The 142,823-nt window shown below is 50.4% G+C and overlaps 3 protein-coding genes across 4 annotated transcripts; all 3 read right to left on the reverse strand.

Moving 5' to 3' along the window:
- Positions 1–824: 824 nt before the first annotated feature.
- LOC128048332 (cytochrome P450 2D14-like) lies at positions 825–5,015 on the reverse strand. The gene is made up of 9 exons (XM_052640706.1): positions 4,827–5,015; positions 3,929–4,100; positions 3,232–3,384; positions 2,967–3,127; positions 2,390–2,566; positions 2,088–2,229; positions 1,683–1,870; positions 1,102–1,243; positions 825–1,003 (listed from the first exon to the last, which is right to left on the reverse strand). Exons 1-9 carry the CDS (start codon positions 5,013–5,015, stop codon positions 825–827), a joined length of 1,503 nt encoding a protein of 500 aa, XP_052496666.1.
- Positions 5,016–14,678: 9,663 nt separating this feature from the next.
- LOC128048328 (cytochrome P450 2D14-like) lies at positions 14,679–18,784 on the reverse strand. The gene is made up of 9 exons (XM_052640701.1): positions 18,596–18,784; positions 17,697–17,868; positions 17,043–17,195; positions 16,783–16,943; positions 16,242–16,418; positions 15,940–16,081; positions 15,535–15,722; positions 14,958–15,099; positions 14,679–14,857 (listed from the first exon to the last, which is right to left on the reverse strand). Exons 1-9 carry the CDS (start codon positions 18,782–18,784, stop codon positions 14,679–14,681), a joined length of 1,503 nt encoding a protein of 500 aa, XP_052496661.1.
- An 8,239-nt stretch (positions 18,785–27,023) lies between these two features.
- On the reverse strand, positions 27,024–77,907 carry TCF20 (transcription factor 20). 2 transcript variants are annotated; one of them, XM_052640499.1, is made up of 5 exons: positions 72,208–77,907; positions 40,701–40,794; positions 33,413–33,462; positions 32,295–32,422; positions 27,024–27,217 (listed from the first exon to the last, which is right to left on the reverse strand). In XM_052640499.1, the coding sequence occupies exons 1-4, from the start codon at positions 77,875–77,877 to the stop codon at positions 32,339–32,341; spliced, it is 5,898 nt and encodes a 1,965-aa protein (XP_052496459.1). In that variant the 5' UTR covers positions 77,878–77,907; the 3' UTR covers positions 27,024–27,217; positions 32,295–32,338. The 2 variants fall into 2 exon arrangements, with proteins under 2 accessions (XP_052496459.1, XP_052496458.1); XM_052640498.1 differs by lacking the exon at positions 32,295–32,422 and having other exon boundaries at positions 72,208–77,877.
- Between the last annotated feature and the right edge of the window lie 64,916 nt (positions 77,908–142,823).

A 142,823-nucleotide genomic window follows, 5' to 3' on the forward strand; every position in this document is an offset into this window, starting at 1 on the left:
GATCCAAGGTTGACCCTGCCCCAGAGCACGGCCCGGTCCACTCAGGCTCATTTCCAGCCCCTGCCTAGGCTCCTGGGAGCCCGGCCTCACCTGGCCCCTCAGAGGATAGAGCCCCGGGTTGGAGCCGAGCTCTAGCGCGGCCGTGAGTGGCAACTCCTACTGGGCAGAGGCTGGGGGATGAGTGTCCTTAAGGGGCAGGGAAAGGGGGCCCATCCTATAAAGAGGCCCAGGGAGGTGGCTCCCTCCTGGGAAGAGCTCCGGCCTCAAGAGCATTGAGTGCTGGGGGCTCACCTGGCATATCGCTTCCCAGGCCCCCATCCCACCACCTTCTGTGCCAGCAGACTTGAGGGGCTGCCTGACCTGCGGCCTGTGGAGCAAGGTGGCTGTGGCTAGGCCTGAAATGTGGGTGTCAGAGCTGATGGGCCCCCCTTATCCCATGGGGGCCTGAAATCTCTCCCCAGCCTATGTGAGCCCCTCCAGCAGAAGCCAGGACCTGATTATATAGGCTTCGTCACTTTGCAGAGTACCCAAGGTTGGGTCTCCCAGGGTGTCTGGGTGTAAGCCTCAATAGACCCCTCTCACAGTACACCCCAGGACACTCTGAGCCTCAGTACACTCATGTGTTAAACGGGGTCAAATGCCAGGTAAGGATGAATCAGGCCGGGGTGTGGGGCTGGTTTTGGGGAGACTGCTGAGGCCACGTGACTGCAAGGGATTGGTCAGGGGCCCCAGGTGGGATTCAAGTCAGGATGGAGCCACCAGACAGTGGTTTATTGAGCATCAGGGCTATGGCTGAGGAGCAGGTTGGGGCAGGGTGCCTGCCTCTAGCGGGGCACTGCACAGAGCTGATAGGGGGCTGGGGTCACCAGGAAGGCAAAGACACCATGGTCGCTGGGGCGGGGCTGCCCGGCAGGCACCGAGAAGCTGAAGTGCTGCAGGAGGCTGGTGAAGAAGAGGAAGAGCTCCATGCGGGCCAGGGGCTCCCCGAGGCATGCGCGTCGGCCTGTGGGTGGGCATGGGGGCTCTGTAAGCCAGGGTCTCCCCCTCCAAGACCCCTCAGAATGGGGAAGCAAACCGGGTAGCCCACCAGCCCCAAGATACCTGCGGAGAAGGGTATGAAGGCCTCCTGCTTGACGAAGCGGCCCTGGGCATCCAGGAAGTGCTCCGGGTGGAAGCGGAAGGGCTTCTCCCAGATGGTCTCATCCTTCAGCACTGACGACAGGTTGGTGATGAGTGTCGTCCCCTGGTGGCAAATGTCTGGGATGGGTGAGGTTTTGATTGGTTGCAGAGGGGGAGGGGTGCCCAGACCCCTGCCACCAAACTCACATGGGCACACACACTGCGTGGCACACACCCGGACTCTTCAAGTAACTCTCAGCCCAAGACGCCTCTCAGCACCGTCCCTGTGCCCATGGCAGGGTGCCCTTACTTCCCCTCAGTGCCCGGCCCCTCAAACGCTGAGACACGTTCTAGTTTGTCTTCCCTCCCAACCGGGGGCTCTGAGTGGACAGAGCCAGGCCTGCTCTGCTCTCGTCCACGCCCACCCAGGCTGGGACATTATGTACCTTAGCCATGAGAACGGGGTGGCTTGGATTCCAGTCCTGGCCACACCTGGCAACACTCACTGTGGCTACCAGGTGGCAGGTGGTGCGGAGGCGGGGTTGGGGGAGCCGCAGGCCTACCTTTGGGACGTGGAAGCCCTGCACCTTGATGTCACGGGATGTCATGTGGGGCACTCCCAGGGGGATGATGTCTGCAAAGCGTTGCACCTCATGGACCACGGCCACGGTGAAGGGCATGAGGGCCTGATCCCCCATCTCTGGTCGCCTCACTTTCCCTATCACCTCATCGATTTCCTGCTGGACCCGTCCTGGAAAACAAGTGTCCTCGTGGTGGTCAGACCCAAGGGCTGGGCTCCTGCCTCCTCCTGACGCCCGGGTAGTACTGTGTCCTCTCGGAGGAGGCACTGTGACATTGGAGCTGGGGCTCAGGCCCTGCACAGAGCTGGTGTTGGTGGCCAAACCAACTGAGCTTAGAGGCCTCGTCCTGTCTTCGTCCTCCCAGCACCCATCCCGGGCTAGACTCACGCTGCACGTCTGGGTGCAGGATCATGAGGAGGAGGGCCCAGGCCAATGTGGTCGAGGTGGTGACCATCCCAGCGGAGAACAGGTCGGCCACCACCAGGCGCAGGTTCTCATCATTGAAGCTGCTCTCGGGGTTCCCCTTGGCCTGGGTCACACCGGGAAGGTAAGCTCAGGGACAGAGGTGAAGTCCCCACATGGCCTCCCACCCTGCTCCGGTCAGCCCAGGTGTCTGATCCCTGGGTGATACAGAGCCCCGAATTTGCCTCCTGGGCCCTCAACACACATCCCTGTTCCGATCACCTTACCTCCTTCACCTCATCCAGGAAGGCATCGGTCAGGTGTCGGGGTGGCTGGGTTGGGTCCCGGGTCATCTTCTGCTCGGTGATCAACTCATCAATCAGGGCCATGAAGGCCTTCTGCCCCGGGAAGACGTTGGCGGCCAGCCCTGGGATGCGCATGAGCACCGGCACAGCTTCCACCACCTGTGCGGGTCACAGCCGTGGGGCCGTGGGACATCCTGGTGCTCAGGCTCTCACCAGTCAAGTCCTAGCTTCCTCCAGTGTGTCCATCATCGAACTTGTTCCTCCCTAAGTTCAGACCTGCCCCTCTCTCCTGGCCCTGAGCCCAAAAGATAAACCTAAAATGTACATATCGTGCGTACCGGTCCCTTCCAGTGAAAGCGTACTCCCACCCCTAAGCTCGCTGAGCCCACCAGGCCTCTCCCACCTGGGCTGTCTGCCATCTCCCACTTCCAGACCTTTTCCTTGCAGGTGCCTATCCCAGAAAGCCCTTTCTTGCGCTGGCCCTCTACACAAGTCCTCCTCCGGGGGGAGGGACTTGCTGGAGGACGGAGGCCGTCTCTACAGAGCTCCTTGCCCGCACCTGGCGCACTAAGCCAGACTCTTCTTTCAACAGGTCCTCCATCATGTCCAACAACTTGACGATGCGAGGATCGTTGTAGTCGAAGCGGAACCCGAAGGTCAGGGAGGCGATCACGTTGCTCACTGCTTTATTCAGGAGGTCCTTGGGGCTAAAGGGATGTCCTGGAAGGGGACAGTGCAAGGTAGGGCACGCCTCCATCTCTTCTGTCCCAGACCTCTCCAAACCTCCCAGACCTCCGTGTCCCTCAGCCCCAGCACTCACTCACCGGCCTGGTCGGCGAAGGCGGCACAGAGGCACGAGGCCTCCTCAGTCACCCACTGCTCCAGTGACTTCTTCCCCAGGCCGAAGTTGCGCAGAGTGGACAGGGAGAAGCGCCGCTGCTCTCGCCAGGCGTTCCCATATCGCGCCAGGATCACTCCTGGGGACGGGGCGGGCATGTGGGCGTGGCTCTGGCCTGGCCCCGCCCCTCCCGGGGATCTGCTCACAACCCCACCCCGTGGGGGAAGTTCTCGGGGTTGCCCGCCCACACTGGCCTGGCCGTCCCCTTCCAAATCCCGCCCACTTTGACACCCCTTTCCATCCGGGGACAGGTCCCATTCTCTGTCGGCCGCATTGCTCCCCGAGTCACCCCTACTTGGCGCCCGTCTTGGCTCCACTTTTTATTTTGCTCACGGAGACCTGGTTCCACCGGGGAAGGTCCTGGCCTGCCCCTGCACTACCAGCCCTGGCATTGTCCTCTTTCCTGCCCACACTGACGTCTCCTTCGCGTTCTCAGTGACCCTGGGCCGCCCTCTCTTAGAAAGTCCCCTGCCCTCAGCCTCATCCAATTTCTCCTTCCCCAACGCTTGGCACAGTCTCCATTCTCAACCTGCCGCCCCCTCTAATTGGTTGGCTCTTTCCTGCACCGAATGTCCCCAACTCTGCCTCCACCTGCAGGGACGCGGCCTGCCCTCTCCACTTGCCTTCGGCGCGCGGCCCGTAACCCAGGTGCTCGTAGACGGCCGGAGGTGGACGGTCGGAAGTGTCCTGGTTGCGGTGCACCAGCGCCTCGCGCACAGCGGCCAGCCCGTTGAGCACAACTACCGGCGTCCAGACCTGCTGCAGGCTGAACACGTTCCCGAAGCGGCGCCGCAGCTGCAGGCCAAAGGTCGAGGGTGTTTGGCAAGCCCAGGCCCCGCCTGGCTGTGGGCCCAGCCTCGTGGCTCTAGCCTCTGGGCACCTCTGGGCCCCCCTCCAGCAGCGAGCAACTGCAAGGACTTTATCTAGTCTTGTGAGCCCCGGGGGTTACATCCACTAGTTTTGAGGCTCTCAAGTTGGATGAGACCATCCTACTCACAGACCCAGCTATGACTGTGCAAGTGTCACAAAATGGCCAGCAGGCCAAGTCAGCATCCTATTTACAGGTGAAGAGACCCAGGCTCACAGAGGGGACCAGGGAGGCCCAAGGTCTCATGGAGGCAAAAGACCTGAACCAGATCACTGTGCCTCTCTCAACCTCAACTCGCCTGATTCAAACAGGGCCCATGACCAGACATCTCCCCCATTCTCAAGACCTTTCCTCCCAACGTGACCCTCAGGGATCAGGTTCACATAATCGAAGAGCTGGCTGGCTGAATCCACAGCCTGTCACCATCCTATAAACCCCCACCCGTTGGTCTTTGTCCTCTCTGACCTCTGTTTGGAAACTCCAAACAGTTCTCGGGCCCTGAACAAACGCCCTCCCTCAGGAGGGCTCTCGAATCCGCCTCCTCTTCTTGGCCCAGTCCTCTTCCGGCCTGTGGCTTCACCCAGCGCCCACTGTCTGCTGCTAGGTGGGGCCCTAGGACCGCCGCTGCGCACTCCCCACCCCTCCGTCCTCACCTGGTTGAAGCTGAGCCGCGGGTCTTTGAAGTCCACCTGCAGCAGGTTGCCCAGCACCGGCAGCGGCGTGGGGCCTGGTGGGTAGCGTGGGGCCCAGCGTGAGCGCCGGTGCATCAGGTCCAGCAAGAGCAAGAAGATGAGCACGGCCACGGCCAGGGGCCCCAGCGTGTCCCCAGACAGCAGCCCCATGGCTGCCTCCGTGGGCGCTGCGTTCCTCACCACACCGGCACCCAGGACCAGCCCAGCGCGGCACTCTCACTCCACCTCCGGGGCTCCACCAGTCCGGGGCCGCTTTATAAAGGGAGCGGAGGCCCGGCCTTTGCCCTCTGCCCTGAGGTGTGCTGTAGGGGAGATTGTGCTGCCAGAGGGTAGGAGAGGGGTCAAGGAGAGTCAGGCGCACGGGCGCCCACTGTCCCTCACGCGTGCTCTCCACGTGCTTCCGGAGGTGGCTGGAGAGCACAAGAAGTCCCCCTGCCCCGGCCTGACTCCCCAGCTCGGCAGAGTCGAGGAAGAATCCAGGGTCTTGGGAATGGGTTCTGCCACCACCTGTCGCCTGTCAGCCTCTAATGCGGCCACAGCCCCGTTCCCAGAACGTGTCCCTGTCCTCCTCCTAGTGGCCTTCGCCTCCCAAGTATGTTCTGGTCCTTGCCCCGTGCTGGCGGGAGGACCTGATGACCGGAGGGACCACCGGTAAAGTTCTTGGTGTCCCCTCACTTCCCACCGGTACACACCACACACACACAGAATCACACACTCATGAACCACACTTACACACATTCACATCCTGACTAGCCCATGCTCACATGCATATCTACACACCCACACAGCCACATCCACGAGTGCCTGTGTTACCACCTTCCACTCACAGAGACCCAGCAGCAAGGGCTCTAGTTCTCAGCGGCTGCCTGGACTCAGCCGACCTCCCTGCACCTGGAGGCTGCTCTCAGGGATGCGGGCGCCTTCACCTGGCTGGCTGCTGCCTCAGTTTCCACCTGTTGTGGCTGAGGGAAGTTGAGTCTGGGGGTAGGGAGGCAGCAGGGTTGTTTTCCAAAATCCGTTAGTGAAAGTGAACTCGCTCAGTCATATCCGACTCTCTGAGACACCATGGTCTGTAGCCTGCCAGGCTTCTTCCATGGGATTCCAGGGAAGAATACTGGAGTGGGTTGCCATTTACTTCTCCCGAAGATCTTCCCGACCTAGGATAGAACCCAGGTCTCCCGCCTTGTAAGCAGACGCTTTACTGTCTGAGCCACTAAAATCCAGGCATCCTCCCAAAAAACTCCCAAACTCCCTCCTCAAAACACATATAACCAAGTCATATTCTACAAAAGTGATCTTCAAATATTTACTTATATCTTTTGAATAACTGTCTCCTCACACATTTGTAAGTTAATGTCTAATGTCTTTCATCACACATCAAAATACTTTAAAAATCTACCATTTCTAACATATTGTAAACATCGACATTTAAAAATAGTTATGTTACTCTTTTAAGTGTTTTAACTAGCCTTTCTTCATCTACCTGCCGGCGTGGTGTACTCCTCTTTTCAGGGGTCTTTGTGGAAACAGCCCCTGCCCATGAGATCGCTGTGGAGTCATCACAGGTGGGGACCCCTGTCAGGGGCTACGGGGACTGTCTCACGTAGCACAAGATCGCTTATGCGGCTTGATTGGAAACGATTAACCAACTGTGTGTGTGTGTGTGTGTGAGGACTCTGGAGAAATTCCCTGTATTCTCAGGAAAGTGTCAAAGCCCCGCTCTACCACCCCCATTCCCGGCCTCCTCGGGCTGGCTGTATGGTCACCTCAGGGCTCCGTGGCCATAAGCTCATCTCAGGGTCCGTGGCAGGAACCTAGACGAATCGACAGGAACAGATGACCCCTACTGTGTGAGTAGCCTAGGAATATGGTTCCACATTCATACGAGAAGGGGGTGGTGGTGAGCAGGACACCTGCCTGGGGTCACATATTCTCTTGGACATTGCAGGTCCAAGGACCTGTGACTGAAGCCCCTACTCCCAGCCCTCTGTCAGGAAAACACACATGGAAGCTGGATGTCCACTGAGAGTCACTAGCCAGATTAGGGGTTGTCCATCTGGTGAAACCTGGCAGCCCCCCAGCAGCATTTTTTTGTGTGTGTTGAAGTATAGCCAGGAAACGTGACAGTTTCAGGTGAATGGTGAAGGGAAACTTTATTTTGTACTGGGTTATAGCCAATTATAACCAGAGATCAAATTCCCAACATCTGCTAGATCATGGAAAAAGCAAGAGAGTTTCAGAAAAACATCTATTTCTGCTTTATTGATTATGCCTAAGCCTTTGATTGTGTGGATCACAATAAACTGTGGAAAATTCTGAAAGAGAAGGGAATACCAGACCACCTGACTTGCCTCTTGAGAAATCTGTACGCAGGTCAGGAAGCAACAGTTAGAACTGGACACGGAACAACAGACTGGTTCCAAATAGGAAAAGGAGTATGTCAAGGCTGCATATTGTCACCCTGCTTATTTAACTTCTATGTAGAGTACATCATGAGAAACGCTGGACTGGAAGAAATACAAGCTGGAATCAAGATTGCTGGGAGAAATATCAATCACCTCAGATATGCAGATGACACCACCCTTATGGCAGAAAGTGAAGAGGAACTAAAAAGCCTCTTGATGAAAGTGAAATGGAGAGTGAAAAAGTTGGCTTAAAGCTCAACATTCAGAAAACAAAGATCATGGCATCTGGTCCCATCACTTCATGGGAAATAGATGGGGAAACAGTGGAAACAGTGTCAGACTTTATTTTTCTGGGCTCCAAAATCACTGCAGATGGTGACTGCAGCCATGAAGTTAAAAGACGCTTACTCCTTGGAAGAAAAGTTATGGCCAACCTAGACAGTATATTCAAAAGCAGAGACATTACTTTGCCGACTAAGGTCTGTCTAGTCAAGGCTATGATTTTTCCTGTGGTCATGTATGGATGTGAGCGTTGGACTGTGAAGAAAGCTGAGCACCGAAGAATGCCTTTGAACTGTGGTGTTGGAGAAGACTCTTGAGAGTCCCTTGGACTGTAAGGAGATCCAACCAGTCCATTCTGAAGGAGATCAACCCTGGGATTTCTTTGGAAGGAATAATGCTAAGGCTGAAACTCCAATACTTTTGCCACCTCATGCAAAGAGTTGACTTATTGGAAAAGACTGATGCTGCGAGGGATTGGGGGCTGGAGGAGAAGGGGACGACAGAGCATGAAATGGCTGGATGGCATCACAGACTCGATGGACGTGAGTCTGAGTGAACTCCGGGAGATGGTGATGGACAGGGAGGCCTGGCGTGCTGCGATTCATGGGGTCGCAAAGAGTCGAACACAATTGAGCGACTGAACTGAACTGATAGCCAATTAACACTTTGTGGTAATTTTAGATGACCAGTGAAAAAACTCAGCCATACATGCATGTGTATCCATTCTCCTCGCCTCCACCTGCAGCTCCCACTTTGTAGAGGAGGAAACTTAGGCTCCCAGAGGGACAGTGACTGGACCCAGGCTGCCCAAGGTGACACGTTAGAGTCACATGCCTGGTCTCTGGAGGCCCCCTGCTCTCCCTCTCGCGCTACTGGGAAGAGAGGAGTTTCATGGGGCCAAGCTTCTCTGTGACCCAGCAGCACGGAGACGTGTGGGCTACAGAGTTAGGGAGTGACTGTCAGAGGTTGGAGAGCCCCTAAGAAGGCCCAGGTGGGGAGGTACCTTAGGGCTTCCCTAATAGCTCAGTGAGTAGACAATTCGCCTGCAGTGCAGAAGACCCCGCTTCAATTCCTGGGTCAGAAACGTCCTCTGGAAAAGGGAAGGGCAACCCACTCTGGTATTCTGACCTGGACAATTCCATGGACTGAATAGTCCGTAGGTTTGCAAAGAGTTGGACACGATTGAGCAGCTTTTACTTTGAGAGACAGAGTCCTAGGTTGTTTCCTTAATGTTTTTATTTTCAGTAACCAAACTTGCATTTAAAAACTTCATTGACATCAAAGATATGTGTGTACATAGTTTGATGGATCAAAGTTTTAAGACTTGGAAAAAGTCTGCTGTTTGTCCTGATCCTCTTCTCCCACAATTCTCACAGCCCAGGGTGGAAACCTTTCTGGCTGAAGCCGTTGATTTTGCCTCCTGTGTTCTAAATAGAAAGCTTATCCTGCTTTATCTTGATTGATGAGATTTAAACATTATCTAATGAATTATTACAACAAAAGGTGAGGATTTAGCTCTTGTAACAACTGAACACCTAGTGCCACCTAAAACAGACGTCTCACCTCTCTCTAATCTTCCTCACGATTATATCCTAGGTTTTGGCATTCTAAATGTTTTGAGTAAAGACATCTTTAGTTGTTAAAAGTTTTTAAGTATCATTTTCTCTCTTTTTTTTTGCTGACTTTTATATCATTTTGGCTTTTAAATTCCTCTCCCACAAAGTGGGTTCATTTTAATTCATTTTTTTAAATTAAGGAACTATTTAAATAGAATGAAATCCATTCTTTTTAGTGTACCGTTCTGTGAGTTTTGACAGATGTATACAACTATGAAATTGCCACTATAGCCAAGATCCAGAACAGCTCCAATCAGTTCAGAAAAATCCCATATACTCACTAATACTAATTCCCCCATACTCATTAATACCCTTCCCCCTCTCCCAGCCCCGGGCACCCCAGTCAATGGTTTTCTAGCTCCATAGTTTTGCCTTTGCAAGAGGGTCATATAACTGGAAACATCCCAGCACCTAGTCTTATTTATCTGCCCACGCAGCAGGCCTGGGGATCTCGGTTCCCTGACCAGGGATGAAACGCGGGCCCCTGCAGTGCAGGCACGGAGTCCTAGCCGCTGGGCCACAGGGCCGCCCCCGGGTGTGGCTCTGAGCCTCTCACTGAGCACAGGACACCTGGGCGTGGTCCGCGGTAGTTTGTTCCTTCTCATTGCCCAGTAGCTGTCCCGAGTATGGATGCCCCGCAGTGTGGCCGCCGACTGGACGAGAAGCATTTGGATTGTTTCCAGTTTTTGGCAGTTTCAGATAAAACCACTGTAATGTTCAGGTACAAGTTTTGTGCGAACATAGGTTTTCCTTTCACTCAGGTAAGCACCGCGCAAGGGGTGCTGGGGTCCTGTGCTAATGTGTACTTAGTTTCCTAGCAAACTGTGAAACTTTCCAAAGTGCTGGTATCCACTTTGCATTCTCTCCAGCAAAGAACGAGAGGATCTGTTTGTTTCCTAACATTTCCAGCATTTTCCTTTTTGAAAGTCATTCTAGTAGGCTTGGGGCGTCATTTTGTTTAGCTCAATATTGAGGGTTTACATGTTAAAACTATGCAAACAGTATTCTTGAGTTAGGGAGTATACTATCATCAGTCTTTCTTTCTGTACAATTTTGCGTTTCTCCTCTTTTTTAAACTGTAGTTTTCTGTGAACCTATAATTAATACATCTAAACTGTCTATTAAAAACAATCTCCTTGCTATACACTTAAGACAAGTTAGGTGGTTTATCAATATGATTATTTCGCTGGGGACGTATTTCTTGGAGCCCTCCACCCTTTTCCCTCCTGGACAGACGTCCTTGAGGTCGGAGGCTCAGCTGTCCTGGGACCTCCCTTCACTGTCATTCTGGTGAGTACATCACTCTGTTCACATGTGCAGCCCATGTTATCTTTTATTTTGCGGTCAGCACAACCTGCAGGTGTCCTGAGGGGTAATCCTGAGATACTCCGGAGGGGTAGTCCTAGATATTACCTGTCTGAAAAGGTCTTACTGCGTATGTAAGTCAGTGTGACTATGTACAGAATTTTAGACTAGAAATAATTTTCTTGCAGATTTTGAAGATTCTCATTTTCTTCTTCCTTCAAAGGGTGATGAAACTTAATAGACTTCTTTCTTCATATCTGGTAGTTTTTAGGTTCTTCTTTTCATCCTAGGTGTTTCAATATTTACTGATGACATCATCTGGGGTGGGTCTCCTTCATCCATTCTCCTGGAGACTTGGCCATTCCTTCTCTCTGCAAACTCAGGTCCTGCATCTTTGGGAAAATTCTCAATAACACATGAATGGAATTTATTTGGGATTTTTCCAGCCACCCCAGTTTGTTGATTCTGTTCCTTCTTTCAGAAAGATCTATGCTTTAGCCTTTGCAGTGCCTGATCTCTCTATTCTGGGAGAAACTCTTTTTCAATTTTATCCTCTACATTGTGATTGGATTTTTAATTCCCATGATCATATTTCTGTTTTTGAAGAATTAGAAGTTGGAGGGACTTGCTGGTGGTCCAGTGGCTAAGAATCCACCTTCTGACTCAGGGGATGCCAGTGTGATCCCTAGCGGGGAACTAAGATCGCACATGCCATGGGGCAACGAAGGCCATGGCCAGCAGTTAGAGAAGAGCCTGTGCACTGAGCTAGAGAGAGAAAAAAAAAGCCCAAGCGCCGAAATGAAGAGTCCATGCACCACAACAGGCCCGATTCAGCCAAAATGAAATTTAAAAAGGTTTTAGAGGTTATTGTTGGAACATTGTTATTTTAGTACCCGTCCTTGATTTGTGAATGCAGCGTTTTATGTTTAAAGACATCAATCATTTGTTAGTGTGAAGCTTCCTGAAACCCCTCGCAGTCTTCGGTGTCTGCAGCATGCACTGACCTGGACCAATGCGTGACTGAGCCCTTGACACGTCACCTCAGCCTTCTCTCTTTCTCCCTGTCATACAGCCCATCGGGGAGACCTTAAGGCCAGTGTGGGGGCCGATGGATAAGTGCTACCCCGTGACCACTCAGGTGGGTCAGGGCTGGGGACTCCTTCTCCCCAGGAGCGGGGCGGCTGTCCTGGGCCTCCTTGGTGGGCACACACACAGAGGATAGGCAGGCAGGGAAGGACCCTGGGCACTCTCAGCTGTATGTGACGGCCCGTTTCCCTCTGTAGAGACGTGGAGTCAGGAGTGGGAAGAAGCATGACTCTGAGGTAAGTGAGGCCTGGCCAGGAAGGGCCGGGGGCTGGGGGCTGTCCCCTGTCAGTGCTCGCTGAGACAGGAACTCGTCCAGCGCAGGATCAGGGCCCCAGGGATAGTAAGGGGGCTCCTTTAGGACACTAACAACCCGACCACACCTCGAGCTGAGAAGGGAGGGGCTTCCCTGGAAAAACAAAGAGCTACACACTCCAAGTGTGCACAGCAGGCGGGGGTCGCACTCCAAGTGTGCACAGAAGCAGGGTGTGTACACTGCAAGTGTGCACAGAAGCAGGGGTTGCGCACTCCAAGTGTGCACAGAAGCAAGGGATGCTGACTCCCAAGTGTGCACAGCAGGAGGGGAGGCGTAGGGCATCAGAGAGCCTTTCTGCCCATATAGCGCCCTCTTGCCCCTCCTTGCAGGCCATGACCCCCAAGGCAATGGGAGGACCAAAAGATGCTGCCCCCAAGGAGGAGACTGCTGTCTTGTCTAGGGAAGAGAGGCAGGTGGGGGACCCGGGGGAGGAACCAGCCAGCCTCATTCCTGGTGCGAAGGGGGTGACTGAGAAGGAAGAGGTAGCAGGGACTGCAGGATGGCAGGTAAGGACCCTGGTGCTCAATTGGAACACGGTCCCCATGTGAGTCCTCCTGGGAAGCCCCTGGGCTCTGCAGGGTGGAGTGGAAAGGCCAGGCTCATGCCACCGTGGCAACGGTTAGAGGAGGCCAGGGCACCCCAAGACCACTGAGTCAAACTTCCAATGCGGTGGAGCAACAGCTCTGTGTGCAGCTGAGAGGTGCAGACATGGTCTGAGCAACGAGTGGATCTGAACCCTGGCCTTACCCGACTGTTCGTGAAGTGAGGCCTGTTTCCCTGGCTACAGAATGTAGAACCTGCCTCATCCCACCCTCTGCCCCTTCTCCCTTCCTAGGAGAATAAGAAGGCCCAAAAGGAGACGGCCGTGTACGTTTCAGGAAAGACAGCAGACCCCACCCTGTGAGCAGGACTGCCCTGCTCCCTCACCCCAGGGACCCTGCAGAGGTCACAGATAGCTGAGCTCCTCCCTGACCCTCCTGGCCCAGGGAGGGGGCGGGGATGAAGCCCAGGTAGTCTGATGCCCCGTCTTTCCCGAAAAGGCCCCTTGTGTCCTTCTTCCTTCTTGGTCTGGCAGGACTTGAGGTCACTCCCCTTGGGCTGGTGGAAGGTATTGCCCTTTTAGCAATGCTGATGTGTTCTCCTGGCAGCAGAGGGTACCCTAGCCCTGGGCAAGGTTCCTTCCAGCAAGGTACCCACAGGGCATGTCTGATTGTGCTTTTTAGAGGCTTCCGGGGAGGACATCGTGGAGGAAAGGCCCGGGGGCTGGGTCCCCCAGCTCTTGAGGAAGCTCTGGCTTGGATGGTGCCCCGCCTCTGACATCCCCAAGACTCAGAGCCACGAGCGACCCTGCGTCCAATAAATCCACAGTTGTTGCTTCTGCAGGCCCGGTTTCCTCCTTTCAGGGCCCTCAAGGTTCTGCAAACCCAGTGTGGCTTCGTCCACGGCCCCTGTGCCAACAAGCTGCAGGAACACCGCCTCCTGTCACTAAGCCCTCGAGGTGGCTATGCTGGAGACTTAAGAGGGCCCTGGCTGGTGTTCTGAGTTTGTGCTAAGGGACAGACAAGGCTCCCTGAATGTCGAGAGCTGACTGTCATGAAGGCACAGCTGGCTTGATCAGGGGCTGGTGCTTCCAGCCTGCCCGACTGGTGTCTCCCAGCTCTTAACCTCAATGTGCCAAGGAGTCTGCCCAAGACTCTGGTGAGCAGACAGTCGTTAGAGCCCTTGGGTGGTGTCTGTGTGAGCTCAGTGCAGACCAGACTGGGGGCTGGAGCTGGAGAATGGGGGTCCCTGCCCTTGGCCGGGGCTCCAGGCTGAGAAGGTCACAGCCTCAGAGTCGGCAGAGGAACACAGGGCCCAGCAGGCATCAGAGGCAAACCTCCTACTGGCTGAAGGGGAAACAGAAGCCCAAGGTCACATGGTGTCGTAGCACAGCAAGGACGAGAGCCAGGGTGTCCTCCTCTGAGCTCTGAGGGCTTCCTTCTGCTCTGCCATCCCACTGTCCCAGGATCCAAGGTTGACCCTGCCCTAGGGCACGGCCGCGGTCCACTCGGGCTCATTTCCGCCCCCTGCCTAGGCTCCTGAGAGCCCGGCCTCACCTGGCCCCTCAGAGGATAGAGCCCCGGGTTGGAGCCGAGCTCTAGCGCGGCCGTGAGTGGCAACTCCTACTGGGCAGGGGCTGGGGGATGAGTGTCCTTAAGGGGCAGGGAAAAGGGGGCCCATCCTATAAAGAGGCCCAAGGAGGTGGCTCCCTCCTGGGAAGAGCTCCGGCCTCAAGAGCACTGAGCTCTGGGGGCTTACCTGGCATATCGCTTCCCAGTGCCCCCCCTCACCTTCTGCAGACTTGAGGTGCTGGCTGCTACCTGTGGAGCCAGATGGCTGTGGCTAGGCCTCGTGTGTGAGCTGATGTGCCCCCTTATCCCATGGGGGCCTGAAATCTCTCCCCAGCCTATGTGAGCCCCTCCAGCAGAAGCCAGGACCTGATTATATAGGCTTCGTCACTACGCCCAGTACCCAAGGTTGGGTCTCCCAGGGTGTCTGGGTGTAAGCCTCAGTACACCCATCTCACAGTACACCCCAGGCACTCTGAGCCTCAGTACAACCATCTGTTAAACAGGGTCAAATGCCAGGTAAGAATGAATCAGGCTGGGGGGTGGGGCTGATTTTGGGGAGACTGCTGGGGCCACGTGACTGCCAGGGGCTGGTCAGGGGCCCCAGGTGGGAATCAAGTCAGATGGAGCCACCAGACAGTGGTTTATTGAGCATCAGGACTACAGCTGAGGAGCGGGTTGGGGCAGGGTGCCTGCCTCTAGCGGGGCACCGCACAGAGCTGATAGGGGGCTGGGGTCACCAGGAAGGCAAAGACACCGTGGTCGCTGGGGCAGGGCTGCCCGGTAGGCACCAAGAAGCTGAAGTGCTGCAGGAGGCTGGTGAAGAAGAGGAAGAGCTCCATGCGGGCCAGGGGCTCCCCGAGGCATGCGCGTCGGCCTGTGGGTGGGCATGGGGGCTCTGTGAGCCTGGGTCTCCCTCTCCAGGACCCCTCAGAATGGGGAAGCAAACCGGGCACCCCACCCCACCCCCCAGGTACCTGCGGAGAAGGGTATGAAGGCCTCCTGCTTGACGAAGCGGCCCTGGGCATCCAGGAAGTGCTCCGGGTGGAAGCGGAAGGGCTTCTCCCAGATGGTCTCATCCTTCAGCACTGACGACAGGTTGGTGATGAGTGTTGTCCCCTGGTGGCAAATGTCTGGCATGGGTGGGTCTCGATTGGCGGGGGGGCGGTGCCCAGACCCCTGCCACCACACACGCATGAGCACACACACTGCCTGGCACACACCCGGACTCTTCAAGTAACTCAGCCCAAGACGCTTCTCAGCACCGTCCCTCTGCCCATGGCAAGGTGCCCTTACTTCCCCTTAGTGCCCGGCCTCCTCCAAGGCTGTGACACGTTCTAATTTGTCTTTCCTGCCCGACCTGGGGCTCTTGAGTGGACAGAGCCAGCCCTGCTCTGCTCTCCTGTCCACGCCCACCCAGGCTGGGACATTAAGTACCTTGGCCATGAGGACAGGGTGGCTTGGATTCCAGTCCTGGCCACACCTGGCAACACTCACTGCAGCTACCAGGTGGCTAGTGGTGCAGGGCTGGGGTTGGGGGAGCCGCAGGCCTACCTTTGGGACGTGGAAGCCCTGCACCTCGATGTCACGGGATGTCATGTGGGGCAATCCCAGGGGGACGATGTCCGCAAAGCGTTGCACCTCATGGACCACGGCCATGGTGAAGGGCATGAGGGCCTGATCCCCCATCTCTGGTCGCCTCACTTTCCCTATCACCTCATCGATTTCCTGCTGGACCCGTCCTGGAAAACAAGTGTCCTCGTGGTGGTCAGACCCAAGGGCTGGGCTCCTGCCTCCTCCTGATGCCCGGGTAGCACTGCGTCCACTCAGGGGAGGCGCTGTGACATCAGAGCTGGGGCTCAGGCTCTGCACAGAACTGGTGTTGGTGGCCAAACCAACTGAGCTCAGAGGCCTTGTCCTGTCCTCGTCCTCCCAGCACCCACCCCGGGCTGGACTCACTCTGCACGTCTGGGTGCAGGATCATGAGGAGGAGGGCCCAGGCCAGTGTGGTCGAGGTGGTGACCATCCCAGCGGAGAACAGGTCGGCCACCACCAGGCGCAGGTTCTCATCATTGAAGCTGCTCTCGGGGTTCCCCTTGGCCTGGGTCACACCGGGAAGGTAAGCTCAGGGACAGAGGTGAAGTCCCCACATGGCCTCCCACCCTGCTCTGGTCAGCCCAGGTGTCTGACCCCTGGGTGATACAGAGCCCCGAGTTTGCCTCCTGGGCCCTCAACACACATCCCTGTTCCGATCACCTTACCTCCTTCACCTCATCCAGGAAGGCATCGGTCAGGTGTCGGGGTGGCTGGGTTGGGTCCCGGGTCATCTTCTGCTCGGTGATCAACTCATCAATCAGGGCCATGAAGGCCTTCTGCCCCGGGAAGACGTTGGCGGCCAGCCCTGGGATGCGCATGAGCACCGGCACAGCTTCCACCACCTGTGCGGGTCACAGCCACGGGGCCCTGGGACCTCCTTGTGCTCAGGCGCTCACCAGTCAGGTCCCAGCCTCGTCCAGTGTCCCTGCCCCTCTATCCTGGCCCTGGGCCCAGAAAGATAAACCTAAAATGTACATCCTATGGGTACCGGTCCCTCCCAATGAAAGAATTCCCACCTTTAAGCACGGTAACTCCCACCCCGCTGATCCCTGCCCAGCCCCTACCCAGTTCCAGGCCTTTTCCTTGCGGGTGCCTTTCCGGGAAAGCCCTTTCCGGCGCTGGCCCTCTACACATGTCCTCCTCCGGGTGGTTGGGGGGGACCTGTTGGAGGACCGAGGCCGCCTCTATGGAGCTCTCTTCCCTCACCTGGCGCACTAAGTTAAACTCTTCTTTCAGCCCATCGTCAATCAAGTCCAACAGCTTGACGATGAGAGGATCGTTGTACTCGAAGCGGAACCCGAAGGTCAGGGAGGCGATCACGTTGCTCACTGCTTTATTCAGGAGGTCCTTGGGGCTAAAGGGGCGTCCTGGAAGGGGACGGTGCAAGGTAGGGCGTCGCCTCCATCTCTTCTCTCCCAGACCTCTCCAAACTTTTTCCAAGTCCCTCAGCCCCAGCACTCACTCACCGGCCTGGTCTGCGAAGGCGGCACAGAGGCACGAGGCCTCCTCAGTCACCCACCGCTCCAGTGACTTCTTCCCCAGGCCGAAGTTGCGCAGGGTGGACAGGGAGAACCGCCGCTGCTCCCGCCATGCGTTCCCATAACGGGCCAGGATCACTCCTGGGGGCGGGGCGGGCATGTGGGCGTGGCTCGGGTCGGGCCCCGCCCCGCCCCTGTGGAAAGCCTTGGCCCTGCTCCGCCCACACTGGCCTCGCCCTCTCCAATCCCGCCAAATTTGACACCCCCTTCCATCTGGGGACGGTTCCCATTTGCCGTTGGCCCGCATTGCTCCCCGAGTCTCCCCTTCTAGGGGCACGTCTTGGCTCCACTTTTTATTTTACCAACCGAGACCATGTTTGCCACGTGGGGAAGGTCCTGGCCTGCCCCTGCAATACCCACCCCGAGTTTGTCCTCTTTCCTGCCCACCCGGACGTCCCCTTCCTGCCACCCTGTCTTAGTAAGGCCCCTGCTCTCTGCCTGATTCCAATTTCTCCTTCCCCAACGCTTGGCACAGTCTCCTTTCTCAACCTGCCGCCCCCTCAAATTCATTGGCTCTTTCCTGCACCCAAGGTACGCGACCCTGCCTCCACCTACAGGGACGTGGCCTGCCCTCGCCATTGCCTTCGGCGCGCGGCCCGTAACCCAGGTGCTCGTAGACAGCCGGAGGTGGACGGTCGGAAGTGTCCTGGCTGCGGTGCACCAGCGCCTCGCGCACAGCAGCCAGCCCGCTGAGCACGACTACTGGCGTCCAGACCTGCTGCAGGCTGAACACGTTCCCGAAGCGGCGCCGCAGCTGCAGGCCAAAGGTCGAGGGTGTTTGGCAAGCCCAGGCCCCGCCTGGCTGTGGGCCCAGCCTCGTGGCGTTAGCCTCTGGGCACCTCTGGGCCCCCTCGAGCAGCGAGCAACTGCAAGGACTTTATCTAGTCTTGTGAGCCCCGTGGGTTACATCCACTAGTTTTGAGGCTCTCAAGTTGGATGAGACCATCCTACTCACAGACCCAGCTGTGACTGTGCAAGCGTCACAAAATGGCCAGCAGGCGAAGTTAGCATCCTATTTTACAGGTGAAGAAACCCAGGTTCACAGAGGGGAGCAGGGAGGCCCAAGGTCTCATGGAGGCAAAAGATTTGAACCAGATCACTGTGCCTCTCTCAACCTCAACTCGCCTGTTTAAGAGGGCTCATGACCAGACATCTCCCCCATTCTCAAGACCTTTCCTCCCAACATGACCCTCAGGGACTCAGGTTCACATAATTGAAGAGCTGGCTGGTTGAATCCACAGCCTGTCGCCATGCCGTAAAACCCCCCCCACCCTGGCCTTTGTCCTCTCTGACCTCTGTTTGGAAAATCCAAACTGTTCTCAGGCCCTGAACAAACGCCCTCCCTCAGGAGGGCTCTCGAATCCGCCTCCTCTTCTTGGCCCAGTCCTCTTCCGGCCTGTGGATTCACCCAGTGCCCACTGTCCGCTGCTAGGTAGGGCCCTAGGACCGCCGCTGCGCACTCCCCACCCCTCCGTCCTCACCTGGTTGAAGCTGGGACGCGGGTCTTTGAAGTCCACCTGCAGCAGGTTGCCCAGCACCGGCAGCGGCGTGGGGCCTGGTGGGTAGCGTGGGGCCCAGCGTGAGCGCCGGTGCATCAGGTCCAGCAAGAGCAAGAAGATGAGCACGGCCATGGCCAGGGGCCCCAGCGTGTCCCCAGACAGCAGCCCCATGGCTGCCTCCGTGGGCGCTGCGTTCCTCACCACACCGGCACCCAGGACCAGCCCAGCGCGGCACTCTCACTCCACCTCCGGGGCTCCACCAGTCCGGGGCCGCTTTATAAAGGGAGCGGAGGCCCGGCCTTTGCCCTCTGCCCTGAGGTGTGCTGTAGGGGAGATTGTGCTGCCAGAGGGTAGGAGAGGGGTCAAGGAGAGTCAGGCGCACGGGCGCCCACTGTCCCTCACGCGTGCTCTCCACGTGCTTCCGGAGGTGGCTGGAGAGCACAAGAAGTCCCCCTGCCCCGGCCTGACTCCCCAGCTCGGCAGAGTTGAGGAAGAATCCAGGGTCTTGGGAATGGGTTCTGCCACCACCTGTCGCCTGTCAGCCTCTAATGCGGCCACAGCCCCATTCCCAGAACGTGTCCCTGTCCTCCTCCTAGTGGCCTTCGCCTCCCAAGTATGTTCTGGTCCTTGCCCCGTGCTGGCGGGAGGACCTGACCGGAGGGACCACCGATAAAGTTCTTGGTGTCCCCTCACTTCCCACTGGTACACGCAACACACACACAGAATCACACACTCATGAACCACACTTACACACATTCACATCCTGACTAGCCCATGCTCACATGCATATCTACACACCCACACAGCCACATCCACGAGTGCCTGTGTTACCACCTTCCACTCACAGAGACCCAGCAGCAAGGGCTCTAGTTCTCAGCGGCTGCCTGGACTCAGCCGACCTCCCTGCACCTGGAGGCTGCTCTCGGGGGTGCCGGCGCCTTCACCTGGCTGACTGCTGCCTCAGTTTCCACCTGTTGTGGCTGAGGGAAGTTGAGTCTGGGGGTAGGGAGGCAGCAGGGTTGTTTTCAGAGTTCCTTAGTCACCGTGACCAGCCAGTTTGGTGGCCCAGAGACCCTTTCCTAAGTTTGTTACAAATTGGCCCTTGGACTTTCCAGCTCCTGTGGCCTCAAGGTGATTCCTGAATCTCCTCACGTAGGTGTCCATTTCCTGACTTGGAAAAATGGAAGGTGGGCACTTTAGCTTGTTGACTGGGCTGCCAGTAAGCTCAGGGTACTAGGGTGGCTTAGCATAGGCTGCGACTGTCCTTAGAGAAATGGGACTGCTTCCTCCTCATCAATTTGTCCTTCAGTTCAGTCTCTCAGTCGTGTCCGACTCTTGCAACCCCATGGACTGCCACGCACCAGGCTTCCCTGTCCATCACCAACTCCCGGAGTTTGCCTAAACTCATGCCCATCGAGTCAGTGATGCCATCCAACCATCTCATCCTCTGTCGTCCTCTTCTCCCTTTGCCTTCAGTCTTTCCCAGCATCAGGGTCTTTTCAAGTGAGTCAGTTCTTCCCATCAGATGGCCAAAGTTTTGGAGCTTCAGCTTCAGCATCAGTCCTTCCAATGAACAGTCCCGGCTGATCTCCTTCAGAATGGACTGGTTGGATCTCCTGGCAGTCCAAAGGACTCTCAAGAGTCTTCTCCAACAGCACAGTTCAAAAGCATCGATTCTTTGGCTGTCAGCCTTCTTCACAGTCCAACTCTCCCATCCATACATGACCACTGGAAAAACCATAGCTTTGACTATGGACCTTTGTCAGGAAAGGAACGTCTCTGCTTTTTAATATGCTGTCTAGTTTGGTCATAGCTTTTCTTCCAAGGAGCAAGCATCTTTTAATTTCATGGCTGCAAAATCATCATCTGCAGTGATTTTAGAGCCCAAGAAAATAAAGTCTCTCAATGTTTCCATTGTTTCCCCATCTATTTGCCATGAAGTAACGGGACTGGATGCCACGATCTTAGCTTTTTGCATGTTGAGTTTTAAGCCAGCATTTTCACCCTCCTCTTTCACTTTCATCAAGAGGCTCTTCAGTTCCTCTTTGCTTTTGTCTTTGAACATCAGGTGTTAAAACTTCAGAAGACGACGGGATGGAAACCAGATGGGGATGTAGTTTCTTGACCCTCTCACAGGCCTGCCAAGGACCTCAAGGAATGGATTCCTGGGCCTCCCCACTCTCGATGGGTCCAGTCCACTCTGGCTGCAGCCCCTTACCCTCTGATCCTGACTCTGGTTTATTCCAGTCCTCCAGCAAAGGTGCAAATGCAAACCTTGGTACCGCCCTGCACGAGTGTGTGTCACCTCCAGACTGGAATGACGGCCACCAGGCACTCCCTCTTGGTCAGCCTCTTGCCTCCTCCAGGCAAGGGGTTGGTCACTTTATGCCAGGGTTCTGCTAGCCTCAGAACCCTCCAACAACTCAAGGGGTAAGATTTGAGGTTGAGTTTTTGAACCAGTGAAGCTGATGGGAACTCAGAGGCCCAAACCCATTCAAATGTAAAGGCATGGGAACTCAGAGGGTGGGGCAGGGGGCATTTCCAGGGCAGGCCTGGTCAAGCCCCCTGCGCCCCAGCCATCCCCAGCCATCCCCGGAGTATGTGAGGCAACCTTTCTTTCTGAACACAGCTGGAGTAGTTCAGGGTCCTGGAGGCTGAGAGCCTGGAAGAGGCACTCTGCCCTCCTGTACCCCCTCTTACCCTGTTCCCTCCCTTGCACCCCACCCAACAGTGAGAGGACTGGTTCTTCCCAGGTTGCCTTTGACGGGATAGAGTGCTTGTGGTCTCCAGGTGGGGGTCGTCAACATTTGCAATCCCTGCTTGGCTTGTGCAAGCGGCTCCTCCCCTTCCAAATTCCCACATCCCCACTCTCCTGCAAGGCCCGGGGCCAGCGGGTGGGGCTGGCTGGGGCCCAACTGGCCTTGCTCAACTTATCCAGCCTTTCCTGTGTCTTGCCTTGGCCAAGGCTTGGATTCTGCTGGGCTCTATCGGGACACACTCTGTGCCGGTTGCTGGGCTGGGGGAGGGATGGCAAGGCTGGGCCCCTGCTTCAAAGTGCTCAAGAGGAGGAGGGAGCCGGGAGGTGACACTCCAGGCCAGCAGTTGCAGGGATGGCTTTGAGGGCTGTGGGGTTTCCCCAAGTTGGAGTAGACTTTCTGGGAAAACCCCCTGGAGGACTTCGGGTGGCTTGGGACTGCAAACCGAGGTAACCTGATTGCAGGGTTAAGGCACCATTGCAAACCAGCAGGACGGTGGCAGCTCCAGGTGGGGCTTTTAGTCTGGCAGAGGACTGGATCGTGGGAAACTCGGGTTCTTGGGCCTCCAGGAGGCAGGAAGACCAGCTTTGAGGCCACTGAAAAGACCAAGAGGGGAAGACCCGGGGGGAGCCCTGGGGACTTCTCAGAGCAAGCCGGTGGTCTCCATCGGCCTCAGCTGAACGTTTCTGTCCCAGTCGGCAGCAATCTTCCACTCTGGACGGCCAGAGAGTCCGGTGGTACTGGTGGGGCTGGCAGGATGGTCGTCACAGCTTTGTCACAGTGGCCCCGTTAAACTGCCCCCATCTACCCTTTGTTTTGTGTCATGCCCTCTGCAAACAGTCACTCTAATGGGCGTATGAAAGGCAGTGACAGATACACTCGTTATTCAGGCAGTGCCCTCCAAACACCAGGGATGAGGGCTCTAGTCCAGGACAGGGTGGCCTTGGGGAACACCTCAATCATGAGGCCAACGCCCTGTTTCAATCCTTGTGCAATCGTAGCCTTGGATTATCCTGCACTCACACGCCAGGCGCTGTTGTTCACACCCCATGCTCCCCACCCCATTTAAGACCAGAGGCTTTATGGTTCCCAAGGCACGGAATCTCAGAGGTCACAGCAGTGGGTCAAAGTCACAGAGCACCATTAGGGTCGATCTCAAAACTCAGGCTCTGGACCACTGCTCTACAGCGGAAATACACTTCTGTGAGGCCCGAGGGCCAGCATTTAAGTTCCTGCAGCCTTACTATTTTAGAAACACGCTCAGGCGGCCCTTGCTGGCTTCTGCTCTGGTGAAGCGGCTGGTGTTGGAGGGATGGGCACCCCTCCCCCTTCTCTCCCCTTCCCCCCTCCCCCCCCACCCCCCCACACCTCAGGGTCGCAGGTGTTGGCCGTGGCAGGGACAGAGCCTCCGGACCCCCGAGACCGGGCCTGAGTCCTGTGTCCGGGGAGACGTCAGCAAGATGCCGGGCGAGCAGCGCCCAGGCACGGAGACACGGCCCTGGACCCCCAGGGCGACACGGCGCAAGCTCCCTGGAAAGCAGGTGGGCAGCTGCAGTGCCCAGCGAGGGCGCGGGGAAAGTTGGTGGCATTTCGCTCGTTCCCTGCCCCGCCCCCGCGGCAGACACCCCCTCAGTTCCCGCGGCTGCCTGGGGCGCGGGAGGAGTGGGAGCCGGCTCTGGCCGGTATGGGGGCCCCCGCGGGCCCAGCGGTCTCATCTGACTCCGGTACCGCCCGCTGGGATCCAGGCTGTGACCGCGCCTTCAAGGACAACGGGGGGCGGGGCCGGGAGCCGCGGGGTGCAGGCCGAGTCCTCGCGTGGTTTCCTGGGAACTGCGCTGGGCAAGACAGGAAAGTTCTGGAGCTTGCCTGCACAGTGTGAACTTGCCTCAGGCTACGTATAGGTTAAGGCGGTCACCTGAACCTTGTGTTTTGAACCGCGGTTTAAAAACTTAACTCTTAAAAAATACACCAACACTGCACACCTATCACAGAATGGTCAAAATCCAGAACGCTGACACCACCCAACTCCGACAAGGGTGAACTCTCATTCCCTGCGGGTGGGTGGGATGCAGACTGGGGCAGCCACTTTGGAAGACAGTTTGGCAGTTGCTTATTAAAAAAAAAAAAAAAAAAAAACCTTGCACACTTGTGTTTATAGCAACTTTATTCATAATTGTTAAAGAGTGGAGCAACTGTCTTCCAATAGGTGAATGGATAAACTGGGGTGCATCCGGGCAACAGAATATTCAAGAGAAGAGAAACTGAGCCTCTTAAAGGTGAAAGAGAGTGAAAAAGCTTAAAACTCAACATCCAGAACACTAAGCTCATGACATTTGGTCCCATCACTTCATGGTAAATAGATGGGGAAAAAAAATGGATACAGTGACACTTTATTTTTTTGGGCTCCAAAATCACTGTAGATGTGACCGCAGCCACAAAAGTAAAAGATGCTTGCTTCTTGGAAGAAAAGCTATGACAAACCTAGACAGTGTATTCAAGCAGAGACATCACTTTGCCAACAAAGGTCCATATAATCAAAGCTATGGTTTTCCAAGTAGTCATGTTTGGATGTGAGAGTTGGACCATAAGGAGGGCTGAGTGCCGAAAAACTGATGCTTTTAAACTGTGCTGCTGGAGAACAGTGTCTCTTGGTCAGCAAGGGACCAGTCAGTCCTAAAGGAAATCAACCCTGAATATTCACTGGAAGGACTGATGCTGAAGTTGAAGCTCCAATACTTTGGCCACTTGATGTGAAGAGCTGACTCACTGGAAAAGACTCTGATGCTGGGAAAGAATGAGAGCAGAAGGGGATGAGAGAGGATGAGATGATGGCATCACTGACTCAATGGACATGAGTTTAAGCAAACTCCGGGAGACTGTGAAGGACAGGGACGCCTGGGGTGCCACAGTCCATGGCATCACAAAGAGTCGGACCCTGAGCAACCGAACAACAAAAAGAAGTGAGCTATCATGCCATGGAAAGACATGGAGGAACCTTAAATGCCGATTACCAAATAAGAAACCAATGTAAAAAGGCTACATACTGTGTAGCGCCAACTATATGCCATTCTGGAAAAGACAAAAACTATGGACACAGTAAAAGATCTGTGGTTGCCAGGGGTAAGAGGAGGGAGGGATAAAGAGAGGGAGCACAGAGAATTTTCACAGCAGTGAAGCTGCTCTGTATGATACTATTGGTGTGGACATGTCATCATGGATTTCCCTGGTGGCTCAGAGGCAAACAAGCTGCCTGCCAATGCAGATGTGGGTTTGAACCCCAGGGTCGAAAGATATCCTGGAGAAGGAAATGGCAGCCCACTCCAGTATTCGTGCCTGGGAAATCCCATGGACAGAGGAGCCTGGTGGGCTACAGTCCATGTTGTCACTGAGTTGGACAGGACTTACTGATTGAACAACAGCAAACCCATGTCACTGTATGTTTGTCCAAACTCAAGAGTGCACACCACCAAGAGTGAACCCCAACATAAACTATGGGCTGTGGATGACAATGATGTGTTGATGCAAGTTCACCAAAGAAAAGGCACTTCTCTGGTGGGGAATGTTGATACTGGGGGAGGCTGTGCATGTGTGTCGGGGTAGAGGATGCATGGGAAATCTCCATACCTTCTGCTCAACACTGCAATGAACCTAAAACTGCTCTAGAAATAAAGTCTGTCCAAAAAATATGGAGAACTCAAAAGTGTGGCAGGAGCTGAAATGCCCAGGAACAGCTGAAGCTTCTTGCAGAAGCCGGAAAGCTAGAGTTGGGAGTGAGGCGTGGAACAGGGCCACTCCCCAGTGAATGGTCACTTCAGGAGCCAGTCTGAGGAACCATCACCAGTGTTTTACTCAAAGTATCATCAGCCCAGTCAAAAGAATTTAAAAAAGGCAAAATGAAGAACCAACCATTTGCTGTCAGGAAAGTATTTTCCTGAAGATACCGTTCAAGGTTTGCGGTTTAAGCCTAATACCTGCAATCTCTCAATCTCATCTGAACTGTGTTAATGCCAAGACCAGACAGGATGCCAAGGAAATAAAAAAACATCATTCCTATGTAGGTTCCGTGGCTCACACAGCACACCCACCCACACCTCCATCCTGGTAGAGCAAAATGAGAAATGGACCACACTGCATTATAACAAAATTAATCTGCCATTTCTGCAGCCTTAAACTGATAAGCACACAGAACTCATTTATAATTGCTTATTTCTACTTCACAACATTCCTTCCAGTGTTTCTGTTCTCTAAAACAAAGTCCATTAACATTGCATTATTTTTTAATAAGCTTTAAAATTCACGTTGATTGGAATTATGTCCTCCTCTCAAGTAATCTGGCCATCCTCACACACAGCTGAGTTCCACCCACCAGGCTGAGTGGCTAGAACTGTCCTTGGTTGGGATCATTCCAGGGTCTGCTGCAAGGGCCCTGGGCCTGCGGGAGGCCTAGGTGGCTGGGCCAGTCTGAGGGCAGCCACCTCTGCAGCAGAACCAGAGCCAGCCCAAGGGCTGGAATGGGAGGAGAAAGAGACGCGTTTGCTTCAAACAAAAAAGGAAACAAGGTTAAAATGAAGTTTATTATTTTTTTGATTTTTTTTTTTGTTGTTTTTTAAATAAAACTGTTTGTGAAACAGCTATTTTATCCCCACGGCAGAGTGACCCCTGAAAGATGCACTAACCCCTTCTTAAGGCCTTAACAAGATTTTTTTTTTGTACTTTTTTTCTTTTTTTAAAACTCAGATATTTAAAAATTATACAATTTACAAAACAAAACAAAACAACACAACATAGAGAATCATGTAGCGTGGGGCTGCTCAACTGACAGGCTCCCTTTTCCTTTATAAAAGTGAAAGCAAAAGAAGAAAGGGTGGAGTGGGTGCTCCTGGTCAGCTTACCCCGCGTGACCACACCTGACACCATCCTTCCCTGTGTTCACTCCTACGGCCTAGGTTCGTGCCGTCTGCCCTGCGGGTCAGGGCACAACAGCTGCCTGGAATGTGCCCAGGGGCGGCCATCCCTTGATCCTGCCGGCCGAGCCGCTTTGTGGGACCCTCGGGGCTCTCACCAGCCAAGGACCCAGGACACAGTTGTGACCGTGGGGCCTCCGCCTTGGGGCATCTGCCAATGTCCCCTCCCCCGAAAAAAAATAAAAATTTAAAAAATAATAAATAAATAGTGTTTCTGGAAATGAAAAAGATTTATTTTTGTGTTTAAACATCATTCTCCCATTCTTGAAAACACGGACCATCCCCCACTTCCCTCCCCCTCGACCTTCCCACTTTTGAGACAAATTACTGACAAAGACATGGTTTGGTGTGGTTCATCTGTTTTTCTGACCCCAGGTCTAGAGTCTCTGAATTGTGTGAGCTGGGCCAAGGATCTAAGCCACCCCTGTCCTTGTGAGATCAGAGTTTGTTCGGTTCAATTTCACGTTTAAATTTCACGTCATTGGAACAAATTTGGAGTTCTTTAACTAGATAATTTTAAAATAGAATCAAAAGGGATAGCGCACCTTTCATTTAAACAAAGTCTTTCCAGACTAAAAATAGATTTATATATATATATTTTTATCCCTCCCTTTTAGTTCCCCCCACCCTTTCCCATCATCCCACCCCTCCCCCCTCCCCCCACACTGTCACTATGGAGATTGTGTCCATGGAAACAGCCATTCCAACTTCTTGGGCCTTTCTTTCCTGTGGTGTCACCGGTTTGAGAGTGATGTAAGGACTTAGGAAGGAAGTGCTGGCGCGGGCAGGCACGCGGGGTGGGGCGGGGTGGGGCGTGGCTGCACAGGAGGACCGTTTCCATTCCATCACGAGCATCCACCGCCTTCTCATCTCCACAGTCTCACCTGCAAGACAAACAGACACTGGGTGCTGGGGACCTCTGCGCGGTGCTGTAGCCCACAGCCCCAGCTCTGTGGTGGCGCTGGGGTCGGGGGACCTGCAGGGTCTGGCAGCCGGCATGAGACGCCCAGGGCCCATGGTAGAGCCGGCTGTGAGGCTCTGGGCCTGAAACAGGGTAAAGGCAGCAATGGCCTGGCCAGCTGCACCGGGTATGGACTCGGAGTGCCCCTCCCCAGTGCGTGGAGGGAGCTCCCCTGACCCCCGAGGTGGGGCTGCCCACAGTGGGGCAGCTCTTAGGGTGACCCTTGCTCAGGACGCTGCCCCCTGGGGCCTACAGTGGGACTCAGCACGTGGGGCCGGGGACCTGTCCTCACAGAGGTGGCTGAGCACCCAGCTGATGTGGAAGACCGGCTCAGGACCACACCCGGGTCACCTCCGGGTCACCTCCAGCCGTGGGCGGCTCCCACACCTAACAGAGAAAACACTCCTGGGAGCTCCAAGGGGAGGGCGGCTCTCAGGTCACCCTCTGGGGCTCCCCAGGCCCTGCCACTGGCGTCTGTCTCTCCTTCCGGCCCGGGCTCCAGGCTTAGGAAGACTCTCCTGGTGACCACCGAGGGTATGCGGGCTTGCACTGAGGGCCTCCTCAGGATACTTCATGGGTCCTTAGATCTCAAAGACACAGCAGTTTCCGAGGAACTCAGTCCAGAAAAATTAAGCCAAAAGCCACGTGTGGTGACACCCCTCTGTGTGTGTGTGGGGGGGGGAGGCTCACCTGGCTTCTTCCTCAAACCCTTTCCAGTGCCCTCCACCAACCAATAAACCTCAGGAAAACCCAGGCATCACCAGTCCCTTTTTCTGCTTCTGTAAAACTTACCAATACACAAACTAGTTAAGGCTAGCCTGTGTATACAAGCTAAGAACAGACATTCCCGCACCCTTGCCAGAAAGAGATTCCTAGCTGCTTGGCAGAGAACAGGAATAGACAGTGAGAGACCTGCAGGCAGCAGGACAGCGTCGCCGCCCTCAGGCAGAAGCAGACCCTGGGCCTCCGGCTGCCGGGGCCGGGAGCTGAGCAGCCCTGCCACGGCCACAGAGTGGCTTCCCCAGCGGCCCCTTGCCCAGCACAGACTCTCTCCTCTCTGGTTTCCTGAGGCTGACGCTGCCAGGAAAGGGGGAGAAGAAGTGGCCTTCTCTGGTGTCGCCCCAGGAACCAAAGGCCCTCTATCAAGGCGATGCCAGGGCAGGGCTGCCAGGACGCCTCAAACAAGGACCAAAGGGGTCAAATCTTGCCGGGGATGTGGGCCACCGGCGGGAACAGAGAACAAGAGCCGCACATCCCGCAAAGCTTGGCTCGTGGAGCGAGGGCCAGGGGCGGGGTCTGCCCTCTCCCCAGCACTTGGCACAGTCTCTGGCCTGCACCCCCCAGAATGCAGGTGGTCTCAGCACCAGGGTCTGCCTGGCTGGAGGGCTCCGCAGGCTGCTGGCCTGGGCTCCTTCCCTTGGTGCCACTGGGGGGCCTGGTGGTCCGTCCACACCCCCTGCCAGTGCCTGGCCTTCCGGCCTTTCTCGCAGGGACCTCCCCAGGGTCTGATACTTGACTGGCCCAAACACCTGGTACCCTGAATATAATGGGGCCCTAACTTCTCCGTTTTTCCTAAAAACTATTCCTTTAGTAGGAATAATAGGAAGAAAACTCTTGAAACATCTAGTAGGGGCCAGGCACTATGCCAGGAGCCCTACAGCCACTTCTTCACTGGAACACTGCGAGGCCTGCCCCCCACCCCATTATTTTGGAGACAAAGCCCTGAGGGAGGGGACCTGTGCAGCCCAAAGCCCTGGGCTGGTTAGACTTGGGACTGGGGCTCACGGCCAGCAAAGCTCTTCGGACTGGGCCCCTGGGACTCTGCCTCAGAGCCTCCATTGCTCAGGTCTGTCCAAAGGTGCTGGAGGTGGCTGAGGAGGGAGCACTGGGGCAGAGCTGTGGCCCGTGAGCAAGCGGGCGGCCCTCTGTGCTGAGGCCGCTCTCTTCTCTGTAGAAAGGTACCGGCGTGTTTGGCTGTCGGTGAACAATCGGGCCTTCATCCCAGGCCAAAGCATTCCCATCAGCCTCTTCCTGCTGCCCTTCAGCTTCACCCTGGCCACCTGGACCTGGGTGGGCTCCCCCACCTGGCTGAGGCTGCCCTCGCCTTCGTAAGCTGAGACCCGAGCCTGCTGGGGAGCGCATGGGGAGCCTGTGCCTGCCCGATGCCATCAGGTCAGTGCCCTCCTCCCTGGGCCACCCCGTGAGAACAGGAACCACCCTGCGCGCCCCGTTCCCCCCAAATCCTGGGTCAGTGCATAAAGAGGCCGAGACAGCCGCCCCTGTCCTCGTGGGAGGACAGTCTAGTGGAGACATAGATGGTTCGTGAACATACCAGCAACTCAAACCCGTGGTGACACCAGGGAGGCGGCAGAGTGGGGACAAGGGGACTGGGAAGGCTGCTCTGAGGATGTGCCCTGAAGCTGAGGCCCAGAGGGGAGCCGAGCATGGGCACAGGAGCCCTGAGGGAGGCGGCAACCCCAGGGCCCTCGGAGGTGAGCTGAGGAGCTGCACTTGGCCCTACAGGCGGCGGGAACCTCAAGTCGAGGAGAGACAGGAGTTGGTGCAGAGCGGCAGCGTGTGGGGCCGTGGGGGGCCGTGGGGGGCCGTGGGGTGGGGGCAAAGGGGGACCCGGGACATGACCATGGGCACTAACCTGGCACCCAGGACAAGGCAGAGCTGGATGGAGGTCACAGCTTCCTGCCCACTGGGTGGGCCGGGTGGGAATGGGGCCTCCCGTGTCTACTGCCGATGAGAACGGGGGACGGGCGAGGAGCCTCGTCCACTAGCTGCCCCGAGCCGGGGAGAGGGTGGCACTGGCCGGCCAAGGCTCCCGCACCCGCAGACCCGGGAGGGGGCCGCCCACTGACCTTTCCTCCTGGGCACAGCTGGCCTGGCCAGGTACCTCACGTGGCAGTGAGAGATGAGAACTCACATCTCCGTGCCCTCAGCCCTGGGGTTTTCTGCCAGACAGGGCTGCACCAGGCACAGTGGAGACATTTCTTAACTGCATCCTCACAAGGATGGCCACTGATGGTCCTCTTTGCACAGAAGGAGACACTGAAGCACAGAGACACTAAGCGGGCTGACGCTGTCACACAGCACTCTCCACACCACAGGAATAATCACTGCCCCTTCCCCACCCTGTGATGGTGGATCTACGACCCCATGGTGGATGCTCCCTGAGGGGAGGGGCTGCGTCTGTCCCTCATGCTGGGGCTTCCCACCACCTGCAGAGGGCGGCTGAACCCAGGGGAAGGGCCCTGCCTTGACAAGCACTTCCGGGGGCGAGCCGGCGCTCTGTCCCTCCCTTCCCTCCAAGAGGGAAAGGTCTGACCTCAACGGACTTGAAACAACCCCACACTGTGGGACAGGCCACTTAATCACTCAGCACCTCGCTCCTTTGGTATAAGCGTGACAGCGACACCAACTCTGTGAGGAATAAACATGAGGCTTGTCGTCCTATGAGAGCCGAGGGCTCTGGAGCTGGCAGAGCCCAAGAATGGGCAGAGAGGAAGGCGAGGATGAACAAAGTTAAAATTTCCAAGAGGAAACTGGGCCCAGACTTCCTATTTTTCTCAAACACAGGCTGGGATTCCAAGACAAGAACAAAAGGCCCCAAGTAACCCATGGTTCTCCTCCAACCGGCTCTTCCCAGACACTTCCGGGAACACTCCCCATGGCTCCAAGTAAGATTTTTGAGTGGGTAGCCATGCCCTCCTCCAGGGGGTCTTCCTGACCCAGGGATCGAACCCACGTCTCCTGTCTCCTGCGCTGCACTGAAGGTGGATTCTTTACCCGCTGAGCCCTAGGGAAGATTCGTAACAAGGGGGAGGGAACATTCCAGAGACTCAGGCACACACTGCTGCCCCAGAGAGCCAGGCCTTGCACACCGGTGTGTGGGTCGCAGACGCCTGGAGTAAACACAGATGCCCTCCCCTGAAGAGAAATAATCCCTTAATGAACATTTCTGAGACAACTGGGGGCCCACCCCATCCTGTAGAAGCAAGTGCCCCAGGTTAGTTACATTTTGCTAGAGATTACTCTTTTGCTTTTCCCTCGGTGAGGCAGTAAGGAGGGGGAGGATGTGGAAGGCAGGATGGAGGTGGGCACTATGGGCCCACTGGTTCGAGAGACCCAAGTCATATAATCCTGCTCTCACAGGCACACGCTACCAGCCACGACCACGAACCCACAGACACACTCATGGAAAGCACAACTCAACTGAGATTTTTAAAAGAAAAATTAAATGTGGTGCTAAAGTCTACTAAATCTTTGAGGGGATTTTCCTTCCCTTTGTACTTCTATGAAAGGAATCTTTCATAGCACCGGGAGGCGGGGGAAGATTTCACATAACAAAACTTGGGGAATTTTTTGTTTTTCAAAGAACTCACTCAAAGGTTTAGAGCTGTGGTGGTGGTGTAGTCGCTAAGTTGTGACTCTTTGTGACCCCATGGACTGTATGTAGCCCACCAGGCTTCTCTGTCCACGAGATTTCCCAGGCAAGAATACTGGAGTGGGCTGCCATTTCCTTCTCCAGGGGATCTTCCCAATTCAGGGATGGAACCTGCATTTCGTACACTGCAGGCAGATTCCTTCTGGCTGAGCCACCAGGGAAGCCCAAGCTTTAGAGACATCAAGCAAACTAAAAAGAAAAGATCTCTGGTGAGAAGCCTTTCTGAGACGGGGAAAGAGCGAGGGCTGCAGGCAAAAGCACCCCCATCTTAGAGGCTCCGTCCCAGAAGCCAGCTGCCCCCAGGAGCCCCACCCAAGGCCTGCCTTCAGGAACAGCCCCCCAGTCCCTAGTGGACGATGGAACCATTTTAAAGCCCCACATTATCTTTCTACACGTATTCTGGGGGGTGAAGCAACAGAGAAGTGCTTTGTCAGCCGGGTGCTGGCCTCATGCAGTTAGATACCCGGGTGCCGCCTGGCCTGGGCGAGCAGCAGGCAGAGGCCACAGCACCCCCTCGCAGCCCGCAGGGGCGGCAGCCCCGACTCACCTGTGCTTGCTGTACTTTCCATTCCCACGAGCACACTGCCCCCCTCACCCCCGCTCCGACTGCTCTGTGCTGAGGCTGCCTTTCGCTGTCTTGTTCTGCAAGGGGGGGACAGGGCATGGGAGGGGAGGCTGACGCCGGCAAAGCCAAGGAGATGAGACAGGAGGGACAGAGAACGAGCGTGCGGGTCAGGGCGGGCGGAGGTGAGGTGAGGAACGCACATGGAAAAGGAAAGAAAAAGCAGAGAGTCAGTACTGAACGACATACAGGAGATACTCAAGACAGGGTTTGCTGAGGCAAAATGTGACCCTTCAAAAATGGAAGTTTAAAAAAATAAAATACAAATGAAGTAAAAAATAAAGAGAAAATTTTAAGATCCAAGGATCCATCTCGGGAAATAATTTTTTAAGAAAAGCATCAGTAAGCATCCTTCAGAAGCAATCTGCGGGCAGACCATCAAGATGACCTCTTTCTAGTGCCTTCTGGCCCCACTGAGTGGAGACTGGAGACTGCGCACGAGTGGCCACCAGGGGTCAGTGTGGCCTCAGCCGGAGGAGCGCCGCCGCAGGAGCGCCAGGTGGAGGCCTCCACCCGCCTGGCCCTTGGGGGCGGGGCCTTCTCCACACCCTCCCCTCCCCACACCCGTGAGTGGTGTCTTGGAAACAGGCCATTCACACACTCCGCCCGCATCTTCCTTCCCTTCCTAAATATGAGAGGCGACCAAGAGACCAACTCGTGAACCAAATGCAGACACAATGGGCTGCGCCTGCGGAAGCAGAACCTGACGGGGACGGCACTTCCCCGAGAGCTGGGCATCAGCTCTCTCTAGTTGGGGAAGATGCCTCTGCTCTGGGTCCAGGCCTACAGCCAACCTCACCCCACGCCAGTCTGTGGTCTGGGGTTCCACTAAACTAAGGCGGAAACCAGGAGTTTCGTGCATTTCTCTTAACAGACAAACACCTCCCCAGCTCCGCCGACCCCACATCACAGGGCTCCCTCCCATTTGCCCCTCCGCCCACCAAGCCCTGGCCTGAGACGGACTATCAGGTCTCCAGGTCTTTCAGGAGGAGCCCCCGGCCCCCTCGTCCTGCGGGCAGCCCCGGCTCTGCAGGCCGACTCACCTTGTGCTTGGGGCACCTCACCGAGAAGTTCTCCTCGTGGAGCAAACAATCTGCAAAACAGAGGGGACAGTCAGGAGGAGCCTGGCGCGGGGCACAGCCCGCGGGGTGCGGGATGGGGGTCACACACAGAGACAGAGGACCCCGCACTGTGATTCCTAATAGGAGAACGTGAGAGACACCCCCAAATAACCTATGGCACCTCAACATGGTGGACTATCAGCCGGTTAGGCAAGGTTTCAGAACAGGTAACAGCATGGGGAAGCACGATGCAGACTGCTCGGATGCATGCACGTGCAAGCACAATCCCATTTGTCACGCTGCTTACATGCATAAAGGACAAAGGAAATCTACCAAAATCTACCTAATCTACCAAAATTCAGTTCTGTTCAGTCGCTCAGTCGTGTCCGACTCTTTGCGACCCCATGAGTCGCAGCACACCAGGCCTCCCTGTCCATCACCAACTCCAGGAGTTCACTCAGACTCACGTCCATCGAGTCTGTGATGCCATCCAGCCATCTCATCCTCTGTCGTCCCCTTCTCCTCCTGACCCCAATCCCTCCCAGCATCAGAGTCTTTCCCAATGAGTCAACTCTTCGCATGGGGTGGCCAAAGTACTGGAGTTTCAGCTTTAGCATCATTCCTTCCAAAGAAATCCCAGGGCTGATCTCCTTTAGAATGGACTGGTTGGATCTCCTTGCAGTCCAAGGGACTCTCAAGAGTCTTCTCCAAGATCACAGTCCAAAAGCATCAATTCTCTCAGCTTTTGTCACAGTCCAACTCTCACATCCATACATGACTACTGGAAAAACCATAGCCTTGACTAGACGGACCTTAGTCGGCAAAGTTTAGGTGACACCAATTTTATTTTTTCTGTATTCCCATGATCATATCCTGTTGTTTTAACAATCTCCAGTAAATGTTCTTTTTAGAATTTCTTATCCTAGGTTAAGCCCACTCCACAGGCCCACGCCAAGGCTTCCTTGTGAAAACACTCAATCTGTAGGCCTCTTTTCTCCTGTCGAGTCACAGGTCAGAGGCAGAAAGGAGGCCAGGCCCAGCCCTGCTGCCGCCCTCTCCCCACAACCATGGAGATGCTGGAGAAGCTCTGCAAGCCACGCTAAGGGCTTCAGGGGAAAGTGAAACCCCATGAGGGGCTGTGAATCCTCAGCCCCCGAGCCAGAGGCGATGGCAGGATGTTAATACTGGTCACACGTTCTCAGAGAGCTCCAGGGCACCATGGCAGGGGGCGGCATGGTACTTAGCCTTGTTAAATTTACAATTTAACTCAGCTTTAAAGCAAGGTCCAGATGAGCGGCCTGTGTAGCCACAGATTTCAAGTGAAATGATAATAAGCAAGGGGATACACAAATGGAAACTTCTGAGGCCCTCTACAATTTATATAGACCAACAGAGACCCTCTCACAATTTGGCTGAGCCACCTCCCCTCTGGAGTCCCAGGACCCTAGGACTGGGCAGGTTTAGTCCTCCCAGCCCCAGGCAAGCCTGAGGGCTGGGGAAACAGCAAGTCCTGCTCATCTGTGCCTCACTCCACACCCCCAAGCAAACAGCACAGCAGTAAATGAAATGTGCTAATTTACAACCCACAGGTATATGGTGTGACCCAGGCTCTTGCTGCTCCAGTTGGCCAGAGAGCTCCCGGACAGCAGGGACGGACAGCTGGAGCTGAAGGCGGCGCCCTTGCCTCACCTGGGCAGCGGCCACAGCATGCCAGCAGAGATGGCGCAGGCCATGCGGGGTGAGGCCACCCTCCCACCCCAGGGGTTTACAGCAATGAAGAGGGGGGGTGTGAGTTGGGAAAGATACCATCAGGAAGGCAGAGGTCTGAGAGGGCCCTCACACAGCCATGAAACAGGGACTAGCAGCGATGAACCATTAGTGAAATGTGCTTCTAGTTAGGAAACATGTTCCCTCAAAGTTAAAAAGCAGAAAAGAAATAAAACAATAGAAGTGCATGCTAAAGGCAACTTGGAACTAGTGCCTGGTACTTCTGGAAACGGAGTGTCCTGAACCAATCTACAAAACCTTCTCACAAGGCCCCCCATGCGGGCAAAGGCGCTCCTCAATCTGGTGAGGTCACAGGCCCGCGGGACATGCACTTCCCCTTCCTGGCAGGATGAGAAGCACAGCTGAAGAGCGCAGACACCTGCAGGGGCCGGGGAGCCTCTTCTAGACTGCCTCCGCCAGCCTCCGCCAGGGCAGAGTGAGGAGGGGCAGGTGGCTCGCAGCAGGCGCCGGTGGCTCACTGGCTTCCATGAGCCCCTGGCCTACCCAGTGCAGAGGGCCTGGTCAGCACTTTCCCACAGTGAAGTCAGATCACCACACAGGCCAGCAGAGACTCACCAGGCTGCCGAGTCGGCAGGGTGGCTTCCAGACATGGATGCCAACACCCCAGGCCAGCGCTCCGCTTTGAGTCCTCTCTAGGCGTAGGGGCGGAGGACTCTGCTGAGCTCCTCACCACAAACTATGTGGAGCCTCAGATACCCACGCGCACCCACACACGCTCCAGCTAGTGTGGTGAGCCCAAGGAGGAAGCAAGTGGAAGGGTGTCTCGGGTCCTTGGGGTCTGCCGAGCCCCAGAAGCCTCCAGCTCAGCTACGGCCTCTCAGGGCTACACTGCATGCTCCCACTGGCAAAACCAGGCTGGAACTGGGGGGTCCGCCAGCCTCATCCTGCCTCACCGAGCAGCAGTCTCCTGGGGCCAGAGGAAGGGGGAAGAGGACAGAGGAAGGCCTTGAACTGGCTTCTGTGATGCAGACAGCTCCTCTCCAGGGAGTGGCCAGACCACCGGTCGTTTCACAGAGCCCATCAGGGGCTCTAAACCTGCTGCCAAGATCAAAGCTGGCAGAGAGAGCAGCTTTAAAATGCTGCAGGAAGGGGGGCCGCAGGTGAAATTCCCAGCTGTGCTTCCTCACGAAGCCCCTCTAGGCAAGGTTCCTGAGGCACAGTGGGATCACTGCCGAGCCGTCGCGGGCCTTCTGTCTCTGGCCTCTGGGTCGTGGCTCGCTGCGTTAAATACGTTCCATCTTTTTCTGTTTTAACTGGTGCTCACGCTCTTATTACTGCCTCTTCCTCTGGGAGATAAATCTCATGTCTGTGACGTAACGAGCAGCACAACAGAGCGAACCACGATGTCACAAGTGTGTGACCGCAGTTAGCCGGAGCCACAGAGCCTCAGGTTTCCATGGAGACGCGCCCAGAGGTAAAAGTTTTCCCTTCACTACCTACGGCTCTCTAAGGTTTGGGCAGCTGGCAAGAAGGCAGAGATGAAAATGCTAAACTGTCCCTTAGTCTGCACAGAGATGGGGGACTTGACTAGAGAACTTATTTTTATTATAATTAGAAAGAAAAGAAATCAATGAAGGCTTTTCCAGACAAAAAGACTCCCCACTTACAGAATTCCTGGGAAGACTGTGAATAAATCCAGGCATCAGTCCGCAGAGTGACACGGGCTCTGGGTCACTGTGACTCAGGTCATCAGAGAGACCAACACATGCCCCAGACACAGTCACCCTGCGAAACTGCTGCTCTGGGGCCAGCCCCGCGTGGAGGAGCAGAATATGCAGCGGCTGGGGCAGCAAAACCAGAGGGCCAGGGCCCCGACCTGGACAGCCCCTCTCTGCCTGGACACTCGGCCACCAACTTCTGCCAAACAGAGATGTTACCAACTTACCTGGCAGGCCACACCAGACAGGCTCAAAGACAGTGACGAGGAAGTCATTGACTCCCTAACTCTCAGCTGGCGAAGTCAGTCCTGCCTCCTCCATCAGAGGGAGGAGAGCCCAGGGCCCTCCCCAAAGAACCCCCACCGCCCCTCTTGACCAAGGTGGCTGGGCCTGTGCTGCCAGCCACCAAGGGAAGTAAGAAAATAAAACCTCAGTCTCTCCCTTCCACTAGCTATCTTCCAAGCACTCACACATGGCCTGTGGCTGCTGCATTGGACAGCAGGTCTAGAACATTCCCCCACTGCAGCAAGTTTATCGCGTAGCACTGCTCAATCCCTGGAGGCGCTGCCTGGAGGCAGGTGCTGGGAGCCTCCTGCAGGGGTGAGGCAGCCTGCCTGCGGCCCACCTGGTGCTCCTGGGCAGAGCCCTGTGCAGGAGACCGCCACTCACTGGCCACTAATGGGAGAGGTAATTCTTGCTGTATCTCCTCCATAAAACTTACAAACCACTGCCAAAAACCCGAGACTTAAAAATCTTCATTTAAAGACCATGAAGCTTAAATTAGAAAAAGAAACAAAACATTCTGACAGAACCCTGACTGCATCATGAAAATGAGAAAAGTCAGTGGTTGGCCCCGACAGAGAAGGATTTAGTGGCTGTTCTACAGAACAGCCCAGACCATGGTCCAGGTGAATTACAGCTCAGATTCAACCTGGAAACATGCAGAGGAGGACAGAGGACGGAAGGGACAGACCGGAACCCAAACTCCCTGAGCTGACATTTCAAGGCTCTCTTCTCATGCCCACTTTCCCCTCTGGCCACACGGGGCTCTGGTGGGCCGCATGGGGCCCTGGCCACCAGCTGCCCTTCAGCATGTGCAAACACACTTTTACCAGAATCTAACTTCAGCATAAAGTTAGAGCATTATCTTTCTCTATCTTTCTTGTTTTTTGGCTGTGCCGTGTGGCTCGTGGGGTCTTAGCTCCCAACCAGGGACTGAACCTGGGCGCCCGGCAGTGAAAACCCAGAATCCTAACTCCTGGACTGCCAGGGAATTCCCTTTCTTGTTCTTTTCAGCTACAGCCCCTACAGAAACCCGGAAAGAGAAAAGGGAGGGGGAAAGGAGGGACAGTGAGAGGCAGGGGGGCGCGCTTCAGCAAGTGTAGGTGAGCGGGTGAAGGGTGGTCCAGAGGAACTTGGTCTCCTCCTTGCTTGCCAGACCCGGCTCCACGTGCTCTGCGCTCTGCATGGCTGTCACCTGCTCAGCCCCCAGGCTCCGTCAGCACTCTCATCTGTCTGCCCCTCTTCTCTTCCTCCATCCTGACTGCCAGCATTATGAGCGACCTGCTAGGTGAAGGTGTCAGACCCATCTAACACTCAAAAAGTAACTGGTGAAGACAGTCAACAAAGAGCTATGAGTCAGGAGAAAGAAAGAGGATTCTCCCAGGCACTGAAGCTCTGAGTCAGACTCGAGTCTCCTGCACTGCTCACCGGATGGCATTTTTCAGACAGAAGGGATCCTTCTTTCAACAGTTGTCACACTGCAAAACACCACTCTGATTACCTCCAGAGAATTGGGGAAATGTCTGACAAAATCCAACACCAGTTCATGATAAAAACACACATCAAACTAGTAACAGAAGGGAACCTCCTCAACTATATCAAGAACATCTATGAAAATCCCACAGCTATCATCATAAGGGGTCAGAAACAAGGCAAGCGTACCAGTTCTTGTCACTTCGATCCAACGTTATGTGGAAGATCCAGCCAGAGAACTAAGGCATCTATCTGACTGGAAAAGAAGTAAAGCGACCTATTTGCAGGTGATGTATCTCGTCTATAGAAATCCACTAAACCACTATTAGAACTAATCAATGAGTTGAGCAGAGTTCCAAGATCCATGATCAATACATATACCTCAATCAATTATACTTCTATACACTCACAGTGAACAACCTGAAAACTGACTTAAAAAACAATTTTATTTATAATTGTACTAAAAATAGTAAAAATACTTAGGAATAAATTTAACAAAGAAAGTGCAAAACGTCTACCCTGAAAATTACAAAACAGTATTGAAAGAAATTAAAGACTGAAATAAATGGAAAGACAGATACCTCATGATCATGGATTGGAGGATACATTATTACCAAGATGGCAGCACTCCCTAATTGATTTTCAGAATCAGTGTAATCACTATCCAAGTTTCAATGGCTGTTTCCCCTCTCACCCACAGGAATGGACCAGCTGATCCTAAAATTCATCGTAGAACAGCAAAAGATCCAGAAGAGCCAAAACAATCTTGGAAAAAAGGAACAAAGCTGGAGGACTGACACTTCTCACTTTCAAAGTCTACTACAAAGCTACCACAGTCAAGACAGTGTGGTGCTGCAGAGTCCAGAAATAAGCCTAGACATCTACAGGCAACTGGTTTTCCACAAAGGTGACAAGGTCAGTGAATGAGCAAAGAGTAGCCTTTTCCACAAATGGTGCTGGGACAACTGGGATCCATGTGGAAAGAAAGGAATGAACTGGACACCATATACAAAAAATAGCCAAAACGGATCGAAGACTCGAGTAAGGGCTAAAACTAAAACATAGATATAAATCTTTGTGATTCTGGATTATACAATAGTTCTCAAATGTAAGAAAAGCAACAAACAGCATAAGCAGGAAAAGAAAAATAAACTGGATTTGCTTAGCGTCATTAGCCACCAGGGATATGCAAAGCCAAATCACAAAATGAGATACCACTTCATGCCCATGGGGATGGCCACGGTGAAGAAGACAGATAAAAACAGGTGCTGGTGATGGAGAAACCAGAACCCTCACACACTGCTGGAGGGATGTAAAATGACTCAGCCACTTTGAAGAATGGTCTGATCATTCCTCAAATGGTTAAACAGAGTTACCATGTGACCCAAGAATTCCACCCCTAGGTTTATGCCCAAGAGAAATGAAAACACTAGGTACACACAAAGACTTGTCTATGAATGTTCACAGCACCACTATTCATAATCATAAAAAAGTGGAAAACCTAAATGTGCATCAATGGAATGATAAATAAAATACGGTACATCCTTACAATAAAATACTGTTTGAAAATAAAATGAAGTACTAACACATGCTGTGCTGTGGATAAATCTGAGAATCACGAAGCGAAGTCACACAGAAGCCCATCATGAAGACCGCATGTTGTGTGATTCCACGTACATGAAATGTCCAGAGCAGACAGACCCACGGAGATAGAAAGCGACTCATGGCTGCCAGTGGGCAGAGGGCGAGAGACTGCCAATGGGCAGGAGTTTCAGAGGTGATGAACGTGCTCTAAAGTTAACTGCAGTTTGCGCCTGCACCACGATGTGAATGTGATGGTAAAAATCACTGAATTGTACACTTAAGTAGTTGAATCTTTTACGAATTATAAAACTTATTAAAAAAATCACCCCATTTAATTCATTTTTAGTACCTTCTCTGCATTCCTTCAGAATTTACAAATAGAACAGGGTTAGATAAGACAAAACAAGCAATAAAGAAGACAGAGAATCACAGTGCATGTCCTACCCTTCAGATGTTCTGAACAAGGGCCAGTGGTCCCATCTTACCTGCGTCAATGGCACACGGGTAATGGTATCGGAAGGAGCAGCCTTTGTTGTAGCAGCCCAAGGTGGCACCTGCCTCCTGGCAGTGGGAACATTTCTGCAAGGGAGGAAGAAGTCAGGCGTGTCAGCATCCCAGACACCCTCTCCTCCAGGCCTGCCCCAGACCCCGCCGGTCAGACCTCAGCGTGTGTCTCTGCGGTTACTGGAGTCTGGCGGCAGGACGGGCTGTCAATTTCTAACCGCCACTCACTGACCACATCGTGGACGCCATCCAGCAGCAGCGTTTCAGGCCAGGCCTCCCAACGTCCACAAATAAATCAAACAGAACAACACACAGGCCCCCAGCCCTGCCTCTGGTGCTCCTGCTGCCCGCCCGCCCGTGAGTGCCTTCCCTCCATCCTCACCGCTTCGGTGAGCTGCTTACAGATCCTGCCTGTCTGCTTCTGCTGTGGAAGTCTGGGGTAGGAGGAGAGGGTGAGATAGTAGAGTTATATATATAAGTCTTTTAGAATTAAAAGTGGAATTTGGTTTCCAGTTCCTATTTTTGTAAGAAGAATTTATTTTTATTCTGCTTATCCCAAATGCCCAATACAAGTATATTTCTCTTTTCAGAAAATGCGGGCTCCTGTGTGCACACGGTATTTTTACACCCAAATCCTATTTTAAAGGCACTAGGAAACCTGCCATGAATTTCTGGCTGAGACGTGATCCTGTAATTGAGACGTTCCTCCTCCTATGCTCAGGTTTTCATAAAGTGGGGCACACCTCTAGCGTGTGATGCGGCTGCCCGTGCGTGCTCGTCCTGTGTCAACAAGAATCACATTTGTGTAATGAGCCCCATTGGCCCCACTGAGCAAAGGCGCAGACTCTTCCGGTGGGTGAGGCCACATAGATGAGGCTACCTGAACGAGGTGGACACTTGTTCTTAAATCTAGGAAAAATAAAAGTGCTCCATAAGCAGTTACACTTGTGGAAAATGCCCCCCACCCAACACACACCGCACCCCTCCAGGGACAAAGAAAACCAAAGGGCGCCCTTCTGTCTTTGCTCTGTTGTCTGGGACGGCAGCCCATCAAGATCCATGTGGCTCACAGGCCTGCAGCAGTCAGAACACCTCACAGAGCGGGGCTCGTGAAGCCCGCCTGGACGGAGCCATGGCGTGGACACCCCTAACCCACAGCGGCAGCAGGAGGGTGACAGTGAGCTGGATCGAGCGCCCCTGATGCTGATGCTGACGGAGAACTACGTGGATGCAGCCACAGCGTGGCCCCAAGTCGCCCTGCACCGCGGTGGGCATCGCTGGATGTGCCCCGTCTGGTCATAGCCAGCCTGTGATAGCCCCCCTCTCAGACGAGGTGCCTGGAGCCTGAGAAGGGGAGAAACCCGTGCCCGGTCAGAGCCGGTCCTGGCTGACCACACCTGGCCTCCTCCAGAGGCCACTGGGGCAGACACAGGGTGCTGAAAGAGCCCTGGAATAGCGACATCCTTCCGGGCATGGATAGCCACGTGCCCTCACACCCTTGCCAAGAAATAAGACTTCCTGGCCCAGGGTAAACCAAGGGCGGTTGGCAGCATCGCAGGCAGCCCTTGTCAGTGCCACAGGGTCCCTTCAGAACCAAGGTCTCAATCATCAGCCGGAGAGAAGGAATGTGGCTAACTCCTCCACGGCCACCCGCAGCCCTTTCTGCCATACCCCTTCTCCTAAAGGAGCCCTGAACGGTCAGCCACCCAGGGGGCTCACACTCCGGGCCCTCCTTGCCCTGGTGGCCACTGAGGAATGGGTGTGTCAAACACTTCTGGTAGTGAAGTCTGAAAAGAACAGAACTTCTGAGAAGTTTAGGCCTCTACCAAGGGACAGGAAGCAGGACAGTCAGTCGCCTTCTCACTCGGCCTCTGTGAGGAGGGGATGGTGAGATCCGTCACAACCATCTCGTCACCACAAGGAGACAGTGCCCAACGAGCTGAGCACTGCAGCATGACAGGGCAGACAGAGTCTGGATTTCTGGGACACAACTGAGCACCAGGACCACCTTGTGTCTAGACCTGTTGATTCACACACATACACACACACACACACTCACACACTCTCTCTCACACTCACACACACTCTCACACACACACACTCACACACACACACACTCTCACACACACTCACACACTCACACTCTCACACTCTCTCACACACACTCTCACACTCTCACTCTCACACACTCACACACACACACACTCACACACACACATTCTCACACTCACACACTTTCTCACACACACACACTCTCTCCTCTCACTCACACACACTCACACATACTCACACACTCTCACACATTCTCACACACACTCTCACACACACTTTCTCACACACACACACTCTCACACACTCTCTCCTCTCTCACACACACACTCACACACTCACATTCTCACACACACTCATACACTTTCTCACACACACACTCACACACTCTCTCACACTCACACTCACACACACACACTTTCTCACACACTCTCACACACACACTCACACTCACACATTCTCACACACACTCACACACTCACACTTTCTCACACACTCATACACACTCTCACACTCTCACACTCACACACACACTTTCTCACACACACTTTCACACACACACATTCTCTCACACACACACTCACACACACACTTTCTCACACACACTCTCATACGCACTTTCTCACACACACACTCTCACACACACACACACACACACACACTTTCTCACACACTCACATTCTCACACACACACACACACACTTTCTCACACACACTCATACACTTTCTCACACACACACTCACACACACTCCTCTCTCACACACACACACTCATACACTTTCTCACACACACACTCACACACTCTCCTCTCACACACACACTCACACTCACACACATTCTCACACACTCTCATACACTTTCTCACACACACACACACTCTCCTCTCACACTCACACACACTCACACACTCTCACACACTTTCTCACACACTCACACATACTCTCACACACTCACACACTCACACATACACACTCTCTCACACACACACACACATTCTCTCACACACGCACTCTTTCACACACACACTCACACACACACATTCTCTCACACACTCTCACACTCTCACACACCCACTCTCACACACATTTTCTCTCACACTCACACACTCTCACACACACTCTCTCTCTCTCTCACACACACTCTCTCTCTCTCTTTAGTTTAACTCTGTAACCTGCAGTCCAAATATCCTGACAAGCAGGAAGGGACCCAGTACTCGAGGCCCTGCTGTATTTGGCTGCAGGTGTGGACTCTGGAATCCAAGTCACTCCTTGGTTAAGGGACTCCACTGCTGCCCATCTTTGTGCTGTTCTTGGTCAAAGTCCTAACCTTCGTCTCTTCAGCCTGCAGGTGTGGACCTGCTGGTATGAGCTACCTCACAGAGATGGTGGGAGGGTTGAATGTGTTTATCCAGGCTTTTAACAGTGGCTGGGTCAAAAGTGCTCAGCAAACCTGACCCAGGACACCCATGTGCCAGACACAGGCCGACAATGAGCCACCAGCGGAGCAGTCTTGTCATCCCCTTGGGTCTGAACACTGTCCATTTCCTTCCCACCTCAACACATGCCCCTGTGTCCCTGGCAGGGCTTCACAAAACTTCTTGCCCAGAACCAGCCCACGGGCCCCATTTTTCTCATTAAAAAAAAAAAAAAAAAGCAAATTCCCTCACCAGGAAATGACATCAGTAAAATGATGCTTCTTCTAATTAAAAAAACCAAACCAAAACAAAACAAAACAAACATGCAATTAATTTACTATTACTTCCAGAGAAGAAAGACCCTGCAGGGCCTATTCGGGCCTTAGAGAAAGGACTTTATAGCGTTTAGTTCAGGGCTTCTTAAAGTGTGGTCCCTGGACCAGCAGCGTTGGCATCACCTGGAAACGTGGTAAAAACGCAGATTTGGGGATTCTGGCAGATTGTAGAGTAGGGAGCACTGGGAACCTGTCTCCACGTCCAGACAGTAACCGCACTGGTAGAATCTACCTGATGTAACTGCTCCGGAGCCCTGGAGTCTGCTGAAGGCCTGCAAATTCCCAGGTAGACGTGGATGGAAAATGGCAGTTGATTCTGCCCATCTCCCACTCCCAGCCAAGTGCAGGCAACCTAACTTTTTTTTTTTATAAGTTCAGTTCAGTTGCTCAGTCATGTCCGACTCTTTGCGACCCCATGAATCGCAGCACACCAGGCCTCCCTGTCCATCACCAACTCCCGGAGTTCACTCAGACTCGCGTCCATCAAGTCAGTGATGCCATCCAGCCATCTCATCCTCGGTCGTCCCCTTCTCCTCCTGCCCCCAACCCCTCCCAGCATCAGAGTCTTTTCCAGTGAGTCAACTCTTCGCATGAGGTGGCCCAAGTACTGGAGTTTCAGCTTTAGCATCATTTCTTCCAAAGAAATCCCAGGGCTGATCTTCAGAATGGACTGGTTGGACCTCCTGCAGTCCAAGGGACTCTCAAGAGTCTTCTCCAACACCACAGTTTTGTAAGTTAAGGAACTACAAAAAGAACAAACTAAACCCAAAGCTAGAGGAAGGAAGGAGATAATAAGGATTGAAACAAAGATAAATGAAACAGAGAAGAACAGACTACGAACAGAGAAAAACCAAACTGAGGATGTCACTATTGATTCTACAGAAATAGAAAGGATTAAAGAGACTACTGTGAGCAACTGTACACCAGTAAGCTGGACAATCTGCATGAAATGGACAAATTTCCAGAAACACAAAATCTACCAAGGTTAAATCACAAAACTCCCAAAAAAGAAACGCCCTGGATCTGATGATGGCTTCATTGGTAAATTTCACCCAGTGTTTAAGAAAGAACTAATACCTGTCCTTTATTTTTCTGGGGCTCCAAAATCACTGCAGATGGTGACTGCAGCCATGAAATTAAAAGACACTTACTCCTTGGAAGGAAAGTTATGACCAACCTAGATAGCATATTGAAAAGCAGAGACATTACTTTGCCAACAAAGGGCCATCTAGTCAAGGCTATGGTTTTTCCAGTAGTCAAGTATGGATGTGACAGTTGGACTGTGAAGAAAGCTGAGTGCCGAAGAATTGATGCTTTTGAACTGTGGTGTTGGAGAAGACTCTTGAGAGTCCCTTGGACTGCAAGGAGGTCCAACCAGTCCATTCTAAAGGAGATCAGTCCTGGGTGTTCTTTGGAGGGAATGATGCTAAAGCTGAAACTCCAGTACTTTGGCCACCTCACGAGAAGAGCTGACTCACTGGAAAAGACTCTGATGATGGGAGGGATTGGGGGCAGGACGAGAAGGGGACGACAGAGGATGAGATGGCTGGATGGCATCACCAACTCTATGGACGTGGGTTTGGGTGAACTCCTGGAGTTGGTGATGGACAGGGAGGCCTGGCGTGCTGCAACTCACTGGGTCACCAAGAGTCGGACACGACTGAGCAACTGAACTGAACTGAATACCTGTCCTTGTGAAACTTCTCCCAAAAACTGAAGAGAAGGGGATATCTTCAAAATCATTCTAATGAGGCCAGCACTAGCAGATACCAAAGCCAGAAAAAGACAAACACACACACAGAGACACACAAACCCTACAGACGAATTTCCTTTATAAACACTGATGCAAAAATCCTCAACAAAACACTAGCAAACAGAATTCAACACCACATGGAAAGATTATATATCCTGACCAAGTAGGGTTCACTCCTGGACTGCAAGGATGGTTCACATACAGAAACGGATCAGTGTAACATGCTACATGCCACCTGTGGGGTCGCACAGAGTCGGACACGACTGAAGCGACTTAGCAGCAGCAGCAATGACATGCAGGAAATGACTGCATGAACTCAACAGATGCAGAAAAAGCATCTGACAAAATTTAACACCCTTTTATGATAAAAAACACTCAACAAACTAGGAATAAAAGGAAACAAAAGAAATATATGAAAAACCTACAAGGAACATCATACTCAATGGTGAATGACCAGCAGTGTTTCTTCTAAGATGAGGAGCAAAACAAGAACACTGGCTTTCACCACTTGTAATCAACATAATAAGTTCTAGCCAGAACAATTAGGAAAGAGAAAGAAATAAAAGGGGTTCAAACTGGAAAGAAAAAGGTAGTTATCTGCTTGAAGATATGAACCTTATGTTTATAGAAAACTCTAGAGTTCACACACAACACACACAAACCCCTAGAACTAATAAATGAATTCAGCAAAGTAGCAGGATACTAAGTTAACACAGAAAAATCAGTTGCCTTTCTATACACGAACAATCTGAAAAGGAAATTACAAAAACAGTTTGATTCTTGATAGCATCAAAAAGAATAAAATACTTAAGTATTAACTATGGAAGTGAAAGACTCGTGCAATGAAAACTACAAAACATTGCCAAAAGGAATTAAAGAAGACACGAATGGAAACACAGTCTATGCTCATGGATTAGAATGGATTCGAAAATTTAGTATTATTAAAATATCTATAGAGTGACCCACAGAGTCAACACAATCAAAATTCCAACACAGTTTTTTGCAAAAGCCAAAAAAGCTATCCTAAAATTCATGTAGAATCTTTTTTGTTGTTGCTGGGCCTCATAGCTTGCAGGATCTTATTTCTCTGACTAGGGATCGGACCTAGGCCCTCAGCACTGAAAGCATAGAGTCCTAACCACTGGACTGCCAGGGAATTCCCACATGGAATCTTAAGGGAAACTGAATAGTCAAGACAATCTTGAAAGAAAAAGAACAAAACTGGAGGACTCATGCTTCTAACTTCAAAGCTACAGTAATCAACAGCATGGCATTGGTATAAAAACAGATATCGACCAATAGGATAGAATAGAGAGCCCAGAAATAAACCCTTCCATATATGATCAAACAACTTTTGACAAGGGTGCCAAGATCATCCAATGGGGAAAGGACAGTCTTTGCAACAAATGGTGCAAGGAAAAGTGAATATTCACATGCAAAAAAATGAAGCTGGACCTTTTCCTAACAGCAGATACAAAAATCAACTCAAAATGGATGAAGGACCTAGATGTGAGACCTAAAATAATAAAGCTCTTCGGGGAAAACATGACACCAATGGTTCATAACATTGGACTGGCAATGATCTTTTTTTTTTGGTTATGAACCCAAAGCCCCACATAACAAAAAGTAGACAAATTAAACTTAATGAAAATTTAAAAATGTTGTACATCAAAATACACTGTCAACAGAGTTAAAAGGCAACCTACAAGTTGGGAGAAAATATTTAAAAATCATGTATCTGATAAGGGATTAATATCCAGAATCTGTAGAGAACTCCTAAAACTCCACCAAGTCATAACAACAAAACCCCCAAGCAAAACAAAAAACCCCAACCTATTTCAACAATCGGCCATGGACTTGAGTAGAAACTTTTCCAAATGAGGTAGACAAATGGCCAAAAAACAGGAAAAAATGCTCAACATCACTCATCAGTAAAAAAGTACAAATCAAAACCAAAACGAGATACCATGTCACACTCATAACTACGATCAAACAGGAAACAACGGTGTTGGTGAGGCTGTGGATAAACTGGAACACGTGGGCACCACCAGTGGGCATGTGAAATAGCACAAACTCTGGGAAACTACACAGCAGATCCTCAGAAAATGAAAACGGAATTCCCACATGATCCAGCAAGTCCACTTGGAGTATACATCTCACCAAAATGAAAGCTAAGTCTAAAAAGTATCTGTACACCCTTGTTCATAGCAGCATTATTCACAATACCTAAAATGTGGAAGTAACTCAAGCGTCCACTGATGAATGAATGGATAGTGACGTACAGTATACACATACAATGGAATATTATTTGGTCATAAAAAGGAAGGAAATTCTGACACACGCTGCACCTTGAGGACAAGTGAAGTAAGTTAGCAAGAATCAAGGGACACATGACTCAACTTCTATGAGGTATTTAGAATAATAGTAGCATACTGGTGGTTGTCATGGTCTAGAAGGAGGAGAAACTGTGGAGTCTTGTCCAATGGATACAGAGATTCAGTTCTATAACCTGAAAAGAGCTATGGGAATGTATGGTGGTGACCGGTGAAGGTATTAAACATCACTGAACTATGCACTTAAAAACAGTTAGGCCAGGACTTCCTCGGCCATCCAGTGGTGAAGAGTCTGTGCTCCCAGAGCAAGGGGCATGGGCTCAATACCTGGCTGGGGAACTAAGAGATCCTGCACGATGTGTGGCACAGCAAACAACAACAACAAAAAGTGGTTAAACCTACAGCTACCACCAGAGTCAATGGTGAACAGCTGAAAACACTTCCTTGATCGTGGAAGGAACACTTCCTTGATCACGAACAAGACAAGGACCCCCATTCTCCCCACTTTTATTCAACATAGTTTTGGAAGTCCTAGCCACAGCAATCAGAGAAGAAAAAGAAAAGGAATTCACGTTGGAAAAGAAGTAAAACTGTCACTGTTTGCAGATGACACAGTAAACCTGGAAAATTCTAAAGATACTAACAGAAAATTACTAGAGCTCAGCAGTGAACTCAGTAAAGTCCAGGATACAAAACAAAATCAATACACAGAAAGCTGCTGCATTGCTACAAATACACACTGACAACAAAAGGTCAGAAAGAGAAATTAAGAAAACAATCCCACTATCATCACATCAAAAAGAATACAATCAGGAATTCCCTGGAGGTACAGTGGTTAGGACTCCATGCTTCCAGTGCAGGGGGCATGGGTTTGTCCCTGGTCAGGGCAGATCCCGCATGCCTCAGGGAAACTAAGCCCACGCATCACAGCCACGGCAACTGTACCGCAGAGTCTGTAAGCACAACTACCAGAGTCACCTGCAGCGGGGCACAGCCGAGAAACAAAAAAGAATGAAAGCAAAACAGCATCTAACACTATCTACAGAAATAAACTCAGAATAGACTCAAGACCTAAATGTAAGACTGGATACTATAAATCTAACTTCTAGAGGAAAACACGAGCAGAACACTCTTTGACATAGATTGCAGCAATATCTTTGGATTCGCCTCCAAGAGTAACGGAAACAAACAAATGGGATCAAATTAAACTTAAAAGCTTTTGCACAGCAAAGGAGACCATAAAAAAATGAGAAGACAACCTACAGAAGAAAATATTTGAAACGGATGCAACTGACAAGGGATTAATTTCCAAAATATACAGACGGCTCATGCAGTTCAATATCAAAAAATAAACCACCTAATCAAAAAATGGACAGAAGATCTAAATAGACATTTCTCTAAAGAAGACATACAGACAGCCAATAGGCACATGAAAAGATGCTCAACATCGCTAATTACTAGAGAAATGCAAATCAAAACTGCAATGAGGTCCTAACTCACTCTGGCCAGAATAGCCATCATTAAAATAAAAACCCACAAAAAAAACACACTGCAAAAATAAGTGCTAGAGAGGATGTGGAGAAAAAGGAATCATCTGGTGGGGATATAAATGTATAGCACAGGAAATGATACTTAATATTTTGTAACAATATGTAAGGGGAAAAATATTTAAGAATACATATATATAATGTATATATACACACACACAATATATAACTGAATCATTGTGCTGGACACCTGAAACTAACATGATATTGTAAATCAACTGTACTTTAATAAAAAATAACAAAAATGGTTCAGTTCAGTCGCTCAGTTGTGTCCAACTCTTTGCGACCCCATGAATCGCAGCACACCAGGCCTCCCTGTCCATCACCAACTCCGGAGTTCACTCAGACTCACGTCCATCGAGTCAGTGATGCCATCCAGCCATCTCATCCTCTGTCGTCCCCTTCTCCTCCTGCCCCCAATCCCTCATAGCACCGAAGTCTTAAGATCAAAATAATCATGATGGTGTGATCACTCACCTAGAGCCAGACATCCTGGAATGTGAAGTCAAGTGGGCCTTAGAAAGCATCACTATGAACAAAGCTAGTGGAGGTGATGGAATTCCAGTTGAGCTATTTCAAATCCTAAAAGATGATGCTGTGAAAGTGCTGCACTCAATATGCCAGCAAATTTGGAAAACTCAGCAGTGGCCACAGGACTGGAAAGGGTCAGTTTTCATTCCAATCCCAAAGAAACGCAATGCCAAAGAATGCTCAAACTACCGCACAATTGCACTCATCTCATACGCTAGCAAAGTAATGCTCAAAATTCTCCAAGCCAGGCTTCAGCAATACGTGAACTGTGACCTTCCAGATGTTCAAGCTGGTTTTCAAAAAGGCAGAGGAACCAGAGATCAAACTGCAAACATCCACTGGATCATCGAAAAAGCAAGAGAGTTCCAGAAAAACATCTATTTCTGCTTTATTGACTATGCCAAAGCCTTTGACTGTGTGGATCACAATAAACTGTGGAAAATTCTGAAAGAGATGGGAATACCAGACCACCTGACCTGCCTCTTGAGAAACCTGTATACAGGTCAGGAAGCAGCAGTTAGAACTGGACATGGAACAACAGACTGGTTCCAGATAGGAAAAGGAGTACGTAAAGGCTGTATATTGTCACCCTGCTTATTTAACTTCTATGCAGAGTACATCATGAGAAACTCTGGGCTGGAAGAAACACAAGCTGGAATCAAGATTGCCGGGAGAAATATCAATAACCTCAGATATGCAGATGACACCATCCTTATGGCAGAAAGTGAAGAGGAACCAAAAAGCCTCTTGATGAAAGTGAAAGAGGAGAGTGAAAAAGTTGGTTTAAAGCTCAACATTCAGAAAACGCAGATCATGGCATCTGGTCCCATCACTTCATGGGGAAACAGTGGAAACAGTGTCAGACTTTATTTTGGGGGGCTCCAAAATCACTGCAGATGGTGATTGCAGCCATGAAATTAAAAGACGCTTACTCCTTGGAAGAAAACTTATGACCAACCTAGATGGCACATTGAAAAGCAGAGACATTGCTTTGCCAACAAAGGGCCATCTAGTCAAGGCTATGGTTTTTCCAGTAGTCAAGTATGGATGTGACAGTTGGACTGTGAAGAAAGCTGAGTGCCAAAGAATTAATGCTTTTGAACTGTGGTGTTGGAGAAGACTCTTGAGAGTCCCTTGGACTGCAAGGAGATCCAACCAGTCCATTCTGAAGGAGATCAGTCCTGGGTGTTCTTTGGAGGGAATGATGCTAAAATTGAAACAAAAATGGCTAGGATGGTAAATTTTATGTCATCTTATTTCACTACAAAACAACAAAAATACAAGTTCTCAAGCCCCAGGTCAAGCCTCCAGGCAATTCTGATGCTCCAATACAGTTTGAGAATCACTGGTCCAATTTCAACTCCCAAACTTTTTAGATGAGGGAAAACAAAGATCCTATGACTGGCTGAGGTAGAATTTCAGGTTTCCTGGGTGCCAGTGAGTACTTTTTCCATTATGCTTCTGCCCGTTGCAGACTAATGCAGACAGTGGGCCATAAAGGTAGACCAGATGCCCACAGATGTCTGACCTCATCCTGAGAAGCTCTGCCTTATGGCCTTGGACCCTGCAGATGTGGTTCAGTCAAGGACCTCAGATGGGGAGTGTTTGCTGGATTATCCAGGTGGCCCCAATCTAATCACGTGGGTCCATAAAAGGAAAGAACCTCTCCCAGAAGAATCAGCATCACAGGCACCAGGGAGATGGCGATGACGAGAGCAGGACCAGAGAGATGTAGCGCTGCTGGTTTTAACGGTGGAGGAAGGGGCCGTGAGCCAAGATGTGGGCGGCCTTCAGAAATTGGAAAAGACGAGAAAAACTCTTCTCTGGAGCCTCCAGAAAGGAGCACAGCCCCGCCAACACCTTAACTTGAACCTAGGGAGACTGTGTGGAATTTGTCACCTACAAAGCTGCAAGAAAGCGAGTGTGTTTTCAGCCACGGAGGCTGTGGCAAGGCACTAGAGCCGAGACGGAAAACCCGCGAATGGGGATTTCCTGAGAAACTCACAGTGCGAGAAGCGACTGTTTATCTTCCTTACATTCCTCAATGTAACAAAATCTCACTCACTGTTTCTTAGGCAAATTCTGGCATCAGATCAGTGACACTGGAACTATAAGGGGCCCTCGGTCTGTCTTCAATGACTTTCTTTTTTCCTGGTTCAAGAAACAGACTACAAGCAAGATGACCTGCTGAGGATCACATAACTAGAAGTACCAGAACTTAGAACTAAAGATTCTCTTCTTCTGAACTCCAAGTTCAACCATTCTTTATACCACACAGTGCTGCCTTCTAGTCCCCTTCATTTACTCAGCTACCTAGCATTTGAAAAGTACTTCCTACATGCCAGGTGCTGAAGATAAAATATAAAAAATTTCCCTAACAGCTTCTGTGTCTGATCACCCTTTCTATCCTAAAATCAATACCCAAGCCAATACTGCTTCCAACTGGATTTTTATTCTTCACTTTTTACCTGAAGAAGTTAGGATACCATTCTCCCATAGTGCAAATAATGTACTAATGTCAGTGTACAGCTAAATGTCCTTGTTTTTCAGGCCACTGTTGTTGCAAGTTTAACAGTACTCATTTCTAGGAGAGGTAAGTCCACACGGTACTGCTCCCCACACAGGGCAGACACACAGTGGGACTTTTCAGTCATGGTTGCTATTAATAAATCCAAGTACTTTTTCAAACAAGCAATGGTCCAATTATTTCAACAGTGAATCTTTCATTTATTTAGGGGGTGGAATAAAGGTTATTTTTAAAGCAACTCTGCATTTTGTGATACTGTAAATCTTGGGAAATAAACTATAAAATATATCCTTAGCTTTAGGACATGTTTAAACAAGAGAAAGTAGCCAAACACCCTCCCTAACCCTTTCACCAGCCCTTGTCACTGCCCAGAGGCAGGGCTCATTGACTAGAGGTGGCAAACTGCAGGGGCAGAATCTCAGAGGGAGAATTTTACATGCCTCTTCACTCACAGAAACGTCTTTCCTGTGAGATGTAGCAGTAACCTGAATAATTGCTTTATTTTAATGAGCATCTCTGAGCAGCCTCTGTGCACCGAAGCATTTGGGTCAGGGTCTTATTAGTGCTGGCGACAATCAGCTCTATTGGAGCTTGGAAGATCACAGAGGTTGCCACTGCTGTGCCCAAGGTGGCTTTTGCCCAGCACTGCACATGCTTCTGCTCCTGCTTACAGGAGCATATCTGCCCACCTCCCAGAAACTCCGAGACTCATTCTTGTATCCCCAGGGCCTGGCACAGTGCAGGAACTGTGAATGTGGCCGGATGGAATGAAACGATGCCTGACACACTTGAGCGTGGAGAAGACTAATGAGGCTACTCTTCAACATGAACTAAAAAGCTGCTGCTGGCAGAGCTGGGGACATGTGGAACATGGTACATGTTAACTTCTGGCCACCAGTGAGAGCTTCCTTTCCTCTTAATTCCGCCTTCCGTATCTAGGACAGAAGCCTCTGCCCCCAGCGGTCACCTCCAGCCACGTGGCAGTGACGCGGTCCACCTGCAAGAGCTGCACTCTGTTTTGGGTTTCTGCTTCTTCGGAGTTAGATAACCTCTTTATGTTTCCCGAAAGCCCGTGAGACCAGCTGGGAGTTTTGCGGCCACTCACCATTCTCACCGACGTGGGTGGAGGGCGCCAGCATCTGGAGCTCACCCCACAGCCCAGAGCGCCATCAAGGCTTCTGCCCGCCTCCGAGGCGAGAGACACTGGGTCTTTCCACGTGCACTTACTCTATGCTACGAAGAGCATCTTCGTACTATAACAAAGTAGCATCTACGTCTCATAGCTGTTCCAGCAAAACCATTGCATCTTGAAAAAATTATGACGATACTAGTTTAAATGCCATCATTTATGTCAGCAGCATGCACTGGCTAACAGCTAACGGTGTGCCTTAAGACAAGAGCTTCAGGTCCATCTGGCTTTTTAGAATAAACACAGATGGTCTAATGAAAATACTACCCACGTGTGAAGCAGCACAGGGGCCAATGGGAAGAGAACCTGAGGTGTAAAAAGCCAGAAAAAGTTACCACCTCAATTTTATCATCTGCAAAATGGGGATAACAACATCGCTGACCCTTGAACAAGTCAGGTTTGAACTGCTGGCAATGATATGTGGACGGTTTCAGCCCACGGCTGGTTGAATCTGCAGAAGTGAAGAAGCCAAGGGTGTGGAGAGCTGGCCATCAGCTATACTGAGGTTAGCCCCTGTGCCCTTCAAGGGTCTTCCTTGAAGGTCTTCCTTTTCATAAAGTTGTTCAAAGTAACGGTGAGAGTGTTTCATAAACTAGAGTTTATGTGATTGCTAGGCTTATAAAAACATGTCATCTATAATGTGTCACGTTTTTGGTAGTTACGTGAAAAACAGACATAACACATACCAAGTAGTTCCTGTTAAATTAAGACAAATTAAGTTTAAAAACTGCTTTTTGGAACTAATTTTTTCCTTTAGGGTACCACCTGAAACAGCAGACCCTGGGTGGTCCTGAGTGTCTGCTGTCCGTCTTTCTGTAGCTTGGTTCGCTGTGTGTCTGTTTCCATAGTATTTCACCTCTGGGGGTGTGTATGAACAGCTGTTGGCTAAATCTCTCAACACTGCGTCTCTTAGCTACTGTTAGCTATTGGTGGAGGGTTAGTTGCTAAGTCGTGTCCGACTCTGTTTGATCCCATGGACTGTCACCCACCAGGATTCTCTGTCCATGGGATTTTCCAGGCAAGAATGCTGGAGTGGGTTGCCATGCCCTGCTCCAGGGGATCTTCCCAACCCAGGAATCGAACCCAGGTCTCCTGCACTGGCAGCCGATTCTTTACCACCACCAGGGACTCTCACTATTAGCTATTATTTTCATTTCATTTCTCTTTCTACTTCTATTCTTGAACAATACAGATTTGTGGGAATTGTAATGTTTTGTGAAGCACTTCTGCATTGGAAGGGAAGGTGTAAATAAGCAAGGAATAAGGCAGTCAAGTACAAATTAACCACTAGCAGGAGGCCAAAAGTGTCGTAAGCTGAGCACAACCAGAGTGGGGCAAAGGCCCCTCAGGCTGGCCTGCCACCTGTACCAGTGTCACCGGCTACCCTCCGAGCCACCGTTCTCCTGGACTGTCCCCGCCCTTGTTATGCAACTCCCTCACTCACGTTAGAATAATCTCATTTCCGCCACTGCTTCTGGATCCCTCACTACGATGGGCTGAGGCCCAGCAGGCAATCGTGCTCCTTTTCACGACGCACCTGGGCCTGGTGGTTCATCTCCCCCGACCCCCAGGACAGAGTCCTCTGCTCCCCCTGGAAACCAGGAGAGAAAATGCACACGCACAAACTCTCTCTAACCTGACTGATTCTTCAGATAGAAAAATCTGGACTAAAACTATTCATTTAGATTCCCATTCACCTCCCATAAAAATTCAAGTCAAAATGAATGGTTCTGCTGCTGAAAATAATAGTTTCTGAAAAATATTAGTTTCTCTGAGAAAGCTTTTTAAACCACATTATAAACCTATAAAAAAATGTGGTTGAGTGGGGGTTGGGGGTGGGGTGACTGGCCTCAGAAGTGGAGCACAACACAGACACCGTGACCAAGGTCAAAATCAAGGTGCTGCTGCTGAGGCAGCGTCTCCCAGCACCGCCCTGGCCCCTGTCCCGAGTTCCCTTCCTATTGTCTTTGCACTTGCAGATGGGTTTACACCGCAGTTACGATGCTTTGCATCACGGTACAAGGTGTGAGATTTAAGGACTGTTTTTCTGTCCTTTCTTATTTTTTTGCACTTCATCTGCCGAACAGAAGAGGCCAGAATTTACCCTCAACCTTGAGCACATGAAAATATTACAGTGCACACGCTTTTCTATGACGGATTTGTTCATTTTATCATCAGCGAGCAAATAATGAAAACATTAGGACGCAGCTGGGGAAGGATGTCTTTTCTCTAGAAGATTCTATCACATACATATCTTTTCTTGTGGTTGCTGTTTTACAAGTCCGGATTTTCACGTGTTAAGTGTGTTAGAAGTAAGGCACATCTGTTGTACTTCCATCAGATGCAAAGGTTAGTAACCACTGGCTGACAATACAAACCCAGGCTGGTACTTCTTTACAGAATCATGAAATATAAGTTACTCTACTAAATACGAGTTACTCTACTAAAAATGAAGAAAGGATTCTGACTTCCTAATGAGCTGCTCTTGGGACTTTTAATTTGCCTTATTAACATGTCAATTCTGCGTCTACAGCGTAAAACTGCAAAGCCGAGAAACTGGAAACATGGGTTAGAAGGAAATTAGTAAGAACCCAATTAGTTTGGTCTTTATTGGCTCAAGTTTTCTCTACTCCTTATCTTTCCCTCTAACATTTCGATTGCTCTAAAGGTTGAAAGAAAAGAGACTCTCAAGGTGCCTTTGATTATCAGTGGCCTTTGCTTTGATATTCTTCTTAAATGGTATGAACTTCAGAAATATAATTATTTTTCCTTTCTATTCATGCAACAAATTTTACCTGCCTACGTGCCAGGCAAGAGGGCTGAACTGAAGATCAAAAGCCTCCCCTCGGGGGGACTTACAGAAAGGCTTGCAGGTAAGACTCCAAAATTGTGATGTGTCAAGATATAAATAGTACTTTAGGGCTTAGAACTGGGGTCCCTGACTTACTGAGGCAGGTCAGGAAACACTCAGATGTCAGGGCAGAAGGAACAAGCTGCCTTGTAGGAGCAAGCACTTGTGCGTGTGGAGGGCTGACACAGTGGAGCAGGTTCTGAAGGGATGGAGAGCTGATGAGCAGGAAGGTGGGATCAAAGATGGCCCACTGTTGAGTTAGGGGTGTCATGGGAGAGTCTGGGTATGGGGGGTGGGGGCAGAAATGCATTCAAGAGGCTGCATTTAGAGATTTTGGGATAAAATCAATAGGATTTGGTGATAAGCGACAGCCATGGAGCTCTGAGACAGGGGTCTGAGATGTGTCTCGTGGGTCCTAGGTGTGTGTGGAGAAGTGGGGGGACCCTCACTGGGCAGGCATGGTGGAAGGGGAGCCCTTCCAGCATCTGTGCAGCTGGATTCTGAGGAGGGGAGGACACGAGGGGCCTTTGAAAAAGTCCATTTAAGAAGAGAATGCTTTGGACTTTGGAATGATGAGGAAAGGGTTTAATTCCAAATGACATTTTCTGGGTAACTGAAGGTAAAACTAGAAACCTTTCTGGAACACACGGGTCTACATTATTTTGAATTAAACTGATTATTCTCTACTGCCCCAGTGACGATTTTATTATTAGGGACAGTCTTGTAAGGTACAAGGTAGAGACTAGGCTTTTTTTTTAATCAAAGTGGCTCTCAGATATAACTTAAACCTTGCTTTTAAAAATAAATCCCTGCTAGTAAGCTTTTTTCCTGATCATTTTCTTATTTATCCTGAAGTGGAAAGAAGGAAAAAAAACCCAGTTAAAGACATGTTCTGGTTCGTTGCTGACATCTCCTGGATTTGCCTGCCTTACATTCAGTGGGCTCTTTCTCTCCATTCCTGCCTCAAATACAGGCAGCCTAAAGAGAGAGAAGACACAAAAAGAGAAAAATGGAGAGACAGCGGGCGAGGAGAGGAGGCTCCGAGCTCCTTCCTGGGGCGAGCTGTGCAGGGAAGCTGCGTGCTGGTGGACTGGCAGGCAGCGAAGAACTCCACAGGAGAGGAGACCAGGGCCTCCAGGGCCCGGACGGCTACCCCTCTCCTCTGCAAGACCAGCCCGGGGCCAGTTCATTAGCTTAAGCCTCAAATTTCCGCCCCCCCTCAACAGTAAACTGGGAACAATACCCAGATGGGGAAAAAAGGAGGAGGATGGAGAATCTTTCAAGAAAATTAACAACAAAAACAAACCAAAAGTCTCCCCAATCAACCCAGAACATGCTTGACAATGAAGGAAAAAAAGAAAAGAGTATCTGTTTAAATGAAGTGGAGGGGATTCCTAAGACACTGTATAAAAACAGAAGGGGAAAAGAAGGCCCAGCAGCGTTCCCGGGACAGCCCCGAGTGGGAGAGGCCTGTGGGCCGGCCCGGAAGGCTGGGCAGCGGCAGCGCAGACACCCAGGAGCAGGAAGCCCGGAACAGCGCGCCGCCAGTACCTGCCCAGCACTGCTGCCACGCTCAAGCACTGGTGATCTTTTTATTACAATAGCATTTTTTAAAAACCGGCCAGGCACATTCTTTTTCTTAACCACTTTTTTTTTTCTCTCCATCGATAATGTTTTCTAAACATGTACTAGTATTAGTATAGGTCCTAGTAATTATTTCTACCAAGGTGCCCACAAAGTTGAAAGTTTTAATTACCGCATGTGGTATGAACTTCAAATGTGGCTGTGGTGGGCACAGACACTGGCCATTCACTGTGGGTTTTAAATGTTCTATAATTTCCTGTCTAACTCTAATCCTCTTGTGTTTATAGTCGCCAGGTTCAGCAATAACACATTCACAGAGGCAAAGTCAAAGCAATACAAAGCAGGTTTCCCAAGAAAATACATCCACTCACCACGACTTTAGTTAAAACCAGCCTTCATCCCCTCCCCCTTCTAGAATATTAAAGTATATAAAAGGCCGGGTTCGACCATTTTTCTCCTGCTCTTGAACTGTATATTGTTACGTTAACATGTACTCTTCATAACTCCACTTAAGAGAAAGCCGAAACTGACCTCACTAGTGAAGTTTCTTTGGTTTAACCAGACTTTGGTTTTTTCCTGAAACATAGTTTGCATTTTATCTACCCACAGGTACATATACTCCATTAAAATAATTCTAATCAGAGGCCTTCTTTGATATCTGGAGAAGAAAGCTGTAACTCTGTCGAGAACATTATATAGTTTGTCTAAGGGGAGTCTCCACATGGTAGGAAGAAAAGGGATGTGTGCCCTTTAAGAAGTTAGAAAGGAGGTTTGCGGCAGTAATTAGCATGTTTGCTCTGAACAGCAGCTGAGAACCTGAGAAAGGCCAGCCCAGCAGGAGGAGGAGCACTTGGCAGCCCAGTGAGAAGACTTTTCTCTGAGTGCACAGATGAATGCTTCTACACAGTTTAAAAGAAGACTACATACTAGTTTATTTTGCACTCCTTGCTCAAAGAGTGGATTGGCTCGCAAGGAGAAATGGCTGCCTTCTGAATCTAAAAACGCATCTTTTAAAAGAAATTACCTGGTAGGAAAGTGACTCCCGCTCCTTTCCAAGGCTCCTCCAACCCAGGAGTTGGGTCTATGCATCTAAAGAGGGGCTCGTGTTTACCTGTTTTATCATTTCAGCGGCAGGAAAGATGGCTTCCTTTAACAACATCTCAAACCTGCCCAGCTTATCCTGGAACTTCTGTCTCCGAAGACCTGCCAAACTCTCGGAGATCTTTCCCCTTATTTCACTGCCTCTCTCCCTACTTGCATTTGTTTATATCTTCTTGACCAGATCTGCCCCTACCTCATCCATCCCTGACTCCCCAACGGAACAACGGAGTTCTTTCTGCAAGTCCAGATCTTGCCAGGCAAGGCCACCCTATTCCTGGAAGCAGCAGGTTCTTCAGGCGGAGGGCAGCTTGAACAGGCACAGAGGGCAGAAGCACTTCTACACAGGGACACGGTGCCAGCAGAAAGGACTTTTTAAAAATGGGGACGTCGTGGCATATTTAAGCACATTAAGCCAGTGTAACCATCCACAGGGTCACTGGTCTCCACATCCAAGAGGCAGATCCCACCAACACTCTGAGTGAGCTGCACAGGGCCACTTACTGACACAGGGCCTATTCTTCCCAGAAACCCTGCACCGGAAGGGAAAACTTGGTCCAAACCTAGCATGGAAACTTTGCGACCGTGTTAACTGACCAGCTTACGATCAAGCTTTAGTCAACTAGCTAAACACTGAGTCTGCAGGGTTGATTCCAGTCTGCCACCTGCCTTGGCATCGCCACCACCCAGAAAGATTGAACATGCGGCAGCCCAGTGTTTCTCCCACCCAAGGAAGTCCAACAGCTATTGGCTCACTCCACCTTCATGGATGGGGATGCTCTTCTTCTTCAAGAGCAGGAAGATACTCAGCAAGAAGCCACTGCTCACTTCAGCAGATGGAGGAAATGGGAACTTGGAAATTATATGACCAAGGTTGCAATTAGTTAAATTCAACAACTACCTTTGCCACCACCATTTTGCCATTTTTTAATGTCAAGTGACTGTGGACATATTTTATCCCTACAACAATCTGACAAGGTAGCTCAGTTTCTACCTCCACTTCATAGGTTAAGAAATTAGGCTGGCAATGGGAATTCGCTGTATGGCTCAGGAAACTCAAACAGCGGCTCTGTATCAACCTAGTGGGGTGGGATAGGGAGGGAGACGGGAGGGAGGTTCAAAAGGGAGGGGATAATGTATACCTATGGCTGATTCATGTTGAGGTTTGACAGAAAACAAAATTCTGTAAAGCAATTATCCTTCAATTAAAAAATAAATTTTAAAAAATGAAATGATGGGGGGAAAAGACTAGAAAAATAATTAGGCTGGGATAGGCTAAAGTGACTTGTGTTCTGTTACAATTTCCCAAGAACTCAATGCTTATCAATATTTGGATGAAGGGAAAAATGAGATCTACAAAATGCTCCCCAACAGCCTCTTCCTGTTTTCAGAGGCATCAGTGGGCTAAATCCGAGGGCCTCTTCCCTTCTCCGCTGGTCCCTGTTCTTGGGGCAGCCTGTGAAGTGACGTGATGAACAGGGATGTGATGAAGTGTGGTTCCACCACATATACGGGTTTTCTTCCATGAGTGACATTACAAAAAGACAACAGAAAATGGGGCTTCGCAATTCCCAAGTCAAAGTAAGGAGCTAAAGGCAACAACTGGTATTCGCTGCCTGTGTGTATGTGTGTCTCTCTCTGTGTGTGAGTATCTGGATCATTTCCTGGGCTTCTGAGAGTTAATTGGGAAGGTTGTGAATGGAGTGTCTTCCAGAACTGAGCAATGAGATCCTGTTGGCATATTTACCTTAAAAGGAACTCTCTCTTTTCCAAAGTGGGGGTGGGGTAGGTGGAACTCCCCCGCTGGAGAGGCAGCACCCTGGAGGGGAGGGGCTTTCCTGAGGAAAGGTCTGAGGCACTGCAGGGCCTTGCCTGCCAGGAGGCGGCAGCAGCAGCATTCACAAGGATGCCACCTACAACCACACGGTGGCTTTGCGTATCGTTCCTCAGGGGCTGCCTTCTCAAGGCGTTAATATATTTTGATTTCTTCCAGAGAGAACTCTATCAAGAAACAAGCAGAGAGAACCATCTGGCAATTATCCTATTCCTTACCTTAATTAGTGTAGAGCAATTTTTGAATGAAAAAACAAAGTCACACTTAAGTAAACCAAGGACCTACATCTGACACCCGTCTGAACCAAGATTTAAACTTCTTAGACTACTTTCCAAGTCTGGAACCACCTGGCATCTCCATGGAGCCAGTCACAGTGAATATGCCTTACAGTTGTTAAATGAACATACATTTCCCTAAAACTCTTCCACTAGCTGCTTAGTGAAACAGATAAGAAATTAAATGCCTTCAAAGTTGATGTCACAGGAGAAAAGGTAACCCTCCTACACTGCCTGAGGGAATGTAAACTGGGGCTGCCACTTTGGAGAACAGTATGGAGGCTCCTTAAAAAACTAAAAACAGAGTGACCATATGATTCAGCAATCCCATTCCTGGGCATGTATTCAGAGAGAACCACAATTCGAAGAGATACATGCACCCCACTGTGGACAGCATCACTGTTTACACAGCCAAGACATGGAGGCAACCAAAGTGTCTATCAACAGAGGATGGATGAAGAAGACGTCACACACACACACACGCGTGCGCGCACACACACACACACACAGTGGACACACACACACACACAGCCAAGACATGGAGACAACCAAAGTGTCTATCAACAGAGGATGGATGAAGAAGACGTCACACACACACACACACACACACACACACACACACAGTGGAATATTACTCAGCCACAAAAAGAACAAAGTAATGCCATTCGCACCAACACAGGTGGGCCTAGAGCCTGTCACACTGCCTGAAGTGAGTCAGAGAAAGACAAGTATCGTATGCTATCGCTTATAAGTAGAATCTAAAAAAAGAGTGCAAGTAAACTCTACAAAACAGAAACAGAATCATAGATGTAGGAAAGCAAACTTTTGGTTACCAGGGGATAAGCTGGGGAGATAAACCAGAGATTGGGTTTGACATACACACACTGCTATACATAAAACAGATAACTAATGAGGACTTACTGTGTAGCAGAGGGAATTCTATTCAATGTTCTGTGATGACCTGTATGGGAAAAGACTCTAAAAAGAGTGGCTGTATATATACACACACACACATATATATAAATGTGTAACGGATTGACTTGGCTGTACACCTGAAACTAACACAATGTCGTAAATCAACTAGACTCCACAAAAAAGAGAGGCTGACATCACTGCAGGCACTCCCCCAGAATGCACCAGCGTCACTTCAGACTCGACGTCTGTGACTTTGCTGCCCCCAGCTCAGGTGTCTGCTTACGTGGCAGTTCTTTAGTCCTGTTCTCACGAGGCACGTGACTTGACTGCAGTGTGCTGTGGATATACTCAAATCTAGTGGCAGCTGTAAGCATACACAGACTACACCTGGCTTCCTGGGACAGGGTCCCAAAGGGCTGAATTTTCTCTTCAGTTTGACTTCTACCCAATAAGCTTAACGACAGGAACACATCTTTACTAAAATGACATGGGAGGACACCTTCTAGGACTGACATCAGCCCACAGAACTTGTTTTGTCTAAAAACCACAACTCAAAAGCCTCTAGGAATAGTCTGGAACCCACCAAGGAAGCTACCTGATCTCCAGCGAAGTTAATTTCACCCCAACAGTCCTCTGTCATCTTCCTATTTATAGATGAGAAAACCATCTAAGAGCCCCCTGATGCCTCACTCAGGTGGCGCTCCTGAAGAAAGGGCTTTCACACATCTGACATTTCCAGGTAACAGGTAACTTACATTTCCAGGTAAGTTATTCAGACTGGGAAAAAGATGCACAGAAAAACGGCAACACCCTGAGGAGAAACTTTCAAGTTCTAAATTAACGATCATCAGGCATAAAGCTTTAGAGCAGGAAACAGCCATACCACCAATACAAGAAATAAAATTAAAAAGAATAAATAAAACAAATTTTTTAAATATCCAATGTCATGAGACTGTAGTAAAACATACACTCACATGGATGATCACAGTTTGGAATGATCCTCTTCAGTTAAACCACAAGATAATGCCTATCAAAAACCATAAAATGGTCACTTTTTGATTCAGTAGTGGACATCTTAAAAATTTCCCCTAAATGAAACTCCACGAATAGAAATGTATGCTCATCTGCTTGCATAACAGAGGAGCCTGGCAGGCTGCAGCCCATGGGGCCGCAGAGGGAGACTGAGCGACTGAATACGGACAGCAGACTAGCTGGAGGCCCCATGCCCAAGGGTCTAGGAGCACTTGCAGAAATGACAGCATTAAAACAACAGACATTAACATTGTTATTATTTACCTTTATGCAGATAAGTGACACCTCCGTAAATGGTATTTCATGTTTGCACAGCGTGGGAGTAAGGGACCCTGCCGGGTGCCTCCTCCAGGCCCCGAGGCCAGTCTGCCCGGTTCTCTCTCCGGCCGCCCTCTTCCATGTTTCCTGTGAGCACAGCAGCCTCAGGCCCTCAAAAGGCAAGTGTCCGTCCATGGACACAGCCTCAGAGCCCAGCGGACCAACTGGTAAAGCGCATGCACTCTGCCTAGTCTCAATTCAATACACAGAAGGCTTAAGCTACATTCTGGAACTCTGAGAATATGGGTGCCTCCTTGCACCACAGAGCCTTTTCAGACCCACCTATCAGCCAGCCCTTCCTCACCGTAACTATATGCAATTCGGTATTCCACTGTGTTGTCTATAATGTCAGTATCTTGGAAAAAATTATTCAAAAACCAAAACCAGCAAATTTCCCCTTCTGCCCCACCCCAGCCCTCCACAATCATATTTTAGGCAATGATTACAATGATAAGCTTAATTTCTTTCTTTGACACCTTTTCAGCGTTCGCTACATGAGATTTTTTAAAAATGACACAGATCTCATGATTTTCTATTTTCCCTCCACTTTCTTGCAACTTAGATTGAAAAGTTTTCTAGTTTTCATATTAACTCAAAAAGCTAAATACAAATCAACAAGTCTTTATTAAGGAGGCCTAGAGTGCTGACTCATGTGAACTGCTTTCGTACCAGCATCTCCGGTCTGCTACGCATCTGCCACAAAGCGGAACATCACCCTCCTCTTTCTCAACCTCTCTCTCTCTGTGGTTGCTGTCCTCCTCACACTCACATGCCCACTGACCTCACTTTCTTTCACCTGCCAGGTCTAGTCAGTTTCTAGATGCTATGCACTTTAAACTCTGGAATGCTGTTAGCACCTGCCCCTCCTCTGACTCCTCACCACCCCTTCTTCAGCCCTTGCCATCTCCTGTGTAAAAAAGCCACAGCCTCTCATCTGTCAGCGTGCTCGTCTCTCCCCACGTCCTTCCCGAGTCTCTTTCATGCAACACACACCTGAGCATATGATACACGCTTAGAAACTGTCAGTGGATTTGCATTGCCCACAAATTAAAGGCTACGACAGAGGCCTCCACCATCCATATATACGACACATATTAACTATTTGTTGTGGGAGACGGAGTGTGGCTGTCCTAAATCATTCCATGAATTATTTTGCAGCTCCGTTTATAGGGCTGACCCATCAAAAACGCTTATTCAAAGAACTTTATTACTAGGTAGACTCTTTACTGTGGCCTTAGGTAATCACTATCAAAATTTACCAACTCACAAGAATATTAATGCTTTTACTTAATGCGCAGGCAGATTTTATTCTCTTCCTTCTGCTCCTCTCCTTTGAGGAGTCTAACTCCTGAGGGTGTTCATGTGGGCTAAAGCTATTTCATGAGACAGTAATTAATACTGCACCTTACATACCAGAATCCCTGCTCCTCTCAAACTAGAGCCTCCCACAAGAATAATAAAAATGAGGAGAAACTGTTTGTTTTATGTGCAAGGCCACTTTGTTATCCAGGAGGATATGTTCTGGACACTGCTGGGACGAACCACCAATTGTGCTAGGATGAAACGATGCAAACCAGCACTTACTGAGTTCACAACGGGAATATAACTTTGCCAAAACAACACGTGAGAATGCCGCTCGAGGGCAGACGCCAGGCCACGGCACATGCCGAGCCCTTCTCCAGGCACTTTCCAAAGAGCACCTTGTTTCATGCTCAGGACAAACTGATTTACGGCAGGTGCCGTCTGCTTCCATATTTCAGATGAGGAAAGTGAAATACAGAGGTCAGTGGCTTGAGCAAGTGACCAGCTAGGAAATTCCCCAGAAGCAACGTGATTCCAGGGCTGACCCAGCCCCCTCCACACACCCCTCCACACACACGCGCGGTGGCTGAGCCACACGGCGAAGGCAGGAAGGGGAGGAGGGTCTTTGAGGGCAACCATTAAGCTGACTGGATTTTCCCTTCTCAGACTTCTTTCCAATAAATGGGAAGATGGGAAGAAACTGGCCTGTACCTGTGACCTTCAGGGTCCTGTAAAACTGGCCTTGGCGTGGGGAGGGCAGGGCTGGGGGGCGCGGGAGCCGCACCTCCCTCGTGCAGGAGTGTGTCAGGCGACATAGCGCTTTCTGCAGGAAGCACGCAGGCCTCCCTGACGGAGTCCAGGAGCCCCTGCGCGGGCTGCTGTTCACACCCCAGCCCTGGGACCGGGCCGAGCCCCCTCACCTGAGAGGGACCGAGGCCCTCACCTCACCCTAACGTCAGACTCCTGGCTTTCTAACAAGGACCCGGAGACGTGCTGAACTGAAATGAATACTTAACTTTTATGTGCTCTTTGACCCCGTGAGCTCTTTAACAATACCTAGTTTAACCTCTCAGGGATGAATTATTCAGCCTAATATACAGTGGCCCGTCAACATTCTTATTTATGGTCCTTTAGCACTCCAGCACTCTTGCCTGGAGAATCCCGTGGACGGAGGAGCCTGGTGGGCTGCAGCCCATGGGGTCGCTGAGGGTCGGACACGACTGAGCGACTTCCCTTTCACTTTTCACTTTCATGCATGGGAGAAGGAAATGGCAACCCACTCCAGTGTTCTTGCCTGGAGAATCCCAGGGACGGGGGAGCCTGGTGGGCTGCCACCTATGCGGTCGCACAGAGTCGGACATGACTGAAGTGACTTAGCAGCACCAGCAGCAGCATTTTCAAAGAATAGTCTGAGCCTTATAAGTTTTATTTAAAAATTAGGGGTAAAGCTTCTCTCATCATCCCTCCACCCCTAAAAGAAATAAAGAAACAGACCAGAGGAAAACTCTTCCAACGTGTAAGGTAATATAATCAATAAGATTAAAAACTTCCAAGTTTCATAGGAGATTCCCTAGAATTCAGAAAAGCCAAATTCTGAAAGAAAATTAACCCTTTCTCTGGAGGTTTGGTCTCAAGGCCATCATGTAGGAATAGAAAAAGAGATATCTATCACACGGATAAAATGTTAAGAAAAATAGGAAATAAGATAATTACACAACCTTCCGCTGCATGGTAACACGGCGACAGAGAGATGAACAAACCTTGGTGCCTTAATGTTACTGCGGACAGGCTGTGCCAGCTGTGGTCACCGGGGGTGGGGTGGGGGGGGGAGTGAGGAAGACGGAGGAGGAGGACAGAGAATAATGCAGGAATGAGGGAGACGGAGAGGAGAGCGCAGGGGCAGAGCAGGGGCAACGGGCAGGCACGGTCACTAGGGGAAGCGGGAGACTGGAGCCGAGGGCAGAGGCCAGGAGCCAAAGGCAGGCTCAGGAGGACCTGGGCTGGTGGCCGTGCCCTTGCGAGGCTGCTGGCTTACGGAGCACACAGATGGGGTTCAGGGAGAATATGGGAGAATGTCTTTACTTTACAGATAACAGGAGAAACTGACTAACCCGCTTTTGACATTTTAACATGCAATTCCATGTTCAAGATAATCAACGCATTAGTACTTTTACACTTTTCAAATTACGTTTTTTGTCACAGTTTCAAGTAAATTAAGGGGGGATGTTAACCTGTTAGATGTAAGAGGGCAATTATTACTGCCCCTTATTTACTTATAGACACTCAGAAATGCAGAGAGTGAAAGCCGTTTGTACAGGAATGTTCTAGCTTTCAGCTGTTTTCAGGTTAGTGTAACTTAGGCTGACAGGGAGAGGAACTAGTGTGTTTTGAAGACTTTGTGTTATTTTGTGAAAATATCACACTTGTCAAAACACCTGATAAATACCCAGGTCAAAATGGATCTTTAATCAAATATGTGGCCTTATCTCAACATGATAGGACTGAGAACACACTTACGAGCAGACCAAAACTGAAGGCGTCTGCTAAAACCTCAGATAAAACTAGACTCAAAGTGACCTTGACAAATTGAAACAGCATCTATCAAATTAAATAAGAGAAGTCAAGTTAGTGTAGTAGTGTCATTTTAATTTGTTCTCAAGTACATTACGGAGAATAAAAGCTAGACAAATAAAACTGAAAAGGATCTCGCAGTCATAGTGGAACATCAGTTCCAAGAGCCAAGAAGCATAACTTTTTAAAACATTTAAAAAACCAACACATCACTGGGGGCAATACTTCCCAGGTATGTGTCACTAAATCCAAGCCATCCTGTATTCTGAGGGTAATGGACTGGTGTCTTCTCTCTTCCTATCTCACTGGGAGGCTTGTGAGAATAAAACAGATGTGCAGTGTACTGAAAAACTAAACTCAATATACCAAGCTGGCATTCTGTTCTAAAAGAGGAATGTAAAAGATAGAACGGGATCAAGGGAAGAGAAATGTAATATTCTTAAAGGGCACTGGTAGAGTGAGTACAATACAAGAAGATAAAGCGGCAGTAAGAGATTTATTTAAGAGATTGGTCATGAAAGTAATATAACATTCAATATGTCAATTACATCTCAATTTTAAAAAACAAAAGTAGGTCAACTGTTATGAAACCTGTCACTAAAGGAGACAGTGGAACCTGCGGTCCTGATGGCGCCACCGTGGAACCGCAAGGTCTAAGTTCGGGTCTCTACTGTAAAGAGAAGTGTAGGGTCAAAAAAAAAACCTGTTTTCGTGCCTTTTACCTTTAAGTGAAACATTCCAACTGAGACAATTAAGGCTGCAATTAATATTTTAAAAAGCAAAAACTGCTTTCAGTGTTCTCTACCTAATGTGCTTCATGTTATTTAAACCATATGAGGGATGGGTTAAAGAAAGAGGCTGCTTTCTTACATTCAGCATATCTGTTTCAGTTATAATGTTCCGGATTTTATTTTGGGATATCAAAGCTGACAAGTAGAAGACTAAACTGGTACTTTCGGAAGACAGGATTCCTGACTAGGAATTCCTTACTCCTGAAGATGGAGGGGGTTGTGATTTAGGGTGGGCACATCACTATAGGGTATTCTCTACCTTCTATGAACTAGGCTTGAACTGAGACAGAGGATCTAGTGATCTGCTGAGAAGGATTTAGCCTGCTGATTTAGGATTCAGGCCATCAACTGGACAGGGACACACACCAAAAACTAACAACAAACCAGCCCACCAAATACTGCAAGCTTCAGAGGAAAGCTGGCCATCAACTGGGCAAGAGGATGATTAATAGATCACTGAGCTCTCAGAACCAACTAAAGAATTTTGTACTGACTTGGCCAAAAAATTTGTTACGAGAAAACCCATAAGAACTTTCTGGCAACCCAATACTTAAGGGTCTTAAGTTTTATGTCCCTTTAGGACTGTCACAAATGCTGCTGTGGGGGAGTTTCCTGGCGTCCTAGTGCCTAGCATTCTGGGCTTTCACTGCCGTGACCCAGGTTCAACCCCAGGTCAGGGAACTGAGATCCTGTAAGCCAAGCAGTGTGATCAGGAAAAAAAAAAGCTGCGTGTCTAAGAACCAAAGCTACTTCAAACTTGGGGTTTGGGAGTGACACTGATGGTGGAGAGGAAAAAATCCTGTGAGGAAGTAAGGGGATAGGGAAAAGGTCTAAGAGGGGAAGGCGAGATCCTTGTGAGGCAGAATCAGAATGTTCTCATCTAAAATATATGTAAATTTCACACTAATTACATCCTTGACTATAGTTTCCAAGTACTCCCTTTTTCTCAGACACCGTTATGAATTCTGGGGATAATGCAGTGATAAAGCAGAGCGTTGTGGGGAAGGCGTAGTGGGAGGGAGAGGACAGTATAAAGTGCCCAAGAATACCATGGTCTTGGCTGATAGGACACTTACTAAGTATGGCTGCAAGTTACCAGTACCTGTGTCAAGTACGTTTTAAACATAAACCAACACAAAAATCTCTCATCTGACTATACATCACAGACTAACAAACATGTACACATCTGTTTCCTTTCCATTAAAACAAAAAAAAAGGATAAACTTATCAATGGAATAGACAAATTAAGGAGGACATGAAGAAAGGGCAGGGAAACAAACAATGCACAGGAGATGTCCCAGTTCTAAAAACCAGAAACAGAACAGACAGAACAAGTGCTTCAGCTGACAGAAAGCAAGCAGAAAACGCGCGCAGGAGAGGAGCCGCTGAAAGCCAGTCACCTCGTGGCCGGGGAGCCGGGAACTGCAACGCTCAGCAAGTGGGGGTGTAAGACAGGGCTGGAAACCAGAGCATTCGCTCCAAGTTTTTATGAGGAGCTAGGTCCCTGGCACCCCACTCCAGTACTCTTGCCTGCAAAATCCCATGGACGGAGGAGCCTGGTAGGCTGCAGTTCATGGGGTCACTAAGAGTCGGACACAACTGAGCGACTTCCCTTTCACTTTTCATTTTCATGCATTGGAGAAGGAAATGGCAACCCACTCCAGTGTTCTTGCCTGGAGAATCCCAGGGACGGGGGAGCCTGGTGGGCTGCTGTCTATGGGGTCGCACAGAGTCGGACACGACTGAAGCGACTTAGCAGCAGCAGCAGCAGCAGGTCCCTTACTTACCCCAACTTAGCCAGGTAACTGTCCCCTCAGAGAAACAGTCAGAGAAGAAAAAAGTTATTGAAAATATCAGAAATGAAGATAAATAAATAAAAGGTTGATCAGATTAAGTTGAAGAAAGCACGGAGAAATCAGAACAAAAGGAGTTAGAACACAGAACAGGAAAGAAAAGACAAAGCCAGAAGGTTAAGTCAGGAGGTACAATTCCTAATTAATAAGAATTCCAGCAAGGAGAGAATAGAGAAAACAGGAAATTATCAAAGAAATAACACCTGACAATCTTCCTGATCTAACAGCTATGAGTTACAGATGGCATGATCTCATAGCAGCCACCCAGTACATGAAAAGGCCAACAAAGGCCTATCGTTTGAGATTTCAGAACTCTAGGGAAATGAGAAGGTCCTCAGACTTTCAGAGGAGAAAGACTCAATGCAAAATTAAGGCCTGAAAATGAGAGCAGTTCCAGTCAACTGTAACACCTGCTTCTCTAGGAACTAGAGAACAGGTCAGGAACCAAGACAGTGAGAGACAGCTAGATTCTATACCCAAGCAACCTTCTGTTAAACAAGAAGATGGAAAAAAGACATTCCGATTCACACGATCTCAACATACTGCCTCCCAGGCATCCTTTTTCTCATGAAAATGCTAAAGGATGACGCACACCATTAAATGTGGCCCAGATCAAGTAAGGCGAAGACATGGGTAAGAAAACAGCGTTCAACAGAGCAAAGAAGTAGACGATGATGATGATGAAGAATGCCCCAGAAAAACAGACACAAAACAGACCTGAAGAACAAAAATCCCCTTGCAAAGTTTGCATCAGAAATGTGTGGCCCAAGAAGATAAAAAGCAAATAAAAACATGAATTAGTAGTTCTAGGGAAGTAAAAAATTTTTAAAGAAAGAAGTTACAACCACAGTATTAATTTCATCAATATTACAGAGACAGATGTTGAAGAATGAAAAAAAAGATCCATAGGTAACTCAAACAGCAGTAAAAGCTTATTTTGCTCAGAGACAGAGGAAACTGGCAGAGGACAGGTTTGAGAAGGGGTGAAACACTGATGTTTGTTTTAATGAGCAGGAGGAGACTAATATGACCCGTATAACCTGTGAACACAAATTACTGATAAAAATAAAAGCTAAACAAATGTCTCAATCACTTCATTTTCTGTCCCGCATTTGGGCCCGGGGGCTTTATCATTACTGATGCACTGTATTAGTTACAGGCATGCAACACAGGGGCTCAGTTTTTAAAGGTTACACTCCATTCAGAGCCATCACAAAGCACGAGCTGTGTCCCCTGTGCTGACCATCAATCCTGGGGCTTTACTGTGGAGGAACTACCGTGTGATTTGCAAGAATAAAAAGTACGGCTGAAACAAACGAAGGTGGAAGAAAAAGAACCCAAAGGAAGTAACCGAGAGCCACAGCGGGGGGATTTCTCCTACTCACCATCTCTCTGGCTATTTCCAGCGCTTCCTGCAGGCCATAGAGCCGGCCACAGACCAGGTAGATTCCATTGGCCCAGAGAATACAACCCTCGTGGACCCAAAATTCATTGCTGTCGAGAGGTAGTTCAGGGATTTGTAACTCCAACTCGGGGCCACCTTCTGAAGTGGTGGGCACGGAGGGCTTTGAGTCCAAAACAGTCTTTTCGCTGCTGCCCTCGGTGGTGGCTTTTTTACAAGGGAGCCCCCTGGACAGGGACCGGGGGCCTCCGGCACAGTCTTCTGAGCGGTGTCGCCGCTTAAACCTGGGGTGCGCAGCCAGGCTCCTCTGCTCCTTCTGCTGCTGCTGCTCTTCCTCCTCCTCAGTGTCCGTCTTGGAGCCGTTCGAAGCGCTTTTGTGCCGGACCTTCACCTTGCTCTGCGTTTCCGCGGCCCTCTTGGGAGGTGGATTCTTGGGGAGAGTGGCTGCATAATCTTGGGGGTAAAAGGGTCCAAAGAGGTCGCCCATGTTCCGGTAACTGGCCCACTTGCCACACAGACAGCAAACCAGGTGCCCCATCACAGAAGACTCTGTCACCACGGGGCCCTGCAGCACGAAGGACGAGGCTGGGAGAACCTTGCTCTCGGTGCTGCTGGGCGGAGGCGTCAGGGACCGCTGGCCCTTCCTCCCCCTCACCAATTTGGTCTGCTCCTCCTCCTCGGCGTTGATGATTGTACACACGGCTCCAAGTTCACACTTATTTACTACGTGGATATAAGGGAAAAAAGACTTGTTCTTGGCGTCGGTTTTGTCCAGGGGCTGGGTGGCGTACTTCAGCTTGATCTCCGGCTCCTGGGGCTCTACGATGGGCGCGGCCTGCTTGGCCCTCCGCTTCCTGGGCTGCGCCCCGGGCTTCCTGCGCTCCCTCCGCTGCCTCTGCTTTTTCGGCTTTGGCTCTCCATCAGCAGAGCCCTCTGGTATCTGAGGGGGCTGTGGGGGTGGCGGTGGGGGCTGCTGCTGTTTCTTCTGCTTATTCACGCTACCAATGGGTCTCCCTTTCTTCTTTCCTGAGGGGAAGTAACCCTTCGGGGGGAAGCCCTCCTGTTTGGGGGAAATCGTCACGGCATCGCTCTCTTTCTCTTCAGCCTTGGGGTTTGCCTCGGGAGCCAGCGTGCCCACTGGAGGTGCGCTCTTCGAGTCAGGAAAGGTTAAAGGTGCTGTCCCGCCCAGGGGCCCGTCTGGTCTCCCCTGGTTACTCCCAGGCTTCTGTGAGGTTGCGGATGCCATGGCACCAGGGGGCTCCTTCCCAGCGGCGACTGCGTCAGGGTGCGTCTCCGCCTTCACCTTGTCATCCCCACCACCGCGCCACTCCTCCGAAGACCGGGCCAGAGGCTTTTCTCCGCTCAGCTCCTGGCTTGCGGGACAGGCCAGCTCAGCTATCACCTCGCCTTTTCTCTTCTCCAGCTCAGCGTCCGGAACAGCACCGCTCCCACCTTCCGGAGGGCCGCTTTTCAAAGACAGGATGTCGTCAAGAGTAACCGTGTCTCCCCCGGCCTCTGCGCTGTTCGAGGACGCACTCCTCCTAATGTTTGGGGATGTGATCTTCTGGACGATAGCTTCCAGTTTCAACCCCCGGCCTTTCCTCGGGGGCAGGATTTTGGTCTTAGCAGGACTTGTAAGGGTAACCGCGGGGCAGTTCCTACTATCTGGACTTGGAAGGTCCTTGGAGGACTCCCTCTTAGGGATGGACTTGATCTCCTGACTGTGAGAAAGATGGGCATAGGAATTGTACGCTTTGTCAGTGCCTTCTTTTGACGGGTGAAGGAGGCGCCCTTTATCTTCAGTGTTGCTGTTCTTCACGTCCTGTGACTGTCTCTTACTGGGAATGGGAGAGATAAAAGAACGGACACGCCTCCTCATGATTAAGGGGTTTTGAGAAGAATGATCCTCTTGACCTGGAAGTCTCAGCATAACGTTACTCGGTTTGGATGACTGCGTAGACTCCGTGAGCCCATGTCCGTCAGTCTCGTGGGGTGGTCCGTACCTTTTCTGACTGGACATTCCTGGGGGGCCGCTGCTTTTGGCTGGAGAAGTCTGCCGAGAGAGATCCCAGCAAGATTCTTGCTGTAACTTCTGGGAGCTGTGCTTCAGTTCAATGCCTTTGTTAGAAAGGCCATCACTGGACATGAGGCAGCGCCCGCCGTCCTGGCCGCTGGGGTCATGGTGCGTCCCCACCGGTGGGCCGTACATCATGCCATCTTTGTCATTCTTCAGGGGGCTCCGGACTCGGTCAAGAAACTGCTGCTGCCGTGGACTCTTGCGGGGCCCCTCCTGCCTGTGCTGAGCCGCAGCGATCACTCCCTGAGCAGAACTGCCGCCCCAGTCCTTATATTCCTCTTGCTGCTGTTGGTACATCTGTCTCTTGTAATGGAGCTGGGAATTCAAACCTGCACTGGGGTCCCCATAAGCATGAGCACGTGTGTTTGTGTGATAAGCAGAGGCCAGGCTTTCTGAATTGGGAGAAAAGGGGGCGTGCAAAGAACTCCTGTTGGCCCTCTCGGAGAAGGTCATGTGTGGGTTCATGTGATGAGGGTCGCCCCCTGGGCCTCTGCTCCTCCCAGGGGACATCTTCAACTTTTCTGAAAAGTCATGATACTGAGAAGGGGACCGACCCCTCATGCCCTCCCGACCGCCAACTCTGCCGGGGACTCGCCGCATTGGTGTGGGTCTGCTGTCCTGCGGGCCGTAGTCTGAGATGGAATCGTGGGTCGCCGCTCCAGGGCTGGCATTGCCTCGGTAGGACTCGTGCTTGATGCTAGCAGGGTGGCAGTGGTCTCCTGATTTCTTGTTGTTGAAACTAGCTTGGGACTTGGACTGTTCAAAGTCCTCCTCTTTTATCTGCCCACTCTGGGATTTCAGCTTTGTTTCCATGGACACCAGCCCACCTGGAAGAATGACTGACTGACTTAAACTGAGATTGAGACGCTCATTCCTCCCGAGTCTGGTGTCGGCGCCCATGTGTCCTAGCGAGTGAGCCCCTGGGTCTCTGACAATCTGTCTTAGTGGAGAAATGTCACAGATGACTGATCTTCTCTCAGAGAGGGAACCCCCGGGCTCATGGGCTGATGATGGAGGCTCTATTTCAAACTTTCTGGGAATTGGATAGTCAGCCAAATTGATCTGTTTCATCTCAGGAGCTGTGCCACTTGACTTCCTTTCCCATGGACCCCAGTGGGGGTTTTCTAACAGGGACCCAATGCTTTTGTTTAGAAGGCCCCTGCTAGCTAACTCATTGGTCTGACTCACTAAGACGTTAGGCCTTGTGGCTCCTTCGAGGCTGCCAGCCATAGCCTGGTGCTCCTGAGAACTCCGGGAGTACCTCCTGTCGGGGTGGTGGTGGTAACCCTGAAGCACCTCCTGCAGGAGGCTGGGGAACTTCTCATTTCTACCCTTTCGCTCCCCGTGGCTGGTGAAGTCCCCTTTATCTTGTCCTGTAGGATACTGAGCAAAGCTGCTCATGTTTCTCGGTACGGCTGACCCAAAACTGTCTTTGTAACTATAGCGCAGGCTTCCAGGAGATTTGCTGGGCTCAGTCCTGCCTGTGAAACCAGAGCCCCCTGCGGGGTGCCCGGTCTGGCCATTCCCTTCCCCGTTGTGGTTGGAGTTACTGTCTCCGCTCTTGTTTCCTTTACTGCCTCCTCCCAGCGGCTCTGGCTGTGGAAGTGATGCGTGGCTGGTTTCCTTTGCCCCCCCGGTGCTGGGCGGCCTCTGTGTGGCTGCAGGATCCTCCTCCTGGGAGCCCTTGTCCTGCCCCCCAGGCTTTTCCACCCGGCCTGTCATGGCTTCCCGGGAGACAATCACCCCGACTGCCTTCTCGTTGGCTTTCGGGTTGCCCTCAGATGACAGTGGTGTGTCCTTGGTACCCGGCGAGGCGGTCTCTTCTCGGGCTCCGGGACTGGTGCTGAGTCGGGGGGCTTCGTTCTGAGCGCCCTGTGCTGGTGAGGAGCCTGCCTTTCCCGAGGCCCCGCCCTTGTAGGTGGTGTCCGAGCTTGTGCTCTGGCCGCTCAGCTGCCTCACCCTCTCGCCTTGATCCTCAGAACTGCTGGAGCAGCCTCCATCCAGCGACTCTGCCATCGGGGACTTCAGCTGCTCCTCGGCCTGTGAGGAGCCTTCCGAGTTGGGGCAGCTGTCTGTTTTCTTGGATGACGAGGAAGGCCTCTTGGAGGTCTTCTTCTGAGGGGTCAGGGCGTCGGAAAGTAGCATGTGCTGAACCGTATTAGGAAGGTTGGCCACCTGAGTACTCAGGGCACTCAAACTACTCAAGCCGGGATCGGTCAGCCGCTTTTCAGGCACCCCTTCCAGCCCGAACCCTTTGAAGCCCGCAGCGTGAGAGTTGGGACTGGGCATCATCGATGGGGTTGGGCTGAGCTGAGGCATTAACTGCAGGATTCTGTTTCTGGAGCCCATTGGCACATTGCCTTGCCCACACTGGAGATTCTCTCCGCTCTGCGTGAGAGGAGACGGGGTAGAGCTACAGCTTGGAGACTGAACCACAGAGGCAGCTGGGGAAGGGTTAGAGATGGGGCTGAAGTTCTGGTGAAACTGCATGGGGGACCTCACGGGAACCTCGGGCTGGCTGTACTGCCCGACCTGGCTTTGCAGGGGTAGCTTCGTGGCGGCGTTGGAATACTGCATCACGTGCTGAGGGGGGTGCTGCTGCTGCTGCTGCTGCTGCTGTTGCTGCTGCTGTCCCTGCTGGGTCCCTGGTGGAATCTTGGCCTGTTCGAAATTCTTCATAGATTGAGGCTGATAGCTGTAATTGGATTGTGTTCCGTAAGCCTGTGCATTGGAGCCCACGTTATGCCCTTCATACTGTGATCCAGCGTTCACACTGTAACTGCCATCGTAGCTCTGCCCGGACTGGCTGAAACGCTGCGGCGATGGAAAGGAGGAGGCGGCGGCGGTGGCAGAAGACTGGTAGTGCTGGCCGAACTGCCCCACTCTCAGCTGGTAGCCGGCAGCCGAGGCCGGCAGAGCTGAGGGCCGCTGCATGGGCTGCAGGTGGGAGGCACCGGACGCCGGCTGGCTGGCGGCCTGCGGCAGGGGCTGATGGGACTGGTAGAGCTGCTGTCGCAGCTGCTGCACTTGCTGCTGCTGCTGCTGCTGCTGCTGCTGCTGCTGGCTGGAAGGCTGCTGCTGGTACTGAGCGCTCCCCGGAGAGAACGGCCCCGTGTAATCCTGTGAGTAATGAGACACACCGCCAAGGGCAGAGTGCTGTGCTTGAAACTGGCCCACGTGACCCTCACTGCCATACTGATTGCCAAAGCTGCTCCCCTGGGGGGGTCCGTAGCTCTGCACCGGCCCGGAAGGCCTTCGCGGAGGAGGCTGCGGGGTTCCTGCGGCCACGGGGTCCTTGTTGCCTGCCATGTAGTAGAAGTCTCCAGCCTCCTTCCTGAAGCCCTGGTAGCCCTGATGGCCAGAGGTCTCGCTGGCCATCGCGGCCGCCGCCGCCGCCGTTGCTCGTCGTCCACCACCGCTGCTGCTGCCGCCGCTGCCACCACCAGCACCCCCAAAATTCTGGAACATCTGGGCCTGGCGAGGGCTGAACTCCTCTATCCGGGATGAGCCGTGCACCTCCTGGGGGTAGCTCTGCTGGTTCCCGTGGTAACTGCTTTGCTCCCGGAAGGACTGCATACTGCTCAGCAGCGCAGCAGCAGGCCAGCAGCCCTCCTGGAACCAGAAGGAGAAAAGAGAAGCATTAGACACGCATCTCCCCAGGACAAACAAAGCCAAGTTTAGAGATGGAGGGGACACGGAAATTCAGATGCCCAGGTGAAGTTAATTATATCTTCTTTATTTCTTATCTGGGCTTCCCTGGTGGCTCAGCTGGTAAAGAATCTGCCTGCAATGCGGGAGACCTGGGTTTGATCCTTGGGTTGGGAAGATCCCTTGGAGAAGGGAAAGGCTACCCACTCCAGTATTCTTGGGCTTCCCTGGTGGCTCAGCTGGTAAAGAATCTGCCTGCAATGTGGGAGACCTGGGTTCGATCCCTGGGTTGGGAAGATTCCCTGGAGAAAGGAAAGGCTACCCACTCCAGTATTGTGGCCTGGAGAATTCCATGGACCATATAGTTCACGGAGTTGCAAAGAGTTGGACACGACTGAGCAACTTTCACTTTCCTATTTCTTATCCTATCCGTTTCTAAAGACGCAAATACATAGAGAAATGGCCATATGTATGAGGCCAAAGTCTATGGCAGCAGGAAAAGAAAGCACTCTGGGTAAATACAAACTACAGCACACTTCACTGCAGTAAGGACCTCGCCCCAAACAAAGGAGCCCCGCCCCCGTCCAGCTGGGCTACCATACGGGGCTATATCACCACTGTCAACAAAGTACCCAGCTAGTTTAAAATAAGTCTTCCATTTATGGTGGGGGAGAGGTGAGAAAAAAACACATTCATTTAGTTTGTTCCATATAGTATTAGACTGATCACTGAACATCACGTGAGAGCCTCACATAATGACGAGGCAGTCACTCCCCTGGCCTATTCCCTCCCCGACTTAAAACAGAAGTCAGCTTCGTATATCCTTCGTATATCCTGCATGATCTTGCAGGTTTACTATATCTACCAACAACCTGTGATGCTGGGTGACCCCAGGACACTCAACTCTTATCACCACATGGGTGCCTTACTGCTTCAGCCAGACATAAAATCTTAAGGGGTTAACCTCTTCTTGACACTTAAATATGTCCCAAGACCCGCCCCCCCCACCCCACCCCATGCCCCCATCCTCAATTCCCATGCAAAATCAGCCAAAGTAGCAGTGATGATTCTTCCAGATTTTTCCGGAAGTGTGCAAGAAGTTTTTGCATCTCTGACCCCCATGTGGTTTCTGACTCGCCAATAGTGTTCACAGTTACTATGGCCATTCCTATGAAGGAGGGGATTCAAACAAGTCACACAGGAGGGCAGCAAAAGATACAGAGGCAAATTAGACTCCACCGAGCTTAGGACCCAGACTCTTCCCAAAGCCATCTGCCTCGGTCAACACTGCATTCCCTTCCTCAATGTAATTCTCATGTAATGTAATATTCCTCTTACACAGTTAATCAAGAGCTGATTTTATTTTGCCTTTCACCTGGGCCTGTCTCCTTCTCAGAGTCAGAGATGAAGAAGACAAGGCCAAACTGCTCCAAAGGATTTTAAAATCGATTATTCAAAACAGAAATTACAAAACACACATGGGTAGGTTAAGACAAAGTTTTCCTACAAAGTTTTCCTACCTTTTAAATTCCCTCTCAGGGGAGCTGAAAAAGAAGTTGCCAGCAGGAAAGGCCGCGGTCCTTGTTAAAGATTAAGTTGATTCCTCGTGTCCAAGCCCTGCAGTAGCTCCCCATCGCATCCCAAGCGAAGCTGGCCCAGGAGGGCCGCCCTCGCCTCACAGCCTCTCTGGCCTCCTCCTCTGCCGCTCTCTGCTCTAGTTCTGTTGGTGCCTCCCTGCTTCTAGGACAGGCCACCAGCCTTTCCACACGGAAACTTACTAGCTCTTCCTCCAGGCACCGGCTGGCCCCTCTACTTCCTCCCCAGCCCCCGGACAAACGTTCCCTAACCGGTTCGGCCTTCCCCTGGCCAGCCTATTAAAGAACAGCTTCCTCCACACGCTCACCTGGGCCTTCCTGATTCCCCGGCTACTTTTCCTCCGCAGCGTTCATTCCCAACAAGCACAGACACACAGCCCCCACCCCAACAAAACGCAAACTCCCAAGGGCAGAGACGCGACGCCTTGCTGCAGTCCCCCTGTCATGGGGACAGTACGGAGCACACGGCAGGCGTGCTGTCAGCCTTCGAGAGCCGGGCTCCAGCTTCCATACAGTGGCGGCAGAGTGCCACTGGCTGAGAGGAGGGCAGGAAGGGAAGGCAGAATATGACGGATCTGAAAGCCAGATGACGCTTAAGACTCTGCCTGTAAAATTCTCCAGTTCCAGGGGGAAAAAGCCCAACTCAAGTCCACATGTGAGGAGACTGCAAAAAGCAAACAGGGATCAGAGCTGAAGACGGTCAGGTAACTCCAAAGTCTGAAAAGCTTGAGCCACTTCTTCCTGAAATATCTTAAGTCTAAACAGCTAGACAAGAGTCTACTACTTGGATATTAAGTTTGACGATATGATCACATGACGCAAAGTCACCCTTAAACTTTCAAGTACAAATAATCTCAGCATCTAAAGGAAACCGCTTCTCAGCCTCCTCAGACTGCTGTTCTCTGTGTTGCAGCGGATCTGCTGGGCACCAGGTAATCCCTACTGGAGAGTTTGCTGCAGTGCCTGACACTGGACCAGCACTTTACAAGCACCAACTCATCGAATCCTCACAAAACCGGTATCCTCATCTTCCGGGAGAGGAAACCGAAGCCCAGAGTTCACAAGGCTGGCCGGGCAGTCTGCCCCTCAGGCCATGTTCTCAGCACTACAAACCAGAGGACGTAAGACGTGGTCAGTGACAAGTGCACTGGTCCAGCTACACGTCAGCCTGGAAAGTGGGTGCCTCCACCCTCTCTGTTTCCCTCTCATAAGGAGCCCCTGAATAAGCCACCTGGGTAGGACTTCAGATAATCAGCACCGCTTCTGTCCACACAGGTTATCTTTCCTGTTTGTGGTGTTCTTCTACCCTGGCTCTCAGAGCCAAAGGCCTTCTCTACATAATAAAAGGCAGCTGAAAGGCTGTGGACAGAGGAGCTGGCCGGCTACAGTCCATGGGGTCACAAAAGAGACACGACTGTCTGAGTATGCACGGCTTAAACAGAACAAAAAGACTAAATCTGGCAGTTTAATGGAAAGCTTCCTGAAAGATAATCTCTCCATAAATAAATACCTTACATGCAGTTTAATTAATCATTCTGCAAATAAAATCAGGCTTCTGAAAACTGAATATATAAACAATGTTGCCACTTGCTCCAAATTTTTCCTAAATAAGCACTGCTAGGAAGCAAAGGAGAATCCCAGGGACGGGGGAGCCTGGTGGGCTGCCCTCTATGGGGTCGCACAGAGTCGGACACGACTGAAGTGACTTAGCAGCAGCAGCAGCAGCAGCAGCAGCAGCAGGAGGAAGCAAAGAACCCTTAGCATCAGCACTCCCCACCTCTGGCTGCCAGGCTCCTTGGAAAATCCCATCTCCATTCCTTAAAAAACTGGAAATAGAACTGCCTTATGACCCAGCAATCCCACTGCTGGGTATACACACCGAAGAAACCAGAATCGAAAGAGACACGTGTACCCCAATGTTCATCGCAGCACTGTTTATAATAGCCAGGACATGGAAGCAACCTAGATGTCCATCAGCAGATGAATGGATAAGAAAGCCGTGGTACATATACACAATGGAGAATTACTCAGCCATTAAAAAGAATACATTTGAATCAGTTCTAATGAGGTGGATGAAACTGGAGCCATTTATACAGAGTGAAGTAAGTCAGAAAGAAAAACACCAATACAGTATACTAACACATATATAGGGAATTTAGAAAGATGGTAACAATAACCCTGTATGCGAGACAGCAAAAGAGACACTGGTGTATAGAACAGTCTTTTAGACTCTGTGGGAGAGGGAGAGGGGTGGGATGATTTGGGAGAATGGCATTGAAACATGTATAATATCATCTAAGAAACGAATCGCCAGTCTAGGTTCGATGCAGGATACAGGATGCTTGGGGCTGGTGCACTGGGATGACCCAGAGAGATGATATGGGGAGGGAGGTGCGAGGGGGGTTCAGGATTGGGAACACGTGTACACCCGTGGCGGATTCATGTTGATGTATGGCAAAACCAATACAGTAATGTAAAGTAAAACAAAGTAAAAGAAAAAAGAAAAAGAAAATCCCAACTCCAGAGACGGAGACAGATGTGGGTGTGGTTCCTTCAGAGGTCTGCTCTTGGCCTTACTTGGAGGTCTCCTGTCCTGTATAACGATGTCATCCTCCCTACTATTATAATTGTGGTTTTGGACTAGATGAGGGGGGAAAAAAAATCACTCCCAAGTGTACTAGCAATTGAAAATGTAAACCCAGAATATTTTAGTTTCAGCATTAGCATATAAATAAGCTACTAATCGCTAGTGGTAAAGAACCCGCCTGCCAATGCAGAGACGCAAGAGATAGGGGTTCAACCCCTGGGTCGGGAAGATCCCCTGGAGAAGGAAACAGCAACCCACTCCAGTACTCTTGCCTGAAGAATCTCATGGACAGAGGAGCCTGGCGGGCTACAGTCCATGGCATTGCAAAGAGTTGGACACAACTGAAGTGACTTAGCAGGCAGTGGGCAGACAGGCAAGCTGCTAACACACTGATCCAATACTGTCCCACCATTTAAAAGAAGCAAAGCCGTCAGTGCAATCAGTTTTACAGCCTCGTGATTAACAGTGATAAACATCTGAATCTCCTCGTTTGAATGAGTACGCATGTGGTAAAGAAAATGTGATACTCTAAAAGGAAGCAAGCCACACTGAAAAGCTTACTAACGCTACCTCCCTCCCCAGTTCTCCCCTTTCCTGGTTTTCTCCCATTTTCCTAACCTCCTGAATGGTTTCAGGAGGGCTATGGCGGTGCACTGGTGAAGTCCAGAATCAAGCCTTTTTTGTTTCAGGGGCCATGATCCAGAGTCCACGTGAGACCTCAGGACAAGCACTGCTTCCCGCCTGCGCCCACACTCCCCACCCTGCGCTTGTGCCAGCGACCTTGCTGTCTGGTAGAAAACCAACACTAATCTCCCCTGTCTTCCTTCCTGTGCCCAACACTGTCCCACTCCCCAGTCCATTCTCTTCTCCACAGTTTTCCAAACTCTCTTCAGATAGTTTCCTTGAGAGACCTTTTCAAGCACCTGCTTCCTCTTTTATTTCGGGTTAACCCTTGATTTTCTGCTCATATCCTTCCTGGCCTTGAAAAAAAAATGTTTTAACCCCCAAGATGTTAACAACACATATGGATGGCACTTGTCTGGAGGACTATTCTGCTTTCTCGCAATCTTACTCCTCCCCACCTCCATCCTACTCTCTGTTCTGGGAGGGTCACCATACGGACTCAGGAGGCTCCACCGCCCCTCTGGCTCCTGGTCCAGTTGTCTGGGAAGAGGCAGAAAGAGAGTAAGAAGGAGGAATTTACTGTCCTGGTGCCCCCCTACAGTGGCTGAGATCCCTCTTCTCCAGCCTCCAGAACGGCTTCCTCCTCCCGCCTTCCAGGCGCAGGGATAGGAACCCTACTGCTGCCAGCCCAGGAGACGCCGTTTGGTCCACTGGTGTCCCCAGGCCCTGCTCACCCTTGGTAAACAGCCCCAATCTGCACTGTGGACAATTCAGCAGCACTGTGAACACCCTCTTTCTAAGCTCTCTGCAGATCAGAACCTGGAAGCTAAGTTTCCAAAATCCTTTTCCAGCATAATCCAGACTAGAGTTTACAAAGAGAAGCACAAGAAAGATTTGAAAGGCAGAAGAGAACGAGAGGTTTTACACTCCCAGAGGTGGTTGCAGCAGACACGGATTCACGGCAGCTTCCCCATGAGCTCCTGAGAACCACTCACTGGGGGGCTTCAGTCTGAATGGCCGGGAGAGGCTTCCCTGACCATCCCAATCGCGGTTCTCCCAACAGCCAGGCAGATCCTAGTTCCTCTATCACAACTCTTCATATCTGGAACAGAAGCTTCCGGATGCCTGAAGGAAACAAACGCTCCTGAAATTACTCAGTTTCTGTGTGCCATCTGTTTCCTACCAGGACTCCAACTAGTATCGTCCCTCTCTCAATCCTAGGATTTCAGAGTAACATATTTTTTATTTGGGGAGTGAGAGACTTCTATTTCATGCAATATACCACAAGGTCTAAAAGTCCTCCCACAACAAAACACCTAGAAACATCAGACACAACGCAGAGCCAAGATGCGAGGAAGAAAGAAATGTCCAGGATTCTACACTGGTCGGAACACTGACCACGAGGGATGGGTTGCGTCAGGTCTATAGGACTTATTAATTGCCATGAACATGGTAATGCTTTTAATGATCACACAGGGACAGCAGACAAGGCCTCCAGCCCTCTTTTGGCGGTGATGCTGGTGAAACAGAACAGTCACTTTTGCACATAAAGACTCTAGACAGTGTCACTTGTGGCTGGATTAATCTCTATAAAGATGACAAGATACATTTTTAGGCAAACACCAACTCATTCTCAAAGACAAAAATGTTCTTTCCTCAACTGACCCTACTTCCTATTCCCAAGGAGAACCACGAACATCTCTTAGACACTCTAAGGAAGATGCCTTAGAATGACCCCACTCATTTTTTGCTAGAACTCTCTGTATTTAAGGTGTTCTCTAATCCTGCAACTTCTTCGCCACCTGTGTTTGCCCCTTACCTCTCCAGCCTGGTCACTGCCGCTTTCATCTTCCTTGGACTAGAATAACATCTCTCTTCCCCAGGACCAATCTCTTGGAACAGCTTCTCTTCACCGGCTGTTTGGATAGCACTGCCTCGCCACATGCCTGTGGCCCTCTGGCATATCTTCCCATCCCAGTTTCTGCTCCTTTCTTGCCCTTTCAAACAGACCTGCTCAGGTCCCTCTGTGCTATCGCCCTGCCCACACCTTGAGGGCATCTCTGAAACATCCCTAGGTCCACAGTTCTTCCTACCAAGTCAGGTCACATGGTTCCCGGAACGAGTGCTGGAAATGTGGCCTTTTCCACAAGCCTTCCTTAAAGCAGGTCATCTGCTGGCTTCTCTCTGTTAATAAACAGTGAAGCGCATCTGCCTTTGTGCTTAGTCGCTCAGTCATGTCCGACCCTGTGTGACCCTGTGGACCGTAGCCCACCAGGCTCCTCTGTCTGCGGCCATTCTCCAGGCAAGAATGTTGCCTGGAGTGGGCCGTCATGCCCCCTCCAAGGATCTTCCCAACCCAGGGCTCAAACCCAGGGGTCCCACATCACAGGCAGATTCTTTACCATTTGAGCCACCAGGGAAGCCCTTTAACCATTTGGGAAGGATCTGCCTTTAACCACTATCTGCGGGATGCGCTACTGATGATAACAGCCACCATTTATTCTGTGTGTGAGGTGCTGGTAGTTTTACAAGTATTTCAACTCATGGATTAAAAAAAAAGATAAATTATGTTATTTGCCAAAAGTCACTCTTCTGGGGTAAACTGAAGGTGATAACCTATAGCTCAAATTCTTTTGGTTCTAAAACCCACTTTCCCTTCTCTCACTGTACCATAAACTGAGCAGGGAGCACTTGCTCCAGGTCTTATAAGCTTCGAATGCTTTGGGACTTCCCCAGCGGTCCAGTGGTTAAAACTCCGCACGCCCACTGCAGGAGGCATGGGTCTGCTCCCTGGTCAAGGAACTTAAGGTTCCTCACGCCATACAGCATGGACAAAACCAAGAATCCTAACAGACAGTAATTATAGCTGCTGCCTATCTTCATGTCTAACACAAGTCACACACTGCACCAGGTGCTTTAGATAAATATTAATGTATTTAATCCTCACCATGCTCTAAACAAGTATTAGTGCTCCTTTTTGTAGAGTGAGGCTCAGAGAAGTTAAAACAAGCAAAACATTCATAGTAAACGTCCAGGTGGGATATGGAATCCCCACCCCAACCCAGTCTGTGCTTCTGGCAGAAGCCTTCCATGAAACAGCAGCAAGACTGGCACAGACTGGGAGGCATTTTATAAAGGAATCGTGACATTTCCTAGAATTGAGTTTACTGTCTATACCTGGATAGTTCTATGTTATTTGCTCTATGTATGTGCAAACATGGGATCTTCTTAAGTAGATCAGGCAAAAAGATGTGCTTGAAGATTTGACTTGGTATTTCAGATTCCATGTTCTATTTGCCGATGAACAGAGCTTAGATCTTTCTCAGTGGCTTACAGGTGTCTCAGTACAATTAGGCCTTAAGAATAAGATAATGTGCTGATGGTGCTGGCTTGTCCCCAGGTTTGGGAGCCTAGGAAACAGCTTAAGGAACCAACTCAATCAACATTTGCAAGTCAATAGTCTAGAGGAAAAGACACCCACTAGAATGTCACAGATCTAAAAAGTCTTCTCCAAGGGTGAAAACTTGAATTATATTCGCCATGCAAGCTACAAAAAACATCCACCTTCACCTGTGATCAAATACATGCCGGCAAAAAGTGGGGACACAAAACTACAGCTTTAAAGTTTCAAAAGAAGAAATGATACGATACCTGGTGAGGCTGGGGTAAAGCTGGTACAAACAATAACAAAAGCAGCATGAATTATTACAACCCTTTGGAAAAGCCATTTGGTAATAAAAATATTCATATCTTTTGACCCAGTAATTCTATTCACTAGATTTTTATCCTAAAGAAATCTCAGAACAACCAAGCAAAAACCAAGGTACCAACATATTCACTCTGGTGATATCTACAAGCAGTGAAGACAGGCAAGAATCTAATTTTCTATCATCTGAAAATGATTAAACATATTGTGGCATTTTCACTCAATGAAATGGTACATACTCATTGAAAACAACTGTGAAGATTCTAGCACCATAGGAAATGCTTATTTTATATACTAAGATGAAGGAAAAGAACCTGTGCTATGGTTGCACCTATCTAGAAATCATTAGGTCCAGGGCCAATCAGCACGGAAAAATGAAAACCCTTCCATTATTCAAGGTGGCGGGATTGTGGATGCATTTTCATCCTTTTCGTTTCTATTGACATTAATTCTTGTGTAGAAAATAACCACTTTAAAATTTCATTAATCTTATTTTAAAAATACACCTCTCACACTATCTCAAAAACATCTTGTCCAGGGGCAGGTGGGAGAGAGAGGCACTTGCAGAAATCCTCGCTTCAGAAAACCTGGCATTAACAGTGCACAGGCGCCGTGGTGCCCAAGTGAGCGTGCACGCAAAACGCTGTCTCTGAGCTGCTTCTCAGAATTAGGCATAAAAACAACTGAATTCCACCCCAGAGTGGGCAGGCCTATTTTTAGACATAATCTCAAATAGCAAAGAGACCGCAGCACCCTATCACTGCATGCTGCTGTAGCGGCATGGAGAGGCCATAAACCTGCTCCCGGGCAGGCCAAAGGGGTCCCAACGCCATCCACCAGATAGCTGCCTGTCCCTTAACTGCGGTATCAGCTTAGATGACCCCCTCTGTGGGCAGGATGGCCAAAGCTGCTGGAAAAAGGGCAGGACCACTGGTGTCTCTGGGGCCCGTGGAGCACAGGCTCCCTGTGGGTTTTTCCTAAGTTAAGCCTGAGGGGTTTTGAGATGTTATTAATTTTTTCCCCTCACTTAAAAGCTGTATGAGTACATAATTTCTAAACCTTCACAGACAAAAAGGGTCACAGAAAGCAATCCTGTCACCACCTGTAGGCAGAAACAGCTCCATTTTACAACAGCAAGAACAAGAAATACCAGAGGACTAATTCAAAGTAGAAGAGGGCAAAAGCTACAGGTATAGATAAACTACTAAAGGACCCCAAAGAAGAGCTCAAAAACAAACCAACCCACCAGAGAAACACACAAATGTATCCACAGGCAAAGACACAGTATCATACAGAGGTCACTTCCCTACAGACTAGCTTATAAAACTAGTTAATAACACGCCAGTCAGATTCTCAGCTGGGTCTCAGACTACAACTTATTTTGAAATAATTTCAAATCGTACAGAAAAGTTCAAGAATAGCACAGGGCTTACACAGCCCCTTCAATAAGATTCCCCAATTGATAATATCACTTCATTTTTAATTTAATGATATTTTATATCATTTGCTCCATTACTTATACATACTTATTACCTATACAGTCAGCCCTCTGTTATCTATGGAGTCTGTATCTGTGGATTCAACCAACCGCAGATCAAATGTATTAGGGGAGAAATTACAGAAAGTTATAAAAAGCACAACTTGAATCTGCCACATGGCTAGCAATTATTTATACAGTACTCACATTAGGTTTATAACTATTTATGTAGCATTTACATTATGTTAGATATCGTAAGTAACCTAGAGATTTATATGCAACTACTATGCCATTTGGAGAAGGAAATGGCAACCCACTCTGGAGTTCTTGCCTGGAGAATCCCAGGGACAGGGGAGCCTGGTGGGCTGCTGTCTATGGGGTCACACACAGTCGGACACGACTGAAGTGACTTAGCAGCAGCAGCAACTATGCCATTTTATATAAGGAACCCAAGTACCCACAGAGTTTGGTGTCTGAGGGGGCCTTGGAACCATTCCCCTACAGATACTGAGCAAGACGATATATAACCTGTATAGATACCCATTAGCTTCTTCCTGACCTCTTTGAGAGTAGGCTGAAGACTGACGTCCAATCACCCCCAACCAGTCCAGTGTACATTTCCAAAAACAGGAACATTCATCTACATAACCAGCATAAAACCCTCCACACCAGGAAATTAATACTCCTTTACTACTGAGCCACCTGAGAAGATCCCCTGGAGAAGGAAACAGCAACCCAGTTCAGTATTCTCGCCTGGAAAATCCCATGGACAGAGGAACCTGGTGGGCTACAGTCCATGGGGTCGCAAAGAGTCAGACATGACTGAGCGACTGAACAGCAACGTTGCCTGCGCCACTAGCCCAGCGCAGAGCCTGTTCCACTTTTGCGAACTGCCCCAACAATGCTTCCTTTTCCCCTCTGGCCGAGACCCCATCCAGGAGCACAAGCTGCCATGCCTCGCCAGCGTCTCGCCAATGCGAACTGGCCCCCAGTGTTCTCCTGACTCCCGTGTTCTTGACAGAGTGTGGTCCTCTCGTTCTGCAGGAGGCACGTCCAGCCACGTCCCCGCTTTCTTGGCAATGATACCAGAGATGTGGCGCTGCGCTCTGCTCAGGGCGCTACGTCAGGGAGGGACGGCAAGTGCACCCTCCACTGGCGATGTCAATCACTTCCACCCAGTCAAGCTCATCCCTGCCAGGCTTCCCCAGCGCAAACTTACCACTTTACCTTGTTAATCAGTCAAGTATCTTGTGCCAATAGCTTGTTCTTTGTCAAACATCCACTTATTGATGACTCCCATGTCAACCAAGCACCACTATGATGATCGTTGTTGTTTAGTTGCTCAATCGTGTTTGACTCTGCGACCCCGAGATGTAACCCTGCCAGGCTCCACTGTCCATGGAATTCCCTAGGCAAGAATCCTGGAGTGGGTTGCCATTTCCTTTGCCAGGGGATCTTCCCAACCCAGCGATCGCACCTGCCTCTTCTGCCTAGACAGGAGGAGTCTTTACCACTGAGCCATCTATGAATGATGCCAAACGGTGATCCTCTGTCCATCATTATCTGGCAGAACTTCCCCTCCTAACCCACATATCCACTCACCTATTGGATTCTCAAACTATCAGCTCTGGCCAGTGGACGCCTCTTCAAAGTGGCCCCTATACCTTCTGGACATGTTCCCTCCCTTGAGCATGCCTTTGCTTCCCGGCACAAGGTGGTTCAGGCTCATACTGCCACCCGCAGGAACAAGCCGTATCTCCAAGGACACGATTCATTTTAGAGAAGGATAATATATAGAAACAAAGATCTGGATGCTAGGATTGTTCACTGCTGCTGGGATGTCACTGCCTGTAGCTAAATACTATGCATGAACACCCACACCTGTAACTATTTCCATACCCACAGTTGTATATACGTTTACAAACCATGGGTTCATCTTGAGACCTCCAATTTCAACCCAACACCCTCTAGGATCTTTCCAACCTTTTCTTTCTATGTCTGCAATTTCCTCTTGAAACAGTTAAGGCACCTGGCTCCCATCAGCCTCAATATATACTTATATACTTGCTTACTCAATTTACTTATTTTGCTCATTTGTTCAGTAAAACTGATCTCCCAAGCTCTGCAGCCTCATCCTTCAAGTCTCCTCACCATCAACCCCTCAACCAGAAAGCCAGGATACACTTTCAGCTGACTGCAGATATGTCAAACCAGACTGAGGGGGTTCTCGTCATTTGGTGGGATTAAGCTTTTATTCCTTTTACTGAATTAGATGAATTAGCAACGGAAAACTTCTAAACTAGTTCTGCAGCTCCGTATGTATGGGCATGGATAAAATTTAGAAACAATATACACAAAAACAGTGAAAAGAGTCAGACATGACTTGGCGACTGAACAACAAATACACGGAAGAGGCCTGGTGTTTGGGAATCTGGGTCTGAGTGGAAGGAGGGAGACCCTCAGAAGGATCCGGTGTGACATTGTCAAGTCTGGGTGATGGGTATACAAGTGTCATTAGTCTTTGTGCTTTTTTGTGTGTTTGACGTATTTTGTAAACAAACAGAATTCTGGTTTCCCACTTAACCAGTCTGAGGAAACATCACTGGTTCACGGCATGGAATTTCAGATCCTTCAGCTTCTGACATGGACAGAATTTCTAGCTCCACATCTCGTGACCTCGTTTTGCACCTCCTACTCCAGTGGGCTTCCCTTGTGGCTCAGCTGGTAAAGAATCCACCTGCAATGCAGGAGACCTGGGTCCAGTCCCTGAGTTGGGACGATCCCCTGGAGAAGGGAAAGGCTACCCACTCCAGTATTCTGGCCTGGAGAATTCCATGGACGAGTTCATGGGGTTGCAAAGAGTCGGACACAACTGAGCGGCTTTCACTTTCACTCCAGTGGACAGTGAACTTCTCTCCGTTCCCCAAAGGTGCGTTGACCTCCAGGTCTCTGTCCGGCTGGTACCTGTCCAGAATGCTAGTTCTCTGCCCACTTTCACCATCCGATTAACTGAGATGCTTCTGTGACGACCTGCTCAAACATCCTTTCTTCGAAGCCTCCTTCCAGTGAGTCAAGCACTCGTCTCTCTCCCCACAGCTCCTGGGAGCATGAAGTGGTGGAAGTGGCATGCCTGGACCTTGAACTCAGACACAGTCAGATTCTCAACTGGGTTTTGCAGCTTAATGCTAGTGAGCTCTTGAGCAAAACTGCTCACTTCTTAAGCCCTGGTTTCAACAGAAACGCCCTTGGAGTTTGCCTGTGGTGAGGTGAAACAGTTCTTCCACTAAGAAGACTTCTGATACTGGAAGCGAAGCAAGTCCTGCCCCTCTTTTCTCTTATTACTGATACATTTCAAAATAGTAAGTGGGGAAAATGGCTGGAAAGGATACATAGCAACCTTAACTAGGGGAGGAATGACTTTTTAATTGTTTTTTATTTTTAGTAAGACTATAGTCATGTGTTATGCAGAGAAGGAAATGGTAACCCACTCCAGTATTCTTTTCTGGAGAATCCCATGGACAGAGGAGTCTGGTGGGCTATGGTCCACAGGGCTGCAAAGAGTTGAACACGACTGAAGCGATTTAGCACACAAACATGTGTTCCTTACATAAAACTACGGCTGTAAAATGCACAAGGAACTCGAAAGCCCCCAGCAGAACGGCCTAGCAAACACCAGCTAACAATCACTGAAGACTGCTGCTCTGAGGGTGGGGCAGGCTGAGAGAGGCCTGGAGTGAGGATGCAGGCTAACTACCTGAAAAGCAGGAGTAAGGAAGGCCCCTCCCTCCAGGGGCCCGTGTCTAACATGGGGAACATTTACACACATGCATAGTCATCCTTCAATACACATTCTGAGCAAATATCACATTCCAGGCACTGATTCTAGGTTCTGGAGATACAGCTGCAAAAAACAAGTCTCAAAAGTCCCGACCTACCATGAAAACAGCAAATAAAGACAACAATTACAAATAGACATTGGGTTGGCCAGGAACTAAGCAATGCTTAGGGAAAACTAAGGGAGGCTAAGGGGACAGAGAAGCGCAGAGGGAAAGCGTGGGACTTGAACAGGATGGTTTACACAGGATGACAATCCCCCCTTGAGGAGGTGACAACTGACTGGAAGGAGGGGCGGGGATGGGCTGTGCGGAGACCTGTGGAGAGGTGGGCACAGAGGCAAGGCGGGGATGGCCTTCCCGAGAGGATCTGCAAAGCGGCTGACGTGGCAGAGGCCAAGTGCCGAGGGGAGAGAGAGGGGTGCAGCCAGAGAACGGGACCCTGAGCACACAGGCCCTGCTCTCGAGGGTCCACATACCCGCGGCACGGCCGTCTGGGTTCTTGTTGCAGATGCAGAGTCTTGGGGAGCGACTGAACCAGAATCCACGTGTTAACACACTCACCAGTCAGTCACACACACGTGACAGTTTGAGTACAGATGAAGGGCCTTTTAAGCCACGTAAGAACGTCGGATTTTATGAGGAGGCTTTGAGCTAGAGAGCAACACCCTCTGGTTTCAATTCTCAAATGGCCAACTCGGCTCTGGCTGTTTTGTGGAAAACAGACTTTGGGAGGGGCGAGGGCAGAAGCAGGGAGTTAGTGAAGAAGCTATTTCGGTCGCCTGGGTAAGGGGTGTTGGCTGCAGAGACGAATGTGGTGTTGATGGAGGTGGTGATATGTGGTCAAGGAAAGGACGTATTTTGGAGTCAGAGCCAATGGGAATTGCTAATGGAGCAGAAGTGGGTGTGAGGGACTTGACGACGATGGCAAACTGCAGCAGCCACGTGACAGTCACCGCTCCGTGTCCTCTACAGGTAAAAATCTATGCAGGCTCCACAGCAGTCCCAGGAAAAGGGACAGCTGAAAACCCTGCTTTATTGAAATGAAGACAGTCGGGCAGAGGGAGGTTCAGTGACTGCCCAAGGCCCGTCAGACTGCAGCACCAGGCCCACGGAGCTTGTACTCGGGCACTGTCTCGTACTGAGCGGCTGGGACCATGGCATTGTCTGTGGAACGGGACGAGGCAGGGAGGGGAGGGGCTGACGGAACCAAGGGTGCTTTTTCTGGACATGTTAACTCTGAGATTCCTGGTGACGTCCAGGTGCAGACGTCAGGGAGACAGCTGGCGTGTCTGGACCTCAGAGGAAGGTGGGGATGGAGATACATATGGGAAAGTCATCAGCACAGAGATAGGACTTGAAGCCAGAAGAGTGGATGAGATCACCCAGAGCAGTTTTTCAAACTGGAGGTTGTGAAATCAATTTAGTGGGTCATGAACAGCATTAAAAAAACAAATGAAATAGAACGGAATGGAAAATAACAGAGACGATGGCTCAGAGTAAGACGAAGCATGAGAACTTTATTGGGAAACTTTTGTTCCAGGCTTGAGTTGAGGTGCAGAAGTGAACGCAGTGAGCATGTACCAGGCTGGCATGTAGTTTGGTCAAACAACGGTGTAAAGCCGCTAGTCTGGGGACCGAGAGTACGCTTGGTCCCTAAACCCCACCAACATCTGGAGGCTGGGAAAGAGGAAAAGGAGCCAACAAGGGACAGTGAAGGGAAGACACAGCTAGAGGAAGAAAGGCCATGCAGGTCCCCGGAGCTGCGGGAGGGGGGTGTGCTCGCGGGAGCCCACACGGGTGCACACAGATTATGGGATGGAGAGGTACGTGGGCGCTCGGGAGGGGGACCTATCTGAGGCCTCGCAGCTGAGGGCAGAATGAAGGGGGGAGAGATGACACTAGGGTTTTTAGACCTTGATTTGTGGGGACAACAGGGTATCCAGTCATAATTTCCATAAATAGCAAATACTTGGCTGTTCAGCTGTTGTTTTTTTAAAGCATTTACTATGTACTGGGCCCTTTACCAGGCCTGGAAGCGCAGGGATGACTGAAACTCTGCTTCCTTTTTAAAAAGCTTACACTCTGGGAAAGGACAGCACTGCAGAGAGTGAGGCCAGGGCTGGGAGCAGAGCGTGAGCAGGCCTCACGAGGTGCCAGGCAGCCTGCTGGCCCGCTGAGGCCCGCCACTCCACCCAGACCGACTGTCGACCCTGCTCTCCTGCCTCCTGACTTGTGCTCTGCCCCTCCCAAACACTTCCCAAGTCAGAGTCACTCTTAAAGCCTTGGCTCACACAAGCACTTCCAGTCCACATGCCACATCGGTGCCTGGTCCCTGCTTGGTCCGCACTTCCTTGCCTCAGGGAGCACCTCATTTCCCCAACGAGGACCACATAACGGTTGGAAGCAGGTAACAAACCTTTTCAACATCTACCTGGCACTCGAACAGCCAAGCAAAGACTTGCTTCCCCACTACAAGCCGACTCATGTTATTATTCAGCATTATTACTGAAACAGAGCTGATCATACACTCTGGCCACCTGATGTGAAGAGCTGACTCACTGGAAAAGACCCTGATGCTGGGAAAGACTGAAGGCGGGAGGAGAGGGGTACGACCAAGGATGAGATGTCTGGAGTGCTGACTCGATGGACATGAGCTTGAGTAAGCTCCAGGAGTTGCAAGTGATGGACAGGGAGGCCTGGCGTGCTGCAGTCCATGGGGTCACAAAGAGTCAGACACGACTGAGTGACTGAACTGAACTGAGAGCTGATCATGTCACCCCTGACTCTAAAACCTTCCCTGGCTCCTAATTATTAGCACAACACATAGTCAGCTAAGTCCTGTCTTCTAGAAACACCACACAGTCTTGCCCTTCCCTGCCTCCCAAACTCCCTAATGCTCGAACAGACGCAATCAAAACAAATATGAAAAAGATGTACAGAGTTGAAATTAGAAAGACATTCCTCAAACTGTTGACAACAGCTGTCTTTGGAGTGAGACTGCAAGGGACCTTCTAGGAACTGATTTAATGAACATGTTAACTTTAATACAAAAGTTAAAAAGCAAAGAAATTTAATGACTGCAGCTGTTAACTTATTGAGTGTTTACCCTATGTACTAGACAGCGTATTACAGTCTTATTTAATTTTAACAAGTCTGTGATGCAGGTATTAGCCATTCTGCAGAGAGAGAGACTGAGGCACAGAAAGTTGGAAGTAACTCACACAAGGTTACACAGCTCGTCTATGAAGAAGAAGTGCTGGGATTTGAACCCAGGTCTAATTAAGAAAGTGCCCGTAACCTCTCCTGTCCTTAGTCCTGTTCTGCGCATCACCCAGCAGCCCTCATGCACCATGCAGCCCTTCCTTTGTTCCAGCTGGCTCTTCTGCCTGAGTAAGTGAGCTGTGCTGACATGCCACTGGCCTTCAAGGTCCAGGGCAAATCCTGCCTTTCCCCTGACTTCTCCCCTTCCTAGAGGTGTTTACCAACACTGCTCAGTGATGTCCGACTCTTTGTGACCCCATGGGCTATACCCTGCCAGACTCCTCTGTCCACGGGGTTTCCCAGGCAAGAACAGTGGAGCGGGTTGCCAATTCCTACTCCAGGGGTTCCTCCCCACCCAGGGACTGAACCAGCACCTCTTGTGCCTCCTGCATTGGCAGGTGAATTCTTTACCACTGAGCCACCTGGGAAGCCCTCACCAGCATTACCTGAGAGTAGTTAAACCTTCTACTTCCCCAACAGAGGAAACATGCCAGCATTCAAATCCTGGGTGAATTAAGTTGACAATGTAATCTCTTTCTGACAAAAGCAAAGAAAACAGAGACCAAAAGTTCTCATCTGTGAGGGAAGTTAATCTTAAGAAGGGAGTTTCTGTGAGCCCTCCCTCACCCCCTCCCCCACTTTCAGCCTCAGCTTCCTGCACTTATTAAAGGAGCTGAGCATTTTAGATCGCCACTTCTGACAAATAAAAACTACTTTTAAAAATGTAAACAGTGTAAATGGAAAGGTTTTCTTTTTAAACATCTCTTTAAAATTGGTTACCTTCTCCCAAAGGCTCTGACCTTTGAAAGATACTTTTTAAGTTCAGCGCAAAGTGTAAAAATATTAAGATACTTTGCATACACATAAACTTGGAGAGACGTGACCCCATGAATCAGACATGCCTAAAAATGCAGAAAGCTCTTTTAACACCATCTGACCGCATCTCAATTTATGAGTAGAAGTAAGGCCAAACAAACAACACCCAGTAAAACAAAAGCACTGCCCCGCAATCCTAGCAGGAAGCCCAGGGTGGAATGAACAGACCCTAGCGTGGCCTTGGCCTTCCTGGGCAGCGACGAGAAATGCAGGCAGCCGAGCATCACGGCTCGACTCTACTGGAGGCCCCGAGGCCACAGGTCAGCCTGCCACACGGAGCAGGGGCAGCGCTGAGCTCTGAGGGGGCATCCACCCCAAAAGAAGCCAACGGGCCTGTTCACAGTTTATGGGATCCTCTGCGTATGGCTGGGAGGCAGGCACGGGAGAGCACTGCCTGGATGGCTGCTTCCTGTGAAAGAGCACAGGTGTCAGGGGTGAGCCGAGTGTCGACAGCCTGGACCACTGCCTCAGACTCACAGCTTGAAAACACTGAGGAACAACGTGTTAGTTCTTGTTAAGTGCATCTATAAGCTAAGTGTCCTAAAGATTACTGAGTTTTCCACTTAAAAACAGAGAAACGAAAAACAAAACAAAAAATACCACAAAAGTCCCACACCTATAAATAGCTAAAAGATTGTTCTAAACATGCCAGCAAACTTCTAAACTCCAACTCCAAACTAAAGAGAGTCACCTCTAAGCCTCCAGGAAGAGCCTCAAGAATCAGCAAATTAATTTGGGGTTGGAGAACTTTAAAGAAACAAACAGCAGGTCATTTCAGTAGCATGAGACACCTTAGCGAATGCACTGTACTTTATGTTCTCATTTCATTTCAAAAAGGCAAAGGGGGAGATGCCAAATGCACAGTCAGGACAGACAGAAGCCGCCGCTCCTGGCAACCGTGCGCTCTTTCCCAAGAGGTGCGCAAAGCAACAGCCATGAAACCCCCCTGACTCCCCCACCCACGAGCACAGCGTCCCCGTGCCCCCACGGGCGAGGGCAGCACCAAGCATCGCTCTCCCCTAACCAGAGGCAAGCCAGCTGTCTTGAAGAAACCAAAAAAAACATGTTTAAAAAACCTTCTGGAAATAGAATTTTATTTTAGCAAGCAAGATGAGCAAAAATACAACTTTATTTTTGCAAGGTACAATTGCTTTCCCTATTAAACCTGTTTTCAATGGATTCTCCTGGGTGATGCATAGGAAAAAAATACTACATTCAGAATCAGGAAACCTATATTTAAATGCTAGTTTTGCCACTTGTTCTGTGACTTGGGCAACTTCCTTAACTTCAAAGTCCCACTTTCCTCATTTGCAGAAACGGAGTTACCTACCTTGTTGCCTCACAAGAATGCTCAATAATAAATCTGTAAGCTGCTAAGCACCATATAAATTCAAGTGATCTTTATCAGTATTACCATCATCTCTTTCCCAGATCAAAGTCTGAAAGAACAACAAAATAGGCAAAAGACAAATAATGAGGAAAAACAATGGGAGAAGTTACTTATCAATCAAACAAAACACAACCAAACAAACCCTAAAAAACAAAATAACTAATGACTGATAGAAAACCACTCTATGACTGTTAATTTCTGTGTCATTCTCTCCTGCAATGTGGGAGACCTGGGTGCAATCCCTGGGGTGAAAGATCCCCTGGAGACGGGAGAGGCTACCCACTCCACTATTCTGGCCTGGAGAATTCCATGGAGTTCATGGGGTTGCAGAGAGTCAGACCCGTCTGAGCAACTTTCACTTCGCTTCACTTTACTTCTCAAATTAAGAAAGCTCCCATACCCTGGGGTCTATAGTCCATTCATAAAAATCACATCACGGTTAATCAGTGCTCCTAATTCACAATCAAAACGCCAATGGAGCGCGTTCCTACTCTACAGGCAGGAGCCACCAGCCACAGGACAAATCCCTGCCCTCCCCACCAAGGGGGGGACCCACTTGGAGGCAGTCGGTCTCTGACAGCAGTGGAGTGTCTCTTTCTTCCCTGACCACTGGCATGGAGTTAGCAAATACCAATCTCAGTTCTTCTGAAATAAGCCCAAAGAGAACAGGTGGCTAATAAACAGGCATCACGACTTGCAATTCCAAGTTTTAAAAATAAAAGTCAAAACAACAGAAACATTTTCTGAAAAGTCAGCAATTTCCAAATTTTCTAGATGGTTATAACAGTAACTAAACTTTATCTGGTGATTACTATGAGTTAGGCAATATTCTAAAAGCTTGAGTTATTAACAAATTTAATCAGAGCAACCACAGGTAAGCACATTCATGTCTTCATTTTTTAGACAAGAAAACAGAGGCACAGACCTTGCTTACAGTCACACTGCTAATAAGCGGCAGAGCTGGGATTCAAAAATCGGGTGACTGGCTTTGGAGACCATCTCCAGATGCTGACTGCTGGAGAATCCTCCAACCAACAATGCCTGGTTTTCCTGCTCAGCTGTTCTTCCCTGTACTTGCTGTCACACTGAGTATGTAACCGAGACTACAGCGTAGTGTCTCTCACCTTGCGGTCACTTGAGTCAAAGTGAACATTAGAATAACATGAGCCCGTGAAAATAGGGTTTCCTTTTCTGCGTTCAAAAATGATGGGTTAAACAATTTGGGGAAAAAAAACTGGATGAAGTATACAGACATCTTTAAAAAGTAACAGGAAGCTAACAGGATAGTGAGGCATTACCTAGTTAATATCCTAGATGGAATGAAAACCCAAAGATGTGATGGAGACTCGAGGGCAACTGCTGATCTGCAGATGTGGCCAAGAGGCCCAGGGGGCACGTCTGCCCTTCCAGGCCCTGCAGGGGAGACGCTCAGTAACCTCGGCCTGGCCCCAAACCAGGGGACTGAGGCCCTAAAGGGCTGCATCCTGGGGCTAAGAGCGAACTAGAAGTAAACCAGTCTTCTCATGGACTCAGCATCCAATCAGCTGGATAAAATCTCAAACTCTCAACCTGGATTAAAATAATCCTGGTTTGCCAGTGCCCTCAGGCACCTGGAAAAAGTAAACAAAATCTTCCCTGGAAAAAGACATCCAAGGCCTCTAATTATTTCTATAAATAATGTTTCAAATACTACATCCAGCGCACAAACACATGAATAGAGAAAACACCATGAGTAAAAACCATCCAAAACAAAGACACAGGTAACAGAACGGAGAAAAGGAGATCACTAAAACAACTACTTTACTCTGTTTTAGGAAATAAAAGCCAAGCTTGAAGAATTTAGCAGGGAACAGGAATCCATAAAAAGCAACAAAGCAAATTTGAAAGGTCCCAAACGTCTCAGTTTTTGTTCTATTTTTTCAAACTTATCCATTGAGTGCTTAATTTCAGTTAAACACAGATTAGACAGAAAGAACTGGTTAGATACGAATACAGGTCAAAAGAAACCACCCAGAATGAAAAACGGAGACAGCAAAAAATACAGGAGAAAGGAAGAGTGCTCAAAAGGAAACCCTGAGAAGGTCTAGCATATCCATATAAGCGGAGCTGCAGAATGAGAAGAGAATGGGGCCAGAGCAGTGTGTGAAGAGCATCGCTGGGAATCCTCCAGGACAGATGAGAGGAGTCAGGCCACAGACTCAAGAAGCCTGCTGAATACAAAATCAACGATCTTTATTATCCTGGAAGGTCTTCTAAAAATAACATGGCCTGTGCTGTGAGGTTAGCGCCACAGCTAACTGAGCATCCGCCGCAGTCCTATAAGGGGCCAGACATGCATGAGAGAAAGACATAAGGCTCCCAGCCTGTGAAGAGCTCAAGTCAAGCCCTCAGAATCACAATAATCTAACACTCTCTTTACATCTGCATTACTGAAAATAAAGGGGGTGGGGTGGGAAGAAAAGGAAAAGGCAGAAAAAAATGCTAGAGAGAAGTATTTAAAAAGAAAATGGGCTAAGCTGAAAAGCAATAAACTAAAAGGTGCTTGCAGGAGTAAAAGTAAGGACGTGCCAACATGAGCCAAGGCCCAGGCCTAGACGCCGCTTCTGTTCCACACTAACGAAGAATCCTCACAAGCTAAACTCAAGTCCTCGGCATGAGAAATCAAAGAAGACTCGTTTCTTCATACCTCCTCCTCAATCTAAGCAATTTTTTTTTAATGTTAAATCTAAACAGACAATTCTTACTGAGAAGACCCTGATGCTGGGAAAGACTGAAGGCAGGAGAAGGGGACGACAGAGGATAAGATGGCTGGATGGCATCACTGACTCAATGGACATGAATCTGAGTGAACTCCGGGAGTTGGTAATGGACAGGGAGGCCTGGCGTGCTGCGGTTCATGGGGTCGCAGAGAGTCGGACACGACTGAGCGACTGAACTGGACTGAACTTAGCTCTATTAGTGATGACATCATAATTATAATGACCATCTTCTCCTCTATTACTTGAGACAACGTGGAGAAGCTCGCTCTGGAGGATCAGGCAAAGGAAGGAGTGTTCCACCAGGAGCTAGCTGAGTCAAGAGGAGAAACAAGAGGACAAACAAGCGAAAACAATACACGGAATTCTCAAGTTATAGGTAAATCAGACTTGTGAAAAGCCGAAGGTCTCTGCCTTCTAGAAAGCTCTAAGTGCGCAGGGAACTCCCTCATCCAGCGAGAGGGGTCAGGGAGGGAAACAGCCTGCATTGTTGCCGTTCCCGCAAGCTTCCGTGGCACGTTCATCCCCACACAGGAAATCAAGTGGAAGAGGAACTGGCCGAAAGGTTAATGCAGAAATCCTGACATGCAAAGAAGCAGGTGATACAGTGACCAATGTGTTGATGAAATAAAACAAACCCTTCCTGAAGCCTAGTGCTACTGAAGTTTTAGGACAGGCTGTCCATCACTCGGGAGCACTCCTGTGTTTCTGTGTTTGGAATATGACCTTCAGACTAAAGCACAGAGACATGACTCAATACATACTGTAGATGTCTGTCCTGGGAATAAAGTGGCTTCGAATGACCATCTTATGTATGTAGGCCTGCCTCTCAAGGCGTGGTCTCTCTAGATGTCCGGAGTCTTGGGAGCGGTATAGCCTTCCAAGAGATCAGGAAAGGATACAATGACGAAAGTAAGTATACAGACATCTAACAAACTTCAAAATCCTTCAAAATTTCTATTTCTGGGATGCAAGTACTGTTCAGATCTGCATACAGGCTTATTCAAATCTAAACCAAAGTGTCTCAGGAATCCCCTGGTGGTTCAGTGGTGAGGACTCAGCGCTTTCATTGCCAGGGCACGGATTCAAACGCTGGTAAGGGGAACTAAGGCAACATGTCCAAATTTGTTCAGATGATAACGGAAAAAAGGGATCCCAAATTCTCAGACAATGTAAATCACATATCTAATATCTGATCAGAGTAAACATATAAAGAACTCTTACAACTCAACAAGATAAAGACAACAACTCCATAAAAAAATCAGCAAAGGACTTGAATAGACATTTCTCCAAACATACGAAAATGGTATACTATAGGACATGAAAAGAGCCACAACATTATTCAGTTCACTTGCTCAGTCGTGTCTGACTCTTGCGACCCCATGAATCACAGCACACCAGGCCTCCCTGTCCATCACCAACTCTCGGAGTTCACTCAAACTAATGTCCATCGAGTCAGTGATGCCATCCAGCCATCTCATCCTCTGTTGTCCCCTTCTCCTCCCCTCCTGCCCTCAATCCCTCCCAGCATCAGAGTCTTTTCCAATGAGTCAACTCTGCATGAGGTGACCAAAGTATCAGAGAGTCAGTTTTAGCATCAGTTCTTCCAATGAACACCCAGGACTGATCTCCTATAGAATGGACTGGTTGGATCTCCTTGCAGTCCAAGGGACTCTCAAGAGTCTTCTCCAACACCACAGTTCAAAAGCATCAATTCTTCTGCGCTCAGCTTTCTTCACAGTCCAACTCTCACATCCATACATGACCACTGGAAAAACCATAGCCTTGACTAGATGGACCTTTCTTGGCAAAGTAATGTCTCTGCTTTTAAATATGTTATCTAGGTTGGTCATAACTTTCCTTCCAAGGAGTAAGGGTCTTTTAATTTCATGGCTGCAATCACCATCTGCAGTGATTTTGGAGCCCCAAAAAATAAAGTCTGACACTGTTTCCCCATCTATTTCCCATGAAGTGATGAGACCAGATGCCTTGATACTCGTTTTCTGAATGTTGAGCTTTAAGCCAACTTTTTCACTCTCCTCTTTCACTTTCATCAAGAGGCTTTTTAATTCCTCTTCACTTTCTGCCATAAGGGTGGTGTCATCTGCATATCTGAGGTGATTGAAATTTCTCCCAGCAATCTTGCTTCCAGCTTGTGCTTCCTCCAGTCCAGCGTTTCTCATGATTTACGCTGCATCTAAGTTAAATAAGCTGGGTGACAATATACAGCCTTGACGTACTCCTTTTCCTATTTGGAACCAGTCTGTTGTTCCACGTCCAGTTCTAACTGCTGCTTCCTGACCTGCATACAGGTTTCTCAAGAGGCAGGTCAGGTGGTCTGGTATTCCCATCTCTGTCAGAATTTTCCACAGTTTATTGTGATCCACACAGTCAAAGGCTTTGGCATAGTCAATAAAGCAGAAATAGATGTTTTTCTGGAACTCTCTTGCTTTTTCGATGATCCAGCAGATGTTGGCAATTGATCTCTGGTTCCTCTGCCTTTTTGAAAACCAGCTTGAACATATGGAAGGTCACGGTTCACGTACTGCTGAAGCCTGGCTTGGAGAATTCTGAGCACTACTTTACTAGCGTGTGAGATGAGTGCAATTGTGCGGTAGTTTGAGCATTCTTTGGCATTGCCTTTCTTTGGGATTGGAATGAAAACTGACCCTTTCCAGTCCTGTGGCCACTGCTGAGTTTTCCAAATTTGCTGGCATATTGAGTGCAGAGTGCAGCACTTTCACAGCATCATCTTTCAAGATCTGAAATAGCTCAACTGGAATTCCATCACCTCCACTAGCTTTGTTTGTAGTGATGCTTCCTAAGGCCCACTTGACTTCACAGTCCAGGATGTCTGGCTCTAGGTGAGTAATCACACCATCGTGATTATCTGGGTCGTGAAGATCTTTTTTGTACAGTTCTTCTGTGCATTCTTGCCACCTCTTCTTAATACCTTCTGCTTCTGTTAGGTCCATACCATTTCTGTCCTTTATCGAGCACATCTTTGCATGAAATGCTCCCTTGGTATCTTTAATTTTCTTGAAGAGATCTCTAGTCTTTCCCATTCTGTTGTTTTCCTCTATTTCTTTGCATTGATCTGCTGAGGAAGGCTTTCTTATCTCTCCTTGCTATTCTTTGGAACTCTGTATTCAAATGGGTATATCTTTCCTTTTCTCCTTTGCTTTTCACTTCTCTTCTTTTCACAGCTATTTGTAAGGCCTCCCCAGACAGCAATTTTGCTTTTTTGCATTTCTTTTCCATGGGGATGGTCTCGATCCCTGTCTCCTGTACAATGTCACAGAACCGTCCATAGTTCATCAGGCACTCTGTCTATCAGAAATGAGACACCACCTCATACCCACTTGGATGGCTATAATCAAGAAAAGGAAAATTACCAGTGTTGAGCAGGATAGAGAGAAACTGGAATCCTCATATATTGCTGGTGGGAAAGGTATAGCCACTCTGGAAAAGAAGCAGTTCCTCAAAAAATTATACACAGAATTACTATACAACTCAGCAATTCCACTCCTGTATACACCCAGAAGAACTAAGAACAGACACACAAACAATACGTGTATGCCAACGTTCACTGCAGCACTATTCAAAATAGTTAAAAGGCAGAGGCAACCCACGTGTCCATCAGACGAACGGATAAACAAAATGTGGCACTTACATACAATGAAGCATTACTCAGCCACAAGGAGGAGTGACGTTCTGACAGGGACCACAACAGGGACAAAACTTAAGAACATTAAACTGTGTGAAACATGCCAAATACTGAGATACATACTGTACAATTCCATTCATGAAACATTTAGAACAGGCAAGTTCAAAAGGACAGAAAGTAAATTAAGATGGCTGAACGGCAATTTTGTCATAGAGTTTCTTAACCAAAATTTAAAAAAGAGAAGCTAACATGCAGCCTTTATTTGGGGGGCTGCACTGTGCAGCATGTGGGATCTTAGTTCCGCAACCAGGGATCGAACCCGTGCCCCATGAGGAAGTGCGGAGTCCTACCCACTGGATTACTAGGGAAGTCCCACACGCACCCCTTTTGGAAAACAGTTTCACAGTTTCTTATAAAGTTAAACCAGTCTTATATAATCCAGCAGCCATGTTTCTAGATATTTATCTAAATGAGTTGAAATTTATGTAAACATGAAATCTTACACATGTTTACAGCAACTTAGTAAGCTACCAAAAGTTGTAGGCAAAAGTCCTTTAATAGGTAAATGGATAAACAAATTGTGATATATACATAAAATGGAATGTTATTCACCTGAAAAGGAACGCACGTGCTACAAGGCAGATGAACCTAGAAACATGTGGAATGAAAGTCGGGCATAAAAAACCACACACTGTATAATTCCATTTACATGAAATAATCTAAATAGGCAAATCTATTGACAGAAAGCAGATTGGTAGTTGCTGGGGGTTGAGGGGTTGGAGGAAGGCAGAAAATGGAACTGTCTGCTCAAGGAGTATGGGGGTTTCTTCTGGAAGTGACGAAAATGTTTTGGAACTAGACAGAAATTGTGGGTGCATAATGTTGTGAATGTACTAAACACCACTGAATTGTCGAACTGTTCACTTAAGAAGAGTTGATTTTGGTCGAAGGGCACAAACTTTCAGTTGTAAGATGAATAAATTCTAGAGATCTGAGGTATGGCACGATTAGTATAGCTAACAATAACGTTGCTGTTTAGTGACTTAGTTGTGTCTGACTCTCTGCGACCCCACAGATTCTAGCCCACCAGGCTCCTCTGTCCACGGGATTTCCCGTGCAAGAATACTGCAGTGGGTTGTCATTTCCTTCTCCGGGGGATCTTCCCAGCCCAGGGATCAAACCTGCCTCTCCTGCATTGGCAAGTGGATTCTTATACCACTGAGTCACTTGGGAAGCCTCAGTTAATAATATTACACCGAAGAGTGAAGTCCCCTCACTACTCGGCGTCCCCTCCTCTCGCTCAGTCCTGCTCACTGCCATGCCTTTCAATCTCCCGTCCTGCAAACACACGAGGTACTGAAGAACAAGCTGCTCTCTGGGTTTCAAACACTAAATTCACCATTGTTTCTGTGAATACTTACTTCTCCCTTAAGATCTGAGTTGGAACACTAAGAGCTAACATTTCACCATCAATGTTCTAAAATAGCTTTGAGATGCCCTCTGTGATGCTCATTTAACGGGACAGGACAATGGATGTCCTGACCCTGAGACTGCCTCCTGTTGCGTGATGCCAACCTTTCTGTCCAGCCGTCAGGACCACAATCTTGCTAAGACTGCTGGTTCTTACTGTTATCACGTCTCTAGAGCCAACAACCATTTTCTAGCACCTTCCCTTCTCTGTGGCCCATTTTTTTTACAATGTATAATCACTGATCTACCTGTTTGCCTCCTCACTACACTCCTGAACACCCTGAGGATAAGTGCCAGGACTCATCCCAGAGCTCCGAAAAACAACTGCTGCTGCGTCTCACCTGGTCAGGTCTGGCTTCCTGTTGTGTGGAATGTCGGAGACCTCCTGCACTTCATTCTTTACCTCCATCCTGATTTCTTTCCCAAAAGGCTCCTAACCACCAAAACAACCTTTGGATAAGGACAAGACTTCCCTGTGCCCAAACCAAATACAGCTGGTTCTCTGTTCAGCCAACCATAAGAGGGGAAAAAAGATTCCAGAAAGTTTCAAAAAGTAAATACTTAAGAAGTCTTCAGGAGATGAACCACCTGCAAACAAAACCTCAGAATATTTTGTAGAACAATACTAAGAACCACCTTCATTTGCAAATAAAAAGACAGTTTTGTTACTGAGTGCTAAAAAGACAGGAGCCATCAAGCCATGAAGAGACAAAGAAGAAATGTAAATACACATCACTAAGTGAGAGGGCCAATCTGAAAAGACTATATACTGTGTGAAGCCAACTGTATCACGTTGTGAAAGTCAAAATTACAGACAATAAAAAGACCACGGCTGCCAGGGATGACGGGGAGGGAGGGATGAACAGGTGGAGCACAGAGGAGTTTCAGGGCAGTGAAACTGCTCTGTAGGATCCTGTAATGACGGCTACAGGTCATAAATTTCTCCCAAGCCACAGAATAGACAATACAACACTAAGAGGAAACTATAATGTAAACTATGGACTTTGGTGAAAATGTGTCAAGGTATGTTCATCAATTGTAATAAATGACCCACTGTGGTGGGAGAGGTTAGTAAACGGGGTAGGCTACACATGTGGGAGCAGAGGGTAAACAGGAAATATTTGTATCTTCCTCTCAATTTTGCTGTGAATCTAAAACTGCTCTAAAAAACAAGCGTATTTTTTTTAAGTACTGGATATGCACTAAGCTATAAACAATAGCTATATCCAGAGAGTAGGATTATACGCCCATGTACTGTTTGAATCTTATACCAAGAGCATACACTAATTTTATAATAAAAGGATACATTTCAAGAAAAAAAACAGTTCTAAAAGTTGTTTCAACTAAAACACTATGCTAACATTCCTGACATTTTTCTTTAACATATATAATTATTTCCATGTACAACTATTTCAACAAAAGTAACTATTTTCATATGACTATTTTAACTCTAGAACAAAAATACTTTTAAGAGTAGTAGGGCGCTTTTTTTCCCCCAAATTTTTAGTTTAGCAGATTCTAATCTTATTCTTAAAATACTATAAAGTGTATCTCAATAAAATGTTAATAAGCTGAATCAAGTCAACAAGAGAAATGATGCACAGGCTTACAGAACCAAGTCTTTGCTCATCTCTAGATGGAAAGACAGACTTGCCCATTTTCCTGTTCCCAAATGATTCAATTTAGAATGAACTAAAGCAGAGAGAAAACATTAGTTTCTCCTCTCAGAACTGGTATCATCTATTAATTTGCTAATGAAATCAGATACATGACTTCTACACAGTCAATGTTGTGACTTTACATTAGCGGAGACACCCCTTGAGCTGTATTATCAAAGGCTTCCAAGAAGAGATTTCCTGATGAATTACTCACTGAAGAAGATTCTTGCGCAGATACAGAAGGACTGGTATCAAATATTAAGAATATGGCAAAAAAAAAAAGGGGGAAGTACAGATAATGTTTGGTCTGTTGAGAAAAGATTCAATAAACATATAATCAACTACTATAATTAGAAGTCAATCTCAATTCTCTTTAATATTTTCAAGGTTTACATCTTAAACATAAGCAAAAAGCATCAACAAAAGAAATCTTTTCTATATAAAAAGATTTCTGATGAAATCTTAAAAGCTAATATTTTGATTTTGAAGACAAGTTGCTGATTTTTTTTTTTTTTTAATCCAGATAACAGTAGACTGGGCTGGCATCCTTTGAAAGCTGAGCAAGATAAGTTCAAGCAAGTAGTAAACGCATGGAACTCATTAATTCAGAAAGGGATCATGAACAGCGAGCCAAAGGGGAAGAAGAAACTGAAGCTCCTATGGCACATTCCTTTGAAAGCTGGCAGGAAAACTCTACTTCTTTTATTAATTCACACAAAAACTATTTGCTGAGCACTACCTACTTGCCAAGCACTATTCTAGATGCCAGGAATGTGATGGGGGACAGAAAGTCCCTGCCCTCACACAGATGATGTTCTAAGAAGCAGGCCCCAAAATGGCACTTCTGGACCCCACTCCCTTTTTTTCTAAATCCAAACCGGAACTCTTCCCTTCAAAGGTATCACAGGGCAGGGAGTTCTGCGCTGTGTCCACCCCAGCCACTAGCACTCCCTCTGACCTCACCTGCTGTCTTCCTTGTCAGAGCAGAGGAACAGCAGGCCGTCACCCTTTAACATACCCTAAGACCCTCATCAGCTCACTGCCGAGAATACTTTATCAGGCTAAATATTAACTCGTTTCTTTGACTGATATTATCTCTGAGTTTTTCCCCATTCTTCAACTATTTTAGTTACTCTTAGAGATGCTTTGCAAGTTTTTTTTTAAACAACAAATTCAAATTTAACATTACTTTAATACCTACTATGTGAAGGGGACATAAAGAAATAAAGACTAACAAAGTAAGGTGGCCATCTAAGAATACAATCTCATGGTGAAATAGGCACACTCCACATCAACTATGACACCCGCCATGAGTCCCTGTGACACATGGACAGACATGGAGGACAAGGAGAGGACTCCAGGGAGAGGCTCGAGGCGCTCACTCCCCATGCGCTGACAGGCAGCGGGGCCACAATATGGAACCAAAACACAGCCCTGACCACAAGGGCCTTAGAGCCTCGCGCAGTAGTAGTTGAAAATATTTTCCAGTCTTTCCAGCAAAAATCTTACAGGTACCCAAGATAAGAAGAGAGAGACGATGGGAGCTGCTCGAGCTGTGGCGCTCGGAAGATGGTGCACTTCTTCCACTACAGCCAGGCCACCCGGGGCATCCAGGTCCGAGGGGATAAGCGTATCCCCCACCTGACCTGTGCTGACACAACACTGAGAACCCTGCCACCCACCTAACACAGGGAGTGCGTGTAAGCAGTGGTTAAGTCCAGAGAGCGCTGGGGTAATTTACAAGCCACTGGTCTAATAAACGGGAACAGCAGAAGCATATGGGGACATAGGCAAGGGAAGCTGAGTCTAAATCACTGGAATCCAAAACTAGACAAACAACTAACTGTCAAGGTCTGACCAGTTTTTCTAAAATCCCAAGAGGCAGCAAGCTCATCTTAACTACTTTCTACTTTACCCCTGCAGACCTTGTTTCCTCAGCCAGCTCTACCTGCCTGCCACAGCAGTCTCTTCAAAGCTTCCCTTGTTCAGGCTTCCCGCTCTCCACCTCGCTCTTGCCCACCAGCAGAGACCTTCACAGAGCTCACCGGAAAGCACTCTTGCCCGCTGCCCCCAGGCCCACGTGTATCCCACCCACACAACTTGCTTTCCCCCAGAAGAGGATATGCCTACAATTCAAAGCCAACCGCCTGGATCACACGGAGCCCGGAGATCTCCTGGAAGGTCCTCAACCCAGTGATCTGGATCTTCAACTCAGCCCTGTGCTGGCTCCTTCCCACATCCATTTACACGTGCTTAAGTTTTCCTTATGTCTAAAAAAACCTCTTCGCTTAACCCCAGGTTCTTCTATAGTTACTTTTTACTTTCCTCGGAGGCCAAATTTTACAAAGGCTTGACTCCAAACTTACTGTCTCCACTTCTTCACCCCACTTTCTCATCAACGCACAACCATTTGGCTCTAGCCGTCCCCTCTCCTTTCAAATGACATGTTTCAGTAAGCTTAGCTACCGCTTCTGAGGCTCTTTCTTCATGCCAGGCTGTCTGGGTGTTCCTTCTCACCTGCTGGTTGCGTCCTCTCTGCTCTTCTTTAAATGCTGCCCTGCTGCCTTAAATGTTCACATTCCTCAGAGTTCTGTCCTGACCCTTTGAGCACTTGTCATTATTAGCAGCAACAATATAACTGGGGCACAAGGTTGGGGGGGGCAGGGCGGGCGGGAGTGTCAACTACAAGACCCGTGAGGGGCTGAGTTCTGTGAAGTCCCTGTTACTGGTGGCAGATGCCCATCACTCAGGCAGGAAAGAGGAAGGAACACTTTCCTACATATAGGCCTCCCCTGTTCACTCTGAGAGCAACCTCATCTACTCCCAGGCTGGGACAGACATGCTCACCTCCATGTCTTACCCTATAGCCCAGTCCCTTCCCCTAATGTCCGTTTTGTGCCTCAAACACAAGCGTTCTTACAAGCGTTCCAAATTTAAGTTCAAAATTAAACTGATCACTTTCCACCACCCCCCCATCTTCTCATTCCCCACTGTTTTCTATCTCGGTGACTGGCACCGCCACGACCTGGCTTCCGAGCTACAAGTCTGGACTCTCCGTGGTTCCTCCCTCTCCCTCACAACTCCACTTCCCCGTCGGCCTGCTCTCATCCCATATCGCCGCATCATTACCTCCACTTAGTCAACACATAGGGCCTTGTTGTTTATCTAGTCATGCAGTCATGTCCGACTCTGTCCCTCTTGCTCTCAATCTTTCCCAGCAGCGGGGCCTGCTATGGGCCACACCTACCCACTCCAGTATTCGTGCCTGGGAAATCCCATGGACAGAGGACCCTGGTGCGCTACAGTCCGTGGGGTCACAGAGGAGTCAGACATGTCTTAGTGGCTAAACAACAACTACAATGTGTCAAAATCTTCCCTCAAGTGGCTCAGCAGTAAAGAACCTGCCTGCAATGCAAGAGACCCAGGTTCAATTCCTGGGTCAGGAAGATCCCCTGGAGAAGGAAATGGCAACCCACTCCAGTATTCGTGCCTGGAGAATCCCATGGACAGAGGAGCCTGGCGGGCTACAGTCCATGAGGACGCAAGAGTTGGACACGACTGAGCGACTAAACCACCACCACCACCACCTCTATGGGCCAAACACTGCTGCTGACACTGAGTGTACAACGGTGAACAAGCCAAGCTCAATCCTGGAGGAGGGATGGGCAAACAAATAACAGGATGAGATAATTTCAGGTGGTGATAAGAGTTATAAATAATATAAAGCAGACTGATGTGACGGAGCACTACTTCAGACTGTAAGGGCTAGAGAAAACGTGCAGAGAAAGAAATACTTAAATGGAACCTGGGGACTTCCCTGGTGGTCTGCTGGTTAAGACTCCCAATGCAAGGGGTATAGGTTCAATCCCTGGTTGGGGACCTAAGATCTTGTAAGTGACTTGGTGTGGCCAAAAAAGAAAAGATAAACCGAACCTGAATGGCAAACTGAAACAAGTCTCACACAGATTTGGGAAGCAGGATGCCCCAGGCAGGGGGAAGGCTGAGTGAACAGCTCCTAAGGTAGAAATAAGCCTGAGGTGTTCAAGAAACAGAGAGAAGGTCAAAGAGGCTGGAACTGAAGGGAGCAAGGAGGAGGCCAGGTCAGATGGGCTGACAGAGAGGCAGGGGTCAGAGACCCTTGTAGGTCACCATGAAAGCAATGGAAAGCTACTGAAGGGCTGCAGGAAGACAACTGACAAAACCCAATGTGAATTTTTTAAAGATCATTTTAGCTGAAAAGCAGAAAAAATTAATTGGGAGGGCCAAAAATATTGGAGGCTGAAAATCCAGTCAGGAAACTAGTAGTACAGTGACCTGGATAAGAGGAGACGGTGTTGGGGGAGGGTGGGGACAAATTCAGAGTGTGTTTTGGACATAAAATGAACAGAATTTTCTGAGAGATTAAATATTGAGAGTGAAAGGGAAAACGAAATCTAGGACAACTCTTAGGTTGTTTTTAGGTATAACCTACTCTTGATGAAAGTGTAAGAGGAGAGTGAAAAAGTTGGCTTAAAGCTCAACATTCAGAAAACAAAGATCATGGCATCCGGTCCCATCACTTCATGGGAAATAGATGGGGAAACAGTGGAAACAGTGTCAGACTTTATTTTTTGGGCTCCAAAATCACTGCAGATGGTGACTGCAGCCATGAAATTAAAACACACTTACTCCTTGGAAGAAAAGTTATGACTGACCTAAATAGCATATTCAAAAGCAGAGACATTACTTTGCCGACTAAGGTCCATCTAGTCAAGGCTATGGTTTTTCCTGTGGTCAGGTATGGATGTGAGTTGGACTGTGAAGAAGGCTGAGCGCTGAAGAATTGATGCTTTTGAACTGTGGTGTTGGAGAAGACTCTTGAGAGGCCCTTGGACTGCAAGGAGATCCAACCAGTCCATTCTGAAGGAGATCAGCCCTGGGATTTCTTTGGAAGGACTGATGCTAAAGCTGAAGCTCCAGTACTTTGGCCATCTCATAAGAGTTGACTCATTGGAAAAGACTCTGATGCTGGGAGGGATTGGGGGCAGGAGGAGGAGGGGACGACAGAGGATGAGATGGCTGGATGGCATCACCAACTTGATGGACGTTGAGTCTGAGGGAACTCCGGGAGTTGGTGACAGACAGGGAGGCCTGGCGTGCTGCGATTCATGGGGTCGCAAGGAGTCGGACATGACTGAGCAACTGAACTGAACAGCAAAATTATATACAGTATATCACTCAGTAAGATTTGATGAATGCTTATCAAGGTACAGAACATTTCCATCACTCCAGAAAGTTCTCTCATGTCCCCTTCCCAGTGAACCCCCTTCTACCCAAGAGGTAGCCACTTGGGTACCACTGATGTGATTTTCGGTATCACAGACTTTTGCCTATTTTAGAATCTCTTATAAATGGGGTCATCCATCATGTGCTTTTTTGTGTCTGTATGAAATTCTTCCTTGTTGCACATGTCAGTAATTTCTTTTTGTTGCTGAGTGGTCTTCCACTGTATGAATATACCATTCTGTTTATCCATTCTTCCAATGATGGACAACTGGACTGTTTTCAACTTTCAGCTATCATGAACAAAACTCCTATGAATATTCTCGTACAAGGCTTATTTGTGGCCATAGGTTTTCATTTCTCTTGGGTAACTACCTACAAATGGAACTGCTGGGTCACAGGGAAGACATATTTAACCTTTTAAGAAACTTTCAAAACAGTTTTCCAGTGGGGTGGCATCATTTTAAAGTCTCATCAGCAGTATAGCGAGTTCTGGCTGCCTGACTCCTAGGTGTTTTGCTTGAATAACTCCACCTGCAACACAACCAAACTCACATTCTTTTAGCTCTTCAAACATTTCTCTCTTTTTTTAAGACTCTGTGAAGCTCCAGTGAAGCTCTGATACTTTGGCCACGTGACAGAAGAGCCAACTCACTGGAAAAGACCCTGATGCTAGGATAGATTGAAGGCAAAAAGGGAAGAGGGTGGTAGAGGATGAGATGGTTGGATGGCATCACCGACTAAACAGACATGAATCTGAGCAAACTCTGGGAAATAGTGGGGGACGGGGAAGCCTGGCATGCTGCAGTCCATGGGGTCGCAAAGAGTCAGACACGACTTACTGACTGAACAGCAACAGCTGCACTTTAAGGACACCTTCCTCCTTACCCTATCCCCTTTACTGCTTTGTGTTTCCAATCCACAAATATTCTAAAGGATGAGAAAAGGCTGGGTTGGCCAGTGTTCTGAGCAGAGGACATAGCATATAAAGAAGTCCCTGAGAAGAGAAAGAGTTTGGGGCCTTCTGGGACATAGAGAAAGTCAACGTTGCTGAAAGATGGCAAGCAAAAGCAGCGGACAAGCAACTGGGGAGGTGGGCAAGGGCCGCGGCATTCAGAGCCTTGTGAGAAATGAGAAGTCTGGATTTTCTACTTAGTGCTATGAGAAACCACTGAATGATTTAAAGTGGAGGAAAGACAGGTGACTCTGGCTGCTCTGGGCAAAGCGGAATAGAGTCAGACGGGCAGAAGTCAGGGGGCCATGTTAAGAGGCAATCACAATGTTCCAGGTAAGAGACGATGGTGGCTCAGAGATTGTGGCAGGAGAGTGGACAGATTCAAATGATATTATGGCAACTGCACTGACGGTAACGTGATAGATTAGATGTGGAGGGTGGCGAGAGAAAAGGAGGACTGGGATCTGAGAAAGTGGTTAGATGTTAAAACCACTTATGCAGAAGGGAACAAACGGAGGCGAGTTTAAGGAGTATGTGTTAGTTTTGGACTTACAAAGCTCAACCTACTGATGAGCTATCCAAATTGCAGCATCAAGCAGGAGGAGTTGGAGGAGCCAGGAGTCTGGATGAAGATATTAACATGACGGTCATCAACTTATGGGCAATCATCAAAGCCTAGTGATATCTGAGAGCATCTGGAGAGCGAGTACAATGAACTAAGAGGATCCAGAGAATGCCAACAGATAAGCAAAAGCGGAGGAATGAACCACAGAGGTGGGAAGAGACTGTTGAGAGAACGACAAGTGCCAGGACAAAAAAGCCAATGGCCCTCCTTTGAGAAGCCTCGTATGATCGTTTGAGTCAGAATAATATGCCTTGGTTCAGCTCCATGTATTTCCCCATTAGAGCACTTCCAATAGCCCTGTTTTAACTGCTCTTCTCTACTGCGCAGATGGCTTCCCAGGTGGCTCAGTGGTAAAGAATCTAGCTGCCAAAGCAGGAGACTCGGGTTTGATCTCTGGGTCGGGAAGATCCCCTGGGGTAGGAAATGGCTACCCACTCACTCCAGTATTCTTGCAGGGGAAAGTCCATGGACAGAGGTGGGCTACAGTCCATGGGGTTGCAAAGAGTCTGACACAACTGAGCACGAGCACTGAGCAGACCTTTGCGGATGTAAAATCAACAGGACTGGCAGGAATCAGTCAGTCAGTTCAGTCATTCAGTGGTGTCCGACTCTTTGCAACCCCATGGACTGCAGCACGCCAGGCTTCCCTGTCCATCACCAACTCCTGGAGCCTGCTCAAACTCATGTCCATTGAGTTGGTGATGCCATCCAACCATCTCATTCTCTGTCATCCCCTTCTCCACCTGCCTTCAATCTTTCCCAGCATCAGGGCCTTTTGCAATGAGTCAGTTCTTCGAATCAGGTGGCCAATGTATTGGAATTTCAGCTTCAGATATCAGTCCTTCCAATGAATATTTAGGGTTGATTTCCTTCAGCATGGACTGGTTAGATCTCCTTGCATTCCGAGGGACTCTCAAGAGTCTTCTCCAACACCACAGTTCAAAAGCATCAATTCTTTGGTACTCAGCTTTCTTTATTATAGTTCAAAGTAATATCTCTGCTTTTTAATATGCTGTCTAGGTTGGTTATATCTTTTCTTCCAAGGAACAAGAGTCTTTTAATTTCATGGCTGCAGTCACCATCTGCAGTGATTTTGGAGCCCCCAAAATAAAGTCTGTCACTGTTTCCATTGTTTCCCCATCTATTTGCCATGAAGTGATGGGACTGGATGCCATGATCTTAGTTTTCTGAATATTGAGTTTTAAGCCAACTTTTTCACTCTCCTCTTTCACTTTCATCAAGAGGCTCTTTAGCTCTTCTTCACTTTCTGCCATAAGGGTGGTGTCATCTGCATACCTGAGGTTATTGATATTTCTCCCGGCAATCTTGATTCCAGCTTGGACTTCATCCAGCCCAGCGTTTCTCATGATGTACTCTGCATATAAGTTAAATAAGCAGGGTGACAATATACAGCCTTGACGTACTCCTTTCCAGATTTGGAACCAGTCTGTTGTTTCATGTCCAGTTCTAACTGTTGCTTCTTGACCTGCACACAGGTTTCTCAGGAGGCAGGTCAGGTGGTCTGGAATCAGCTCTGCTCTAAAGGAAATCAATTCTGAATATTCATTGGAAGGACTGATGCTGAAGCTCCAATGCTTTGGCCACCTGATGCAAAGGGCCAACTCACTAGAAAAGACCCTGATGCTGAGAAAGACTGAGGAAGGAGAAGGGGACGACAGAAGATGAGATGGTTGGATGGCATCACCGACTCAATGGACATGAGTTTGAGCGAGCTCCGGGAGATGATGAAGGACAGGGAAGTCTGGCGTGCGGCAGTCCATGGGGTCACAGTTGGACATGACTGAGCGACTGAACAACAAGCTCTGCTGCAGTCAGTGTCTTGGCACACAGCACAGTGTGGAATGCTTCAGTGGGCAACTACCATTTGCCTATAGGTGGTGCACTCCACTATATATTTTTCCTATTTTAGTTCCTTTTCCCATCGGCCCTGAGCAAGATGTATCTCCATTTTACAGACAAGGAAACTGTGGCTCAAGCAAAGTGCCCAAGCTCACTCATGCTAATAGTGATGGAGCCAGACTGAGGCCACATGCTCTCCTTCACACTCTTGTGCCTCCATAAACTGCCCCTCACATAGACTTGCTACAGCAAGAACACCCTTGTACATTACTGTAAAAGGGACACAAAACCTGCCCCCAGGCAACTGACCCACCTGAGCATGAAGGCAGGCAAGCGCCCAGGAATGCAGTCCTGCTCAAGAACCCCTACTCTGATCAGGCACCATGGATGATCTCCAGGCTCCTAAAGGAACGCTTTAGCTTGGGGTGCTTCCAAACATCAAAGTGAAATATTCCCTGAAACTGAGGTCGAGAGGTGAAAACCTTAGGATTGCCAGGGCCTTACCTCTTTTGAATTCTAGAACTCATTTTTAGCCATGTATCAGAAATTTCTCCCTACCTCTAAAGGGCCTAGCGTGAACTTCACAACTAATGCTACATGTGGCAGAACTCCTCCAGGCCATCCATTCTAGACCAAGATAAAATCAGGGTAAGATTATGTCTTGGGCCCAAAGAAACCAACACTATATATATCTTATGTGCAAAAAAAGAGCAGCACAATTCCTTGTCCATACTCTGCTTTCCAGGTTGATGTGTGTCTTCTCCCTGACTTCTTAAGACTGGAACTACATAGGCTTTCCTCTAAAGGAGTACATTAGCAACCCAAGGCGGCCTTTCTTTTTCTACTCAGGAGCGAATGTTAACGACCAACCCTCTGGTCAGAGCATGGGCTACAGTGGAAGGAACACCAGCCTTGCTGGCAAAGAACAGGGTCCTAGCCTTGACTGTCAGTATAAAGCTACATTAACTATGGGCAGGTCACCACCTCCTTGGCCCCTTCCCTGATTTGTAAAGAGGTTGTAAAGTGCTAGACGAGACGATTTCTTTCAGCTCTCTAGATAACTACCAGAGAGCACAGAAAGGGTGGGTGAAGGTATCTGGATGCCGCTGGCTGGCAAAAGTGCGGAGGGCGGAGCCTCCAGGCCGTGGACAACAAAGCCTCTCTGACCGCGCTGTCTCCTCTCCCGCCAGTCCCCACTCCCCGAGACCCCTGCTTCCTCCACCCCCCATCCGACCAAGGTCACTTGGGATCTTCTCTTTGAAGCAATATCTAGCAGAGTGTCCTGCATACAGATATCACTAATTTTTGCAGCTTCAGTTGAACTTTTAACCAAGTACAATGACTGTTAACGCCGCAATCCAACTTCTCAACAGAGAAACATAAACATAATTAAACGATGTTTCTAATAATACCCAGCACTCATCAATATAACAACACATCTGGGCAGTTTTGCTTTTTTCTTTGGCGGGGCTGGGGGCACCGTGCACGGCTTTTGCAGGATCTTCGTTTGAACCCACATCCCCTGCAGTGGAAGAGCAAAGCCCTAGCCACTGGACCACCAGGGGAATTCCCTCCACATTTCTGGGTTTTATCAGAACAATTTCAATAAAGCACACACATTTCCCTTTCTTGCCCTTTATAAAGTACCACTAATAATCCCTCTCAAGTTCTTTGGAGCCAGGTCCCCATTCACAAAGCAGAGATACAAACAGAGGGAAGACTTCAGCCAACCCACTTCTATTCTTTGGATTAACTTCTCAAGATGTTCAGGACTAAAGCAAATCATTTACTTTGTTTAATGCCACTTTCATCCATCCCACAGATCCAGTCTGACTGCCCTACTGGCAGACGATTCTCCAGAAGAGGGGACTTCTTTATGACTACCATGAGCAGCTTTGCTGGAGTCACTATCACATTGTCTTTTTATTCTCTTCATCACTATATTCACCGCCAGACACACTTACTTACTGTCAACAGTCCGTCTCCAGAGCAGGCTTCTTCTCTATGTTGCCCACCACTGCACCTTCCATGTTTTAGAACAGTGCTTACAAATGCTTGTCAATGAAAATCAGAACATAGAGAACCTTAATCCCTGTATAGGGCTGTGTTGTTTAAACACACAGAAAACAATCTTCCAATCAGGCTGATATTCAACTGTTGCAATAACTTCCACCCTTTCCCACAGAACAGCTTACATATGCCGACTGCAGTAAGGATATTTTCCCCTGTAGCTAATGTTTTCTTGTTCTTAACTTTCCCACAATGAAGCATCAGATAACAAGCCACAGATACACCAATAAGTCACTTTACAGTTCATCTTCCTGCTGGGCCATGCACATTACCTACAAAGTAAACACAACTCTAACGCAGAAAGTACTGATCGTGTTTGTCGCCAGAGAATCCTTCCGCTCACACTACATGTACCATAGGTATTAAGACGACCTTCAAACCTAATAATAAAAAAAAAAAACCTATTCAATCTAAATGCAATGTGACCAAATTATGCTCTATGAAAGGCCTGATTTCATTATATTTCAAATGTATGACTTTTATGTGTACAGTTCTGTTCCAATATAAATAGCATTATGCTGTTTTCCTTTATTTTGTTACTTTTACCGCCACAAAATGGAAATGAAGGCACACAGTCAAAAGCCCCAGATATATCTAACAATCACCAAGGTGTCTTGAACACAAGCCCCCATGAGGAAGAGAGCTGAAGGCATACTCGAGAAGGGCTGTCTTTTGTAAATGTGCATTTTGAATCCCATCTGGCTAAAATGAGAGCATGTACCAGATAATGATTCCTGTACACTGTAAACTAGTAACACAGACAGGAAGGGAGACAGTCTCTTATATATTGTGTCACTCTTTGAGCTGACAGAAGTTTTCAGCTCAAGACAGAATGGCAGAATTGAGTATGAAAGAGAAACTTTTTTGATTAAATCTCAGGTGCACTGGCAAAACTGGCCAGGTATGAAGAAAGTGAGATTTTAGAAAACTCGCGGGGATCACTAAATCACAAGGCACAGCCTTCCTGAGTCCAGGTTTCAAATTCATTACAACTTTTAAATTAAAAAAAACAAGGAAAAGATGAAGAAGGAAACACAGCAGTACATTTGGGTTCCAAAGCCAATCCACTAGCTGCTTTGTTTCTTGAGCTGCAGTGAGCTGTAAGGGACCTAACAAAGGCTTTGGAGCCAGGGGGACAGTCACAACCAAACCCTGACCCTCATCAGCTCCTTGACCCCTCAGGAAAAGAAGAGGTGATGTATCTCTCAGGTCTGCTGGGTGGATTTTGTTAGAAAAGTTAAAACGCCTTGGACAGAACATACTAGGGTATTTCTGGTTTTGTTTTTCAAAACAAATGCTCTACCATCCTTTCTCTCCTTAGAAAGAGAAGGTTGAACTTAGAAGAAGTCTAACTCTAATTTCTTGATCTACGTTCCACTACACTTTATGAAGGTAAAAAAAAAAAAAAAAAAAAAGGTTACAAAATCTAAAATCCTTATCTCCTGACATCTTACCGCCTTGGCAACCTTCTCTCACAAAGGTACACACAAGTAAACGTTTCCTCTGTAAGTTTTATAACTTTTCCCTCATAAGTTACAACAAAAATGTAAATTTACCTGAGTAGGATAACTGTTTACAATTTAAGTAACTGCAAGGTTTTTAAAAGCCCACAGAAAGCAAGGTCATAATTCAAATACCAACATAAACTGTTTATTTTGGAAAACTCCAAATAATCAATCTGCACAGCCATATAAAAGCATCTACCTATGTGACAGGCCTGATGGCAACACACAAGGAAAAGTCTACCAATCCGTCTCCAAGGGGAGCATTATGAGCATACCTCCCAAAGCGGTGACCCTTTTTGAAACGTGTGCACAGGAAGAATTAAAAAGTGGTCTAAGAAAGACATGTCACAAATTAGGCATCCCAATACTGGAAATTTAAGACAAACAAGACCAACCTCTGAGGTTGGTCCAGAAGGCCTAGCCAGTCAAAGGCATGGCCTAAGGCCCTCACACACCATAAAATCAGTGAAATTAATTGGGGTTCTTCAGCATCTGAGAGGAAGCATCCAGCTACCATTAAGGAATAAATTGGGGATGCAAATAATTAGTGCACCCTGAGGTGATAGTTAATTCCACTAGCATGCCACTTCCCAGGAGATGTTACAGAATTCCACTTTATTTCTTCTCTGACAATACTAAAGCTGGAAATTTAGAAAGTTAGCCAAATATCCCTGGAAGGAACTTTAAATAAGATCCCTTCGTAATACTCTGCACAGAAAGATACTGGATCTCCTTGAAGCTAACCAACACACACAGAGTCAAATACACATTTATCCACAACTCCAAGTAGTCAGATGATGACTGAAAAACCTTTTCCCTGATAACTCCTTCTTGCAAAGACAGAAAAAAATACAAGGTACATTCAGCCCAGGCTAGAATATACTTTCTGAGAAGCATAGAACAGCATCTGGAATTTAAGGAAAAACTGCACCCTGACCAAGTCGTTCACTCTGTGGGAGTAAAGGCTGAAAACTAAAAGGTGAGACAGGCTTTTAAAAGCCAGGTAAGGAACAATCTGCATCTCCCAGGAAGTCACCTACCACTAAACCAAAACCACAAGACAGGAGGGACTACCTAAAAGCCCTGTAACGTTTGACCTAGAAGGGAGCCTTTGTTGGGGAGGTAGGTAACTTGGCCAGGGTTATAGTCTACTTGGTGGCAAAGCTGGAAGTAGATTCCTGGGTCTTCCAGGTCGAACTTCATTCAGAGAAGTTTCCTACTTCAGCCAGCTGCCACCCCCTTTAAGATCCTCACTGAGGATATTAACTGAGGATCCTCCCTTTAACTCCGCACAGAGGCTGTTAACAGAAGGGTCCGATTATCATTCAAAGATCTGCCTGTTAGATAACAGCTCGAAAATTCCATCCATTTTACAGAAGTTATCAGAGACATCTAATCTTCGCGAGGTGGGGTGGTATCCTAATTTTGATCTGTCCCCTAAGGGCAAACTAAAGGGACGCAGACAGTGCTGGTGTCCACAACCACAAATATAGACAGACAATAACCCCACCCACACGCCCAGGAAGGCGGCCGCTCCTCTGCGCCGCCTCCCCACACCCCCGCCGCGCGCCCCTCAACTCACTAAATTCCACTCCCATCCCGGCGCACGGGAGACATTCCACCTCCATCCTGTGCCAGAGCGGGCTGGGCCGGACCGGCCGCTCTCCTTCCACCACCACTCCCCACCGTCCCCCAAAAGATCAGAAGCCTAGAGCGTCAGTCACCACCCCCCGCCAAAAAAATAAACGAGCCGTCCGCTCGCACACTGGGGACCACCGGATCCAACACTCACAGCCCTGCTCACCGCGGCGGGGGAGAAAAACCCCACGCAGGAAGGGTGTCCCGCGCTCGGCTCTCCGCCCCCGGGAGGGGCCCGTTACCTTGAGCCCGGCCAGCCAGTACCTGCCCTCCGCCCCCAACAGGCGAGAAGCAGCCGCGTCCACATGGCTTCAGGTGTTCACATGGCAAGGAGCGGGCCCTCTGCCCTCCCCGCGGCGGGGGCGCGCGACGGCTCCCCAGCTCCGCTCCCGCCCGCGGGAGCCCGGCCGGCCCCTCCCCAAGCCCGGCCCTCCGCCTGCTCGCCCGCCTCGCCCCCAGCAAAGCGGAGAGAGCTGCAGGACATACCCGGGGTTGCCAGGGGGCACCCCCCAACCCGGGGCGGGCGGCGCTGACCCCGCCGACCCCCTGGGCGCCGCCTGCTCACACCCGCCGCCAGTGCACCCGAGGCCGCAACGAGCAGGTACCGTTCTCCCGGCACCCTCAGGCCAGGACCGGTGCCCAAGCCCGGTCAGACCGAGACCCCCAACCCGGCCTCAGCGCCCTGATGATGCCAGGCCGGGCCCTTTCCCCTCAGCGCCCCGAGGCCAAGGCAGGCCACTCCTCTCTGCACTCCCGGGTCGGGTCGGGCCGGCCCCTCAGCAGCCCGAGTCCTGGCCTCGGAGTCCGGGGGGCTCGGCGCACTCTCAGGTCGGGCCGGGCAAGGACCTCTGTCTGCCCCCAGCCCCGGAGGCCAAGACACCCGGCCTGGCCCCCCCGACAAGCCCCTCAGCCCCTGACCCCGGCCCCTCCCCCTCAGGCGCGGGCGGCGGTTACCTGCGGGAGCCCCCCGCCCGGTCCCTCGGCCTCAGCCGGGGGCGGGAGGGGAAGGAGCAGCGGCGGCGGACGGCGCTGCGCGGGGTGGGGGTGGGGGAAGCCTCCGCCGCCTCCAGCTCGGGCGCCTGGGGCCGGCGGCGGGGCGGGCCGGGGGGCCGCGGCCCCTTGACGCTCGCTCCGGCCCGCGCGCTCGCGCTCGCTCGCTCGCTCCCCGGTCGGGCGCGCCTCAGGGCGGGCTCCCCCGGCGGAGGCCGCGGCCGCCTCGCAGGGGCCGAAAGCCGCTCGGCTCGGGGTTTTTTCTCTCCATTCTCCCAACACACAGGAAATAACAGAGCGTCAGGTGACGCCGGACGGCCAATCGCGGGGCTCCGAGCCGCGGCGCGCGCGGGCGGGCGGGAGCGAGGCGCGCGGCGGGGGCGGGGCGCGCGGCGGGGGCGGGGCGCGCGGCGGGGGCGGGGCGCCGGGGGGCGGGGCCGGCGGGCGCGCGCGTGCCCACCCGCGTGCGGCCGCGCCGAGGCCTGCGCGCGCCTGGCCGGAGACCTCCCCGCGCCCCACCCCCAGCCCGCCCAGCGGCCGGGGTCGCGCGGAGGCGGCGGCTGGTCCCCCTCGGCAGCTGCGGGGTGCGGCGCGCGTGTCTCGCCGCTCACCCAGTGCCATCTTGGCCCGCAGATCCCGGCCGTCCTGGGAGTGGCCGCGATCCAACTTTCTGGGGAGTTGGTGGCCCGGAATCTCTCCTTGCGATTTCAGGAGTTCCCTCGGAGCCGCCAAAACCAGGATCACGCCTCTGGCCCTGCGTGGGGAGCCCCACCCGCTGCTCTCTCTCCCTGTACCCTGCCTTAGTGGGTCCGGCCCCTGCCTGCCCTAGCGCTCTCCCGGCCCGCAGGCCTACTTCCCTAACCGCCCAACACCCCTTGGCGCCGCGTGTCCTTGGATGAATGACTTGGGCCCTCTTGGGACTCAGTTTCCTCCGCAATAAAAGCAAGGATGAGGAGGCCCACCAACCTCGCCTGTAAAGTAGATGCTCACCAAATGCCAGTTGCCTTTGCCTGAGGCAGCCTTAAAAAAAAAAAAAAAGCTGCCACGCCTGACTGGCTGGACCCAGGGTCCAAAATTAATTTGGAGATGAGGTGGAGGATTTGTGGCGCCAAGGCTTCGGGCCGTTCCCAGCCTTTTTTTTGCAAATCTCATGTACGTTTTATGGAGCAAAGGAATGGTTGACTTTTTTTTTTTTTTTAAGAAAATTTCAGTTGTAAAACAACAGGAGATGTTTCTGCTGCGAGACCCACTGATCACCAGTGAGGGTCGATTGTGTTTGGAGTGTTTGTGATCCCCTCTCCCGCTCACCCAGAAACCTGGTCAGATTCTCTCCCCACTCTAGGCCTGTTTCTGGTTGGTACAGTGGGAAGGAGTGGACTAGATGTCCCTAACGTTAACTAAAACTGCTAATTCTAAATTAGGCCCCCATCTGCCCTAGATGTTAAGGGAGTATCTGTGGCTTCCTTTCCTGGAGCAACCTGACTTGAAAGTAAACTGGAATTGTAAGAAGTGGGCAGCAGGTGGAGGCTGATAGGAAGCAGGTGTGGCCTGGGGTGCAGTTTCAGTGTATTTGAGGTCCACAGTTCCCCAGGGCCTGGCTCTGCTCTTTCACCACTCACCCACCTAGACACAGGCATTAGCTTTGTCTTGCCCTGGGCCACCAGAAGAGGATTCTGGCTGTGGCAACACCTGCTGCCAGCAAAAGGATCCAAAGCAGGGCCTGAGTTGCTGCTGGCACCCCAGGAGGATGTGGCTGGGGAAGGCCGTGATTTCTCCTGGCTTCTGTCCAATCATACAAAGTGGGGGCTGGCTCCAATGTGGGTCAGAGCTATTCTTGGACACTTGGTCCCCCAGCACCTCCTGCATGCCAGGTGGGGTGCCGGTCTCTTCCGGGGTAGAGCTTAACAGGCTGCCAAGCCCTGCCCTCTGGCTGTTCCCATTGTTCTATGAGTTTCATTTTCAAATTCTTTGGCACCAAGACTTAAAAGACCAGTGCTGGCTTTTGTTTGAGTCAGAGCTACAGAGGGAAAGAGGGAACTCAACACAGACCCATGCTTTCTGGACAAACACAGAAAGATGTGTGAGAGCTCCCATTTGGTGTTGGGAGCGCCCTCAATTTCTTGAGAGAATTCGTGAGGAAAAGGGAAGCCCATTTCCTAAGTCTCCTGCCCTCATCCTTCTCCCCTCCCTGTCCCTTCTTCCTCAGCCCCTTTGGGTCTCAGACTGGGGGACCAGAACATGAAAGGGATGGCAACAAGCCATGCAAAGCCTCATTCAGAAGGGAAGGAATGCAGACAGGTAACTGAAGTCCAGGCTTTTGTTTGTTCCTGCCTCCTGTCCTGAGACTGACCCTACAGCTCCCTGCCCACCCCCCCCCACACACACTTTGGACCCTGCTGGAACAGTGGCTAGCTAACCTCCGACCTGGAAACTTCCCCAGTCCTCAGGCCAGGCCAGCCTGGACATCTTCCCCTTAGCAGCCTATCACGTTTCCTTCCAGTATCATCTGGAAAGAGAACATGTGTGGGCATTATGACCAACAGACAGGCTTGGGCTGTGTGGCCTTGGACTAGTCACTTCACCTCTCTGAACCTTGGTAAAATGGGGATAATGTGACCTCACTCATAAGGTGTTACGGGAATCTAAAGAGATGCGTAAAGAATTCAGTCCAGTACCAGGCACACATTAGCAATAGCAACAGTTCTATGATGTGGACAGACAAGCAGACAGGTTCAGAGAGCCAGTCAGTCACTGGTCAAGACCCCATAGTGGCCGAAGCACAATTAACTGGGGGCGGCTTTGATTCCATTAGCGTCTTCCATTGTTCTCTTGCTGTCTCATCTGTGAGAACCCTGTTTTTCCTACCACACTTGAAGAACAGTAGATTGGTTGGGGTTTTTTTTTTCCTTTTTCTCTCGTCTAACCCAGTCCCCTCGAAAAATACTTATTGAATTGAATCAGTGGTTTCAATTCCAGAAGCAAAATTAATCCTTTCCCTCCTCCTCCAGCTCCGAGATGGCTTTTGGAAACCCCGCGTCACCCCCTTTATTACAAACTCCGCTGCCCTCCTCCAGGCGCCTGAGCCACTCTGGGATTACAAATGGAGCCTTCTGCCTCTAGGTCAGTGATTCCGCTACCATCTGTCAGCACGGATTGATGGAGGAGACTGGCCCTGCCCGGCATATCAGTGACTTGTGCGAAGTGAGCCGGGTGCGGCGCCTTCAGCGGGAGGCGGATGTCCTTCCTCTGGCTCCCTGGCTCGCTCTCGAGCACACGTACCGCCCGCCCGCACCTTTATCCTTCAGTGGGCCCCAGCTCTCCTTCCTCTTGGGAGGGGCCTCCTGCTAACTGGAGACGAAGGCGGAGGCTCCTGGAACTCCTGCTCGAAGGGCTCCAGAAGACGACTTACCAAAAAAAGCCTCCGCTTACCGGAAGTGGGGGAACCCGCCCCCCTTCACCGGCATCCTGCAGAGCCTGTCCCCAGCCAGGCACTTTCCCCACGCAGAGCGTAAACAGCAGGGGTGGCCAGAACCTCTGTGGGCACGCCTTCCTTCCACACAGAGCACCTGCTCTGTGTGAGGCTGTGGGCCCTGATGGGCAGGCAGGGAGGCGCAGGGGGTGGAGGGACGGCTCCAGATAGATTGTCGGGGGATCCCAAGATGGAGCTGCGGGCAGACAGCCACCGCAGTTCCCAGGAGAACTGTGTGCAGCGCAGGGCATGGGAACCAGAGATGGGGGTGCAGATGTGGGCAGGGGTGGGATCCTACAGGGCCTTGTATCTGGGACACTTGGTTTCATGCGGTCTCCCAGTGACCTCTGACCCAGAGATCTGCCCCTCAGTCCTGCCCTCCCCCTCATTCCCCCAGGGCCTAAGTGGTGGCTGCCCCCTCCTTGGCCCTCGCTGGTCGCACTGGGCTGTCTATGCTCACATCCATTCTCTCCCACAGGACCGTGAGCACCAGCAAGCAGACCCCTCTGCTTCCCTCGGGTCTCTAGCATTCCAAGGCAGGGCTAGGCACCATCACCATAACAATGATCCCATTAGAAATGATCTCCAGCCCAGAAGAATCCAGGCTCACTGGGAACAGGCACTGTGGGTTTGCAGTGACACGATGAGATTGGTACTGTTCCCATCCCCACTTTACAGGTGGAACCACTGAGACACAGAGAGCTGGACGGCTTGTCCCAAGTCACACCGCTCAGAAGAGGCCAAGCTGGGACTGGAACCCGGGTCTTTAGAGGTTGCACTCTTAACCACCAGGTTTCCCAGCACTTGGTAAACACAGGAAAGATGGACGGACACAGACAGTTCGTGGGCCCGAAAGTGTGCAGGAAGACAGGGAAAGATGGGAGGGGACACAGCAGGGTGGGCACCAGCCTCTCCCCAAAGTAACACTGTAAATCCCTGGAGCCTGGGCAGTTTGCAGGCGTTGGACCCTCAGACCCACACCTGGAAGACCAAGGCCTGCCCACCAAGCGGCAGGAGCTAGGCATCAGCGTACTCAGAACACCGGAGGAGACGCAGCTAAGCAACGGGAGGCCCCTATCACGGTTCAGATCACCCTTCAGCCCGCTCCCCACTCCTGCCACCCGTGGCTCGAGTCTCCCTGGGAAGTTCCTGGCGTGGTGGCCCAGCACAGGGCGCTGAGCTGGGGGCCTAGCCTGGTGTTACTGACATGTGTCTTTCAGCAAATTATCTGATGGCCCTGAGTCTCATTTCTTCAGATCGGAACAGGCGGGAAGAAGGGCCAAGTGGTCCCTCCTCCCACCCCCAACCTTATGAGGCAGGGATTGCCATCTTCACAGTGCAGAGCAGGAAATGGGACACACAGAGAGGTTAAGAAACTTGCCCGAGGTCACACAGCTAGCTAGCCGCAGAGCTAGTCTGAACTCAGCCTTCTGGCCCCGGAGCCCCCTCTGAGTCACTTGCAGCCTGGCAAAGTGTTAAACTGAAGACGAAATGATCTAACAATAGTAGTGACAAAGGCGTGTTCTAAGCGCTTCACCTGCGTTAACTTGCTTAATCCTCACCAAAGCTCCATGAGGTGGATACTATTATTACCTCATTCCGAAGATAAGGAAACTGAGTCACGAGGCAGAGACGAAATCTGAACCCAGGCGAGTCGGGCTGCGGAGCCCCTGCATGGCTTTATCACAGGCGAACAATAGGGAGGTTCCTTTCCATCGGGATTATTTCTGCTTGAAAGCTCAAGACTTTTAGCCCCGTCCCTGTTGGGCTCCACGGGAAGGCAGTGCTGCATGCTGAGGCATGCTGGGAAGACTTTGTTCCGTCCTGTTCTGTTGACACGCTCTTCACTTTAAGCCTGAAACCCCAGCTTCCTGCGAAGGTTTCAAACCGTGGAGAAAATCTGCAGCCATGATAACAGCCACGACTTCCCGTGCCTCCAGTGTTGCCCCCACTTGGGGCTCCATGTATGCGTCCTCACCCTTGACCCTTCACGACACCCAAGTAGCCCCCGCTTCACAGCTGAAGACACTGAAGCCCAGAATTGCTAACAAAAATGCCCCCCCACAAAGGCACACAGCTGCCAAGTTGCAGCTCCGGGTCATTCTCGAGAATCCCGGTTCTTCGGACCTCGTCAGCCACACCCCGCCGTGGAGGGGCGCGGAGGTGGCCCTGGTGTGCTGGGCTTTGATGGAGATGCTGCTGTTGCTCTTCGACCACACAGTGTCACAACTCCCGGGCCACAGGGAAAGCACGAGGACACAAGTGTGGGAAGCGTGGACGTCAGCATCCGCTCCATTCCACCTCCCTCCCTCCAGGGACTCAGGCGTGGCTGCCTTGAGGTGAGAGCTTTCTGGAAGCAGTCCTGCCCTGTGAGGTTCCACATCACTGTCTGCGTCTCCCCAGGAGCTCACAGGATAACTCCAAGGCACATGTGTGATGCCGGGGAAATAGAAAGCAGCCAAGTCAGTGGATTCTCCAACTCCCAGCTGGTCTTCTGGATGGCAGCCTCTCTTCCCGGCCCACCCCTCCCTGCCGGAAACTCATTACAGTTTCCAGAAGCCAGCATTGACCCTACTCCCCCTGCCCCCACCTCGGGCTCAAAGGTTGTCAGTGGGTCCCAAGGAAATTTCAGAATTCAAGTAAATGCTCAAAGCCCTTGTATGGCCCCTGCCACCTCTCCAGCCTTTTCTCACGTGTCCCATCCTGCTTCTTTGCCAAACCAAATGAGTCGTGTCCCCACCATGTGCCTGTCTGCCTATCCAAAGCAGGAAGCCCTTCCCTCTTCCCTACAGACTGAACTCATAACCCTCTTTCAAGTCTCACGCAAATACTACCACCTCCACAAAGCCTTACCTTAATACTCATCATAAATTCATTCAACAAACAGTATTTGAGCCCTCACCATACATGAAGTCTTGAGCCCAAGGGTCTCTATTGTCATGGAGCGTATAGTCCCCTGGGACCATTAGAGCAAAAACCATCACATAACGAATTATTTGGTAATAGCCACGAAGGAGACACAGAAGATGCAGGTTTGATCCCTAGATCAGGAAGATCCCCTGGAGGAGGAAATGGTAACCCACTCCAGTATTCTTGCCTAGAGAATCCCATGGACAGAGGAGCCTGTTGGGCTGCAGTCCATGGGGTCGCAAAGAATCGGACATGACTGAACGGCTAAGCACGCATGCAAGCACACACGCACGCACAATACACATTGATAAGAAAGCGGGCAGGTGCACCGAGGGTATGTAATAGGAGCCGGGTCTTGGGGGATCCAGGACATTTGAGCTGATTCCTGCAGGACGGATAGGAAGTTGCCAAGCAATGAGGTTGGAGGAGAGAGCTCCAGGCAGTGGGCACAGCACGGGCAAAAGCCCTCAGGCAGGAGGGAGCGAGCAGATTTCCAGGAAGGAAAAGGAGGCCAGTGCAATTCAAATGAAATGAGTAAGCTGGAGGTGCAGCTGGAGCAAAACAGTGCAAACCGAGAAAGGCTTGGGGACTTTATCCCAAAGGCAAAACGAGGAACTGCGGAAGGTTTCCAAGCAGAGAAAAAAGTCAGTGTTCATTTATAAACGATCCCGCCAATTGCTCCATGGCTGAGTGTGTTCTGAAAAGCCCATGCTTTGCATCCAGCCACCCCTGACTCTTGGCCGTCTGGTCATTTAGGGGTGGAGTTTTCAATCCCTTCCTCCCAGACTGAGCTCTCAAGGGTAGAGCTGACCACCAGTTCTCCAGCATCATCCCCCGTGTGTGGAGCTGCTCCAAATCCGTTTGTGGAATGAGCTAACAGACACGACACTTACCAGCTTTTCCCCTGGAAGGGGCCTTCCACATTCTCTGGAAATCACAGTATTCAAGGGTTTCAGTGAGGTCACTCCTCAGGGAGCCCTTGCAAGTAGTCGGCATCTCACTGAAGCCCACGTCCAGGGCCAGCACCCAGCAATGACACCACGCAGGCGTCTGCCCGTGACCGTGTCCTGAGTGACCAGAAGCAGAACCGAAAGAGTCCAATGGCTGTAAGGTGCTTTCAAGCTTACAAAGCACATTTCACACACGCAGCCTCACACAGGGTCAACCCTCGTTGGGTGCATTCGGTTCCTGGCCTGTTTTACAGATGGGGAAACTGAGGCCCAGGCAGGGGAGGGTCTCCGAAAAGTCATCTCAAAGCCAAGACTGAAACCTGACAACCATTCAGGCTACGTATGTTCCCCGTGAGGTTAAGGCAGCGTTCTGGAAACTTCTTTTGAAAAATGTTTTAAAGTGACATATCTCATCAGGATGTCTGTCACGCCAGCAGTGGGAGCCAACACACCAATTCTCGCAGGCTGTTCCCCCTGCACGTCAGATCTGTTGCACGCCCCAGCCCCAGGCCCTGGAGGCTTAGCCCAGGGCGCGGGAGGGGCCTGAGTGATGGAGCCTCAGCTCCCTGGGCTGGGTGTTGGCACAAAGCAGGTGCTTGGGAGACTCTGAGAGTTCCCCAGGGCAAGCCAGATGGATTGGAGGGCTAACAATAGAGAACATTCCTACAGCTCTCCTGTGCGCCAGGTCTTCCTTACAACAAGCCCGAAGAGGTGAGTACCACAGTTACCTCCACTTTTGTTGTTGAGGGCTTCCCTGGTGGCTCAGAGTCGACATGACTGAGTGACTAACACTTTCTTTCACTTTTGTTGCTGTTTAGTCGCTCAATTGTGTCCAACTCTTTGTGAACAAACCGTGGACCATAGCCCACCAGGCTCTTCTGTCTGTGGGATTCTGCAGGCAAGAATACCGGCGTGGGTTGCCATTTCCTTCTCCAGAGGATCTTCCTGACTCAGGGATCGAACTCATGTCTCCAGCATTAGCAGGAGGATTCTTTACCACTGAGCCCACCAGGGAAGCCCAATTATCCCCACTTACAGATGCGGAAAGTGAGGCTCAGAGCAATAACTAATTAGCCTGCAGTCCCACAGCCAGCGACTGGCAGAGCTGGGATTTGAGCCCTTTAAGAAACCCCACGCCCTGGCTAAGTAAAATGGGCAGAGACATCCCTGGCAGAGGAAATGACAACTATGCATCCTCCAGGACTGGGACCACGTGGGGCACCCCTCCCTCACACACCTGATGGCCATTACTTTTTTTTCCCTTTCTTTTCTGTTTCTCGCTTTTTCTTTTGTATTTGATGATCATTATTTGGGGTTTCTCTGGTGACTTGAGGACTTCGCTGGTGGCTCAGAGGGTAAAGCGTCTGCCTGCAACTCAGGAGACCCGGGTTTGATCCCTGGGTCGGGAAGATCCTCTGGAGAAGGAAATGGCAACCCACTCTAGTACTCTCACCTGGAGAATCCCATGGACAGAGGAGCATGGTAGGCTACAGTCCATGGGGTTGCAAAGAGTCGGACACGACTGACCTACTTCACTTTCTTTCTGGTGGCTCAGTGGTAAAGAATCTGCCTTCCAATGAAGGAGATACAGGTTCGATCCCTGGGTCTGAAAGACCCCCTGGAGAAGGAAATAGCAACCCACTCCAGTATTTTTGCCTGGGAAATCCCAAGGACATAGGAGCCTGTTGGGTTAGAGTCCATGGGGTCGCAAAAGAGTTGGACGTGACTGAGCGACTAAACCACAACATTCTGTTCCCAGTGGCGTGCTGGCATAGTAACTACCTCATTGCAGGCTTTGCGTCTCCCCAGCCTCCTTCTCCCACCTCTACCCCATGGTCTCTGGGCTCCCTTTACCTGTCCTGCTACCTGTGAGCTCCCAGCATTAGAATCGACCCCATCTCCTTTATGGTAGTTAGCTGGGGTGTACAACAGGCTTCCCAGGTCATTCAAGTGGTAAAGAACCTGCCTGCCAATGCAGGAGACATGAGATTTGGGCTTGATCCCTGGGTCAGGAAGATCCCCTGGAGGAGGGCATGGCAACCCACTCCAGTGTTCTTGCCTGGAGAATCTTATGGACAGAGGAGCCTGGCAGGCTACAGTCCATAGGGTCACAGAGTCAGAGATGACTGCAGAGACTCAGCACGCACGCATGGGGTATGCCAAAGAAAGGGAGGGCAGAGAGCGACGCTGCCTTGAGAAGCTCCCTAAGCTCTGGAGCTTCAGCTTTTCCATCTGAGGAATGGGGACATTAACATCGCCCACCACAGAGGGCTGCATCCACGCAAGTGCTTACTCTGCGACCTCGCACCTAAGCGCTGCTTCCCTTATTCTGATTTCAGGTGCCCTTTGAGGTGGAATAACTCGTCCTGTGAGCAGGCAGGCTCACGTTCAGGCAGCATTGGTCACCCGCACAGCACAGTGGGACAAGGAGTGAGCAGTCTGCCCGACCCCGAAGTTCGAGAGGAGGGAGGGCAGGTGGACCATTTGGGTCTTCCAGGCAGCTCAGCGTCACGCTGCTGGGTGTGGCTGGATGTGGCTCCCAAGTCCCGTGCCCACCCACTCCCAGGACCGTCCCCAAACGAGGGGTGTACATCGAGTGGTGTGGGGGCAGCCCCGTGCCCTCCTGGGCGCCCCTATCTCCCTGGACCTAATCAGCCCCCTCCTCCAGCCCAGGTGAGGGATGCTGGTGGGGCGGGAGGAGCAGTGGGAAGGCTGGATGCCCACGTTGTTCAACTGTGGGCTGACTGCAGAACGGAAGGGAGGAAAGCATCCTTTCTCAAAAAATCAATGGACAGAGGACACCCCCCCAAGTCACAACCTTCATGGAAGCCAGCCAAGAAAACCGGAGACCAGAGAAATGGGTGGCCCTTACAGCAGCTGAGAGGTGAGCGAGCCCAAGCCCCCATCAGACAGACAGGAAGACCGAGACCTAGGGTGGGGCCACAACTGACTTGGGGCCCCAGGTGTGTCCGAGGCTCTGCCCTGTATAAAGGGGTGTCCAGTCCCAGATGGCCCATTCACAGTGGTGGGTGGGCCCTTGTGTTCCTCGTGCCTCACACCCCAGCCTTCCAAACCCTCTGGTCTGGCTCACAATACCAAGGGTGCCAGCTTAGCCTTGCCCGGAAAACAGCAAGTCTCTGGGGCTCTTCCCTGTGTGCTTCTGGCTTCTGGGATCCCCTGCCCACCCCACCCCCACCCTCACATGTTAGTCAGTTACTGTATTCAAGAAGATACTACATAGTTATGCAATAAGAACAGAGCCTGCCTGACTCACAGTAAGAGCTCATGTGTGTGTGCGCGCGCACTAAGTCGCTTCAGTTGTGTCCGACTCTCTGCGATCCCCTGGACTGTAGCCCACCAGGCTCCTCTGTCCATGGAATTCTCCAGGCAAGAATACTGGAGTGGGTTGCCATGCCCTTCTCCAGGGGATCTTCCCCACCCAGGGATCGAACCCGCATCTCTCACATCTCCTGCACTGACAGGTGGGTTCCTTACCACTAGCACCACCTGGGAAGCCCAAATGCTCATAAATATTAGCTATTATTACCAGGCGTGATTATCTTCCCCACTTTACAGCTAGGAAAACCAAGGTTCAGAAGGATTGAGTGACTGGCCCACAGACACGAGATGCTACACTCTCTTGGGCTGACTTTTCTTTGAGCTAACAGTTCTTGGGTGGCTCTTGGGGAGCCGGGCTCTGGGCTCCCTCCTCTGTGAGAGTTATCTCCCCTAATCTTCACCCTAGCCCTGTGGCCAGGAAATCGAGGCTCAGAGAGGGCAGGTGATTTGCCTGAGGCAGCCCAGCTGGTAAATGGCAGAGACAGGGTTGAAGCAGGCAGCCTGGCTCCTTTTGTGAACTGGAGAGAGTAGTGGCCCTAGCCTCTTGCAGGAACTTCCAGTCACGTCAGGGGCCCAGGCTAGAGAAGCTGCTTCAGGAGCCCTCGCTCAAGCTGGGGACCAGGCGGCTACCCTGATTCTCCAACAATGTTGGCCCTGGCTCAGAGAGGGGACTGGGCTGGCTCTGGGCGCCAGAGATGTCCTGAGACTGCAAATTAGAAGGAGACCCAGGCTGGTCCTTAAACTCCCAGGCAGTCCGGGAATCCCAACAGTACAAGGCCACCCTGCGAGGCTGATTTGGAAGGAGCTAGAATGAGCCAGCTTCGTGGGCAGCCTGCCCACTCTCATCAAGTCAGTCTCTCCCTCCTCCAGAAATGGCTCCCGATGTCCCTTCCCCTTCCCCTTCCTGGGCTTCAGCCACTTGAGGTGACTGGCCTTTCACACCTACAGCTCTGCTGTTGCTCTTCCTTCCGGTGATACACCTTCCTCTGCCTTAGCCTGGCAAACTCCTACTCATTCTCCAAGACCTTCAAATGACACCTCCTCTCTGAAGCCCCTCTTGAGTGACTTGTCAGAATTCACAAGGGGAACTTTTTGTTGTGCCTCTAGGTTGCTGGCCCAGCCAGCTCCCTCACAGCGATGGCTGCCATTCACTGAGCACCTGCTGCATACAGACACGGCACCTGTAGTCTCCTTAACCCCATAACAAGCCTGCAGGAAGAGCTTACTACTAGTAAGTCACTGCATCTCTGAGAGATTAAGTAACTCGCCTAAGATCATATAGCTAGAGAATGGCCAGGGAGAACCGCAACTCAGGTCTGCCTGCAAAGCTCCTGGGGTCCATCAAACTGCGGGCATACAAAGGAGAGGGGCTTGCTGTGCATCTCCCCTCTATGTAAGCTGGTGGGGTGGGCACACAGCTCCAAGGGGGAAGGCTCTGTGAGCCTGGACTGGGTGAAATGAGCTGACTGGCCAGTTGGAACCTCACCTGGTGCTCCCAGCACCTCTGGCAGAAGGCTCTGGAGCCCAGGCCTGGAACGGACCCAGCACCTCAGCCTTGAGCAGAGTCTATCAACCATTCCTTCCTTTTCCATCTGGCAAAGGAGGCTCCATGGGGCACCAGAGCCCCGCAAGGGAAGCCCAGGTGGGCAGCTGCCCCTCACACACAGCTCCTGGCTCCCCCACGCAGGTTGCCTGTGGGCCTAGGACCTGAAGACAACTCTGGGGGAGATAAGCAAGCCCATCACCTATTTTCAAAGGGGACATTAGCCACAGGAGGCTCTCCAGCTCGGGGCAGATGTCCCAGCCACAGGCGTAGGTGTGGCTTGTCTCCACAGGTCAGGCTCCATGGGGAAAAAAATCCCCTTCTGGCGGGTGTGTCCAAAGGAAGTGAACCCATGACCACTTCCGGGGTGCGAGGCAGGGCAAGTGTTCCATCTTCGTGGCCCGCCTTCCTGGGGTATAGGCGAGTCTGGATCTGTACCCACCCCACCCCCTGCCCCTGGTTTCCGGGCACAAACCTCCTCTGTGCTCAGCTGTGGGCAGGTGCTGGGAACACTGAGGATGTCTTAAAATTCCTGTCGCCCAGGACCTGAGAGTGACAGTGCTTCTCACAGCACTGTGTGTATGTGTGTATGTGTGTGTGTGTGTGTGTGTGTGTGTGTGTGTGTGGAGGCGAGGATGAGCAGGCCCCCGGTCATTCACACTGAAGGCAGGGAAGACTTCCTGGAGGAGGCTAACTGAGTCCAGAAGGACTTGACCAGGTGAGAGAGGCAGTGAGGAAGCAGCTCCTGAGGACGGAAGACCCAGAATGAGAGCCACAGCCTGAGGCCTAGTGTGCGACAGGCCAGACCCAGAGGGTCACAGCCTTGCCCTCGACCCTCCATGTGATGCGGGCTCCCACCTCGACTGCTCAGCTGGGGTCCTCCCATCCCTACTGGGGCCTTCGCTCTATGGCCCAGCCCTCTCTGTGTCCTCTGACCTGCTGTGTGCTTGCTTCTGCCTCTGCCTGAGCCCTGTTGGCAACCACAGCTAAAGGGCTATGGCTGCCCTCAGCCGGGGTCAGGCTCACGCACTCTGGCCTCATGGCTCTGCCAGAGAAGACTGGGGGTCCCAGGACACTCTGCCATCACCTGCCTAGCCACAGAATCCATGGCCTGCCTCCTGCAGCAGGGGCAGGCTCATCTCTGGCCTCTAGAAACCCCATCTGAGCCCCAGCCCCGGGCTATCTGTCTCTGGTTACCCTGGGGAAGCAGCTTGGGTGGACGTAGCCTTCTGAGACCTCAGGCCGCCCCAGTCAAGCGCATGACAGGATGGTGACCCTGGGCTGGGGAGACAGCCAAGAAGGGCGATGGCTGGGGGTCAGGAAAACCCCCGCCAGGGGCCTCCCGCGGAGTGAGGAGGGGGCTGGTGGGCCAGGGAGGAGGGGGAATCAGCTCCTCCCCGCCATGCTGGCCTGTCTGTCTCCAGCACTTCACTGTAAAAATAAATGGAAGATGCACACGCCAGACAGGAAAAAAAAAGGAGGAAAAAAAAAGGCCAAACCGCCCCACACGGGGCTCCCTGGGCGGGTTTGGGCCAAGGCCTTGGCCTGGGTTACTCACTGCCGCTTCTCCCGGGGAAGCTGTTGGAGCCAAATTTGCATTTACCACAAACAGAGACAACACAATGTCATAATCCTTCTCCTGTCATTCCCCCTCTCTTCCTCCTCCCACCTCAGACACACACACGCACACGCTAACACAAAATGACGGCTCCCTCGACAGCCTCAATGAGCAGAGCCCTCGATCGGCCTCTTAATTGTCGGCGTTTCTCTCCGGCCCGGCACTCAGTGCCCCTCGCCCAACTTGGAGCGGACCACCCACTGCCCCCTCCTTTGTCCCGAATCACCGCTGACAAATGGCCTGCTGGAGGGGAAGAATAAGCCTTGGAAATAACGGTGGGGGGGGAATGGGGGGGAGCAGCCAGCCCCCACCCCCTGCCACCTCTGCCCCCTCAAGGCTGGGGTCCCGGCCCCAGGATGCTGGCCCGACTGGAGGGGACCGGAGGGGGTGGGCAGTGAGAGTGACTCGGCCCCTGGGACTCTGCCCCGGAGCTCTGGCCTTCACGCCCCTGCCCTGCCTCTGCCGCCCCGGGCTCCCAGAGCAGCGCCCCCCACCCGCCTCTCTCGCCCCTCCTCTCCCGGCCACCCTCCGGGCCCTGCTCTGAACATCCCCCGCGCTCCCCTCCCGCTATCGCTCTTTATGGCAGTTTCAAAGCTGCAGCCGCCACTCGAGCAGCTGCGGCCTTTGATGGGGGACAAGGCAGTGAAGGCCGCCCGGGAGGCCCCTGCCCGCCCTGCCCTGGCCCGCCCCGCCCCCGCCTGCCCCCCCCCCCCCCCCCCCGGGAGCCTGGGCCAGGCAGCGCGGGCGCGGCGGAGCGCCCAGCGGGCACGCCTCACACGCCAGAGCAAACTTTCGTGACCGGAGGGAGAGGCACAGCACACACGCCGCCTTTACCTTTGCAGCAGCATCCTTCCGGCCACTTGCTCCAGACCCCTCCAACAGCCCCTCGGCCGGCGACAGGCTGGGAGGAAAACAACTCCGGCGCGAGGCTGGGGACGAAGGGGGCGGGGAGGGGGGGGTGGTGGAGGGAAGGGAAACAAGGAGCAGGAGAAGGAAAGGGGGCAGTTTCTCTCGTCTCAGCCTCCTCGCGGCGCCTCCTGCCCTAGCCGGCAAGTGAAGTCACAGGGCCGGGGCGGTGACATCAGCTGAGCCTCTGACATCACGGGCCCCTGCCCGATCTCACCTCTGCAGGGTGGAGATGGAGGAGCAGCGGGGAGGAGGGATGGATGGAGGAGGGAGGGGAGCACCGATCCCTCTCCATCGCCCTCAAATGCGGAGAGCGCGTGCCAGCGTTGGGGGGGGGGGTGCGCTGGGGAGGGGCGGGCAGCTCATCTCTGAAGAATTATGTTTTATCTCTATAGATAGGGGAGATTATGTGTCTATTTATAATTGGCCCTTGAGGGAATGGCTTAAAAGGGGCGAACGCCCTCCAAGGCGAGAAGCACAGCTCACCCCACCGTTCTTGGTGCCCAGCAGGTAAAGGCCAGCGTGTCATGAGCAGGTAAAGGTCATGAGCACCTACTATGTGCATGCACAGGAACTCGCACTCAGCCTCTTAGCCGGTGATGGCAAAGGCCTGGTGTGGCTACAGGAGGGGAGGGTCTCCCCAAGGCAGCGCAGCAGGAAAATGAGCTGGGATTTGAGGTCGGGGGCACAGAGGGTGAGAAAGGGCCGGTTCACAGCCAGTACGGGGGCCCAGAGCTTGAGGGGGGCCAGCCAGGCAGCCCTGGGGCCTCTGGAAGCCTTTCCCCAGCTGCTGGAGCGAGGCATTGGGTTTGATCACTCAGCCTAGGCTGCCTGTCCCCTCCACCCCACCCAGGAACAATGGGCTTCCCAGGGGCAGGCAGAGTGCCCCAGATCGCATCTCCAGAGGCAGCAGCAGCAGCAGGCGGCCTGCCCTTGGTGTGCAGCACCAGTTCAGTGGGCTGAGCACCCACTGCCACGTGCGGTCCCTGCAGCAGGTGTTCACACCCCCTCTTACTCCGTGGCCGTGCCTAAGAGACACGAAAGCCCCATGTCAAGACAGGGAAACTGAGGCCCAAGGCACGGCGGGACAAAACAAAGACCCAAGCATTTAGTGCCTAGGCGCCAGACCATGGCCAGATTCTTGGCCCTGCAATGCCCTCTGCCCGAGCCGCTGCCTCCACGGCTGTGCAGACCATCCAGATGCCCACTTCCTTTAAGAAAACTGCGTGCTCGAGCGTCTGCCCTCAGATGAGTGGCCGCACAATCTGCTCTGCTGTGCTCCCTTCAGCTCAAGACCCCAGCCCCGCGGCCCCCCCAAAGGCAGCATCATCCTCCTGGCACCACGGGGCGTCTGGGCAGCTGACCACTGGCTGCCCTGACTCAGCTCACAGCTTTGTCCGAGCTCTGGAGCCTGGCATTGGCTGAGGACCTACGAAGCGCCAGGCTCCAGTTATCTCACTTCATCCCTCCCGTGTCCCAGATGTCAGGGGTAGAGGCCAGGAGGCCGGGCTGCTCTCACTGTCTGGAAAGTCATTCCCTTTCTCCCAGGCTTTCCCTGAAGCCCAGAGTGAATGGCTCCACCTCTGTTCTCGGGACTCCAGCCATGCTTCGCACTGGTCCTTTCCCCACCTGGTGGCTCGGCTGGTAAAGAATCCGCCTGCAATGCGGGAGACCTGGGTTTGATCCCTGGGTTGGGAAGATCCCCTGGAGAAGGGCAAGGCTACCCACTCCAGTATTCTGGCCTGGAGAATTCCATGGACTGTACAGTCCATGAGATGGCAAAGAGTCGGACACAACTGAGCAACTTTTGCTCTGACTTTCCCCCACCAGGGCCTGACACGGTGCAGAATCTATACCAGGCACGCAGTGAATTGGCCCTATTCATAGAAAATGTGCACACAAGTGCAAACCTCAGTGAGCAGACCCAGGAGAAACAACTCCATTCAGTCCCCTAAACAAACCACGTTCCCTCTCACCTCCAGGCCTTGGCACCTGTGGTTCCGCTGCTTGGAACACCTCACCCCACCCTCCCCCATTCCCTGGCCACAGGAGGGTCTCCACTGAGACATCACTTCTGCTAGAAGCATTTCCTGAATCCCAAGTCCAAGTGAGATGCGACTTTCTATGTTTATCCCCCGTTGTAGCTCTTACTCTGTCCTGGGAAGCAGCAGGAAGTGATGAAAAGGGGTGGGGCTCCAAGGCAGAGGGCCAGGGTTCAAATCCCGGCTCCCCAGCTCCCTCACTGCGTGACCCTAGACAAGCACTTGACTCCTCTCAGTCTGTTTCCTCCTTTGTGAAGGGGGGCCAAGAACAGCAGTGCTGATGGGAGGGTCTCAGTGCAGTGCAGACCCTCAACAGACCCAGCAAAACCGTTCCTCCCTGTTCAGCTGCCTGCCTCGCCAGCCAGGCTGCTACACCAGCCAAGGAGATGGCACTGGTTGGTTCTCTGACCCCTGGCGTGGTGCCTGCACACAGTGGGCACTCAAGAAATATGCACTGAGGATACCAGGCAAGGTTGGTTGACACAATGGCTTTTCATTTGAATTCAGTTCGGCAGTGCCTGGTTTTAAATCTTGGTTCTACCACTTCCTTCCTGTGTGATCACGGGCAAGTTACTTAACTTCTCGGAGTCTCATATGTTCCACCTTAAAATGGGTATAAGACTAGATCCTACCTTATAAGGTTGTTGAGATGACATGAGAGAAGGGATGCAAAATGCTTATTAGCCCAGTGCAAACTCATAGCAGAAGCCAGATCCATGTCGGCTACCATCGTTATTACCAGGCTCCAACACAACCTCCCAGTAATAATAATGGGAAAAAGCAGAAGCAGTGACAGAGACCATTATCCTGGGCTCCAAAATCACTGCGGACAGTGACTGCAGCCATGAAACTAAAAGGATGTTTGCTCCTTGGAAGGAAAGCTATGACAAACCTAGAGAGTGTATTAAAAAGCAAAGACATCACTTTGCTGACAATAGTCCATCTAGTCAAAGCTATGGTTTTTCCAGTAGTCATGGACAGATGTGAGGGTTGGACCATAAACGAGGCTGAGCACCAAAGAATTGATGCTTTTGAGTTGTGGTGCTGGAGAAGACTCTTGAGAATCCCCTGGACTGAAAGGAGATCAAACCAGTCAATCCTAAAGGAAATCAACCCTGAATATTCATTGGAAGGACTGATTCTAAAGTTCTAATACTTTGGCCACCTGATAACGAAGAACCACCTCATTGGAAAAGACCCTGTTGCTGGGAAAGATTGAGGGCAGAAGGGAAAGGGGGCGACAGAGGATGAGAAGGTTAGATAGCATCACTGACTCAATGGACATGAATTTAAGCAAACTCTGGGAGATAGTGAAGGACAGAGGAGCCTAGCGTGCTGCAGTCCATGGGGTTGCAAAGAGTCGGACATGACTTAGCGACTAAACCACAACAACAACACAACCTCAGTGAGCCTCACCTTCCCACTCTTGAAGGAATGTAACTAACACTCCTTGGCCGAGTTTCTGAGTGGGTAACTGCAGACAAGGAGGATGAATGAGCTGAGCACAGAGTGGGCGCTTAGTAAATACAGAATAAATACAGGTTCCCTTCCGTTTCCTCAAACTAGAGACACACATGGACAGTTACTCAGTAACTTTTCACAAACATGAGTGAGGTGGGATCACAAGTCAGGAGCAACAGATGCAGAGAAGAGGCTTAGCAGGGAGGGCAACTGGGGGAGGAATCAGGGAAGGCTTCCTGGAGGAGGTGTGTGACCTAGGTCAGGAAGGTGCAGGGAAAGCAGAGAGGTGGGAGTGAATGTATGGACAGAAGAGTTGGGGCACCCACCCCCGCAAAAGCAAAGGATTTCAAAGCAGCATCTCAGAGGGTAGGGGAGATGTTTCCAGTGCCTCTGTTTGGGAACTTGGGGTTTGGTAGCACAGTGGCTGAGCTGGAGGGCTCCATGTGCACGGAGCCTCTGTGCTGGGAATGTTGTCATGGATACAGGCCAACACCACAAACAGCAGAATAACTGAGCTGGGGACAGGAGGACGTGCTGGAATCATCTGCCCCAATCATTCTTCAGATGTAGAAACTGAGGCATAGAGAGAGGAGAGGACTTGATCAAGGTCACACAGCAGGTTAGCGGCAGAGCTGAGACCTACGCTTAGTCTCCTAGTGGCTAGGTCAGAATTCTTTTACCGACTACAGCAATGACAAGTTCACGGTACTTGTGTAGTGGTTATTGTATGCACCTGTGTCTTAGCTTCTTAGGAAGATGAAGTCATTTGAGCCTCACAACTACCCTAGGGTGAGGGACTAGCATTACTCCCATTTTTCAGATGAGCAAACTGAGGCCCAGGGAACTCAACTGAAGTCACACTGCTAATAAAGAGCAGAGTCAGGATTCAACCCCAGGCTACAAAGGACCCAGAGTCTGGGTGCTTAACCAGTACACTCAACTCTTCTCAGCATGCGTCCATCCCATCACGCATGCATGCATCCTTCCATCCAGTCAAGCATACATGCATTCATTCAAGCAGCATTTATTTTAGCGCCTACTGTTCCAGGCACTCAGGAATCAGCAGTGAATGAAAGCCAACCCCACAGAGCCCTGCCTGCCCCTCTGTGACCCCTGCTGCCTTCTACTGCGCCCAGCCATTTCAGCTCGCTAAAAACCGTCTACCTGTAAAGCCTGGTCTCAAATGTAGCCGCTCAAGACCACAGACCGCTGTACTGCTGGGAAACCACAAACCAAGCCCCCTTCAAAAGCCATTCTGTCACTTGCTTAGGAAAGGGCAAGTGAAGACGATTGATCCAGTATACATTTCTGGATAGAATGATGAGTTGCATGGAGGACCAAGGCTTCACTGGCAAAAGAAAAAAACTTCCTCAAATCAGATTTAGAAATAGTACCCACGGCTTGAGGCAACAGAGCCAAAAAGTGCAACGGTCATGTTTTGCCACCACAAGAGCTTTCAACAAGTCCAGAACCCTTGGCAGGGAGGAAGCAGGTCAGTCGCAGGCCCTGGACAGTCTATCCATAGCTGAGTACTCTTTCGGGGCTCCCAGAAGACCCAGACCTTCTCCTGCTTATAGCAGAACGCCTGCGTGGTTCCAGGCCCACGACACTGTTCTGCCCCGAAAGGCTGGCACGACTGTCCCACTGCCCAGAGGAGGCAACAGACTCAGAAAAAGGAAGACTTTCCCAAAGTCAACACAGGCCTGGCTCTCCAAAGACTGTGGTTCCCCCCTCAACATTGCCACTTGAGTGCAGCCTTGGGCAGGCCTTGTGGCTTCTCTGATCCTCCAGTTTCTTTTTCCTTAAAGTGAAGACACTGAGACACAAGAGCAGAAAGCTCCCTGCCAGCCCTGGCGTTTGGTGCTTTCATCTGATGAGGCTGCAAGACTGGGGCCAAGGACAGGAAGAAGGGCCAGGCAGATTTTTCCCCAACCCACATCACCTCCAACATCTTCATCCCACTTCCACTAGGACCCTGAGTCAGCTTGTAAACAGTGCCAGAACAAGGGATCTTAAAACAGAGATCCAATTCAGGGAAGTGAGGTGTTTTATGCCCATTCTACAGATGAGACTACAGATTCAAATCTATAAGAGAAGTACTCTCTCCCTGCCACTGCCTTCCCTCAGCACACTGAGAGGTTCTGAACCTCCTGTGCCATTTGACCAAGTGAGAGGAACTGAGTGGCTACTGAACTCAGGTTATTAATAGAATTAAGTTGCTGACTTAATTGAGCTGCTGCCATGTCTGACTCTTTGTGACCCTATGGACTGTAGCCCATCAAGCTCATCTATCCATGGGATTCTCCAGGTAAGAATACTGGAGTGGGTTGCCATTTCCTTCTGCAGGGGATCTTCCCAACCCAAGGATCAAACCCATGTCTCTTACGTCTCCTGCATTGACAGGCGGGTTCTTTACCACTAACGCGACCTGGGAAACACATGCATGCATGCATTACTAGTAATCCCCAATATCTGCATAATTTCCATCTCTTGGCTGTGCCAATCTCACAGACTCAGTTTCCTCTTCCATAAAGCGGGAATACTCATCATTATCCATCCCTGAGATGGCAGGACAGGAATCACACATTCCCATTTTGCAGATGAAGAAAGTGAGGCTCAGAGAAGTAGCATTGAGTGCACTGAAGTCACAACTCGAACACGGGTCCGTGACGCTTAATGTAGGAGGCAAAAGAAGAGAAAGGATCTGGGGTGGGCTGAGACTGCGAACTGAGCACACTTTTATCTGCTGGCAGTCTGCTGATGGTCACAAATGAGGGGTGATTGGCCCGCCCGGGGGCCATCAGGGGCCTGCAGCCTGCCCCGGGCAC

The sequence above is a fragment of the Budorcas taxicolor genome, chromosome 5, assembly GCF_023091745.1.
Source record: "Budorcas taxicolor isolate Tak-1 chromosome 5, Takin1.1, whole genome shotgun sequence".
Taxonomy (NCBI): domain Eukaryota; kingdom Metazoa; phylum Chordata; class Mammalia; order Artiodactyla; family Bovidae; genus Budorcas; species Budorcas taxicolor.

Bases quoted from the DNA above. Each gene is read 5' to 3' on its own strand.
- TCF20 (XM_052640499.1), bottom strand. From the start codon at position 77,877: ATGCAGTCCTTCCGGGAGCAAAGCAGTTACCACGGGAACCAGCAGAGC. The intron at 40,795-72,207 runs GTGAGTAGGAGA...CCTCCCTTGCAG, and splicing joins TGGAAATAGCCAGAGAGATG to AAATGTTCCCACTGCCAGGA. The intron at 32,423-33,412 runs GTGAGTCGGCCT...TGCCGGCGTCAG, and splicing joins TGAGGTGCCCCAAGCACAAG to CCTCCCCTCCCATGCCCTGT.
- LOC128048328 (XM_052640701.1), bottom strand. From the start codon at position 18,784: ATGGGGCTGCTGTCTGGGGACACGCTGGGGCCCCTGGCCATGGCCGTG. The intron at 15,723-15,939 runs GTGAGTCCAGCC...CTTGTTTTCCAG, and splicing joins CCTGCACCCAGACGTGCAGA to GACGGGTCCAGCAGGAAATC. The intron at 14,858-14,957 runs GTACCTGGGGGG...GCCCACCCACAG, and splicing joins CTTCATACCCTTCTCCGCAG to GCCGACGCGCATGCCTCGGG.
- LOC128048332 (XM_052640706.1), bottom strand. From the start codon at position 5,015: ATGGGGCTGCTGTCTGGGGACACGCTGGGGCCCCTGGCCGTGGCCGTG. The intron at 2,230-2,389 runs GTAAGGTGATCG...GGTGTGACCCAG, and splicing joins TCCTGGATGAGGTGAAGGAG to GCCAAGGGGAACCCCGAGAG. The intron at 1,871-2,087 runs GTGAGTCTAGCC...CTTGTTTTCCAG, and splicing joins CCTGCACCCAGACGTGCAGC to GACGGGTCCAGCAGGAAATC.